The sequence below is a fragment of the Mustela putorius genome, unplaced genomic scaffold (genome assembly GCF_011764305.1).
Source record: "Mustela putorius furo isolate JIRA1106 unplaced genomic scaffold, ASM1176430v1.1 tig00000228_pilon_pilon_pilon, whole genome shotgun sequence".
Taxonomy (NCBI): domain Eukaryota; kingdom Metazoa; phylum Chordata; class Mammalia; order Carnivora; family Mustelidae; genus Mustela; species Mustela putorius.
The window spans coordinates 33,126,218-33,268,273 of NW_025421322.1; the positions used below are offsets into that span (position 1 = coordinate 33,126,218).

At 52.8% G+C, this 142,056-nt stretch overlaps 1 protein-coding gene across 4 annotated transcripts; it reads right to left on the minus strand.

Annotated features, from left to right (window-relative positions):
- Positions 1-21,296: 21,296 nt before the first annotated feature.
- ST3GAL1 (ST3 beta-galactoside alpha-2,3-sialyltransferase 1) lies at positions 21,297-110,618 on the minus strand. 4 transcript variants are annotated; one of them, XM_045078152.1, is made up of 10 exons: positions 110,272-110,618; positions 92,180-92,333; positions 59,457-59,511; positions 39,201-39,443; positions 38,533-39,114; positions 30,719-30,915; positions 29,629-29,808; positions 28,368-28,413; positions 26,829-26,948; positions 21,297-25,627 (listed from the first exon to the last, which is right to left on the minus strand). In XM_045078152.1, exons 5-10 carry the CDS (start codon positions 38,842-38,844, stop codon positions 25,454-25,456), a joined length of 1,029 nt encoding a protein of 342 aa, XP_044934087.1. In that variant the 5' UTR covers positions 38,845-39,114; positions 39,201-39,443; positions 59,457-59,511; positions 92,180-92,333; positions 110,272-110,618; the 3' UTR covers positions 21,297-25,453. The 4 variants fall into 4 exon arrangements, with proteins under 4 accessions (XP_044934087.1, XP_044934086.1, XP_044934089.1 ...); XM_045078151.1 differs by having other exon boundaries at positions 38,533-39,443; XM_045078154.1 differs by lacking the exon at positions 110,272-110,618 and adding an exon at positions 109,607-110,253 and having other exon boundaries at positions 38,533-39,443.
- Between the last annotated feature and the right edge of the window lie 31,438 nt (positions 110,619-142,056).

Genomic DNA, 142,056 nt, shown 5'->3' on the forward strand with positions numbered 1-142,056 from the left:
GCTGGACATTGGGACAATAATTCCCATGACCCGCTGAGTTCAGGGCCTTGTTCATTCAGGGAGCTTCAGAACCCACCAAGCCTGTTTGTGCTTTTAAGTGTCCTCTCTGCCAAGAATGCTAGTCCCAGCCTTCTGGTTTGCTGTGTTAATGTCCACTCAACTTTAAATACTCAGTTTAAGCTCTACCTCTTCCAGGAAGACCTCCCTGATCTCATACTCGGGCAGGATTCGGTATCCTTCTAATGTGCCCTCTTCAGCCACCTCTCCTCCCCACCCTGAGAACTTTTGCAATCTTGATATTTATCACATTTATTGTCCTTGGCTTCTGTCCCAGCATTCTGAGCACAGTGCTGGGCAGAAAAATAGGTTTTAAATACATTTAATGGATGGGCGGGTAAATGGTAGGCTGGCTGGGGGAAGGAAGGATGGCGGCAGGTGCGCTCATCCCCCTGGGGCACTTGCTCATCCCCCTGGGGCACTTGCTCATCCCCCTGGGGCACTTACCACCCTCGGCAGTTCACACTCCGTCTCATTACTGTAAACTAGAAGCCTAACCGTGTCACGTGAGCTAGATCTTTCTTCTCTCCATGGTCCTCCCACTCAATAAAGTCCAAGCCCTTCGCCGTGACATGCATGCACTCTGTGATCTAGTGTCTTCTTTCTCTCTAGGCTCAAGTCTCAGAGCCATTTCAGCCTCTGATTCAACACGGTCTACAGGCTTGAAACTAGAATTACAGCAAACCCCTTGATGTGGCCTTTTCTCGGCTTTCTGTGTTTGCTTATCTTGCTCCCTCCGCGTGGGATTTATCTCTCCGTGAGATCTTCTTCTCCTCCCTTGGCCCTCCCTTCCCTGTATAATGGTGCATCTTTCCATCTCCAGCTCTTTAGTTTGGTTTTGTGTTTACTTATAGGTCCCCGGCCCCAGCCTGTGGGTTCCTGGAGAAAATTGTCCTAAATCTTAGAGCAGAGCAAGATGCTATGCCCAACACAGAGTAGGTACTAGGTACTCAACAATGCCCCTTAAAGATGTCCATATCCTAATCCCCCTAGCCTCTGACCGTCTGACTTCTCCTGGCAAAAAGAGACTTCCCAGATGCAATTAAGTTGAGGGTTTTAAGATAAAGAGATTTCCTGGGAGATCTGGGCTGGACCTAGGCAATCAATCACATGGGTCCTTAACTGCTGGAAGAGGGAGGCACCCCAGCCAGGCCTGTGAGGATGGGACCAGGGCTTAGAGGGCTGAGGCTGTGGGCTCTGAAGATGGAGGAAGGGCCAGAAGGAACCCAGCCCTGCCTTTAGCTCATCGAGCCCCATTTAGGACTTTGTATCCCAGGGACTATAAGATCCTAAGTTTTTGTTTTTTTTAAAGATTGTATTTATTTATTGGAAAGAGAGAGAGAGAGAGAGAGAAAGCACAGAGAAAGAATGAAAGGGAGAAGCAGACTCCCTGACGCGGGGCTCGGTCCCAGGACCCTGAGATCATGACCTGAGCTGAAGACAGACGCCCAACTGACTGAGCCACCCAGCCCCTAGGAGATCCTAACTTTGAAGGCACTAACTTGTCTGTCGTTTGTCACAGCCGCGATAGGACTCTGGTGTAGGAGTAGCAGCTAACACTTCTGGGTCCCTTTCCCCGTCTGCCTCCGCTGTGCTCAGCCCGCCACGGCTGCTGTCTCATGGAGGGCCTGAGGGCTGCGAGAAGTGACTGTCACGCGGGCAAGTGGCAGGCGGGGACTGCAGCCCAGGCAGTCCGGCTCCAGTGCCTGGTGTGTAGCTGCTCCCCTGGGAGAACACGGTGCAAGGGACCTTTGTCACTGTGCTCCAGAGCTGCCCTGGCTGACTGGTTCAGTGTTCTCAGGGAGAATCTAAAATGGTTCAGGTTCCTTCCTAACACAGACCCTAGAGGCATGAACTTCTCCTCGCCTCTACCACTTCGTATCTTCTTCCGACAGAGGAAGCCGGCAGCCCGGAGCTGTGGCCGCCTGTCCCTGCTGGGAGCCAAGTGAGCCTGGAGACAGGTCACAGAGCCCATCAGACTGCACCCTCACCCCTGCGTTGGGCCCCCCTGCCCCCCAGGCCTGGCCTCCCACCGAGGAGCGGAGGCGTTAGGGTGCCAAGTTGGCCCTGGGCACTGGCCAGGTGGGCTGTGTGGCTTTTCCCAGAAATTTTCACACTGTGCCAATCTTCTCCGGGAATCCGGGCTGCCCACTGTGCCAGACAACGTGGTAATTCTGCTGCTCTGATCAGCCTCTGTGAGAGCCGGCAGCCCCTGGGGCCTCGGAGTAGGAGGGGGCTGCCGGGAAGCACCTGCCCATACCTGCCCCAGAGCCAGTGATGGAGACCTGCATCCGCAGCGCGCGGGAGCATGGTGGACCGGGAGGAAGGGTGACGGGCTCACGGACACAAGGACAATGGGGTCTCCCCGCTCCAGCAATCAAAGAAACACACATCGGTTACCCACTGGATTCGCTAAGTTCAAAATGCTAGGACTCACAGCTGTTGAACGTCCTGGAACACATTTTCTAGAGATCAAGTTAGTATTGATTTATTCTATATTATTTTTAAAATGTATTTATTATGTAACACTCACATATTATTTTGAAAGCTTCTTACTCTCTGACCCACTAATTCCACCTCCAGGGAATCATAATAAAAAGGGAAGCAAAACCAAAATAGGCATCTGGATAATGATTTATGTAGAAGAATCATCACCACAGTGTGATTTATAAGAATAAAAAAAGGGGGGCGCCTGGGTGGTTCAGTGGGTTAAAGTCTCTGCCTTTGGCTCAGGTCATGATCCCAGGGTCCTGGAATCGAGTCCTGAATCAGGCTCTCTGCTCGGCAGGAAACTTGCTTCCTCCTCTCTCTCTTCCTGCCTCTCTGCCTGCTTGTGATCTTTGTCTGTCAAATAAATAAAATCTTAAAAAAAAAAAAAAGAATAAAAAAAGGAACAAAAGAAATGTCAAAAATTAAGGGCTCAGTTACATAAATCCGGGTAATCTCAGTATGCTCTAGTGCAGATTTTTATAGGACTTTATTATTTTTTACTTTATTATTTATTCCTTTTTTTTTTTTTTTAAAGAGAAAGATTCCTCACGTGTGGGACAGGCAAAAGAAGGAGAGAGAGAGAGAATCTCAACCAGTGTCCACCCCCTAGCTGGGATCCCGACCTGAGATCTTGACCCTGAGATCATGACCTGAGCCAAAATCAATATTTAATTTTTTTTTTTTTAAGTAGACACCATGCCCAGTGGGGAGCCTAACACAGAGCTTGAACTCACGACCCTGAGATTAAGACCTGAGCTGAGAACAAAAGTTGGATGCTTGACTGACTAAGCCACCCAGGTGCCCCAAAGTTTATGCTACTTATAACCAGAGTAAACAGGTATTATTAACTTAACCCGTGTTAGAGATGCACAGTCTCATTCGTTGACAACATCTACCAAATGCATCCAGTGTGATGAACACTGATCAGGTCAGGAGCCAGTCAGAGGCGAAACCCTAGTATGAACCCCTTCCAGAAGCTCTTGGGTTTTTGGAGGAGGCAGCAGCTACAGTGGACCTGGTGACCTGGAACCTTTAATGAATGTTTTTTGTGATAAAAAGGAACAGGTCTGGGGGCACCTGGGTGGCTCATTGGTTTAAGCCTCTGCCTTCAGCTCAGGTCATGATCTCAGGGTCCTGGGATCGAGCCCCACATTGGGCTCTCTGCTCAGCGGGGAGCCTGCTTCCCCCTCTCTCTCTGCCTGCCTCTCTGCCTACTTGTGATCTCTCTCTGTCTATCAAATAAAAAAATAAATAAAAATCTTTAAAAAAAAATAAAAAAAAGGAACAGGTCTGTCCATGAGCTCTGCCAACAGCAGCCCATTAAGCGACTAGCCCTGGGGTGGGCCAGCTGACCTCCCCTTGGAATGCACCTCAGACATGGCTTCCCAGGAAGGAATCCAGGCCCCTAGGGTGGGCCTTTATATTTTTGGAAACAAAACCCATCAACAACAGGCAAAAGCATTTTCTGCCTCTGCTCTTCAGGGGACCTGGTCCTGACTTTTAGAAACCTGGCTCTGATCTCATAAGTCTCCATCACGGACGCCTCCCTCGCCTACCTGGGCAGCCCTAGGCATCCCACCACCAGGCCCTCCTCCTGTTCCCTGCTCCTTCAGTGTGATGGCTTTCTTTTCCTGGAAGGCCCAGCCCTACCCGTGGAAGGCTCAGCCCTGCCCGTGGAAGGCTGAGAGCCGGCCGTAGGATCTGGAGACCCGAGTCTGAATCCAGCCTCGCTGCCTGCAAGCTCTACGGTCTTTGAGCAAATTACTCACCCCTTTAAAGCTCAGTTTCCTTGTCTGAAAAATGGGTATAATCCATGCTTCTTTCAAGGAAAGGAATTTGTGAGTGGCTCACTAATTTGAGTATTTCCCGATTTTTACTATGTGCGGCCAGCAAGACACAGAAGAGGCTGTGCCCATAAATGACACTTGGTAAAAGAAAAAAAAAAAAAAAAAAAAGCTCTAATCCATGTCCCTTGCCAGTTTCCGTGGTGTGAATATTCCACCGTCATCGATTTCAGGCTATGAACAGTTGAGCGGGTTGGCAAGACTCCTGCATATTTAACCAGTGGCTTTCAGGATCTTATGAGCTTTTCTTGTGGCCACAGAAAGAGCCTCTGGCCAGAACACACAGTTTAGACCCCTGTGTGCTGCTAGAAGACAGGTTTGAGGCAGGGGGAGGTCCTCCCGACCCTACCATCTCTCTTACTTTTCCCCCCAATGCTCCCCATCTCACCTATGTTCAGCCTCCCCTGAGCACACTGCCCCCTCCAAGCGGCTCCCAGCACACCTCAAGCCACTGAGCAAGCCCCTATACACCAATCTTATTTTTTTTAAAGATTTATTTGTTTATTTTAGAGAAAGAGTATAAGCGGGAGGGCCAGAGGGAGAGAAAATCTGAAGCAGACTCCGTGCTGAGTGTGGAGCTGAGGCCGAGCTCGATCCCAGGACCCTGAGATCATCACCTGGGCTGAAGTCAGATGCTGCATGGACTGAGCCTTCCAGGGTCCCCGACATCGGTATTTTCTTACTACCCAGTGTGTAGTCTGCTGGACGACACCGACCTGTGGGCAGCTCCCTACCTTACAGGGTATCCCCCATTGTTGGGGAGCACTGAGCACAGGGGGTGAGGCCGTGGAGCTGGACAGCAGAGCCGGGAGCCAACCTGTCCTGAACACTTCCTCTGTGCCGGCCACATGGACACAGATTTCTAGAAAAATCATCTCCTGGCTTGGGGAGGCATGGCTAATTATTATTCTCATATAATATAATATTATCACACAATAATAATTATTCTCACTTTAGACACAAGGAAACTGATGCTCTGGGACCCGAGACACTTGTTTGAGGACACACAGATGCTTGGTGCACCTGTCACCACCGAGGTAACATTCCCTGGGCCACATCTACCTTGAATGGACCGCTCTTCCCACCTGCACACCTCTCTTAGAGGCTCCGGGCCTTTGGGAAACCTGAGGGCACACTCACGCCACTTTTGTTGTCCTGAGACTAAGGGGAAGGGACCCTCCAGTTTACTGGGTACTTCCTAGGCACCCCGAGTTCTCGCCACTGCTCTCTTTCCATTGTATCACATACCCCTTGCTCATCACAGTCCCTAGAGTTGATGGGTAAGAAGCATTTGTTGAAAGGACAAAGGCACGTCCCTTGCAGATACAGACCGGGAGGCTCTGAGAGGCGGGGTGACCCACAGTGGGTAAGGAGCGCTGTGCTCTGATCCCGAGGCCAGCAGGCTCAGGGCTCAGGCCTGTCTCCACAGGGGGCTGCCTGTTCTCAACAATGTCCGATTCGCCCCCAGCCCGAAGTCGCTGGGGAGACCGGGGCCAGTCGGCTGTGTTTGGAAAAAGCAGGCGTGGAAGCCTCAGGACCATGGTTACTCATTACCTTTTATTAAGTGCTGATATCGCAAATCCTCATAGATAGACCAAGGGGTGCTAAGTCACCAAAAGTCCAGGCCAGACAAACAAAAACCTTACTGATTAACCAGCCCAGCTTTCCAGGCCTACCAGCTGCTCAGTCGCCCCGGGAGAGGCCAAAACTGCCACCTCGGCCAAGGGGGCCAAGGCTCAAAAGGGGGGCTTGTTTTTAGGCCCAGCTGTCAGGAATCATGAAAACCAGCAATGTCACGGGCCCCTTGACTTCAGTGCCAACTCCTGGAGCCTCTAAATGTCCCCACTGAGGGTGTTTTCCAGGGAAGGCTTGGAGTCCTGCTTCTTCTGACCCCAGGAGACTCTCCCTGTGGGGAAACCGGCTTTCCTCCCTGAGCGGGTGGGGGCTTGGCTGTCTCCCTTCCCACTGGACCTGGGGTCTCAGCCACCAGGTCCACCCCAGCATTCAAGCTGGATGGAGTCAGGGACACCGGCCAACGACCTCTTGGGTGCCCATCATGAGCCCACAAGTCTCGGCTTCAAAGTTTTCGTGCATCCTGTGTGTGGAGAAAAGGAAAAAGGGGAGGAAACTGATTATCGGGAGAAGGGAACAACCACTGAGCAGTGCTGGGAACTTCAGGGTCCCCACGGCTCTGTCTTAGCTAACGCGTGCGCCCATGTCCTGCGGCTGCTGTAACAAAGCGCCACACTTAGGAGCTTCACACAACGTGAATTTGTTGCTGGGGAGTCAGGAGATTGAAATGGGTTTTCTGGGCTAAAATCAGGACGTCAGCAGGACACCCTTCCTTCTGGGGGGCGGCAGGGGAGAACGCATTCGGCTGCTGTCTCCAGCTTCCAAAGGATGTCTGCTACTGCTGAGCTCAGGGTGACCTCACTGTGGGGTCACCTCTGTGTCTGGGACTCGCACTTGCCTATGTCTCTCCTATATGTGCCCTTGTGACTCTACTGGGCCCATCTGGGTCAGGTGGGGTGATCTTCCCATCTCAAGATCCTGAGCTTTATCATTTCTGCAAAAGCCCCTTTCCACGAACAGTAACAAGGTCCCAGTTTCTGGGGGTTAAGACACGGATATCTCTGGGGAAGAGTCTGTTTTTCCACTGAGCCTGGTGAGTTTGGACGCTCTTTGACATGTTCCCTGACAGACACTATGCCCTACGGTCACCAAGCTTCCTTCCCCCTGACGCACAGGTACCGGCATTCTGAGCTTCTTCTTCCATAGGGCCATTCGTGAGGGTGACTGAGATGCACCTGCCAGTCTTCTGGGGTGGGGGGAGGGCTTCCTCACCCTTGGGTGCTAACTGAGCTTGGGCTTCTACTGTCCACCATGACTCCTTCTCAGCCTCAGGTTTGGAACTAGACTTGGCTAGACCAGGGTCACAAGGGACCTTGGAAAAATCTACTGCTGCCTTTGACCGGTTTCCCCTTGCACAAAGGGTCAACGCCATCTCCTCCCCAAAGCGATCCTGAGGATGGGCTGAAACGGTAAACTATAACTCAGATAACTCAGATACCCACAGAGCCCTTTGGAACGAAGATAAGATTCCCGGAGAAAGCAGCCCAGAGTCTTGGCACTTCCCGGCTTATACCCACCAGGGGCTTCGGCAGCACTTCCGGCAGAGCTCAGCCGCCCTCCCGATGCCCGCAGACATGGCGCTGTCCGGCCCCGGGCACCTCACAACCCTCACCCCAGCTTGTCCACACTGGCTGCTCCAGTTCCTTGAACACACCAGCCAGGGCCGCCTTCTGGGATCTGTGCTTGCTTGCTTTCCTTCCTGTGCAGAGCACGTGTCACCTGCGGTGTGGACCCAGCGGTGTGGACCCAGCAGTGTGGACCCACCCGTGTCGACCTTCTTGCCCTTTAGATCTTAGCTCTGGTCCCATCACTTCAGACAAGCCTGGCTTGCCCAGACAGTGTGATCGGCTTCCCACATATTCCCTGTCACCGTCACCACACCTCGCTTCGTTCCTTTGTCCCCTTTGTCACGTTCCTCCTCCTCCTGGACACCCAACTGACCACGACTGCCCACTTCCCAGCCCTGGGGTGTGGCCATGTGACTGTGCCCTCGATAATGGCGCAGGCAGGGGTGATGTGCTCTGTTTGCAGGGCCGGCTGAGAAGAAGCTCCCTCTGTGTTCCCCCGTCCCTCTCTGTAAGGCCGGTAGATCCTAGCCCATGGGGAGGCCCATCGCGTGACTGTAAGCCTGGGCCCGCAGATCTGGGAAGAGCTCAGAAATTACCCACGCTGGATTTCTCTGGAAGTAAGAAATGCGTTCCTACTGTGTGAGGTGCTGGGATTGTGGAGTTGTCTACCAAGGCTGACGTGTTTGTATTTATGGGTTTACTGTCCATCTCGCTAAAAGGCCCGCTCCGTGAGGCAGAGCCTGGGCCTGTCTGGGTCCCCCTTGACACCTCAGCTCCTGGCACCATCTCTGGCACAAGGTGGTGCACGACCGAAGCCTGCTGAGCAAAGGAATAGATGAGTGAATAAATAAAATTGGCCTGAGTCCCCTTTCTACACTCTAGAGAAATCCAAAGCTAACCTCAAGTTTTTGCAAATCCCCAGGCCCCTGGGATCCAGGGCTCAGAATTGTGGCATTTTGCCGCCTTCTCTGCCGGGTTCCTTATGTCTAGGCATCTCCATTCCGTCTTACTCAACATTAGGACAGGTCACACGGGGAAGCCCATCCCCTTCTGTGAGCCCGTGTGACACACGCACACGCGGCCCGAGGCCTTCACTGAGGTCTGCGGAACGCAGAGGTCGGCATTCACCCCACAGCCAGGCGCCCCGCTCCCAGAGGGAGTCAACATCCAGTTTCAGTTTCTACCCTCCCGCCACCCCCATCTCCATCCAGACATTTCCACAGCCATTTCAGCCTCCTGTCCCCACTGTCTGTGATTTCCTGGTTTCTGTTTCCTCTTCCTCTTCTCTCTGCCTGCCGCACGCTGTCCTTTAACCGCAGTTGCGACAATATCTCCCATTGTGCACACTCTTCTACTCTGTGACCTTGTCACCCTCCCGTCCAGAGGAGCATGGGGTCTCTGCTCCCTGACTCCAGGCAGGCCCGTGACTGCATCCCCCAGGGAGAGCCAGGAAGGAGTAGTAGTCTTTTCTGAGCCAGGAGCATCAAAGGCAAGATGGCTTCTCCCTCTCCTGCAGGGACCCTTGGCTCGTGGGCGACAAGTCCGGCTCTCTCGAGGCCAGCATCCTGAGAAGAAGCCAAGACCACCTAACGAAGCCTGCCGGAGGCTCTGGTCTCAGCCCCAGCTGAAGCCACCAAGCTGGCTTGTGCAGATGCCTTTTGATGTTTCCAGCTCCCCGATGGTGTGACATTCCACTGAGACTTCCCAGCGGAGGCCCAGGCATCGTGGATCCTGCCCAAGCCACCCTAGCTGGGCTCCGTCCCAATTCCCGACTCACAGAATTACGGAGCATAATAAAATTGGGGGTTTCAACCACCAGGTTTGGGGTGTTTTGCCATCCAGTAATGTAGAAACTGGAATGGCTCTTTCCTGCTCACAGGCAAAAAAAAAAAAAGTTTCCCCTGATTTTCTTAAGTCTGGCAAGTTAGTCATTTCTTTTGTTGCTTGTCTCTGGCCTCAGAGTCTCAGATTCCACCCCAAGTGGCTTGTTAAGGTATTTTTCTAAACAAAACTTCTCTCTGAGAGGTGTTCTGATGCCAGCAATTAAGATAGCAAAGCGTTTTATCTCTGCCAAGCGTCTGAGTGCTTGGCGCATACATTTGCTCAATTAATGTTAGTTTGAAATTCGGTATTCTTTATTGAATTCCCGGGGAGCTGGAAGGTGAAGAAAAGGCTGGGGTAAGGGAGTAACTTTTGGATTCCAGATATAGGCGTTTGGCTCGTGCATTTGGCCCTGGCATTGTAGGACGCAGGATCTCACAACAAAAGAGCCCTTATCAGAAAGTTTAAGCAAGACAATTAATACAGAGAAACAGGCACAATGCTGTCTGAAGAGTTGAGAAGACTTCCAAGGAGGGCTGCCAGATAAAAGACAAGAAGTCTAGTTAAATTTGCATTTCAGATAAATAATGATTTTTTTTCTTGTAAGAATGTCCCCTGCATATTTGGGAACACTGATTCTTAAGGATACGTCGTTTATCTGAAATGAACGTTGAACTGGACATCCTGCGTCTTTATTGACTAATCCTGGAGCTCTTGGATGCATCTTGGAGCTTAGCAACAAGGAAAGCATCTCCTCCTGCGGTTGGGGCAAGGGAGGAGGGGCTGACACCTGGATCCAGGAGCTGAGGCTACCCCCTGGAGCTGGCATCCTGTCAGGGACCTCCAGGCTAGGGCTGAGACCAGGATATGAGAAGCTGCCTGGAGCAGAGGGAGAAACGCCCTAGCTCCTTCCTTGCTCCTGCTCTCTTTCCCCTGCCAGGACCTCCCATGGCCAAACCCATCCAGAAACACTGGCCAGGGAGCCTGGGAAATGTAGTTTGCAAGGGTCAGCCATCGGGGACAGGGTAGACAAAGTGTTTGCGCTACACGTTTCGTCATACATATAAAAAATATAGCAGACTTTTTCAACCATTTCTTGAGCCCTCACAATGTTTGTGGCACCATATTGAGCAATTCGAAGGCATTTTGTCATTCGATCCTTAACCAGACTACAAGGAAGGCGCGATTCTTTCCTACATTTTATCAATGAGGATGTGGATCCTCAGAGAGATGAAGAAATGCGCCCACATGTTGCCCAGGAAGTATGTGTCAGGCTGTCGTCTTTCCTACAGCAGCAGGAGGGGCTTCAGCCCTCCAGGCTGGTAGGGAGAAGGGCAGAAGTGAGAGAACGAACGAGGCGGGGTGGGAGGCCAACATCCATTCACCCAGCCTGCTGGGTCTGGGAGGGCCGCCATCTTGATCCGTGTCCACATGCTTCTGCTAATGCCCGAAATGCCTTCTCATTCTCGCTCTTCCCAAAGGCATCCGATCTGTTTGCTCTTTCCGTCCGACACCCAAAACATACATGTTGGCAGCCACACGGGGGAGAAAACAGCAGAATATAATCATTAAACACCTGAGCCCTGTAAGGTGGCGCGTTCAAATCCTGGCTCTGGCATTGACTAGCTCTGTAACTTTGGGCAAGTTCTTGAAGCTCTCTCTGCCTGTTAGTCTTCATTTACGCAAGGGGGCTGATGGCAACCACGGAGATGATGATCTCCCTGACGGCGATGGGGAGGTCTACGGGACCGTCACGCAGACTGCTCATTGCTCTAGACTGCTTCTGCGTGTACTGGGCCAGCAGGAACCCTGCCTGTGGATGTGAATGTCGAGGGAATTCATCCATGGGGAGCACTGGTACAAAGCCTGGCCTGTAGTCGGTACCCTGTTATTCTATACATTCCAGAATCAGCTAAGCATGGGACAGTGTGCAAAGTTAACAGTCTCTGCATACTGAACAATAGGGAGATGAGGGGGACAGGCAAGCACATTATTTGAGGAGGAGTCGGTCTTGTAGAGAACACAGCAAGGGCATCAAAGAGTCAGGACAAGGGCATGGGGAAGAGCAGATCCACACTTGGAGGCCATGGTGAGATGTTGGGGACAGAGGGGCGTGTGGCAGAGGGAAAGAAGGGAGAAGGGGTAATTTGAGACAAAAAAGGCTGGAGAGGTTGGCCAGAGGCCAATACCATGGGTCTCACTAGCAACTCTGCTGTCGTGGTTGGCACGGAAGATTTTAAAGTCGGGGGCTGGTTGTACAGAGCTGATGTGTGGGCCTCTCACAGGGGCCGGGGAGCGCGGGAGGGAGCTGGCTGGAGAGAATCGCCCTCCACCAGGAGAAGCCAGTCTTAGCCCAGCGACACCAACCTCACCCCTCTCCCACCACCACCGCCACCCACCCACCCGTCACTTCCGTGGGCCCAGGCTGGCACGCCAGGTAACGAGCGCTGCCCGAGCACCCCCACAATGGTGACCCTTGCACTGGGTCAGTCTTGTATTTGGGCAGAGACTTGTGCAAGGGCTATAAGCAGCAGATATGACTGTGGGCATAGATGTGGAAGGGGAAAAGCAGATCGGGCACGGCGCTCGTGATTTCTGGGCATGCCTGAACCCTAGCCCAGAGTGCCCACTGTTCCAGGCTGACGCCGTGGGAGGCCCTGGTCCAAAGCTCTGCTGACCTGAGTGACCTTGGGAGGGTCTGTCTCCTCCATTCGACCCAAGACCACATGCTCCAAGCCCCACAGAGGAGCTGAACAAGAAAGTCATGGGGCATCAGATCACCTAGATTTCTTATTTTATAGATGAATAAATGGGGGCCAGTGAAGGGACAGGGCATTCCTCGCGCCGGGGGGGGGGGGGTATGACAGGGAGGGCTCTCCGGTCTCCCGACCTAGGGCCCTGCCCCTGCCTTCACACTCTGCAACGTCACTTCCCTTCACCCTGCTGCTCAACCATCCAGTATTTTTTTTTTCCTCCACTCAGCTCGCATGATAGAGCACCTGCTCGCTGCCAGGTACCAGGCTGGACACGGAGAACACAAGAACTCACCAGTGTCTGATTAAGAGCTCCCCGTGGAACGAGGTAGACAGGAAGGCAGAGGAATAATGCTAATAGAATAGTCATGCCAGCTCCTGGGGGCTCTGGAAGCCTAATGAGCCACCGGAGGGGGATGGCAGGTGGGGAGGGGTGATCCGTCCTCCAGCCAAGGTTGAGAGGGCAGCAGATGGCTCTCCAGTGGTCCAGAGGGCTGCTCCGTCCCAGTCTAGCCAGCGAGCCTAATAGCAAGCGAGAAGGCAAGCCATGTGTGGCCCAAGCTGGAGGTTGGAGGTAGGGGCAGGAGCTGGGACTCGGTTTTCCAGGGAGCCGGGTTTAGGGAAGAGCGTGACCAGAGGCATCACCTGCCCAGCCCTGCTTCTTCTGACACTCCCGCTCAGCCGGGCCTCCGCGCAGCGGACCAGGACACGGCCACCGCCTTGTAGCACCGAGCCGGGGAGGTCATGCACGCATTTGCCATCTTTAATAAGAAAGTTCAGCTGGTAAAGGGAAGCCACGTTTATGTAACAGGAAGCCTGATTTCCAGGATGTGCAATGCAATCACAGCCCTATTTCTGGAACAATTCTACGGGTTCCAATTTCCTTAGAGAACTCCAGCAAAAACCCGCAGGCCAGCAGACAACGGAAGGGTTCAGCTTTTCTCATTTGTTGCTCTTGGTCCTTTTATCCCAAAGGCCAGACTGTGGGGAACGTGTAACCCACACCCCTGAGTTCGGGGCTTCCAGAGGAATCCCCATCCGTCAGACACGGGGCTGGACAACTGCCCCGAGACCTGTCCCAAAGGGTGCTCATGCCTTTCTGACCTGTGGCCATGACCCCAAGAGTATACAGACACTGGCCCCTAGATTTTTGCTGAAGCAGGACAATCTGCTCTTTCCCCTGATGCTAACACCCTAGAGACTGAGCAAGTCATCTAGTCACCCTGAGCCCTAGTTTCCACATCCATAAAAAGGGATTATTATTAATACACATTTTGCCATTTCCTAGAGCTCCTCTGATCAGATGAGAAGATACAGAGGAAAAAATTATGTCTTAGTATTTTAATTTTTTTAGCTTTTAAAACATTTAAGTGAAATCCATGTAACAAATAATCAACATTTTAAGAGGTATTACCCATGCAGCCACCACTTCTATATGGTTCCAGAACCTTTGCATCAGCCCAGAATCTAACCCTGGGCCCATGAAGCTGTTACTCCCATGGCCCACCCGTGGGCCTCACAGAGCCCGCCAGCCCTGGCCACCGCTGCTCGGCTTTCTGTCTCTGTGGATTCACAAATTCTGGCTATTTCACATAAGTAGAATCCTATAGCATGGGGCCTTTTGTGACTGGCTGTGTTCACTTCAGATGATGTTTAACTATGGGGTGTATCCATATCAGAACGTTTATCAGTGCGTCATTCCTTCTGACGGCTGAAGAATATTGTGTTGTATGGACGTACCGTAGTCTATCCACTCTGCTGTTGAGAGACACTTGGGCGGCTTGGGCCTTTTGGCCCTTGTGATTAGTGCTTCTGGGAACACTCATGTCCACGGGTCTGAATATGCTTTCAGTTATTTGGGGGTACATACCTATGAGAAGGATTCCTGGGCCCTACGGTAATTTTGTGGAACTTTCTGAGAAACCACGAAGCTTTACTACACGGCAGTTCTGCTTCCAACTGTCGGGGACAAGCGTTCTGTTTCCTCCACATCTTTGCCCACGTTTGCCGTTTTCTGTCTTTTTGATTACAGCGGTCCGAGTGGGCGTCCAGCCAAATCTCCTCAAAATCGTCACTGAAGATGCTGAGCGTCTTTTCCTGAGCACGATGTCCGTTCATATAACTTCTCTGGGTAAATAATCTGTTCAAATCCTTTGACCGTTTTTAAATGGATGATCGGGTTGTTTGCCTTTTAGTTGTTGAGTGGTAGGAGTTCTTTATATATTCTGGAAATTATCAGGTAGATGATTCGGAAATAATTTCTTCCATTAGGACTAGTTAGAAATAATTTAGAAGAAACATTTTATGTACTTAGAGCTTTAACCTTGTCTCATCTGTCTCCTTTCCTTCCTTTTCCCTCCTTGTGTTTCTCCTCCTCCTCTTCCTCCTCCTCCTTCTTCTTCTTCTCTCTCTCTCTCTCTCTCTCCCCCTTCCCCCACCTCTCTCCACAGAGAAAGAGAAATGACTTTACACTCCAGTAAGAGATTCCAGTCATAACCTTCAGAACTTTTCAACTCCTTTGGGATGCCTGGAGGGTTCACAGAGGAGCATCCCAAACTGTTCTTCGGTAGAACGATGGAGCTGGTCATCCTTGGAGCGATCCTTGCCTCCCACTCACTCGGAGGACCCCGTGCCTGGGAGTGCAGAAAAGCCCTAGACGGGGTCTTGGCCAGGAGCGGGCCCCGGCCGTGGAAAGCCGGGCCTTACTGTCACAGACCCTTTCCATTCAAACCAGGTGGTTCCTCACACATGCATCGTGGGACTGCTGGGTGGTCCCAGTCACAGGGGGTTCACTGCAACTGGGGAGATACTGGTGGGACTGTGCACGGAGCTGTGGAGCACAGAGGGGCATTGTTAAGCTGGGCTCCGCAGTCCCAAGTCCCTCCCCATCTGTCTCTGTCTCAGCCAGATTTGTCACTAGTCAGCTCGACTTGGATTACCTGTTCCTGGCTCAGAGCTGCTCAAGGACAGCGAGGACGTGAAGCCCCTTACAAAATGTGCATTTTGTGTGAATGTACGCTGGACCACCACACCCCGTATTGTTTGGGTGAGATGGCACTTTAGATTTCCCTGCTCACCCCGGTCTACACCCTCCAGTGCTCTACATTTTCCTGAGGGGAAAGCCCAATGCCACCCAGATTCCCCAAAGAATGGGATCCTGCTGCCCTGCCTCAGTGTCACAACACCTTCCGCTTTGTGATTGTGCCACGCCCGCCTCACCTCAGGGCCTTTGCACCTGCTTGTCCCTCTGTCTGGCACACCCCTCCCACCCCTTCCTTGCTTGAGTCACGATCTTTACCCCTCCATCTCAGCCGAGTGGCCTCTTCCTCCAGGACGTCTCTCTTGATCTCCCTAGACAAGCTCAGCCCCAGGATGCTACAGAACTCTGAGCCTCTGTAGCCACGTGTCACACTGTTTTCCAATGGCTGGTTTGACCATGTCCACTAGAAAAACAAGACGGTTACATCAGGGAAGTAAAGGAATGTCCTCCTTTGTCTGTCACGGTGCTTTATACTCCACAAACATGGATGGATGAATCACTATGGTCCCTGCTCCCAGGCTTGCTGGAACATCTGTGCCCCCAGGCAGGGGCCAGACTGAGGTATGATGCTAAAGGGGCCAGCTGGCAGGAGCCGAATCTGGCCCTCTTCTCATCTGACCGCCCTGGAGCCCTCCTGCCTGTACTCTGCGCTCACGCCCGTGTGCCCTGGCCTGCTTAGTCTGTCACACGGGGCCAGGGTCAGGATCCCCTGGACACTGTCTGCCCCTCCTCTGGCCAGGCCAGGCCCCGAAGGAAGCATGCAGCCCATCTCCCCTGCCTGCTCTGTTGTGTATATTAAATGTGTGCTAATCTCAATGGCCGGCCAGCCTTCGATCCTGGCTTTCCAGGTCACGTCGCGTGTGAGCTCCAGAAAGAGGGAATTCAAGTCACGCCTCTGTCCAAGGAACTATCCATCTCTGAGCCTCATGCAGAGGGTACTACTATCTTTTTCACGTGGCTGTGGGGAGACTTCGAGGAGAAAATGCCTGATAAATGCCGGGCAAACAGAGAGGACTCAGAAAACAGTAGCGGGGCCCTGTTTGCCTTCTAGGCACGCTTTCGCTCATATACACACATGCCCATTTTACAGATTAAGAAACGAAGGTTCCCAGAAATCAGGTTTTCACCCAGCTCACAAAGCTAACGAGTCACGGAGAAGGGCCGCCGCGGGAAGCCAGGAAAATTCCAAGATCTGGAGGTCTGTCTGGCGCGCCAGGCCAGCAATGTCCTGTGCAGTGACCGCGCAGAACCCTTCCAGCCACTCCACGCTGGCTTGGGGGTTTTGACCTTTTCCAGCTGCGCCAAGGCTCTTCCTCCTGACCCACTTCTCTTGGCCAAGCACAGAGATATTCTTTTCCTTATCTGGAGGGCGGTGGAATTGATACTGAATGCCATTTTTTTTTTTTTTTGAAGTTCTGACCTTATACAGGGGCGTGTGTGTTTTCTCCTGCAGTTTTCATCTGCTTTCCCCGGCCTGAGCAAACCCTGCAGAGAGCGAGCTCTGGTGGCAGGTGGGTCCGTTGCGCCCTCTAGTGGCCACCACTGCTAGGCGGCTGGTCTGTGCTCTTAGTGGAGGTCAGAATAGGAACCTTTTGGGGGGCTTGGGCTTTCCCAGGGCAGGACCTGCTCTACCACCTGGAAGCAGCCTGCGGGGGGCTCATCTCCAAATTGCTTCAGTCTGGAGCAAAGCTGGCAGTGTCCTGGCCCCAGACTTTTGTGGGACTCCGCCAGGACTCAGGAACTCAGTACCTTTCTTTTAAGTCCTGGGCACACCCCTTCCTTGTGGGGACGTTACTCCACCTCCTAGAGGTTCAGGCTCCTCATTACATTCTCCTCCAGTGGGGGAGTGTCTTGGCAGGATTGTTGAATAATTAAATGAGATTAAGGTAGCCAAACCCCTTGGCCCATGTGGACCCTGGTGCAGAAGGAACCCAAGGTCATTATTGCCAATCTCCCATTCTTCTTCCTGGTGTTGCTGCTGTCTGGCTACCTGCCTGAAGCCCCTTGTCTTGCCCCACCTCAGCCCCCAGGGGCCCTTGCTGAGTATTTATCAAATGAAATGTATGTAAACATCAAGTGTATTCGTTTTCCCCAGTATCCCATGGGGCAGGCAGATCAGGAATCATTCCCATTTTGCAGAGAAGCCCCATGCCTGGATCTAGGTCGGCCTCTAAAGGCATGTGAGGGCCCATGATCCAACCAAGCCCTCCTCATGGGAGGCCTCCCGGGGGAAGAAAGCTTCCAGCAATTTACAGACCTACACTAACCGGAGCTCCCTGTTTTGAATAAAGGCTCTGGAAAGCCAGTCCAGAGGCTATAGAACATGGAAGGGGAGGCGTTCTCAGAAGTCACGAGCCACCACGGGAAGGTGAAGCTGGACGTCTGGGGCTCCGCAAACCCTCAGGCACTCAGCTTTCTGGTTTATACAATCTGTAAACTTCTGGAAGGCTGAGAAAAGAGGTTCTCAGTTGGTAGCACTCCCAGCCCCTGGCTTCAGTCTTCTGTGCTCCAGGAAGTGTACCAGGCACACGCAGGGAGCTCCCTGGCCGTGCCAAGGGCAGGCTTGCTGCCCGGACCTTGGAGGTCTGCCTGGGGGTCCGGAGCCATCCGAGCCTCTGCCATCCGAGCCTCTGGCCGCTTCTCTCTGGCTCCCAGAGCAGCAGCTGGGGTGAGGACCACATCCCGAGGGGCCCACACTCCTGCTTCTGGACTTCAGCCCCCGCCCTTTCTCCCCAAACCTTTCTCTTGCCGCACCTGCCATCTGCTTATACCACGTCCCTTTGCGCCCTGGCATCTGCCATCTTGGTGCCTACTTTCCCTCATTCCTGGTGGACTTTTCAAATTTGTCAAGTGTGGTTCTATCCAATTTTGTTGGTATCCCAGTGACTTCCCTGTCCCTGTGGAGCTCATGTATAGAACCTGCCCTTCAGGGCCGTGGACGTCTACTCTCCGCTCACTTCCTTCCTCCACCTTCTGGCTCGCCGTCACCTGGAGCTCTTCCATCCTGAAGGCCACTCAGACACCTCGTGCCTCATTCCTCCCTGAAGTCATCTTGGCCCTAGCCTTGGGGGGGGGGGGCCACAGCCCCATGGACCTGTGGCTTCTTCACTCACTCCTTCAAGCCTCCTTGTCCTGTTCCTCCTCCTGAGACTGTCCCCATTCACCTCCTGCAGTTTCTCATCCAGACCCACAGCCTCCTTGGTCTATAACCTGGCAAGGTCCAAGTCTCTGTGTCTAAGTGGTGGGGGTCCTCGGGCCACAGTCCTGCCTTCTTGCCATGAGCTCTGAGCTAACAGAGAGACTGATTTGGGAGCCTGTTGCTACTTGCACTTTGGGTCCGGCTGAACTGGAGGAAGAGGCTGAGAATTGCAGCAAAATATCCCGTTGGCTCTTGCTTATCTCATCCAGCTGAACTGACTTTTCTCTCCCTGGCTGTGACCTCCTCCCTGCTGGTGGCAGGCCAGCCTGGAGTGAGCGCCGTGGAGACCCAGAGGTGGGAGACGTTGGGGAACACTGCACTTCCCAGAACCGATATGGCGGTGGCTTCCTGAGCTCCTGGTGGTTGTGTTCACCTGGTACTGGAGGCGGCGGTTTCTGTTGTGTCTTCTTAGGACAGCACTAATCTCATCCAGGGTCCTACCTTCACGACCTGCTCTAAACCTGATCACCTCCCAAAGACTCCCCTCCAAGTAGCATTAACATATGAATTTGGGCTAGGGCTCCAACAAAGGAATCTAGGGGACACAATTCGGTCTGTAGCAGCGGGTTGGAGTTGAGTACAGCCAGTCTCTGGATCCTTCCATGGCTCGCAGAATGTCAGGTGTGGCCCGCATTTCTGAGAAGCAGGTTACCTGGTATTCACCCCTCCTGGGAGGACCCAGTGTTTCCGCTGGAGACGGCCAGGAGGGCCTCTATTGTTCTGCGGGACTCCAGGGCGTGGCCGGGTCCAGCGTGGGCTTCAGAGGGAACAGAGCGACAGGGGCACACGAATACATCAGTATCGTCCTACAGATGGATATTGTGAAGTAGTGGTTTCAGAACCGGAGCCCCTCATGTTTTAAATCCTCATGTTTTAAAACAAGAGGCAATTAGAACACTTCTTCCCGGAAACTTCTTTTGGATTCCATGAGCTCTTTGCTGAACAGTCAGGTGTGTGTTTGAAGCAGCCTGAGGGGGGCGCCTGGGAGGACCTTCCTAGGGTTCCCACAACCAGATCCTGGAGGACCTGCGTTTGTGGGATGCATGGGGAGGAGGGGGGTGTGGGGGGCCGGGGTGGGGGCGGGGAACGCTGGCTCTTGGCAGGTGCCAGAGGGTCCTAAAGAAATATCTTTAGGTCCTCAGGTCTCTCTGTGGAGGGCCCTGGCTAGTTCTTTTTCCTTCCCAGGCTCCTTCCTGCGTGGGGCAGGGTCGTCGGGGGCCCACCCGGCTGAGCCTTCCCAATGGGGTCTGCTTGCATGCGTCGCCACCTGGTGGCCGCTTCCCCATCTTGGGGCCGTAATGAGAGCTCCCCCCGGAGGGAATTTGGGGGAAGCTGGGTCTCTATTGGAGGGGGATGGCGGGAGAGGAGTGTGCTAACACTGTCTGAGAGCAGGTGCCGAGAGCGGGAGGATAATGAAGTGATGACGTCGAAGAGGAAAGGGAAAGCTAAGAGTTGAAGAAACCACTTGGGAAGCAATCAGAAGTAACACCAAAGCCCCCAGCAAAGGGAGTAGGCGCCAGGGAAGAGGTGCCAGAAAGGGAGGGGGCGAACGAAATCAGCCTGGGTGCCCCAGCGGGCCTCACGGTTTGCTATCATCTCCTTCTTCATGCCTGAATTTGGTTTAATAACAGCTAACATCCACTGGGGGCTTCTTGGTCACCCGAGTCTTCTTAGCCTGCGGTGTGTGTTAACACACTCCACCTTCAAGCATGTTTCTAAGGGGCGTACCCCAGGCCCCTGACTGTCCAAAAGGAGCTCAGGCACAGAGAGGTTAAGGAACTTCCTTAAACTCACAGAGCTAATAAGAAGGAACACAGGCGGCGTGACTCCAGGGCGCCTATGTTCCTCTCTGCCCCCCTCCGCTCTGAGGGCTGCCCTCACAGGGTCACCACAGACCAGCTGCCCAGATGAGCCTGGGAGATGTCCTCTTGGGAGGCAGCAGAGGGACAGGGAGCCCCGGATCTGCCGAGGGGAGGCTTGCTTTGAGCCCCACCTCTGCCCTCAGCTGGCTTTAATTCTCCACTCCTTTGCACACCTGGAAACCCAGGTGGCCCTCCTAGGGCTGCTTTGAGAATTCAGGATCGTTGTCTAGGGAGGCATCGTGCAAAGTGCGACCGGCCACACAGATTGGGGGGTGGTACTATATCCACCAAATGCACATTGCAGAACCCCAGTCCTGGATTTCTGGATCTTCTCACAAGAGATCTGTGCCCACTTTGGATCAAACTTGGATTCATCCACGGATGTACCCATTTATTGGAGGAAAAGCTGAACCCTAACTCAGCCCACATGGGGCCCTGGACAAGGCTATTTCACTCAGCAAAAGCTTGGAGCAGCTGGCGCACATCTCCTGGGGCGGGTCTCCTGAGTTGCCTTTTTTTTTTTTTTTTAAAGATTTTACTTACTTATTTGAGATCCAGTAAGTATGAACTTGGGGGGAGGCAGGGAGGCAGACGGAGAGGGAGAAGGCTTCCTGCTGAGCAGGGAGCCCGATGCGAGACTCCATCCCAGGAAGCCAGAACCGTGGCCTGAGCCCAAAGCAGACAATTCCCCACCGACCGAGCCCCCAGGCTCCCTGAGCTTCTTTTCTTCTTGATCTCACACCCCCTCTGACGGCCGGTACCATCGTGTCCCGTTTGGCAGAGGGGGCAGCCGAGATCCAGAGAGGTTTGGGGACCCATCGGAGTCACACAGCCGCAAGGGGCGCTGCGGTATCTGAGAGGCTCATGCTCTGAACCTCTGGGCCTGTGGTCGGGGCAGACACTAACCGAGGCGGCCCCCTAGCAGGTGAGCCATTGGGGGCCTTTTTTTAGGACTGAGAGTAAGCCCACTGGAAGCTGTGAGGGGAAGGAGGAAGGCGCGACCCTCGCAGAAAGACGACGACCACCCCCGAACGATAAAATAGCTTTGTTTTAATTCACTCTGATTTGAATCATTGGAAATATTCCACAATAAATAAAACAGAGCAGAGGCTGGGGCAGGCCGACTCTTGCTACCTTCCTTCAAAATGCACCCCGGTCGGCGTTCGGCTACCACACGGACACGGGAACGAGGCAAGAGGGAAAAGAAAGTAAATTTCTTAAAAACACCAACAAGGAACCAAACATGATTGCAAAGAACAGAAAGTGCTCAAGAAACTTTGGCTTTGAGGTGAATCTGGTGAGGGCCAGGCGCCGGTGGGCAGCCGTGTCTGTCCCCCAGGGCGGCCCCTCCTGATACGAACCCAGGGGGAAGCTGGTGTCTGGCTCAGGGCTGCCCACAGGAGGGCACAGAGGGCAGTCCTGCCCTTTGAGAGAAGGGAGCAGCGGGGTCAAGTTCAACACCAGGGCCGGTGAAAGCGGACTCTCTCTTGAAACCCGTCAGCCCAGACCACAGGAGAGGATGACCAGCTGGTGGCCCATGGGCACGTTTGCTTCCAACCAGAGGTCCATGATGGACATGACAATGACCTTGAGCTCTGCAGAGGGGCAAGGGCAGCGGCTCGTCCCCGATGGCCCGCGGCCAGCCATCTTTGGCTTGTGCTTCCCTGGAGAAAGTGGACGGACGGTGAGTTCTTTTCTGTTTTCCATTTTTGTGTTCAGGCTGCCTCGAAGAGAATTGTTAGACGCAAACATCACGGTTCTAATATTCCCTGTGATTCCACTGCACCCCGGAGCCAGAGGCCCTGTCCTTCTGGTAAGTTCTAACTTGCAAGGATCGTTCTCCCCACCTTCTTGTCTGGCTTCTCCATTTTCAGTCCTATTTTCTTCAACCTGGCTTCTCCCACTAAGCGCATGCCCGGAAAAGCATCGCTTTAAGAACTTTGTCTGCCCTATGGCTCTGGAAGGCAGACGCTACAAACCAAACCCTCCCTGCTCTCTGCCCTGGCAGGTAGATGGGGGGGGGGGGGAGTGATGGCATGGGGGATGGGGATGGGAGTGGGGATGTGGACCCAGGTGCTGATTTTGCAAAGGTGACTGCAGCTCAAGAAAAATCAGTCTCCTGGCCCCACAGGGTTGGGGAGGGTGCTGTGATCTCTCCTTCTTCTTGGCTCCAGTCTTTCTGGCTTCAGGCTCACACTGACCACAGGTAGGGACACCTCTGCTCTCTGCCTCTGGCCCAGGACTGGTCTCCAGGGAGCTCTGGACCTGAGGAGCAGATGGAGAGCCTTGGGCCCGGAGCCCAGCACTGCAGTGGGCCCTTGAGAGCCTTCCCTGGGGACTTCCCACCAAGTGCTCCGTGGGAAATACTCTGGCTGGATTCTCAGACGCCCGGGGAGGACAGCAGTGGTCTTAAGCCCACCCACGCCTTCAGTCCCAGCCATGATGATGGGCGCTCTTCGGTGAAGACCCTGCCCCCTGGCTAAGCCAAGGAACACAAAGAGGTGTGTGCTGGGGCGGGGGTGGGGTGGAGAGCAAGCCTGTCTCCCCCACGGGAGGGATGGCGGGAGGGGCAGACCCCGGAGCTGGCCAGGGCCACCACCACCAGCAGCCTCAGGAGGAGCCCAGCGGTGAGAGGCTGAGCTACCAGAAACCTCCACCAGGTCACCGTTCTCAGAGATGCTGGGCGGAACCCAGCAGGGAAAGGCCACCCTGGGATGCCTCAAACAGAGAGCAACGACATTGTATTTCTGCTCCAAGTGTTTGACTTGTGCTTTCCGTCCCAACCGGTTCACTTTTGCAAGTCACATTCCTTCTCTGGGCCTTGCTTTTCTCCTCTGTGAAATGGGAAGCCGGGAAGGCCTCTCAACAGCTTGAAGGGCCCAGCGGGAGGGAGGGAGAGACGGCCAGGATCAGGCAGCTGAGCCGGACCCCTCCTCGCTCTGGGGACCCGTTCTGACTCCGCCAAGCCCAGAGACAGATGGCACGTTCTGAACGTGTCGTCTCTGAGTGGACTCAGCTCCCGGGACTCGGGGAGGGGCTCAGGAGTCCTTTCTGCTCCCTGTCTTAGGGGACACTTTTCTCAAGGGATGAATCAGCCAACCAGCAGACACCTGCTTTAGTCTTTGGGGACTTATGATCAGAACGATGACCTCATCATGACGTAGGAGCCTTGATCGGTCAGGAGAGTCTTACATTTTGGAGGATTTTCAAGCTGGAACGGGTTTTTGTTTGTCGGCTCGCTGTTACTTTGCTTTTTGTAAACAACTGCCTGGATTCTGCATCTTTGAGAATCTAGTGAAAACTACAGAGCCTCTCCCCAGGAAAATGCTCCTACGCACAGGCTTGGGGGAAACACATAAATGGGGCATGCTATTTCTGGGGGCACCTGTGAACTGCCTGACACCCTCTGTGGCCCCTGAGTTCCCCAGATGCCTCCCTCCCTGTTTACAGAAGGACAGACGGCAGCCAGGAGAACAGAGCTTGCCAGAGGACAGCAAGGAGCTCAGGAGACAGGCCCCGTGGCTCCAGAGACCGGCCCGCTTCCCTCTCCCCGGGGACACTGTCACGCGTCCTCAAAGTCACAGTGGCCTAGTAGGAAAAGCTCTCGACAAGAAAAGTGCTTTCTCTGATTCAACATCAGTAGCGGGAGCCGACCGACCATCACCGTCCTCCAGCAGGTGCGACCCCACTCCCCACCTGGCCCTAAGGGAATCCCACTGCATTTTGGAGACTCTTCGCCTGAGACTGAACCCAGTCCGCAAGGACAGGGAAAGAAGGCGGAGCTGAAGGGAAGGAGGTGCAGAGCCTCCATGAACCTAACAACCCGGAACCCCGGGATCTGCCCAGGGGCAAACCCCCAAGCCCTAGATGCCTCCCACCCCAAAGCTGAGGATTCCCATGAGAATAGATTTAAGCTCCCTGTGCCCCGGCTGCCAGCTGAAGCAAGAGCAAGCTTAATTAAAACATCAGGACCAGCCACAGAGCCCCAAAGTGCACACAATCTCAGCTGAATTAAAAAAAATAAAAGAATCAATAAATAATCAGGTAGGCTGATGAGGACGAACCAGAGCAGCGCGGGGGTGAGAGGGTGAGGTATGTCTTCTCCCACTCTGAGGGTCACGTTCCCAGGATGGCCCTGCCTCCCCCAGGACACTGTGCAGGTGGCCAGGAGGGACTTGGCCCAGAGCGTGGGCTCCAGGGGAAAGTGCTGGCTGATGGAGGTTCTGGGCGTGGAAGGTCATGGGCACCGAATCCAACCATCGGTGAATGTAAGAATGACCTCCTGCGGAGGATGTCTCTCTGGACAGTGTCGAGTGTCATCCTAACTTTGTTCCAGATCCGGCACCACCCCAGGAAACTAGAAAAGATATCCCCGGCTCTGGAGCAGGGGGTTATGAGACCAGGGGTCCCCCAGTTCCCGAGTCAAGGCTTTTGCCTCATTTCAGCCAATGCGCACATTTCTCCCCCAAACACAAAGGCACATGGAAGTAGTCAGATCTGCTGTCAGCCATGATGATCGCAACCAAGATCGATCACTCCAGGAGATGTCAGCTTGGGAAGAAGTCCTCTGCGGAGTCTGCAGCACTTGGCCATGAAGACCTTCGGGCTGGGGAGCCCCTCCCGGCCACCAGAAACGAGCTCGGGGAAGACAGCACAGGTGGGGTGGTCGTGCCAAGTGAGGGAGGGGGCAGGCAGCGTGCAAAGAAAGGCGCCGTCTCGCCCCCAGGGTCCATGTGGTCCGATGGGGCTCTGTCCCGAGGTCCTCCTCACTCGGGAAGATCCCAGAGAGAATCAGAATCTGGGACTCAGCCCCGGACCCTGGGCAGAGGAAAGTCTCTGGGAAACTCTCTCCCTGGGAAACTGTCCTTCACTTGGGAGCTTGGAGTCTTTGGTGTCTGCCCCCACCTCCACCAGAAAACAAAATGACTTGAGCATTTAGAGACTGGACCTCCCCCGCGTCTCCCCACCTTCTGCCGGCTCCAGGACAGCCCTGGGGTGGGGTCTCCCCATCGAGGACCAGTCCTGAGACTCGCTCTGCAGATGCTGCCAAATGCTGGGTGCGAGAGGCCATGAGGGGCCCCGGAACACACCTCCGAGAATGGCCCTCAAAGCCCCCTGGGCAGAACGGTTCCAGCGCGAGGCTGGGGCTGGCCACGGAGAGGCGGGTTCCGGGGCTTCTCGGCAGCATCATCTCCCCTTAAATATCCGGATTTTATTGATGGACGCCAAGGTGGCCGTCACGTTGGACTCGAAGTCTCCATCGTGCACCCCGGTCTTGCGAAAAGCCCCCGCCGAAGGGTTGTTCTCCCAGTAGTGATGCCAGTTCCCCTTACTGTCCGCCCCGAAGCCGTACAAGTCCACCTGCGGGGGCAAAGCATGGGTCAGAACCAGACAGCAGTGAGACAGGTGGCACCTCTAAGAAGGGGTGCCCGTGGGTAACCCCCAAATCTGCAAACACAGCATCCGGAGAGTCACATAAACCCCTCTACTAGTACACCCTTCCAGTTCCTTCCTGGACCTGCAGGGGCTTTCTGAAGTAACAGCAAGTTCTGGGAAAGTCTAGTGTGATGCCAGAAGGCACGACGGGAGGCCCTGAGGGAGCTGGGGCTGGGGGACCGCCACCCCAGGGCTCCAGGAGGTGGGGGCAGGGGGAGGAGAGCGGGAAGGGGGGCGGAAGGGGGGGGTGGTGAGAGCAAGGCTCCCAGCTCTGTCCTACTCGCTGGTAGAGCCTGAAACTGCCAAACCCCTGCTCGGAGCCTCACTTCCCTCATCTGGAAAATGGGGCCGAGAGGACCGACCCCATGGAGGCAGGTGGTAGGTGCGGGTCGTCTTCTTCCCTGAGGCTAATTTCCTCGTGGTCCAGGGGCCCTCCCTGGCCAGTGGGCGGGGGTGGGGGCTTTCCAGGATGTGACAAGCATGTACTGAGCACTTCCTCCGTGCCCAGCACTGCGCAAAGTACATCAGAGCTCAGGCAGACCTTCATCGGGGCCACCTGGGGGACGCAGGAGTCCGGGGTCAGACCTCAGAGCTCTGACTGACCTTGAGCACCAGGGAGGGGAGGGGGGGGCGAACCTCCGGGCTCCCGCCCACACAGGAAGGCGGAGGCCCAGGACTCCAGGCATCTGTGAGAGCTGGTGCCACTTGAACTGGGTCTCGGGAGATGAGAGGAAGATGTGCAGGAAGGAATATTCGAGGGCCCTCCAGGGTAGGATCTGCCCCGTGATTCATGATTCTGCCCCCATGTCTGAGATTCCACCCACTGGTTCTGCCTCTGCCTCGGGAGCCCGCGTGGAGGGACCCGGGACCCTCGCTCCCGAGAACGTATCCAGCGAACACTGCTACCCCGTGCAGCCCACTCTGAGAGCAGCACTGGAGAGTCACGGCAGCATCCAGCGTGGCGATCGGCATCGGAGCTTCTGGAACAAGAGCTGTGTCAGGGCCCCAGCAGGGGGATGGAGGTCAGCCCGATGGCAGAGGCTCTCACGGACGCTCTAGGAAACGTGGCTGGAGAAGCCCTCATGGGTGGCTGGGCGGGCACGGGGCCGGGGCCGGGGGGGCGTACCTCATCGCAGATGTGCAGCGAGAAGATGACGGAGAGGATGCCCGTGGACGGGTACCGCCCGTGGCCCTGCAGCCAGCTGTCGAAGACGTACTTGATGAAGGCCGGGTGGTAGATCAGGATCTGCGGGAGGACACAGCCCTTCGTGAGCTGCTGCGAAGGACCCCTGCGCGCCTGCGAGTGTCCCCCCCACCCCGCAATGTTGTGGCCTTGGGGGACGGAGCCGTGCCCAGGATGAACGCCCCCGAACTCTGGGCCTGACACGTAGTGGGAAGGACAGGCAGTAACCTCATCACGGGGCCCGGGAGGCTCAACCACAACTGTGAGACGGAGAGAAATGAAGCAGCGAGACAGTACAGCCCCCCAAGAGAGAAGCCTCGCTGAGGAGGAGACATCCGGGTAACATTCCAGTCAGGCCATGAAGGTTCCAGGGAACAGCATGAGGTAGGGACAGAGATAGCCCTGTCACCCAGCAGGAAACACAGGCACGGGGACACCCGTTCTGCCAGCGGTGGGACTGAACGGTCTCCACGCCGTAACAGGGCCCCATGTGTGAGGAAACTGAACTCAGAGAGGCTAGCGAGGTGCCCGGAGCGACACAGTCAGGCTGGCTGAGCCAGGAGGGGTCTGGTATCAGACCAGACCTTAACACCACGCTCCCCACCCCCAGCGCTGCCAGGAGGTCAGGGAAGGAGACCTCAGGCAGTAGATGGTGCGCATGTGTGTCCACGAAGCCCAGTGCCAGACCCTAGGAAGAGACCGGAGCGGAGGACCGTGAGGGCTCTGCCGAACTGTTCCTCTCAGCCTGGCCTTCAGCCACGGGCATCTGGGAGGCTCTCCCCTCTTCCCACTCGGCCCTCCAGGGATTCCCACGTGGCCCCTCCCCAGGGCCGTGCGCCGGGCATGAAGGGCAGGGGCTGGAGGCGCGGGGAGTGCTCCAACTCCAGACACACCGCGAAAGAGCTGTGTGTTCCCGAGCAAGTCACTTGGCCTCTCTGACCCTGATCTCACCAGGTGAAAAGCACACAGGGTATGCCAAGAACAGTGTGGTAGACACTTCACACTTCTTTCCTCCTTCTGCCTTTTGCCCAGGTCCTGGCCAGCCCCATCCTAGGGGTGCCACTGGGGAAGATGGAGTTGGGGGCCGAGAGGTGAGGTCTGGCCTTGAGAAGCGCACACCGTATGTACAGCACCGGTGTGTACTGTAAGGCCACGGGCACCCGCATCGCTGGAAGGCTGGAAGAAGCCCGCGTGGCTGGGCCACCCCCTCCCTGCAGAGTTTCTGACACAGCAGGTCTGGGCTGGGCCCGAGGGTCTGAGGCTAGGGCTGTATCCTAGCAAGGCTGCTGGGCCGGGGTCCCCCATGGAGAACTGTCCCAGGATCTGTCTGTGGAGCAGGGAAGCTGCCTAGGGGCTCCGGCATCCACCAGCCCATGGGCCCCGGGGGCTCTTGGCAGCCAGGTGCCGGCGGAAGGGAGATGGGGCTCTCCGCCGTGGAACTGAGCCTCAGCTCAGAGGACAAGGGCCTGAACCTTGACTTACCTTATTCTTTTTCACTTTGATCTTTGCGGGGACAGGAACGTAGGTGCTGCAGGTGGAGAAAGAGGGGGTGGTCAGTGTGGCTAGGGGCCCAGGCTGGCCGCATGCCCCTGGGGGGATGGATCCTGGACAGGGCATAGGGACGCCACCTCCTCCTGTAGCAGTAGCCCATCGTGGACACCAGAGGGCGCTCTTGGCTAACTCGAGAAAATTTTCAAACTGCTGCTTCCCCCTCCACACCCCCCAAGAAATTGAGGACTGGGGGACTTGCTCCTAGCAAGCCTGAAGAAGCACAGCTCAGGGCTGCAGCGCTGAATGATGAGCCCTACAAAGACCCCCTTTCCATCTGCGAGGTTACATGTGCCCCAAGACGAAGGTGCAAATGCCCAGCCCCCTGGCCTTAAGTCCTATCTATGGGGGCAATTCCTGCTCCTGATCCTGGGGTGGGAGGGGTGAGCAGCCGAGCGCAGGCGTGGCCCCCTCACCCCTGCCCAAGCCCACTTCCCTCACTGCCTTCCGGAGAGGGCGGCCCCCAGCTTCCCGCACCCCAGTCCGTCAGGCTTGCTGGCCTCAGACTGGGAGGCGTCTGGCCATTTGGACGGCAAAGCCCCTTCTTTCCAGGAAGAGTAGGGAACTAGGAATATGGCCCAGATGCCAGCCTGGCTCCCAGGTAGGGCTGCGTGCTGGGGCAGGCCTCTGGGTCCCCCTGGGGGAAGGGAGGCGAAGGAATGAGCAGTGTGGGAACTCGAGTAGACAGCCAGAGCCCAGGGTGCAGGGCACTGCCTGGGACAAAAAAGCCACTCGGATATGAGCCCCAGGACGGGCTGGCATGCTGCCTCCCAGCCTGCCTCCACCGCCACCCATGACTACTTTGATAGCTTCAAAAGCAGGGGCGCTGTCCCCCTCAGGGTGCAAGGCAGAGGCAGGAAGGGGCAGAACAGGACTCTCATGTGTGGGGAGTTCTTTCCAAGTTCTTCCCAGGGGGGCCCCTCCTCCCCAGGAGTTTCCAGGAAGCCTTGGAGGCCTGTCCCGGAGTCGTGACCAGGGGGATCGTGGGTACCCATGGGTGTTTGGAGCTCAGAGAGAGAGAAGGGACCAGGAGCTGCTGCAGGCTGGGTGCATTCCAGAAGCAAGTCTGGTGATGGGGGTGGGGGGTGTTCTGGTGTAGGAACAGCATGGTGGGGGAAACTGAGGGTCCATGGGGGTGTAGACAACGGCTTCCACGCCCCCCCCTCCCCTCCCCCTTGGGAGCCTTGGGACTCACTGAGAGATGGTGCCCGTGGTGGTGGCACTGACCACCCACTCCAGGTCGGTGGTCTTGAAGGGGACCAGGACCATGCTGACATTCTCCGCCAGCTCCCTGAAGCTCTCGGGGTATACCAGATGGTGAGTGGTCTTGCTCCCAACGTCCATCTCAAAGCCCACCGTGGGGGCCTTGTTCATCCTGGGGGAGAAGGGACAGAGGGACACGCATCGCATCGCACGGGCGCTGCTTCGGGGGCCCAGCTCCCTCAGCTGTGAAACAGAGATGATTAAGAGGCAGCTGGAAAGCTTTTGCTATCTCTGTCTCTTCCAGGATCTCCAGCGAGCCCGATCATTGCCACTGTCGCAGACCTACCGTGCACAAGGCACCCTTCCGACCCAGGAAGGCGCCGTGTTGCACCTTAATGACAACCACGCCCGGGAGGTATCCTGTGCTCCTATTCCATGATGGAAGAAACCGGAATGCCAAGAATTTGTCCCAGGACACAGAACTAGCAGGTGGCAGCCTTGATCGCGGGTCTGTCTGACCCGGAACCCAAGGGTGCACGCCAGGCTCACCGAGGCTCCGAGAAGCCAGGCTCATGCTCTGAGCACATAAATGCGGAGAGCCCAGGAACAGGGGATGATTCTAGAAGGTGGCTTGGGAATGGCAGCCCCACTGCCGAGTGAACAGTGGGGTGGAGATTACAAGAAACCCAGGATACACATCTTCCTGGAGGATCTATTTTATTTGGAGATAAGGAAACGTATTTGTTAAAAGTGTATAGTTTTATTATGGCTTAGATTCCAAAATGGGGCTGAATTTTAGAGATTAAACCAGTCTTCATAGAAATCTTGCCCTCTCTCCAGGCCCCTATGAGCCAACCTCCTGGCCTGCTGGCTTCCTCCCTTGTAGGATTTCCCAGCTGGGTCCAGAGAGGCATGGTCGGTCCGCCTCCTTCCTACGATGCACTACCGGGGAAACTGAGGACTATGGGAGGCAGTGGGGGTGCTGGGTCCATGGGGAAGTCTGGGCATGCTAGCACGGGAGTCCTGACCTCCTGGTCCTGAGCCGAGGTGTCTCTAGTGGCTCCGAGGGTCCAGGCACTCACCTGAGCACGAAGTCGTGGCTGTCGATCTGAGGCCCATACCACGATTCCTTCAGGTTGCCGGAGTTACCCACCACAGCACAGCGCCGGCAGCCCACAGACCTCTTCTCCAGCAGGGGGTCTACGTTCCCGGGCACCACCTGGAACAGCTCCCTGATGGTATCGTTCAAGTTATTGGGCTGCTTCTCCCGCTGGAGCTTCTGCGGGCCGAGAACAGAGGAGAAAGGTCAGCCCGTCTGTGCTGCTTCTGACTGGGGCCACTCAGCCGCCCCCATGCTGGGCCCCAAGCCCCCCACTTGCGCTCAATGGACCCTTCCTTGGTACCTTCCTTTCTCCTGGGCACCTGGAGACCCACCAGAAGCCCAGGAGCCGCTCAAGGGAACGGGAAAGAGATCACTCCCTCGTTCTGCAAATGCTTTCTGAGCACCAGCTACGTGCCTGTGACTCCACTGGCCACTTAGTCAATGACACTGGGTGAGAGGAGAAGGGTCAGGTGACCCTCCAAGGCCACCTCCCTGGCCTTGGCTCCCTTCATTCTCCTGCCCACCGCCGGGGGACCACTGGGCTCCAGCAAGACCAAAAAACCAGCCCTTTGCTGGATGCATCAAGGCTTTCGACGTCTGTCTAGCACATTGTTGGCATCTTCTGAGACCGAGCTCCGCGTTTCCTGACTTCCTCACTCATGGTAAAACCTGGAGACCTTTCCTGATTAAGCAGTGTCTTCTCTGACCCTGTGACCAACCTCGGGCACACCGCATCCCATCTGAACAGCAGACGAGGAGGACACCGTGGGGCCCAGACTGGGTGAATCATGTGTCCCACATCCAAAGCAGGATTTGAACCCAGGCTTTCAGAAACCCACTTAAAAGTCCCTCCCACAATACTGCTCCTGTCTCAGACCATTGGAACCTTGACCTTCAGAAAGTTCAGTCCCTGGAGCTGCAGGGGCTGGGGCGGGGGTGTGTTGGGCAGGAGAGGGGCTGTGGGGTGAGTCCCACCAGCCTCTCCCAGCCCCAGCCCCAGCCCCAGGGTAGTGGATGGGAGAGAAAAGAGGTTACAACTCGCTGTGGCCATTGTCCAGGGGATTCGTGGCGGGGCCCATGGGGGGATACAGGCATGCAGCCCCTGCCCTGAGATGGAAGGAATCAGATCTCCAAAGGAGGGGCACACCAGGGGTGTGGTTCCTGTAGTGAAAACCTTCAGCATCTCCTCAGACAAGCCGCGGGAGAGCTGCAGGCAACAGGGTCTGGACCACTCGCCACACCCCCAGGAAGGTACAGTAAATGAGAGAAAGTGAAACAAGTGTTGGAGAGGATGTGGAGAAAGGGGCACACTCGGGCATTGCTGGTAGGCATGGAAAATGGTGTGGCCACGTGGAGAACCCACATAGAACACCATGGAAGCCACAGTTTCCGCTCCCAAGTCTACACCCGAAAGGACTGGAAGCAGGGTCCCGCGCAGAGCCCCGCACACCCACGTTCACGGCGGCGTTATTCACCAGAGCCAAAAGCTGGAAAGCGACCCACGTGTCCACTGGCAGGGGACCGGATGAAATAGGTGTGGCACGTCGCGCAGTCATGAACAAGAAGGGAATTCAACTCATGAGCTGACTCAGTGGGAGTCTGTGCTTCTCGCTCTGTCTCTGCCCCTCCCTCTGCTTGTGACTCCTCTTTCTCACAAATACATAAAATCTCAAAAAAGAAAAAAAATAATAAAGGAACCGCTGGGACTTGGAAACACGCTTACTGACCTACGCCAGACACAGGAGGACAAATACGGTAGGATTCCACTGTATGAGGTCCCCTAGGGGAGCCAAATGCATAGTATGGAAGGTGGAAAGGCAGTTAGCTTGGGGAGGGGGGTTGCGTTGAACAGGGGCGGGGTTTGCAGGCACAACAGAAGAAACGCTGGCTCTGGGAGTCGGGGTTGGTTGTGTAACAGTGGAAACATCCTCAATGCCACTGAGCTGTACACGTACAAATGGTCACAACGGTCAACATTATGTTATGTACATTTCAACACAATAAAACAGAACAATCCCCAGATTAAACACCTGCTTGCGGTAAGATCTCCTGGGGCAGCTCCAAGCTCCCGGATGGGCAGCCACCCAGGATCTTGCTAATTCAAATGGCCTGACTCAGTGGGACTGGGCTGAACCCAGGATCCCACACTTCCAACAGGCTCCCGGGTGGTGCTGCCGGTGCAGGTGGAGGACCCCGTCCACACTGTCCTGGAGGCACGTCCCCGTGGTCTGAAGTGTTGAGGCCCTGGGAGATGGGACTTAGGGAGCACAGCACGGCGGTGTCTTAACACGGCTACGGCTGTCTTACTCATTTTTAATGGCTCACTTCAAGAAAAAAAAAAAAAAAAGTTCATTTTAAAAAGAAATCTCCCATCCCTACCGCAAGTGGAAAGCAAGGATTACTTGGCAGAAGTTAAAAAAAGTAATCACACCAAACAATGTTATCTGATTCCCGCTCAGACTGTCACTGGCCCGGGCCCGCTGCCCACGCTTCGCTGGAAGGAAGGCGGCACGGGACTGGACAAGTGCGTCCCCAAGCACGGGGGCGGATTAAAGTCCTTGCAACTGCACAGCAGGAGACCACTGCAGACTCCGTGGACTCCCTTCCTCGTGCTGGGATGTGAGGGTCTTGAATGCCCGGCCCCGCCATCACCTGGAATCTCGAGGCCGGCTACATCCCGTCGGCGACCTCGAATCTGCTGTAGTGCTTTGCCGTCAGGAGCGGAGACGGAGGCCCAGAGGGGAGAAGGGTGAGGCCATCGGGCACGTGCACCCACACGTCCGCAGCGGAACCAGCCAGAGCTTGGGTGGGAAACTTCTGCAGGAGAATCCTAACTTGTGCACCTGCCCGCGAGGTCAGATGGGGCAGGGCCCTCAGTGCTCATCTGTGTCCCTGTGCCCGTTTCCCTTGGGAAGGGATACTCCAATTTCCCTCTCGTCAGGGACAGCAAAGGGTCCACTAGGCTGCTAACTCGCCCGCAGGAGGGAATACTGAGAAGTTCAAAGACAACCTCTCTGTCTCACTCACTCCTCTGCAGGAACTTCCAAGTATCCTTCTTGGTCAGCGCCCCGCAGGAGCCTGCCTGCTGGGGTCAGGGCTCCTGGAGGCCGCCCTGTGACTTCAGGCAGGGCTGGGAAGCAGACGCTGGAGTCAGGGCTGCAGCTGCATGGGGCGACTGCATCGAGGGACGGGGTAGGGCGGGGGACATGATCTCCATGGCAGGGTCCACTTCAGCGGGCAGGGGCCAGGGAGGCACACGTCCTGGCACACTTGCACTCGGGCCACAGAAGGACTATAGGGGAGCCTCGAGGCATGATGTCTGGCCTTCTGCACCTCCTGTCCCAACCCCCCAACCGAGTGTGTTGGAAGGACGTATGCTGCCCCCACCCCTGTCCTGCCTTTCTGCTCCGCCAGTGAACCTTGCTCCTCCTTCCCAGTCCAGCTCGCCTTGCGGCACCTGTGAGGCTTCCCACAGTCCCCCAAAATACTGGTCTCTGCCTTACGCATGTGCTCGGCACGCAGGACCCTCGCCACAGGCATCGTGTAATGTCCGGCTGCTGTGGGCTTGTCTGTCCGGCCCTGGGCGTCTGAGCAGCAAGCACAGACGGACAGACAGACACCCACTCAGGGTGCTGAGCTCCGCCGGGGTTGACACCCACCAGACCCAACACAGCAGAGCACCCCCCCCCATGCTCTAGATGCCATGTGCATGCAGTGGGCAAGTTACAGCAGGCTCGTGTGCCCGCCTGTGAGCCCTCGTCATAGGTGGAAGCCTGTGTTCTGTGGTTCTTCTTCTTCCTCTTCTTCTTCTTTTTCTTATTTTTTTTTAAGATTTTGTGTTTTTATTCAAGAGGGAGGGAGAGTGAGAGAGAAAGAGAGCGCAAAGAGGAAGGGAGAAGCAGACCCTGGCTGAGCAGGGAGCCTGACGTGGGGCTCGAACCCAGGACCCTGGGATCATGACCTGAGTAGAAGCCACCCAGGAGCCCCCCGTGGTCCTTCCATACCAGGCCCCACTCAAAGAACGTCACAGGCATTTCCTCATTCACTCCCCAGAACTGTCTTATGAGCAAGGTGGTATGACGTACCCATTTTACAGCTGAGCAAACTGAGGGTCAGCGAGGTGGAGTGGATGGCCCAGAGGCCCCAAGATAGCCTGAATCCCCCGGCCTGACTCCAGAGCTTGTCTCTGCACTGGAACGTGATCCGACTGTGCCCCTCACCAGTGAGGCAAGCCTGACCAGTGGAAAACGAGGTGAGGGGTCCTCACAGGGTGTGGTGAAGCTGGGGGGTGGGAGGGCGGTGCCTGGAAGCGAGGCCTGGGCCCCGAACAGAGCGGCACCCGGCGTCAGGCGGGGGGTATTACTGTCTTGTGCACTGAGCACCGTGCTTGGGGCAGGAAGACGTGGGCGGGGCAGAAGGCAGGGGCAGACGGAGCGGGTGGGTCCAACAGTGTGTGGAAATGTGGCTGCGGCAGAGGGGACCCTTGTCCTCGTGACTGGGACACAGGCGGGAGGAGAGGGTCATGGGCAGGTTGGGGCCAGCCCAGGGGTGGCCCCGTGTGATTACTCCTGTCCTCCCGCTCCCGCTGGAGCTTACACCTGCCCTGTCTCCTTTGCCTACCGGGACTGTGATGCCCATTGATGGCAAACTTGAAGCTCAGAGGCAGGGTGGGAGCTCGAGACCCCGCAGTTCTGGCCGCAGACTCCTCCTGGCTCAGCGGGCTGGCTGGTCTCCCTGACACTGCAGCCACCTGTTTCCCACAGAAAGCACCCCTCCTTCACTGGGCTAGGGCTCCCTCGCACAGTCTAAGTAGGAGAGCACGACTCTGGTCATCTGCTCTACCCCAGGGCTCCCAGGGGCCTAGCGCAGAGTGAGCCTAGGGAGAGTGTGAGCTTGCCTCCTGGGCCCCATGGCACCAGCCACCTGCCGCTGGCTCTCTGCCAGCTGAGTGCCCTACAGCGGGGCTCCCGGTGGGCTCCCGCCAGGCTCCGAATGTGTGAAAGGCAGGGGCTCTATGGTTGGGGTCCTGGGTCTGGATCTGTCCACAAGATTGTCCCGGTTCCCTGGGGTGGGGGTGGGGGGTGGCTGCAGGCAGAGCTGTGATGCATCTTGGAATTCCCAGGGTGGTTTTGATTTCAAATATTCTGTGTCTCCACCTGGAGAACAGGAGATCTTGTCCGATGTGGTATCCTGATTCTCCACTCAGGACGTTTGGTCTCTGTGTCATCTAGGCACCCAGAAGCTTTAAAGCCCTACTCCTTTCTATCAATTTCTGTTCCCAAGGGATCTCTATCCCCACCACACACCCCTTCCAAGCGGCCACCGGCGCTGAGCTCCAGGAGAGAGGGGCTACCGAGGAGGGCTGGGGTTGGGACGTGGGAGACAAGTTGATAAAATACCAACAGTCACTTGGAAAAATGTTCAGCCTTGATAAGCGCTGGGGCAGGGGGAAGCAAATTCATTATCACTTGCCCATTCCGCCAGCAAGAATAAATACAAGTGTTACAAACTAATGTTCATGACGCAGCTGTTAGAGCCTGCATCTGAGGACTCAGATGAAGAGGTTCCTCGAGAGCCCTCTTGATGAGACCAAGAAAGTCGGGAGCAAAAGCCAGGAACGGTGAGGGCACATCCCACTTCCTAAGTCTAGAAGGCACAGAGCAGTTTCTGCAAAGATACACAGATTATAGCAGGAAATTGATTTTTTTTAATATATATACTTTTTTATCCATCACAGCCTAAGTCAGCCTGAGAGCGTTAGAAGTGGCTCTCCCCGAGGAACTTTGGGAGGGGAGTAGATGAAGTCGTCCTGGCTACCCACTCTAGAAGTTTCTCACCAGTACGTCCAGGTACGGAAGGCTGGATGGCACGTGCTGTTTGGAGCAAGTCACCTTTCTTTTCTGGGTTTTCACTTTCCTTCCCCACCCACGGAGGTTATGGGGGCAATTCTGCAGCCCCTTGTCTCCTGCCAGGGTCAGCGGGCAATATCTGGAGACATTCTGGGGCTCACAGCAGGGGGGTGGGTGACGCCAGCATCTCGTCGGTAGAAACTGAGGATGCTGCTAGACATCTCATGATGGGCGGGGCAGCCCCAGGAACAGAGATGTAGCCACCCCAGAGTCACCAGTGCGAGGTGGAAATCCCGCCCAAATCTTCGTCAAGCCTGGTCCGCTGCCTCCCAGAGCAGACACTGGAATCTTCGAGGGAGTGAAGACCCTGCCTATTCTCTCTCCCACCTCCCCAGGACCCACCCCAGGACCTGCACACCGAGGGGCTCAACACAGTTCAGCGAACCAAGACTGAGCCTGCGCATTCCGACTCCCATCTTCTGAGTCACTGCAGACTCTTCCATCTGCTCAAAGAGACGGGAAGCTCCCCAGAGTGCGAGAATTGCTTAGAGTTGCTGACTGGGAAAGCCAGCCTCCTGCAGGAAGCCCCCCCTGATTTTCTCAGCCTACACACAATTCTAACTTCTTAACACAACCTTGTTCACATTGCCAGGCTGATGCACAGCTGGTCCCTCGGCCTAGAGAGCCCTTCCTGTGCTCCCCACTGGGACAACCTCTCTGAGTCCTTTAGGAGGAGCTCCACCACTGTCCCTTCTGGGAAGCTTTCTCTGAGAGCTCCCACTCCAGCCCTAAGGTAGGGTTTGGAGCCCCTGCTCTGCGCCTCTGGATCCCCTCTCCCCTTCCGAAGCAACACCTATGACCCCAGCCTGTGGCTGGCTGTCTCCTCCTCTCTAGCCGCCCTGGCGACCCAAGAAAGGGAAGACTATTTTTTCAATTTCATTATATTGACACTTGGCATATAGTAAGTGCCCAATAAATCCGCAAGGAGTTAATTCTTTCTCACCCCCTTCACTCTATTTTGGAGTTCAACCCCCTAAATAATCTTTCAAACCCCTCAATCGGATCCTGGGACTCCCCTCAGATTCACAGCAGCTTCCTGTTGCACAAAATACAAACCAGAAACCCTACTGTGGGGGTTGCCCACTGCCGGGGCCCTGCTCCTCCAATAGAACCCCGCGGAGGCCTCCCTAGGGCTCCTATGCTGGCTGCTGCCATGACCCGGAGCACATTCTCTGGATCCTTCTATGCCCAGTGCCTTCTACCTCCAGGGTCTTAGCTCAAGTCCTGCTTCCTCAGAGCCCTTCCCCGATGACCCCATTTACAGAGGCCCGGGGCCCCCAGGCTCTATCACAAACCTCATGTGACCTCCATCAGGGCATTTCCAGCTGAGTCAGTCTTCGAGGTTTTTCATCTATCTCCCTCAGCCAGGAAACAGTTCCCTGAGAATGAGGACCTGGTCTCTTTTCTGCATCTCGGAATCTGTAGTGCAGGGAACCAGTGGTCTCCACAAAGGTATGTCCAAGCCCCAACTCCCCGTGAACGGGACCTGGTGGGAACGGGTCTTTACCGCGTGAAGTTAAAACATCATGAGATGGATCATCCCGGATTTAGGGGGCCCTGAATGGAGGAACAGGTGGTCCTGCCGACATAGGTGGAGAGAGACCCAGAGGAGGGGTCAGGTGGAGAGGGAGGCAGAGCCTGGCGTGGTCTGTCTGTTGTTTTAAGTCACCCAGTTGGTGGCCGGCCATCTGCTCCAGCAGACACGGGGAACGCATAGGGACGCTCGGCTCTGATTTACACAGAGTGGGTCTTCCATGAACAGCTGTCGCACGAACAAACGATGCCTCCATCCCGACCCCTGCCAGGCACCCTGCCCTCACCCCCCGTGCAGCCCACAGCCGTGCCCCACTGGGCCCCCAGACGCACCCCCCAGCCCGGCTCTCACCAGCCACCAGCTGTAGGTGTCCTCCTCCAGGAGCGCGTTTTGCGCGGTCAGCAGCGGCTGCATGGACCGGTTGAACCTCTCGTCGAACCAGGCCGACACCCTCTCCTGACCCACGCAGTGGACGCAGGAGCAAGGCCTGTGCGTGTACTTCATGAACTTCTTGAAGTTCTCCGAGAGCTCTGCGACCATCTGCTTGGGAAACCAGGTGGCGGTCACCATGGTGTGGGAGTAGTTCAGGAAGAAGGAGGTGAGGAAGATGAGGAGGACGAGGAAGGTGAGCACTTTGAGCGTCCTCTTTCTCAGGGTCACCATTTCTGCTGTCCGGACTGGCGCCTCCCGGGGCTGGCGGGGCTGGAGGAAATCACGCTTGGTCGAGGGGGAATTCGGAAGAAAGTCCCAGAGATGGAGGCCCGCTCACAAGGCGAGACAGGGATTCCCAGGGGGGCCTCCAGGCCTGCGAGGGCTAACTTCACTCCTGCCCGGCGATGGCCACCCCAGGATGTGGGACATCACCCCGTGACAGTCAGAGGCTAAGTGGACCCCTCTGGGGGGTTGCGGCTTCTTGCATATAATTTGTCCTTTCTGGAAAAAAAGTAGGCGGCTTTGTCAGCAGTCCTGAAACAGCCGACAATATCTCTTAAAGCTTTAATCCAACTTAGTAAAATTACCTCCTTTCACATCCACAGGGTTGAGGGGTAATTCGTCTTGGAGACAGTGCAAGGACTCTTTGGGGTGAAGACCTCGGAGGAAGGGTCACGGTGCGGGACAGATGGATGCTGTCTTTGCCACTGTGTTCCAGAAAGGGTGATGGGTGATGATGCTTAATCAGAACCGGGTCTTTCCCCTGCTGTGACCAGAGATGTGGCCATGCAGCAGCACGCCCGAGGGAGGCACTGAGGCTTGTCCGTCATCTGCACAGAAAAGGAGGAAGAAAACAGAATGAAATTCTATTACCTTGGTATATTGCCTTTCTGTCTCCCCACCTCCTCCAGGATGAACTCCGTGATCTCCTCTGGAGTCAAGCCAACGGGGCAGGTGGCTCTGGACCATTTCTTCACCCTCTTGAGCCTTGGTCTGTGCATGTGTGTGATGGGATGTTAACACCCATTCTTCAAGGTTTGCTAAGGGACACAGGGGCCACCCCACCATCTTTCCCGCAACCAGAACCAGGTCCATTTAAAGCAGTCCATCAAAATCCGTGCAACGGGTCAGTGATGCACGCCCAGTGGAATGGACACAGCGGCTGCTGAGTACCCGCCAAGGATGTGCTAGTCCCTCCTTCACTCTCCTTCAGATTCTGAATTTCAGTGGGAATTGTAGGCTTCTGCCCCCTTGGCATTCAAGCTTTGCCTATTAGCCTCAGCCCTACAGAGTGGTCTTTAGCCGGCTCAGGTTCAAGTTGCAAAGGTCGTCAGTCAGCCCGGCCCTCAGCCTCCTCTTCTGTAAAATGGGAAAACAACACCTCCACTTACCAGGGGTTACAAAGATAAAGTAAAATGCTACGGGTGAGCTGCTGGCATGTACTGGGCAATTGCTAAGCTGCTTCTTTTTCAATGCACACATGAGTGAGGGTTCTTGGATGATTCACTCAAAGCCAGACACGATGGGCCACGCATGTGTCTCCTTCTTTCAGCAGTCCTCAAAGTACACTGCCAGCCAGAGAGGGGGTCCCTGTTTTGTCCTCAGAATAAACTGAGATTCAGCGAGATTAAATGACTTGCCCAAGGTCCCGGGGAAAGGAGGAAGCAGCATCTGAATCCAGCTCCACAGGCCTCTGATTCCATGTGCATGGAGGGGCGGGGCACCAGGAATGGGGCGAGGGGGGTGGATCGTCTGCTCTGGAAGCAACATCCTCTCTCTCTACTGGTCTTTAGTTGGAAAACATAAAGGGGGAGTCCACTTCCACCAAAGAGAGCAAACAGGGACTCCTCAGATGTCCCTACACAAGACCCCAGAATGCATTGCCCTTGTGCTGGTCACATCTCTTCACTTGAGCGTGATGACTTTGGTCTTTGCTTGGAATGTGTCCCCTCTCCCCCAACTCAGTCTCTGTCTGGCCCGTTCATCCCCACCCTCGATGTATAAATGTCAACGAGCAGGATGCCTTTTTTTTTTTCCAAGAAAGCGACATTTGAAGGGTTATTGATTACCTTTTGGTAGAAAAGAGGGGGGTGCTCAAAAATCCGGTTAAATCCAAAAGGCCTTCCTGGAAACATCCAAGGCTTACATGCGCTAGAACTCCCTCAACTCTTCAGCTCGGTTGGCAAGGCCATTTCGACTCTCCTACTTCTCCATTCCTCAGTGTTCAAGATGACCTGACTCATATTTATAACCCAGGGGTGCCCAGAGTCATCCCTTCCAGCTACCCCTGCTCCTCTAGCAGGAAGCAGCTCCATCACTAGAGTGAGATTGACCTGGTTATCTTCCAGGCTGGCCGCTGACTGAATGTGTCTGGCAGAAGATTCCCAGCCCTCTGGGTCCTGGGATGGGCACGTGTCCTAAGTCAACTGATCACACTAAACTTCCTGACTTGTAGGGAGGGAAGAAACTTTATTTTGCTCTGGCTGTTTGATTTTTGCATATAAAAGTCAGGATCATGCTGCCCATTTTCTATTTTTATTATTATTATTATTTTTACTGTGTAATTTGTTTTTATTTAAATTCAATTAGCCAACATATAATATGTACTGGCCATTTTAATAGTTCATGTGGAAGAGGGCCAAGATAAGTGGTGCTCACTCCCTGATCTAGCCATACCTGCAGCCCACCCCACATCTCAACAGTTTAATGACATGAGATAATAAATCCCCTTTATTGCGTAAAGCAGACTACTTATATAAAACTTGAAGCAATATGACTGACCCACAGGTCGCAGCTGCTCCTGCCCAGGCTGACCCCACAGTGCGGAAAGTTCAACTCACCCAGCCTGCTCTTTCTCATTCCTCAGGGATCAGCTGGTGCTGACTCCCGGAGAAAGGCCTGCTCTCTCCTGGCAGGAGAAGGGTCCTCTCCTGGCCTCCACAGTGTGGTGGCTCCATCCCACCAGTACTGTTCACTTATCTGCCTCCTCCCTGGGCTGGGAGACCCGTGAGGATAGGAGCTCACTCTCATTCATTGCTGGGGCCCTGTCACCTGGTATCCAGAGGGCATGAAGGAATCCAGAACCGAATGAAGGGAAAGGCAAGGGCCAACGATTCAGAGCAGAGATGTAAGCCTGCCCTCTCTGAACCATTTCTTCAATTGAGAAATGAGGAAATACCAATTCTGTCCACTTTTCTGGGCTTTCAACCAGGTAAACTCTGTCCAGTCATCTGATTCACTCACTACCTATTTTCTAGGGGCCTGTGATGGGTCAGCCTCTGGGACAGGTGGTTGGGACACATCATGGCCATTTTAATAGTTCATGTGGAAGAGGTGACTGCTGAACAGGGCCAAGATAAGTGGTGCTGACTCCCTGATCTAGCCATACCTGCAGCCCACCTCACATCTCAACAGTTTAATGACATGAGATAATAAATCCCCTTTATTGTCGTAGAATCATGGAAGATTCTACGTTGGGAGAAGATGCCTAGGAGTAGGCATCTTCAGAAGGATGCCTTTGGGAGAAACGAGGGCGGTACCCTTGGATCAATGGGAAGAAGAAAAATAGGTGTGTGGGGGGTGGGGCAGAGAACATGGGGCTGTGGAAGTCATTACGCAAGACCAAGTTTGCTCTGTGTGACCCAGGGACCCGAGGAAGGGTCTGAGCAGAAGAGCAACACAGTCTTCCTGCATGTGTCTCAGTAACGAGCATGGCCCCAGACGCTTTCGATGACTCTGAATCCTGAAGCCAAAGGCAGAGACGAGGTCACTCAAATAAATGACTGTTCTTGAACCACACGGACCAAATACAATTCTGAATGAGGGGTTCCTGATAATGTCCTGGCTCCTCGAGGGAGGTATTCATGGTCTGAGCTGGTGCTGGGGTGGGGTGAGAGTAGAGACAGAGGACAAGCCTGGGCTGCAGAGGCCAGGAAACCGCGACACCCCACTCCTGTCCACTCAGCACATGCTGGGGGCCGCATCTCCGAGACCAGAGCATGCCCTCGGATCCCACTGGCCGTCAGAGGCTTCTGAGCTGGAATCCATTAGTGTTTTCCAAAGCCTTGAAATAAGCTGCAGTGGAAAAGCAACAACACCCTTCCACCCTCTTTTCCGGCCCCAGGGGAGAAACGAGGAATTCACGACTTCCCTGCGCTCCAGTAACTGAGGCAGCCTGTAGCACCAGAGGCAACACCAGCCCTGGTTCCCTGAAACGGAACTGAGTCCAGGATGCCCAGTGCACGGGGAGGGAGGACAGACACGCCCCCGCAAAACAAAACTGGGGAAGGACACGGCTCCCTGTCCCGCCAGCAGAGTGGCTGAAGTCTCGCAGCCACATCCTGGAGGACAAGCATATCCTGTTTGTCCTGCTCTGTGGATTGGGGCTTTTTACAGACAGATTTGAGGCAACCCTACCTGTGTCGTGCACATCTACCGGCAGCATTTTCCCAATATGCCCACTTGGCGTCTCCACGTGGTATCTGGTAATTCTCGCAGTATTTCTGAGGTTTTCATTACTGTATTTGTGAAGATGATCTGTGACTGGTGATGATGACAGGCTTTAAGCTCAGGGGATGGTAAACACTTTTCAGCAATAAAGTATTTTCAAAGTAAGGTACCCATCTTTGATTTTTAAAGATATAATGCTATTGCACATTTAATAGATTCCTACCATATAAACACAACTTCTGTAGGCACTGGGAAACCAGAAAATTCTTCTTACTCACTTCGTTACAATATCCACTTTATTGCAGTGGTCTGGAACTGAACCCAGCATTATCTCCAAGGTCCACCTGTCCTGGAGTGGGCACCGAGAATGCATCTGTGACCATCTACGGGGGTCGCCGGAACAATGTTAAATACACATCAGCACCCTTTCAAGAGTCCAGAAAGTCAAGGTTTCTCTAAAGAAGGTCCCTAACAAAGATAAGCCTACCTGGTCACAAGGAGATGCTGGCAATGGCCAGCCACTGACAGATGAACTGTTTCAAATGCTTGGGGAATGAGGTGAATGAACAGTATGGGTTTCTGAATGTTCACACCTGCTGAGGTGCACAATTCTCCCCAGGCTGGGATGCCCTCCTAGCTCTCTGCAGAGTCTCCTGCAGGAGGGCTGCTAGTAACATCAGCACATCCAATAAGGAGGGGCCTCAACTGTCCTCCACGTGATCTTCACATCAACTGGGCAAAATGGATAATCATGTTTACTTCCCTGACATTGGAAATGGAAGCACAGAGAAGGCAAGTGACTTGTCTCAGGTCACACAGTGAGACGGTGGCGGAGCCAGCACTTTGACCCAGCCTTCTACCTCTTCCCGGATCTTTCTGTGTAGCCACAGCCAACCCTGTAATTCATTAATACCTGGTCTCATCTTCATTGTCTCCCTGTCATTCCTTTGGGCAATCTTTCCAGTTTCTTGAGATGGACCCTACCTGTTCACATCCTCTTCTGTTGTTTGAATTAGGGTGTTGTTAATTTTGGTTACTGTATTGCTCACTTCTAGAATTTCCATCTGAGCAAAATTTTTATAAGCTCTGTTCTTTTCAGGTAAAATTCCCCACCTTGTCCCTCTTCCTGCAATTATGCACTCCAGTTATTTCAAAGACTCTGTCTGCACCTTGTGACGTCTGGGGAACATGTAGGTCTATTTCTGTTGTCTGCTTTCTCTCTTTACCTCCCTTTGGTCATTTGGTTCTGTCCCGTGGCATGACTGGCAATGGTGCATACTGTGTGCCAAAAGTCCAGAGATTCCCGAGCAGGCTGTCCTTATTCAGAGAGGAAGGTGCTTTCTCCTGGTCAGCAGGTGGAGCAGGGACATGGGACTTTGTTCCAGGTGGTGAGCAGGTGCCTTGGGGCCATGTTTCAGTTTTCACAGCGACTGGTTATTTCCGGTTTACCCCCACTTGTTTCTGGTTTACCCCCACTTACAGACTACGGCCCTTCTCAAAGGCTCTCTGGGATGTCTACCAAGGCCTGTCTTCCCTGCATGCTCTCACCTCTGTCTCCCCTGCCCCGCGAGGTTATCCAAAGCCGGGTCTAGCCTTTTAGTCGCTCAGCTGCTATTTGCAGCTTGGTCTCTCAGGCTCTGGTCCCAGGCAGCTGAACTACTGACAGATGCTTGGAAGGAAGAAAGGATGCAGAGTATTTCTTCTTTTCTCTGTCATTCCCTTTGCTCCAGGTTCTTGGTCGCTTAAGTTTAGGCTGACCCGGCGGTCCTGAGTTCTATTTTTAATTGAATTTAATTTGTTTTACTCCCAGTTTGTGAGATGGCCCAACACGGAGCTGCTGCTGCTGCTTTCCACTTGCTTCTGGAGCCTTTTCTGAGCCGGCACAGCCCTCCCGCAGGAAGGGAGCTGGAGTACCAGGCTCCCTCCCCCCACCCATCTCCTTCCTCTCTGGGATCTTCGCCTCTCACCGCCTGGCTGCTGTAGCTGTCCTCTTCATGAGCTGGGTTTCTAGCTCATTCCACTTTTTTGGTTCTTGGAGGGAGGAATGGTCTATAGGCCTCTGCCACCGCTGGACATGGAGGCAACAGGGTCTTTCCAGTGCCCGGCCTGGAGTCCTGGGTGTGGTGGGAGCTCAGAAAATCTGGAGAAGAGGGCAGGCCCAGAGAAGCCCCACAGGTGCCAAACAAATGGCCTCATAGCGGCCGAGCGAGCAGATGGAGGGAAAGAGGGTGGCAAATCCACAGGCAGAGGGTGGCAGCTGCAGCCTCGCTCCTCTGCCACGACCTCCCCGCCCCCGCCCCGGCTCCATCTGCTTTCACGCGGCGTCCACACACACCAGCTTCAGGACACACAGCGAGGATGACTTCCCAGCTCAACGCTGCTCATCGTGTGCTCAGGATCCGACATCCAGGAGTCTTCCGGTTCTTGAAAACAGGGTCCCCTCTGTCCTGGCTTTGGGTGCCCTGACTGCTGCACATGGTGGCCCAGGGTGGCATGGGATAAGAACTGACTGGAAGGGCCTTAAGCCTTCTGTCAAAGAAGAGCCATTCTTTCCTGCACAGCTACCCAGCCCCGACCTCTTCTCTGGACATGTGGCATCTGCCTAGTCCAGTTGCGTAAGGCACCTGCTATCGGGTCATGGTCAACAGCTGACGGAAGAGAAAATGGCACAGACAGACCAGGGTTTAAATCCTGATTCCGTCCATTCCCAGCTGTGGGCTCGTGGGAAAGGCACTCCGTCGCTCCGATATCAGTTTCTGAATTCAAGAAGTGGGATGAAAAGCGCCCACCCCTGAGGGTCCCGGTAGATTGAAAGGATTTGCACAGAAGCGACCAGCCAGTCTTCGGCACAGGGTTGGTTATAAATGTCAATTCTCAACCCTCCCCCAGGCCCAAGCCCTCATTTGGGGCTCAGAGTGCCTACTGTGTCTGCATGGGGGGCACTGGGACGTCCCGTTTCTTGCAGCTTACAAGGGCCCTTAGGTTGGATACAGTCTGGGGGTGTGAGGACTCTTCCCTCCCTCCTCTGGGTCCTCTCTCCTACTGCAGGGCCTGAAAGTCTGCAAACCACATTTCCCAGCTTCCCCTGCCTGTAGGGCTCTGGATACTGCTGTGATTTGGCCAGTAATCGCTGGGCAGGCAAAAGACAGTGTGGAGATTCCTCAAGAAATTAAAAATAGAGCTTCCCTATGACCCTGCCATTGCACTCCTGGGTATTTACCCCAAAGATACAGATGTCGTGAAAAGAAGGGCCATCTGTACCCCAATGTTTATAGCAGCAATGGCCACAGTCACCAAACTGTGGAAAGAACCAAGATGCCCGTCAACGGACGCATGGATAAGGAAGATGTGGTCCATATACACTATGCAGTATGATGCCTCCATCAGAAAGGATGAATACCCAACTTCTGTAGCAACATGGACAGGACTGGAAGAGATTATGCTGAGTGAAATAAGTCAAGCAGAGAGAGTGAATTATCATATGATTTCACTTATTTGCGGAGCATAACAAATATCATGGAGGACAAGGGGAGATGGAGAGGAGAAGGGAGTTGAGGGAAACTGGAAGGGGAGGTGAACCATGAGAGACTATGGACTCTGAAAAACAATCTGAGGGGTTGGAAGGGGCGGGGGGTGGGAGGTTGGGGAACCAGGTGGTGGGTATTGGAGAGGGCACGGATTGCATGGAGCACTGGGTGTGGTGAAAAAGCAATGAATACTGTTATGCCGAAAATAAATAAAAAATAAAGTATAAAAAAAAAAAAAAAGGGAGGCAGGGCCGTCCTCCCTCCCACAGCGGTGGAGGCTGCTTCGTGGTCTGAGCCCTGGACCCAGAAGCACCTGCCTCCCTCACCCCCGGGCTGGCTTCCTGTAGTTTCCTGGCCTCTGGACCTCGGCCTGGAGCCATGGGACAAGAACTCCGCTCTTGTTACCTTTCCAATAAATTTGCAAGCACCGGATCCCCGGAATCTAATCCTTTTGCTATAAGTTTCTGTTTCTGTTTCTTCATCCATAGCCTGGGGATAAATATGATACCTACTTCCCGGGGTTGGATCGAGAAAAACATGAGTCAAGGTAGGTCAGTGGCACAGAGAGGTGCATGGCACTCCCTGAGTGCTCCCTGAATTTTGTGTGTTATTAGCGCCGTGGGTTCAGTGTCCTGCACGGAGCACCAACACGCCCACCCCTATGCTTCTGTCCCATTTTTGCTAACAGATGTGGAAGCCGAGCTCAGAGAGGGGAAGTGACTCCTCCGATGACCCAGAGATAAGGCGCCAGAGTTGAGAGGGGAACCAGGCCCCAGAGTCCAAGTGCATGCCTGTTCTCAGAGATGGAACCTCTCTGGTCACACAGCTGCCCCTAGCCCGGCAGTTTCTACACTTCCCCAGGAAGGAGCTCGGAAGGTGCCTCCAACTAAGCTGAAACGGAGCAAGAACCAGCAGAGGCCGAGGTGACGAGGTCGGAGAGCTGGTCCAGCTGCTTCTGCCAGGGGTGAGGCCCTGTAGGAAATTCCAAAGTCCCTGAGCCCCTGGCAGTGTGACCCCAGGGACGAAACCTGGGCCGCCTAAGCTTCGAGTCCCTCATCTATAAATGGGGGGTAAACACCGGCCCTTGCCTCTGAAGGGGCCATAGGGCAAGAGGTGATCTTTTAACAGCAAGGAGGGGTTCTCTCTGGTGGACCCTATTCTAAGCAGGACAGTGGATCAGAGCCCGGAGCCCACAACAATCATGATGCTGGAACCGGGAATCACCTCCATCGTTTGGAGGCGGGAACAGAGGTCCCAGTGGTCAAGTTCCCTGCCCAAAACCCTCCACTGGTAAGTGATGAAGAGGGGTGGCAGGTGAGGTCGAGCCCAGTGGGGGGTGTCCAGGGGTCTGCCATGCCCTGAGCCTGGCATCTGAACCTCAAGCGAGGTGAGGGGCCCCACAGGGCCGTCCCAATGGGGTGAGCATGAGCCCTCCCTGCTTGTCTGGTTCTCTCCCAGTGCGCTCACTCCAGCTCAGCTCCACCCGCTCCAAGTTAGCCCCAAAGCTGGCAGCCGGATGCCCACAGCCCGGCCCAGACCTGGACACCCTCAATGTCTTACTCTTCCCCTGGGCCAGGAAGGAACAGCCACGCTGCAACCGGACCCTGTAGCTGGCACAAAACATCACCTGAGAGGAGCCTGGTCACACTGAGGGGATGCCTGAGAGGGGCCCCGGACATGCAGAGGTGAATAGGAATGACAGGCTCCCCGACACTGTAGAGTGGGGAGTGGCTGCTTCTCTCCTTCCAGAGTAAAAACCAGGTCTCTAATTAACGCAGCCAGCAGCTGTGCTGACCCTAAGGCCTCTCTCCTCCCTGTGCCTCCCAGGGCATGGACAGCCTCCTCCCTGGGGCAGCAACCCTCTGGTCCTACAGGGACACAGCACCACCTCAGGACGTTAGGCCAGTCCACATCTCTGGGCCTCAGTTCGTCCTCCGTACAATGGGACAGCGAGGCCAGCCCCTGCTTACCCCAGACTCTATTCAGAGAAAAAAACGAATGCATACAATGTGGTTAGCGCTGATGGTCAGTTTCCAAACGGACTATAACAGGCAGCCCCCACATTATAAAAGCGTTATCTAGCATATGGAATATATAACATGTTTCGGGATCAATGCGAAGGGTTTATGGATCTAGGAAAGTGTCTAGAGTGATCCTGACCTTCAGTCAAAGATAGCTGACATCAACACGGATGCTGGGGGAATTTCACCTTGCCCTGGTGTCACCGTACATTTGAGGAACTAAAATGCAGGTGTGTCCACTGGGGGGGGGAGAGGGTGGGGTGCAGCAGGAAGGCGCAGCCTGTGCAAAGCGAAGCGCTCACCACACACGGTTACCGCGCCCCAGACAGACACGTCACTCTGATCCGTGTCCTGCCACTCCCCCCGCAGATCCTCTCTCTCCCCGTGGTTCTCTCACCCAACCATTGCAGGGCACAGCCAGGCAGCAGCCACTCTGTCCAGTGCTGGGCCCTCCTGAAACCTAACCTTACAGAGTGGGGCCGAGGCTGAGGTTATTAAGGAATCACGCGAAGACTTGAGAAAGGCTGTGATGGATCAGTTCTATGCGTCGACTCAGCAAGGCCATGGTGCCCTGTTGTTTGGTCCAACACTAGTTTAGGTGTGTCTGTGAAGGCATTTAATAGATCTGGTGGCCACTTATAATCAGCTGACTTTAAGTGAAAGAGATGATCTGCCAAAATGTGAGTGGGCCCCATCTAATCAGTTGACGGCGTAAGGGCAAAAACCAAGGCTTCCCGGAGAAAGAATTTTCTCTCAAAACTGTAACAGAGAGGGGTGCCTGGGTGGCTCAGTGGGTTAAGCCGCTGCCTTTGGCTCAGGTCATGATCTCAGGGTCCTGGGATCGAGTCCCGCATCGGGCTCTCTGCTCAGTGGGGAGCCTGCTTCCTCCTCTCTCTCTCTCTGCCTGCCTCTCTGCCTGCTTGTGATTTCTCTCTGTCAAATAAATAAATAAAATCTTTAAAAAAAAAAAAACTGTAACAGAGAAATCAAATCCTGCCTGAGTCTACAGCCTGCTGTCCTGCCCTATGGATTTTGAAGTTGCCCGTTCCACAAAACATAAGCCAGTTCCTGAAACGTGTATACCTGTACTCTATGGGAACTTTTCCCCTAGAGAATCCTGACTGGTACAACCATCTTCAGCATTACAGAGAAGTGGGCATCAAGTGCAGCTAGCAGGTATCCCTAGGAAGTGGTAATGGCCTGAGGCCTGCATGGCAGACGGGTAACTAGGCAGAGAAGACAAGAGCCTCTGGGCTGGGGAAGCTTCAGGGGCAAGAGGTCTGCAGGAAACAGCAGGTGAGTCTGAAGGAACTGGAAGAGAGACCAAGCCAAGCAGAACGCCCGAGAGAGCGATGCAAGATGGAGCCGGCAGGCGAGCTGGGGCCACATCCTGGGAGCCTCAGGCAGCCCCAGCGGGGTTTGACACAGTGATGTTTCCAGATTAGGCTCAGGGAGGTCGAGGCTTGCCCAAGCCACACTGGTAGGACGCAAAGTCAGGCCTGAGGAGATGGCACCTCCCCGCGCCATCCCTGCTTCCCTGCCTGTCGGGGCTGCTGGGTGGGTGCACCCAAGTCTTCCGGGGGGCTAGGCGGGGAGCTGGGCATCTGGTATTCCCTCCGCCTGTCCCACCTTGCTCCGTGCCCAGGGGCTGGCCTTGGGGCCTGCACAGGCTCCCACTCTGCCAGGCTTCCTGTGGGTCTGGCCTGTGGGAACGCAGGTGGGAGGCTGGAGAGAAAGGGGGCAGACGCTGGGGGCTCTGGCCGCTCCCCGCCTCCACTGGCTCTGTCTCGGGGTCTCAGCAACATCTCTGATCTCATCCTCTTGCCTCCTTAGCCCTCGAGCTCAAAACATTCCACAGTCTCCATCCCTAGGGATGGTCCGGTCCCTGTGGCTTCTCTGCCCAACTACATCCCTTTCACAAGCTGCCACCAGCGCCCACCCCCCCCCCCAAACACCATGTGCGTCCTGCTGGGCAGCACCGGTGGCCCCAGGGTCCTGCCCCACACCTCGAGGAACGGCCCTGGGGCGGCCTCAGAGGATTCTGGCGAAGAGTTGGTTTGGGCCAGCTGGACGCCCAGAGCCCTGGCTCCTCTCCCGCCTTGGGTAGCTGATCATTCTGGAAACTTCCCAGCCCCGCTGCCCAGGAACTCACCCATCAGGAGGTCTCCCACTGAAATGGCCCGTGCCAGCCCCAGAGCCAGAGGCTCCTCCTGGGCTCCCTTCAGGCTCCAGGCTCCCCACATTCCAGCTCCCACTAGGGGGCGCTCTATGGGCCGGGCCCCAGGCCCCCTGGTGAAAACCGGAGCCACCTCCCGAGGCCCCGCCCCCCACAGGAAGCAGCAGCTGGTGTGGGCAAGCCACAGGGCCAGGCCCCTACAGCCCACGGCTGCCCCCAGTGCTGGCTGCCGCCTGACCCCCAGCCACCGTGCAGCCCCTCCCTGTCACTGACTCACCCGCCTCTGCCATTCGCCGGCCCTCTGACTCCTGCTCGGCTTCAGTATGGAGCTGTCAGAGAGAATCCTCATGGTTCTGTCGGCGGACAAAAGCCCACAGAACATCTCTAACACTGGCGGGGTCTCCTCCTTATCTCGATAATGGCTTGGCAGCCTCAACTGCCTCCCCATCTTCCCCACACGCAGTCTGCCCATCTGGCAGTTCAGTATCTGGCACCTTTTTGTGCTGGGTTCCTGGAAGGGGCCCAGAGGATCTTTGGGACAGGTACCCGTCCCTCTGCTGTGCAGTGGGGAGGTCTTTGGGCTCTGAGACGACACAACTTCTTAGGCACTAGCCAGGGCGTGAGAGAGGCGGTCGCAGGTCTTATGGGGAAGGTGGTACCGATCAGTCCCATTTTATAGATGGGAAAGCTGAGGCTCACGGTCTCAGGATACTTTCTCAGGGTCACAGGGCTAGGAAGGGCTGGGCTGATTCCCGAGTCTGCTCTTCAGTGCTGCTCTGGCTGGCCCCTCATCTAGGCATCTCTTACCTGGCCCTTACCTCTCACCTGTGGGGACACCTGTACTGCCCTGCACACCCCAGTGATGTGTCTCTCCTCGCCTCGAAGGAAGCCAGACTGGGCCAGCTCCAGGATCCAGCACATGACAGTTCACACACGGACCTGCCTTCTCCCAAGTCACATGCACCTCCAAGGCGTGAACACTGGCTAAGAGCCCCAGCAACTTAGAAGGAAGATGGAAGGCTCCGTGGAGGAGGTGTTTGTGGAGACTAAGTGGGGTGGAGAGGGTAGAGTAGAGCAGAGAGCTCCGTAAAATGCAGGGTCGTGGTGGCTGATGAGGACGCCTGGCACAGCTAGGGAAATCAGGGTGCCCTGAGTGGGGGGGGGCCAGCTCTCGGAGTCTTTAGGAACATGGGCTTTGGGCTAAAGGCACTGGGGAGCCACTGCTAATGGTCTGTGAGCGGCACATAGTAGTGTTGCAACCAGCATCAAGAAGCCAGACTGGGGTGCACATGCGGCCCCTGAAGCCTGAGACCAGCCCTGTCTCCATCCTCGTGCCTTGGGAAGCCCATCTCCATCGGGATCAGTTTCCCCACTCCTTCCTGTGCTGACTTGACCATCTGTCTGCCCAGGTCCCCCCCACCCAGGCGGCGCTGACAGCTGGAGAGAGCCCCTTTCTTGGGCTCGACAGTCCTCCTCTCCTTACCCGGGTACTTCGTGCTCGCTGGAAGGGAAAACAGAGATTCCCCGCAGCACAAAGAGTGAGCGAGGTTCAGAGCGGGCGCTTTGGGGAAGCACGTCTGAGAAACGTGATTAAGCAGGATTAGGGTCATATGAGAAGCAGTGGATATATTTTCATATTTTGAGCCGCACAAAAGGAATTTAAATCTGCAAATCTTCTTATGTGTGTAGATTGAGCTGTGCTAAATTCAGAGTCGGAAGACATCCACACAATATGCGAGGCAGGTAATGTGGTCAGGGGTCAGGACCGCATCTGCACAGACTGACCCCACCTCTGCCCGCAGAAAAAAGGGGGGTTCCCCTGATTTGGGTGGTGCTGAAGTCATGGCAAAGGAAAGACTATTTTGCCTGCTGAGGGACCCCACGAAGACTTCCTTGTCTTTGTGTGTCCTGGGCCAATGCAGGGAGCACACGGGCTCCCTGTGTGGGAGGGACACTGAGATAAGCCACTGCTCCCTCTAGATAGACAGCACGCGCTGGGATGAGGAACCAGATCCCGAGAAAGGGCATCCCACATGCTTCCTTCTGCTCCTTTCTTTGGACTTCTGGGGTCCTGCCCCTTCACACCTTCTCCTTCCCTGCCTTAGTGAGTGACCAACAGCATCTTTCACCAGGAAGATACTGGCGGGTGGTCAGGGTGTGAGTGTCTGTCTGTCTGTCTGTCTGTGTCTGTGTCTGTGTGTGTGTGTGTGTGCACCAGAGCTACATATCAAACATTGCTATGTTCTGCCAAGAAAAGGAATAATCAAAAACCTAGAACAGGGGCGCTGGGTGGCTCAGTGGGTTAGGCCTCTGCCTTTGGCTCAGGTCATGATCTCAGGGTCCTGGGATCGAGCCCCGCATCAGGCTGTCTGCTCAGCAGGAAGCCTGCTTCCCCCTCTCTCTTTGCCTGCCTCTCTGTCTACTTGTGATCTTTCTCTATGTCAAATAAATAAAATCTTTAAAAAAAAAAAAAAAGAAAGAAAAGAAAACAAAAACCTAGAACAGTGACCATCGGGCTGAGCTTGCTTCCTCTTCACTGCGTGTTGGTTTGTTAGAATTTCAACTGCACTTCTTTAAGACTTCAGCAAAGTTGCTCTGATCTCAGGGTGAGCTACTTCCAGAGGAAGCTACATCAGGATGTGTCAGGGTATCGCCACGAACATCTGTTTCCATGAGCACTCGGGGGCCCCGGGGCTGGTGGCCACGTTACTGGGGATGTGGCGATAAGGACACGTAGAGTGGCAGCTGTGACATAGTGGACATTTGAACTTTAAATACCAAGAATTGGGAGGACTCACAGAGAGTTTGCTCTGGGTGAGGCTTCTCTTTGCTGCCCTGAATCGCTCTCCGGAAACTGTGGGACACTTGCTCCTGCCTTGGCCAGGCCATTTCCTGTTGGCAGTGCTGTTAAACCACTCAGCGGTCTTGGGAGAAGGGCCCATGTTCCTGCCTTGGTGAGCCTTTCCCCTGCCAGGGGCACTAACCTTCAGGGGCACCTCACTTGCCTGTCAACGCTAGTCCTGTGGCCTGCTAGCTACGTGCCCCAGCATCGAGGGACCCAAGCCAGCAGCTTTTGCTTGGAGGGACTGACTCCATAGACCCCCGGCTCACAGAACGGTACACCTCAACTAAATCTGGACTTCATCCTGCCTGGAACAACAGTGTAATCGATCATTGGTTTGGAGCATGTTATCTCTTTAATGGCTTATTAAGAGACATTATCCTATAGACTGCTGCCTTGTGAAATATTACTATTATAAATTATCATTCCTGCAGTGAACCTGTGTTCAATTATTGCCAAAGACCAGCTCAGTCTCTCAGCATAATTTGCCTCAAGTAAAATATTCTGGCTAATGCAGATAATAAGCACACTGTCTTCAGACTCAACTTGTATTTACGAGGTTCACAGCTCTGCCTGGATGCAAATTTTCTCCGTGTGACAGGTAGACATAGAGAGATGAGGGCCTCCCGATAAGCCATGACCTGGGGCCGGCCCCCAAAACCTTCACTCCTTCCTGTTTCCAGAGCTCTGAATTTGCGAGTGTTGGCTGAGTTGTCATCTTCCCCCAGATTTAGAAGGGGTAACTCAGAGCCCTAGCTCCGGGCATGAGATCTCCGCCACAACCTGCTCTTCACAACAGCCCTTGCCTGCATCCCAGAGCCTCGGCACCTGCCAGGATCCGTGACACACCAACAGGCTAGCTTCTCAGTCAGCAAGAGGGGAGCAGGATGAACTCAGTCAGGACCGTAGCTTTCCAGCCCCTCCATGGTCCTCTCCAAGCATGCCTCCCACTACCAAAAGTCTCCAGCGGTTCCCTTCATGCCGGAAATGAAATCCAAGGCTCTACCCAGCCCTGCAAGATCCTTCTAGACCTGGTCCTTGGCTACTTTGACTCCACTCTCCACGCCTTTTCTTTGGTCATGCTACTTACCAGCCACGTGCCCTCCACAAGACGACAAGCACAGGACCTGTGGGCAGGCTGGAGACTAGCCATCACTTAGGATGCTGGGTCCCAAGTCAACTCCTCGGAGAGACTATCTCTGCACTGTCTGCACCCTGAATCATGATGTTTGTCACACTCTGCATTTCACCCAGCTGTTTTCCAACACGATATACTTAGGAACAGCTGAGAAGATTCTCCATACAACTAGGTTCCTTGAACACAGACTCTGTTCCCCACCGTGTTCCTGGAATAGCGATCTTATATAATCTTGAATAATCATCTGAAAGGTAGGTACTATCCCATTTCACAGGTAACAAAACTGAGGCTAAAAGACATTGAGCAATTGCAAATTTACCTCATCTCACGATTAGTAGGTGACAGACCTAGGCTTCAAATCCTGGCATTTTCAATACCACCCTATTGTCAAGAGCGCTACTCTACGTGTCTCTGGCACTCCCAGGTGTCTTACTGGGCAGGCTAAGCATGCAAGGCCCCACCAGTCCTTTATCTGGATCATTCTTCATCATTGTGCCTGCAGCAAATGACTGTGAAACACGAGGTAATGTCTTTCTGGGACCAAAAGATGGCTCACTTATTGTCTGCTACAAAACGCTGTATTTTATCATCAGGATAATGCCCTTGCTGATGGAGCGATTTTTCTGGCCCACAGGTCCCCCAGCAGGTGAACTGTGTGTCTCAAGTGCCACCTGCCCAGGAACGCTTCCCTGGATTCCTCCCCTTCCTCCCCCACCTAATCCTTGTGAGATGAGAATGTACTGGAAGGAAGGAAGCAAAAGAGAATTTGATGTGATTGAAGAAAGCCAAGCCAATGCATTTGGGGCAGACACTACAGAAGACAGATTAACACAGAGAGAAGAACGTTTCTGAATGTTTATGTTTTTGTGACCTTGATAATCAGCTCACACATGAACTCTCTGGAGTTTGACCAAACCAGGAAGGTGGACAGGCAGAGCCTGACTTGCCACTGAGAGCATAGGCTGTGTCTCATTTAGTTCAAGTTCCCTGGTACTGTACCCACATGGGGGCCTGCTTAATGGGTAGATGGACAGAGGGATGCACCAATGATGCTGACTCACGATGGGCTTGCTGGTCGACCCCCACGCTGCCTGCCCCTCGGGGAGATTGCAGGAAGGCCTGGGCTGTCTTATGTATGGGAGCTTTTTGGAGCATTCCTTCTGGGAAACTTTCAAGGGGTTCACAGGCCAGTAACCAGGCAGAACAGCTTTCTGATTATCCTTTTTCCAGCTGAATGAGATTCAGTTAATGGAACACTTAATAAGTCCTTCTGGGCCCCAAGCAAAGAGAGACATTCCTCTGCTCCTGGAAATGAATTTCTGGTGCCACAGCCACAGAGCCCAGATCAGGGAGAGGTGACGGCTGCTTGAATTTCTTAACTGAATGCCTGAGGCAGGACCTCCAAGGTCATGCCCCTGGCATTGGGCATCCCGCTGCTGAGAGCCCCAGGCCTACATTATCAAAGGGGAGCTGCTGGAAGGCTCTATCTCAACGTCTGGCTGCCGCCTACCTCAGAGGCAAAGGCTTGCGGTGTTTCAGGATCACATAGGAACATAGGGAGGACCACGTCTCTCTGCTTCCTTTTTCAGGTGGGGAAACTAAGGCTCAGGGAGGGGACGTGACTTGCCCAAAACTGTGTATGAGTTCTGTGTTGGCTCTAAGACTAGAACCAGGAGTCCCTAACTCTCCAAATATGTTCCTTCCAGCACACCTGCTCCATGAGCTGTTCCAGCAGGTGCCAGACAGGGGTCAGTATCCTCACAGATCGCAGCAGAAGTAACCCCTAGGCAGGATGAGTCGGCCCGAGATCACAGCCCACTAATGGCCCTGGCGGGACACCCGTGTGCCTTCCTTGGCCCTTGCCCTAGCCCCACCCCGACCCCAGGCTCTGCCTGATGGGACTTCCCTCTCCTGAGATCAGATTGGGGTCTGTGGTACAGCCCCAGCACAATTTCTTGCTCTATGTCTGTTGTTTTGAAATCCAGGCTCCTGTCCGGCTTAGAAAAACAAGCCTGAAGTAGTGGAACAGAGTCTGGCTCAAACATGTGGTTTGAGAAAAAATACAAAGCAAGGAACAATTGGAGGTATGGAACTATTTCAAATGTCACCCAAGAGTGGACAGTGCAATGATTAAGGAACAAGACAAGTAGTTTCCTATTAGATACACACCTTCCTTCTGCCCCGTTCAGTTCTGTTCGATTTTTCTCACTACACAGCAACCACCCGCCTCACCCCTGCAGACACGTGGAAGGAGGCAGATGGAGAAGATAATCGAGGCTTTGTTGGTCCCAGGGCCTTTGCACATGCTGTTCTCTCCTGCATAGAATGTTCTTACCCTAGAATCCACGCCGTTTGCTCCCTGGCTATATTTATGGTTCTGCCCAAAAACGCTCCTTGGAGGGACCTTCCCTGATCACCCTAAAATAGCATACCTGTTACTGTCCCCAGGTTCGACTACACTTCCCATCACAGACTTAATCACAAGATGGTACTTCATTGTATACAGAATTCCTTCTTTCTGGCTTTGTCTCCCTGCACCAGGAGGGCAGAAATGTCACCTATGACCCTGCCTGCTGCGTCTCCCATGCAGGGGACAACAGTGGGCTCCTACAATATGTGCGAGCCAGCGGTAGGGTGAAAGTGCTCAGAGCTCAGAAAGCAGAGATTCCTGTGGGTTTGTGCATAGGGAGAGGTGGAAGGAGGTGGTCCTTGATCATTGTGGGGTCTCGGGGTCCTCATACGGGAAATGGGATGGCGACGCTGAGAACCTCAAGGCAGCCCCGCCCACGGATGGCCCAGGGCAGCGTGCAGCTCGGGGCAGGGGCCCTCTCAACACTGACCCTTGTCTTGGGGGCCTCTTTGTCTCCAACTGGGCAGATCAGCCACCCTTAAGAAGGGAAGGCTGAGCTCGGCCTACAGGCTTCCGTTGGCTTTTGAAAAAAACAACAAAACCAAAAATACCATAAAACCACACTGTGCCTCTGTGCATCTGTCGAGAGCTACGGCATGCAGGCATGCGTCCTGCCCCGGGGAGTTGGTCCTCTGTGGCCGAGGCAGGATGTGGGGCATACGGCGTGGGACGGGGACACCAGGCTCTGCTCGGTGGGGCACACGGGCCTGGTTCCCAGACAGTCTGGAGCCTTGCAGTGACTTCCAGAGAAGGGGGGAATGTCATCCATGGGGATGGAGGGGCTCAGTGTCCCACAGGTGTGTGTGTGTGGCTCCGGGTCTGTCCCGACCAGGGTACCCACGGAGGATGGGGGTGTTTTATCAAATACCACCCCCTTCTCAGTTCCCTGTCCTGATGGCTTTTCTTTGTCAACTCAGGAACAGGAGCATCTGTGTGAGTATCATCAAAACCTCACTGCCGCTCTGGCTGGGAAACCACAGCCAAGCATCCCCACTGTACAGAAGGACAAACTGAGGCCCAGCAATGGGAACACACTTAGCAAAAAAAAAAAAAAAAAAAAAAAAAAAAAAAAAGATTAGAGAAATAAAAATATGCATGCATGCAATAAAATAAAATAATAATACAAAATAAAATAGAAAATATTTTTTTTTCTTTTTTAAATTCACACAGTGTCACGTGGTAGAGCCATGCCTAGAACCAGCTCTCCAGACTTCAGGACGAGGACATTTTTTTAGCTAGTGGATTTCAAATTTTCTTGAAACTCGAGTCTTCCCCAAGCAGAAACTTGCTACTTCAACCGCTTTTCCCGGCAAGGTGGTGGGGGAGATCCCCGAGGCCGGGCCTTTGGGTCTCACCACCCCGGAAGCTAGTTTGCAAAGCCAAGTCACTCCCACTCCGCCCCCCGCCCCGAAGTGCTCTCTGAGAGCTCCAGAGGCCTAATCAGGCAGTTAATCTGCGGTCACGTTACTAAATGGGGCTTGTTCGTTCTCAAAGCGTTTTCACAAACAGGTTCTAGGAAAACTTGTGAAAACAACCGAGTGGGTTTCAAGGTTGAGGAAGTGGGGATTGGCACTCTCAGGACGGGAGGGAGGGGGCAGGAGAAGCAGGGGGACCAGGAGAAAACGGGGCCGGTCCGAGCCATGAGCCACAGTGAGGTTGCAGAAGAGGCTGCGGGGGTGGGTTAGCCCCCGGCAGGCCACCAAGGGCATGTGTGGAGGAGGGCGCTGGGGGCCCGGGCTGGCGTCAGGCCCACGTTGGACTCCACCTCCGCCACCTTCCCTCCCCTCTTCCCACTGAGAAGTCAAGCGTCCTACTTTCTGAATCACAAAGACACGTCCACTGTCAAAATAATCTGTCCGTATGGTCTGCCTGTACGACAGGAGACAGGCTTTATAATCAGGCACAGAATGCATTTCTCGTGCCGTACGTGTTGGCGACCTGTTGATGTGTTTGAATGTGGCAAAAAGGGAAGGCACTTGGTTAAGCAGAACTTTCTGAAGATGAGAGGAATGTCCCATCCCCTGAACACTGCCCCACCGCCTGGGGTTAGAAAGGACCGCCTTCGAAAAATCCTGGATGTCTGGAGAGCCTACTGGGTCCTGGATACCGCAGGAGGCATAGCGAGAGATACAAAACCCAGGTCACAGGTCTCCCCCACTTGTCTGGTGGGGGGACAACCATTTCAACACAGTTCAAGGCAGAGAGAGCAGGCAGTTAAGAGCACAGATTCTGAAGTCAAGTCACAGAGAGCAGGGTTTGAATCCCAGCTTTGCCACTTACCAGCTGTGCCACCTCGGGGGAATTCCTTAACCTCTCTGAGACCCCGTTTCTTTATCTGAAAAATAGGAAAAAAAGAATACTCAGACTTATGACAGCGGGAAGGCATGAAGATCTCCCTAGAGAGCGCCAGCCATGTACACATGAAGTACTCTTATGAGGGCAGAGCCCTGTCTGACCCTGCTGAGGGGAGAGAACAATAGTCACCTTCAGAGTGCTGGGTCAGAGTCAGAGGAGCGAGTGGCAAGGCTCTGTGCTCCAAACCCTGAAGTGAAAGCCTCGGACCTCCTGATCTCTGAGACCACTTCCTGCCCGAGACCCATACCGGGGCTGGGGGTGCGCTCTTTCCGGGATCCCTCATGCGCCTGGCAGGATTAGCCACTCTACCCCCACAGCCTTTCATGGCAGCCCAAGGCAGTTCCAGCCTCCTGTCAGACCGGGGAGGAAACTGAGGCTCACGCAGAGTGTCCTGGTTGGGCCTCAGGAGCAGCGAGCAGCAGAGCGCCGGGGCTGGAAGCCGCTCTGCCCCAACGGCAGAGGACAGAGGACTTTTCAGGTGCACTTGCAACAGGGCTGGTGGTGAGTCCCATATCACACAGAGGTGGGGCAAGAGTCTGATTCTAGAACATTCTAACTGGCAGGAATCAGACAGCTGGGCATTTTGGGAAGGGAGAGTTTACGTGAATCTGAGAATTAGGGAAGTGTTGTTATTGCTTTACCTTTTTTTCCCCTAGGTGCTGGGGGGGGCGCTTTCTAAACAGTAATAAGGATGGATGAAAATGCCCCCCGTCCGCCCGTGGCATGAATAACAACCCCCAGCTTGTAGAGCTTCAGTCGCTTGCTGTCTTGGCTCTTATCACCTGTGAGGCATGCAAAATGCTTTCCCCCTGGGAGTGGGGATGCAGAGAAGTTTCTGTAGCATTCCAATTTTAGCATGTGTGCTGCCAAGGCAGAAAGAAAAGAAATTTCTGAATAGTCAAGACCACCTGGGCTTCTTTCCCTCCCTCTCACCTGAGTGTACCTGCGCCCGAGGACCCGAGCTTGCTGACCTCTGCACGTCAATAATGGATGACCCAGAGGCCCATGGGTGCTAATATTACATAGAGGCCACCCCAGCCAGCAGGAGGGACACAGTGCTCAGGACGGTATGGCCTGCCTCCGAATCTCCATGGGAACAACATAAAAGGAGAAATTTTTGAGAAGTATAAAGTAGTTTAATTAATTAAAGTAATAACTTCCAGAATAAGCAGCATGGGTTGCAGGCACCCTCTCTCCCACTGCCTGCATGGGAGCATGAAGGGCGACATAGTCCTGTGTTACTAACATGGGCTGAGCCTCAAGGCCATCGCAGCCATGGCTGGGAAACCACCAGCATGTCACTCCTGGCTGTGCATCTTCTGTGTGCCTCAGTCTCGTCATCTGTAAGGTGGGGAGGATGATAATGCCTAGTTCCCAGGTTGCTGAGGCAATTAAAGTCAACATATGTGAAGTGTTTAAGGAATGCCTGGCAGATAGTAAGCGCTCTCTAAGGGCTAAGCAACTATCGTCACCATCACTACCACCACCACCATCTCCATCATCATCTTCATCTTCATCACCATCACCATCATCATCATTTCCATCATCATCATCATCATCACTGTCTTCATCATCATCATCATCATCCTCACCAACACCATCATCCTCACTGTCTCTATCAACATCATCACCGTATTGTCACCATAAGCACCATACCACCATCACTATCATCATATCATCACCACCATCATCATCACCACCACCATCAGCATCATTGTCGTCATCATCTCCATCACCATCATCATCACCATCATCTCCATCACCATCATCATCCTCATCATCCTCACCATCAACACCATCATCACTGCCATCACCGTCATTACCATCACCATCATCCTCACCATCTCAACCAACATTATCATATCCATACCATACCATACCATATCATCACCATCATCACCAAACACCATCACTATCATCATATCACCAACATCATCATATCGTCACCATCATCACCATCACCATCGTCATCATCTACTCCAGCCCAGATATGACACATCTTATGGAAAGTATCATTTTGGTCCCATTGCCCAGATGAGGAACTTGAGCCTGTGAGAGCCCAAATGCACTGAATTATTCATCGTGCCAATAATTAACTAGCAGTGAGCTGGGAGGAGGCCCAGAATGTGTATATGGTGCCACCACTCTGGACACTGTTGACCTGAGATGAACCACATCAGGCGGTGACTACGAAAGGCAGGCTGTCCCTATGTCCCCAATCTTTTTCTCCTTAGCTGGTGGATCCCTTTGCTAAACAAACACCCTCAGGCACATCCCTTCCTAAGCAAGGCCAGATGTGATTGAGAAAAAGAAACAAACATGGAGTTTGGAGGGTCACCACCGAATCCCACCACTGGCTCTGAGCCTGATTGTTCTGAGTGGCCATTTGAGCTGAACACCCAGACTCATGAGCAAGACCCAGAACCTTTCCCAGACACAAGGCAGTAGGAGTGAGTTCTCCTGATACCCACCCACACCCAGCCGTGTCAGGTGGGGTCATCACGGTGCTTTACTGGTGGAGACAGTACATGTGGGAGGGGGTTTGGAGAATCACTTCCACTTCGGACTTCCATATAGCATCTTTGTAAAAAGATCTCTTGGAGTCGATTTTGGTTCTCAATATTGCCCAATTACCTTGGCATCAGCATGTAAGGCCCTGAGCAAGTGAAATCTGCTGAGATTTTGCTGGCACAATTTTTGGCCTTTTTCTTTTCTTCCTTCCTTCCTTCCTTCCTTCCTTCCTTCCTTCCTTCCTTTCTTTCTTTCTTTCTTCTTTTTTTAATTTCAGTGTAGTTACCACCCAGTGTTTTATCAGTTTCAGGTGTACAATGTTGTGATTCAACAATTCTCTACATTACTCTGTACAGCGTTATTTACAATAGCCAAATTATGGGAGCAGCCCAAGGGTCCCTCAATAGAAGATTGGAGAAAGATGCGGTGCATACACACTAGGGAATACTCTTCAGCCATACAGTGAATGAAATCTTGCCATTGCAAAATACTTGTCCTGAACTGATGGACCCTGGTGATGTGACTAAAGTCACAGCAGGTTAGCAATGTCCAGGGCTCCCCAAACCCAGTTGGCCCCCCTTAACCGCCCCCCACTTTGCTTTGGGATTCCAAAAACATACTTTCTGAGCACCTGGTCTGCACCAAGGGGTAGGTGCCAAAGACTTAGAGATAAATGTTTTGAGGAATCACCACTCTAGGGAAATACTCAAGTCTAATGTGGGACAAGCTACAACCAAGTACTAAGAGCAGCCTAGCTGCTGTTCAGCATGTCCTTGTGAAGCCCTATTCCCCAACATCACTGCGTTTGGAGACAGGGCCCATGGGGAGGTAACTGAGGTTATATGAAGTCATAAGGGGGGGCGGGTCCTAAGCCCACAGACTGGCAGCCTTGTAAGAAAGAGAAGAGATACAGAAGAGCACTCAGAGCGCACCCATGCAAGAAAGGCCAGCGAGGACACAGTGGGAAGGTAGCGGTCCGCAAGCCAGGACGAGAAGTCTCAGGAGACACCAACTTGGAGCACCTTGACCTTGGACTTCTGCCTTCCAGGACTGGGAGTAAATAAGCTTCTGTTTTTTAAGTCACCCAGCTGTAGAACTTTGGGATGGAAGCCCCAGAAGACTGATGCAGTGCTGTAATTACCATCCTCATTTTACAGATGAAGAGACTGAGCCACCAGGAGGAGACGTACCTTCCTGAAGGCCAAGCAGTTCCTAAGTGGTAGACCCAGGGGGTCAGACCCATGCATCTGGCTGCAGAACCCAACACTTGATGGCTGACTGCATTATGCAACTATGTAGTTTCTCCCTCCCTGACCCCTCCCTTTCACTGTGAGAGAGCTATCCCTCCCTGCTCCATTGATGTTGGCTTTGGCCCTCCTGTCTCTTGCTTTGCCCAGCAGGATGTGAACAGGTACAATGTGTACCATCTCTAAGCAGAAGATTTAAATTTGATTATGTGGGTTTTTTTTAATGGGGATTTTTCAGCTCTGGAGTAAGTGTGTGATGTCCTAGATAATGATTCCCTTAGCCTGGGCCTTAGAGATGACTCAAGGCATATCATTGGCCTGCACTCGGCCCACGGTTTACTGCACTTGGCCCACAGTTTACTTGTCATACAAAAAAGAATTACACATTTGTGGTAAGTCACCAAGATTTGGGGATTGTTTGTTATGCAGCAGAGTGGACACAAGTAGGGCTCATTTTGTAATGATCCTATCTCCAAACAACCAACCAACCAGCCCACATTCTGTCTATAAGAATGGAGTAGGTGCTCAGGAGATCTGACTTCCAGAACCGGCTCTGTCCTTCACCAGCTCCCCATGGCTTTCATTTCTCTGGGCCTCGGTTTCTTCATCTGTGAAAATAGGAATCATAACAGCACTGCATTCTGGGTTCTCGCAAGGATTCCACGAGAGGTGATAGGAAGTTCTCAGCATGGTGCCTAACATAGTAAAGGCCTACTATGCCCATGGTTGCCACCTAGGATGATGATGCGATGTGTTGAAGCTGTAAGAGTTCAAATCAAGTGCTCCTTTTTCAGCCCATCTTATAGCTAGTGCTCCCTCAGCCAGTCAGTGTGGAGGTCCACATTTTACAGGAGGAGGCCCAGAGGCTGGTCCTGCTCGGGGAGGCAGCAGGAAGTAGGATGAGCGAGGAGGCGGGAGGCACTTGATTCTTGTGAAGGGGAAGATGGGCTTCCGTAGGCCCAGAGCTGTGGAAGCACAGTCTACAAAGAAGGGTGGGAAGAAGGTACCTTGAGGGGCTGGTTCCCCTTCTCCCATTCCTGTCCCACTCCACAGATGAGAAACTGAGGCCTGGAAAGGGGAGTGTCTTCCCCAAGGTCACACAGCTGGTTATCATCAGAACTTGGACTAGAACCTTGATCTCCCAAGACCAACTCAGGCAACATTCCACTGCCTCTTGCTCACTGATGATGAAATGAGACTCATTCTTCAGGCTACCTAGGAAGGCAAAGGTCAAGTTTCTCTATCTTTGTGGGTAGATTTACCAAAACTCCACAATTCAACAAGCTTTCCTTTGAGTCACTTCAAAACACCCCCTTCTCTTTCTGGGAAACTCAGTCCTAGTCACACCCCCTGGCTCCTGGAGTGGGCAGTGGGGTAATGTGCTGTGTGAATACAGTTCAGGGCACAAAGTCAGGGTTAGTGGTTGCAAGATTTGGGGGTTCCCTGTTTATTGGTCCACTTTTGCCCAAACCTTCCAACAGGCACTGTGTGAGGAAATTCAGCACGAAGGTAAGGCTCTGCCTTCCAGAGCTGCCAGTCGGGAAAATGAGTCTGGAGGCTCTATTTTAGAGAAGAAACAAACCGTGCCGAACAGGGAGGGCTTCAGGGAGGAGGCGACCCTGCGCCGGCTCTAGAAATACGGGAAGAAGCTGATAAGGCAGAAAAGAAGAAGAATTTCAGAGTCTTGGAGGGTGAAGTTGTGAAAAGGATCCAAGAGGACAAAGGTCTCAAGTTTTTGTTTTCATTTTTATTTTGCAGGGTATGGGGCAGAACTGACACTGAGTGACAGGTAGAACAGTTCACAATTTCAACTTTCAGAAAGCGTAACTGAAGGAAGCTTCGGTTTATTCATCTGAAAAACGGGGGAAAACTGAGGCCAACTCCAAGATGACCACTCTCCCAGCTAGCAAGTAGAGTAGCACCTGAAGACTTCCTCAGTCCTGCAGGGCCGCTGGCCACATGTGACAACTTTTGATTAAAATTAAATACAATGTAAACATAGCTCCTCAGTTGTATCAACCAAATTTCTAGCACTTAAAGGCTTTAGGTGGTTGGTGGCTACGGGTTTGGACAGTACAGATATGGACCATTCCCCTCACTGGGGAGGTTCTCTTGGCAAGACCTGATCTAGGAGATATGAGCACAGGGTGTGGGTTCCATCCTTCCTCCTAACACGTACTGGCTCTGAGAATGTGAGCAAGTTACTTCCTCTTCAAGTTCCTCTTCCTCATCTCTAAGAACAGGAAAACGGCTGACCTTGTAGGTTCTTATGAGGATTCCACAATAACCCATACAAAGTATATCTAGTCTGGCCCTGGGGGAAGGGCTCCCCAAACAAAAGCTAACATTTTTAGGCCCCGAGCAAATGCTAATTCCCCCCTTCACACCGCAGGGAGGGTGGCAGGCATCATCAGGGATGCTCCGGAACAGGAAGGGAGCAAAACACAGAGGGGCACAGTAGGAAGCCGGGCCTAGAGGTTCGGCCTTACCCCAAAGGCAAGTGGGAGCCTTCGAAGACCATAGGCAGAGGGATGCCTCGTCTCCCGCTACCCAAGCTCACAGAGACAGCGTGGGGAGAAGGAAGATCACAGGCTTTGGGACAGAAGACATGGGTGAGATTCTCCCCCTGCCGCCTACGAGTCGTGAGGCCCTGGGCAAGGCGTTGGGCCTCGAGAGCCAGAGCTGACACCTTGCAGACGCCGGCATCATGAGACCCACCTCACAGGGTTATTGAGAGGGTTAAGTGAGGTAACACGTGCAAAGCTCCCAGAACAGTTCCTGGCACACGGTAGGGAAGCTAAGGGAAGCAGCTCCATTCCTTTTTCTCCTCTCCGGAAAGGAAGGCTGGCCCAGAGGACGAGCAGGAAACCTGAGTGGCTCGGAGGGGCAGGCATTGGTAATCAAGAAGTGCTGGGCTTTCCTTAGGTAGCAGATTACTCCCAGTGACCTACGGACCTTCACCTAGAGAGGCAGGTTTCAGGTTTTCATTTTCTTAGCTGGGGTCAGGCTACTTGGAAGGCTCTGGGTCCCTGTAGAACAGAGATGCTGTGGGCACCCAGCCTGGATGGCCGTTCCCCCTTAGCTGCTGTGGCTTTTGGCTCCAGAGGACTGCCCTGGCTAGACAGGAGCCATCTTGCAGGGAAGGAGCCCACAGCCTGGCCCCCAGCCCCCCCGGAATGACTGAGGTGCCTGGGATTACATGATGCTGGCATCCTTTGCCTCCCTGTGAAGCCAGCCTTGTCACGGGCACGCTTTGTGCTCCAGGTACCCATGAAGTCAGCTGAGGGCTGACTATAGCTGGAGGCACATCTCTGCTTAGCTTCTCTCCTCCCCCTGCCCACCCTGTCTCCCTCACTCCCGCCCCATTCTTCTGGAGCGCCTCCTTAGTAATCCACACACACCAAATGCCTGCCTCAGGCTCTGTTAGCCAGGAACAGAGATCCCTGCGTGGGGCTGGTCTGCGCAGGGACTGCCAGTTAGAGAAGTCCTCAGGAATGCTCTCAAGTGCAGAGAACTCTTCAAGAGCAAGGCATGTCTTCAGCAACCCCCTGGCCCAAACCCTTGGCTCCACATGAGTGAGCGGCCAGGGACCACCAGTCATTTAACAAGGACTCCTTGGGGCCCAGATCGTGCTAGGCCCTGTTTAGATCCTGGTGATACAATGGTGAACACTCACTAACAGGCCAAGGTCCCCTCCTCTTGAAGCTCATGCATCAAATCAAACAGCAGAGCACGGCGAACACTTCTGCAGAGAAAAAAGTGGGCAGGGAGACTGCGGGACGATAGCCCTGTTTGGAGGCGACCCTGGCGTGACCTCTCAGCCAAGCCACCAAATGAGTCACCCATACAAAGGCAGGGGTGAGGGAAGCAGAGTTCAGCCCAAGGGGAGAGGCAGAGCGAGATCAAAGGGCAGAGAAAAGTGGGTCGTCAAATGGGCCGAGGTGACTCTTCTGGATTCCCTTTCCCAGTCACTTCCCCCGGGGTTGGCTCCATCCTTCGGAAGCCAGGCGACACACCTGTTCCCACCCGAGCTCCCAGGTCAAGACCACATCTCACATCGGGTTTTCAATACCAATACCAGAGATCAAGCTTCGCGAATGAACCGAAGAGTGGCCTTTTGAGCACCAGCTCCATGTTCCAAACTGCTGGCTTCTCTGTGCTTCCCCGGGAAGGCGCCCATCAGACACGAGGCCGATAAATATTTCATCGTCCTTCATTTCATCCCACATCAAATGAGACCCAGCTGCAAGAGGGGTTGGGCAGATGGGCGGGAGGTCGTCAGAGAGGAGCTGAGGCAGAGGGTGGGCTTTTGGGGGGGCCAAGGCTCTCAGGAGGCAGCTCGCTGGACCTCTTGCCACGTGCTCACCAGGCAACCTGAAACCAGTGCCGAGAGTGTCAGGAGCCTCAGTCTCCTCCTCTGGAAAATGGGTGCGCCCGCGGCCATGAGAGAGGGAGTGAAGGCAGCTCTGGGACTTGGCACACAGGGCACAGGTGTCTGGTCTCAGCACCACTGACAGCGTCGCCTGCCTGGGCCCGGGGTATGGGGATGGAGGGTCCTCCTCCTCCCGGGGTGGCCACTGTGGCTGGGAGCAGCTTGGGGACACAGGGTGAAATCCCTTATGACGGAACACGGGGAATGTAGAAGGACTGTGAGGAGGCCAGCCTTTGGCTCTTTCTCCCTAAGTCCTTACGCTGCGCTATTCTTCCATAATAACCAGTGACCTTTTCAAACAGGATTTTAAGTGATCGACAGAGGGGCTTGTGGCCAGAGCGGATAGAGGGCAAGGAAGGAAAACCTTGTCATTCTCCCTCCTTCGGTCTCCAGTACGATTATCCCATGCCCGAATTAAATCCTTGTGATATACTTGCCCATTCTGGTAGTAAATACTCATCTTGGGGGTTTTAAAAGATCAGCAGACACAGTCTGGAAATTTTCATCGAGCCAAAGCCTGCTAAGGACAGAGAAGCAAGGTTATCTGGGGGTATGCGGAGGTGGATGCACAGGGTATCGGAAATCCTAGGGGAGGTGGCAAAGATGAATATGATGGAAACGTCCCAGCACATCTGATAATACAGAAGGGTGACTGTCTTTAGTGAACAGCTACTATGTGCCCAGTAGGTCGCATCCAACAGCTGCTATTCACTAACCAGGCACACGTGCACTGTTAAAAAAACCCTGATGTGGACTAAGCCATCTCATCCCGCAAACAACCCCGCATTAGGGGCCTAGTGGCACCCCACACCTAGGCAAGCGCAGAGAAGGGAAGTCCCGGTCCAAGGTCACACAGCCAGAAGGTAGCAGAGTCAGTGCCTGAATCCAGATTGTCAGGTTCTGGGGCTGAGGCTGGGAGTGACACACTCCGTCCGTTCATCTCCCTTCCCTTGGTCTCCAGACCTTGAGCATTCCACGGGACCACATGAACTCTTAGGGAGCACCCACTGAGGTTCAGGAAGGGGAAGGGTCTGTCTGTGTGTCCTTGGAGACTCAGCCCAAGTCTCGCATCTGCAGGGGACCTTGAGGCTAAGCAAGCCGAGGGGGTGGGAGGGAAGCAGACGGGAAGGAGGACCGGGCGCGCAGACCCAGAGAAGGAAAGCCATCTCCCCGCTTGCCCTTCGCAGCACCAGGTGGGGTTTATGAGTTTTTAATTAAAATTTTTGACAGACAAGCTGCATCCTACACGCCGCACTGGGTATGAGAACACCTACGAGAAGGGATCGGAAGAGGCCCGAGGGGTCAGTCAGTCTCCTCTGGCTTGGTACAAAATTCACATGCGACTCTTTAACATTGAGCTGACAGCTCGGTCCATGCAAGGGTCCAGAGCTGAGGGGGGGGGGGAGGGCGCAAAGAGGGGGGCAAAGGTGGTTCCATGGAAGTTGGGGGTCCTGGTTTAGGGTCCCATGGGGGCTGCCCGGGACTAGCTGGTTGACTGCACAGGTCTTTCAAGTGTTTCCTGAGAACACAGCTTTCAAGGTCAGCAGTGAGAACACAGGTCAGAGAGGAGGGCACGGTGCAGCGGACACCCCCTCTGGAATGCCACCCTCTATTCTAGGCCACCACGTTAGGCGTCCCGATGCCTCTGGCCTTGACCCCGTCCTGTGCCTCTCCCTGCAGCAGCGCCCTCTCTCACTTCTCCTGCAGGGGACTTGGGACCTACCAAGGTGCAGGGCGGCGGCGGCGGCACGTCCAGGATGCCCCGTCTAGAACCAACTGGCAGAATTAATCACTCGTGGGGGCATTTTGCTCACGCTACTTTTGAGTACTTTTTTCTTATTCTAGCTTCCCCCCCCCTTTCCCACTTAATCTTGGAGTGGGAAAGTCCTCTTTTGAGCATAAAATTCTGTATTTACATAAAGGAAAAGACAGAACACATTAGAAACGCAAACTTTCCTAAAGCAGGAGCTGGGAAACTCGAGTCCGGCCCCCGATTTTTGTAAATAAAGTTTTACTGGAACAGAGTCGTGCACACTTATTTCCATACTGCCTGCAGTGGCTTTTGGGCTACGATGACAGGCAAGTAGCTGCGACACAAAGGCTGTGGCTCTCAGAGCCTTAAGTATCCACGACCAACCCTCAAGGAAACAGGTGTCTGACGCCAGCTGGATGGGATCAAATATCCTGAGCGACAGTGAAAAATCAAGGTGAACTAAGAAGCAGATTTGCAGCATGCCAGGCACCTAGTAGCCACAATATATAAAGAGCACTTATAAAATAAGGACACACACACACTTAATTTCTAAAAATGGTTAACAACAAAAAAGGCAAATCAACTGAGAAGAAATGCAAGTCACCAACTAGCTATAAAGAGTGGCTCCAGGTCACTGATAATCGAAGTGATATACAGGACAAAGAGATGTCATTTCTTCCCTATTGGAATCTCAAGGGTTGAAGAAGGAACCACAGGACTGACCGACCCATAGTTCGTCCTTCTGCCTCTCTCCCACCAGATGTAGCATGTTCCCAGGCCAAGGGGAATGGGTGTGCTTTGCTGTGGTTTCGGGGTCACCAGGAAGCTCAGAGTACCCCAGAGCCACATACCCTGGCTGTCTATCGTGTCATCAGCATGGCGTACAGAGCAGACCCCATGCCTTTCAGGGTAATCTGCTCCCTCACCCTACTGTCATCTCCATTTTCTGGAATTCTCTGTTCTCCTGCCCAGCAGGCCTTGGTAGAAATATATGCCTCTGAGCGGTGAGTTCTTCCTCCACCCTCTTGGGGAACAAAACCTTCCCACAAGACACCACCAGCCAGCTGGCCCACACTCCAGAGACCGCACCCTGCTTTGCCTCCCTGGGCCACCTCTTTCTGCTTTGCCTCCCACATTCTCTCTTGTTCTCTCTGTTCTCATCCTACTAACGCCACATCTGGTCTTGAATTCTCCAAGCTCGTTCCTGCCTCAGGGCCTTTGCACCTGCTGAATGCCGACCCCTCCCCATCATTCCTGCTTTAGTTCAAGAGGAGTTTAAGGCCAAAAGTAATTCCCATTTCTCTAACATTTTCTTTGGCAATCTGGATCCATCTGCCGGAATACACCCTCACAATAAATAGCTCTGTGAAGGCTAGCAGCACAATTACTAAAATGGCCAGCCAGTGTCATGGCTAGGACATCATGAACCGGAACAGCTCAGACTCTCGTAATTTCAAGCCCAGGTTCATTTTCCTAGGCCACAAGGTTGACCACAAGGGAGAATAAACATCCCCCACTCGGTCTGAGATGTCACAAGCAGTCTCTTTTAAGAACGCTGGTTCAAGGGTAAGGACACGTCCTTCAATCAGACTCCAGGCACTCAGTGGGCGGGACCCTCTGGCAAGAGGCCAAAGGTGTTCTCTGCACCATCGGGCTGAGATTTATTAGGTCAGCGAGCTTACAGACTGCCCACAAGCTGCCCTCCTGGCAGCAGGGGGCCTTGCCATTACTGGCCACGGGTGGGTCAGCCACTTCCTGTGGACTGGCTGCCACTCAGAATGTACCCTGTGCCAAGCACCCAGCCAGGCTTTTGCTGAAACCATTCCAGGGTCACTTCTGGCAGCACAGTAGCTGGGCAATCCCATGCAGGAGGGCTCAGAAACCCCATCTGTCATTACAAAGATGTGTGACTTAGAGAAAGGCCCTAACCCTCTCTGGGCTTTAGTCCCTACTTTGGAGAAAGGCAGTACCAAGAAGCCCCTCAGGGTGGTGGACAACATGCCATACCAAGCCACAAAGAACTTCGGATCACCAGTCCCTGGGGGACCCTTGACAAGTTCCTGAATTCTTAGCCTTGGTTTCCCGATCTAAGCTGGTGTGAAATCAGAGGGGGTTGAAACTGCTGCCTCATGGGCCTGTTTTGTCTGTGCCAAAACTCTGAATTAGATAACACTTTTAAAATCAGAAAACCTTCACATGAAAATCTGAACCTCTGGCTTCCTTTGCTGGAGGAACAGATGATCCAGGAACCCGGGGCTCACATTCCCCCGGGGCTAGGCAATAGCCACATCCTTTGGTCAGGACCTGGCCAGTCTGCCGGTCTGCTGCAGACCCCACTATTCCCTAGTGTTGACCCTGGCCTCTTTATCACACCTGCACTCCCCGCAAGGCCCCTGTAGATCCAGGAAATGGTGACCCCTGGACTGGATATTCTAAGGGCCCCCTCTGCTCTGGCTTTCCATGACTTTCCTGATATTCACACGCCGTTAGAGGCCGCCCTGCCATCCCCTGGGGTAGGGAGTGGAGAGCTGCCTCTCCTGGCTCTGTGAAGGGAGAGGCCCTGCCTTTGCCAGGGTTCCGATCCGGTCAGCGGAAAGATGATAGCTCCTGGGGGGTACTGAGCAGCCACCAGGCCACACTGAGCTTGCACCGCCCTCCGTAATGACCTGCAGTGTGTAATCTAGCCCCATGGAGAAACCTAAGGAAGGAGGGCTTTTTCCCCAGGCAATTTCCTGATCGTACAATTTCAGGGTTGGAAGGGACTTTAAAATGGCATCTAGACCAACCCATCATTACTGTCTTGCTGTTGGCCCAGCACTGCTGGGAACTGAAAATACAAGACGTGGCAAAAGCAGCCCCACCCGGGCGTCCTCCCAGGCTGCGGAGGCCAGGAGAGGAAGCAGGTAATGACAACGCAGGATCGCAAGGGCTCCGGGACCCCACAGCTACTGGCACTCAGCCGTAAGAGGGGCTGAGTAAACAGCGTGTAAATAATCTTCCCTAATTCTCCGGACAACTCTCCCAGGAGGTGCTGTTTCTCATACCGTTTGCAAGGGAGGACTCTAAGGCTCAGAGAGGTTAAGGCCCTTGGAGGAAGTTGCACAGCCCGTAGGATGCTGGGGCAGACTTTGATCCTGGAGAGGCCTGGGACCAGAGCCTGCTGAAGGGGCAAATGCCTACCTTTCTCTTGAGGGATAAGCAGAAGAGAGAGCGAGCCTGGGGTTGGGGAGGGCAGGACAGGCACAGAAGTCTGGGGCCTCCTTAGCAATCCAAGAAATGCACATGCAAACAGGAGGAGGCATCCCTTGACCCCGATAAGCCTGGCACAAATTCGCAGGCACCATGATGCCAAGTGTCCGGTGTACGTGTAGTCTCAGAACCTCACGCTGTGCTAAGGCCAAGTAGACTTGTCAGCCCTACGAGGAACCACCGGAAGTACTGGGGCAAGAGACATATAGGCAGGCTCCATGCCCCACCAACACTACTCCAAGGCGAACACCAGAGCCATCCAAAGTTATCAAGGAAAGTACGGAGCGCCTTCCAGAATGTTCTTACATGTGCGAGAGGAAGAAAAATCCCGGCTCGTATTACGTTTTTTTAAAACACGAGGGCGCTGTTTCTGTTACAATGTCAAGGCGCAAGGAGTCAGGGAACGGGCTGATCAGCAGGACGCCCGGGAGGTCCGGGATTACAGAGCAGCACAGGTGAAGAACTCGGGAAAGGAAGCAGGCCAGAGTCGCTACTGCCAGCGATCCTGCTTTGGGACCTGCGAGAAGCTCTTTCTATTTGCCCCCACTCAGCATTCATTCATCCAGCGTGTCTGCCTTGAACACCTGCCGCGCCCCTGTAACCCGCCGGGCCGGAGGCCGAGGCAGGGAGCCACGCGGAGGAAGCCGCTGCGGTCCGAGGTGCTCCAGGGCATCGGCAAAGCACGAACCGCGTTCTCGGTGAGAGGTGCAGAGGCCCGTGATGAAGAGTGGAGAGGAGGGCCCTGAAGGAGCCGGCAGCAGAGGTGTGCATGCCATGCCCGGCATATCCGACGGGGAGCCCCTAGGGCAAGCCAGTGCCAGGATCACAGAACCTTCCATGTCCTGACGCTTCTGCGTTCCAACGGCTGCCAGTTGTCGCAGCTTCAGGAGGACCTTAACCTAGACTACCATGACGCGCCTAGACGCCCAGTGCGGCTTCGAGAAAAGAGGTTGAGCCTGGCCCACCTGGAACCTTCCCTGGGAGCTCTTGGATTCTGCCCGTTTCAGGGGCAACAAGAGACCCCCCCCCCCCCCCACCACCACCCCGCAAAGGAGGCCGGCTGTGCGGGGCTACAGCCTTCTAGAACGAAAGGACATTCCTGTGGGGCATCGAAGGCCTCAAACAGTAACTTTGCTTCCACTCTGCAATCCCCCTCCAGGAGTCCCTACTCCAGGAAATGGCTTGCCGCACGGTTTTGTGCCCGAAGAGGTTTATCACCGTGTTATTTTGAATAGCAAGATGCAAGAGAGCTGCAGCGTGCCCCACCTTAAGGAGGGTATTAAGAACAGCGAGGTGTGTTCAAGCAGCCATTCTATGACGAAGAAGTCTCCATCGTTAGTAAAGCCCTTGAAGAATTTAAGATAACACGGGGAAACATCTGCTGTACTGTTAAATTGGAAAAAAACAAACCAAAGAAACAATACCAGAATCAAAACTACAGTCTTAACAATACAGGAATCAAAAATGCAGAGAAAGGAAATACTCTAAAATGCTAAAATCAGTACTTTCCGGGACGATTTTTGGTTTTTTTGTTTTGTTTTGTTTTGTTTTGTTAGTTTTTTTTGCTCTGTTTTGTTTCCTCCGGGTCATTATACTTTTTCTCTGTTTTCAGGATTTTCTTCAGAGGTCATGGTCACTTTCGTGGTAGTCAAATAAGACAATTAAAAACAAAACAAACCCTAAACCAGTAATGGCACCTTTAAAATTTTCTCTTGCGGCCCAGTGCTGGGCTGGCTGGGTTGGCGTCTCCCCAGAACCTTGACCTAGTGATCTCTCCGGGGCTGTATGTAACGAGAGAGTCTCCCAGGATTGGGGATTTTCACTTCCAGAGGCTTAGGCCTCTGGAAAGGAGGAAAATAGGGAGCAATAAAGAAGACCAACAGGGACTGCAGGTAAGGATTGTGTGAGCGTGCAGACCCAGCAAAATATGTAAATTGGAAAAAAAAAATACAAATGGCTCCCAGGAATGACGGCTTGGAAAGACTGTCCTGGACCCCCATGCTCCCGAAGGCCTCACCAGGCCCACACTCCTCTCCTGGAAAGCCTGTGGATGGTGGCAATGTCACTCAGGAACATAGACAGGTCCTTCCTGGACTCAGAAAGCTGTGGCCCAGGCTCACTGTGGCTCTATCTCCTCCTACCCCTCCCGGTGGGAAGGTAACACAATGTCTTGTATCATATACATCAGGGCTGAAGGTCCGGCTCAGAGAGGTCATCCACTTGCCCGAGGCCACACAGCTGGTCAGGGACATAGCAGGGAGTGGGACTCAGGCCTCCAGATCTGCAGCGCTCTACCCCAGAGCACAGCTGGCCCAGGAGCCATGTGCTGGCATCCAAAAGTCTGGGTTCCAATCCACGTCAGAGAGTCACTCGGCCGCTGCGGGTCTCGACGGTCAGCCGGAGGAGATCAGGTTTCATCTGTGAACTGGAGGGTCCCCCCCCAGCGTCCCTGCCCCATCCAGCACAGACAAGGTGCCAGGCAAACGGGCGGTAGAGCAAAGAGACCAGCACGGACTCCCAGGAGGAGAGCTGGCTCTGCTTAGACATTCGGCAGAATGTTTCCACACCGCTTTCTGGCCCAAGAGAGCCAGTTTCTGGCCAACTGTGCTCAATGTCTGTCGAATTCCAAACAGATGGGTCTGCGCCCTGCCCCCCCACTCTTCCTCCACAGCCTCCTGCCCACCCCCCTCCCCTTGCTTCAGGGGCCTCCTGCCTCTGACAGGGCCAGAGGGAGGAGCTGAGGGCTTGCTGGTTCTTCCTAACACCACAGAGGCAGAGACTGGGCGTCTAGACCCACACTAGCCAGAGGAGGGACAGACCCCATCCCCTGGGGACACCTCTGTCCCAGCACACGTCAGTCACAACCACCGGAGTCTGATTCTGGCTCTGTCAAATCTTGGCTGGGACCACTGGGCAAAGGTCTTCCCCTCTCTGTGTCCCTTGTAAAGCAGGCATAGCCAGGCTGAACCAAAGCCACATTTTAATGGACCCGAGGGTTCACGCAAAGACTTAAAAAAGCCACATTTTAATGGACCCGAGGGTTCATGCAAAGACTTAAAAAAGCCACATTTTAATGGACCTAAGGGTTCATGCAAAGACTTAAAAGAGGCACGCCACGGGGGGCAGAGATGGGCTCTGCTGTCGCCTCTCCTGCTCTGTGTCATATGCACAGTCCAGTCCCCTGGGATCCCCAGGATCTCCCTAAGGCGGGCAGCATGGTAGGCACTTTACCCATGGACTGTGGATCGCTCCCAAAATACTGATCTTTAACGAGGGCCAAAGAAGTCGTAATCATCCCAGTTTTTCAGATGAGACTTGGAAACACAAAGAAGTGAAGAACTCATCCAAGGTCACCTGGCCTGGACGAGGCCCAGCCAGGACTCAGGAGGCTCCCCCCAGGAGAGAGCCCTTAACCACCAGGCAGCGCGCCTGCCTCCAGCAGACAGCACCATTCCGCAGGCGAACAGATTTTGTAGCTTCTCCCAAAGGCAGCGCTGAGTGGGAAGGCCGGTCTGGAATCTGGGGAGCCTGCAGCCAGATGAGCTCCAGAGCGGAGGACCCCCTCCTGGCTTCACACGTGCCAACTTGCCCCAGTCCCGGAGAGATGCCGGAAACCCTCTCCCCCTGCGGTTCCCTCTCCCGTCATCCACTTCGCAGCCAGCACCCAGGAGATGTGCCCCTGTACATTGTTCTAGATCAGGAGGAAGACAGCCTCGAGGAAGAACTTTAAGGTCCCCCACATCCAGAGCCAGCCAATTTGTGTGGAGTTCTCACTAAAAGGGTCTGTCTTATCATAGTGTTTGCTTCAAGCAGTGAATGTCTTCCTTTTTACCCAGCCATTTGTTTCCAGAGAAAAAGGCTTCCATGGAGGGGCCAGGAGCCTCGCTACTGTTGGGCTCCTGAGATAGATTACATGTCGGAGAGAAATGAGAGAAGACTGGGACTTTCGGGCAATTGTAAAACCCTGCCAATTAGAGGGCTCAACCAAAAAAAAAAAAAAAATGGAGCTGCCAGGCTTCCGGGGTGGAGGGAGCTCAACGTGTTTTCCTAGACTTGCAACACCACCCAGCACGAGGTTGGAGGGGGAGCTCCCAAGGAGTCCGTGCGTGAAGTTCTGCAGCCGAGGGCAGTGGACGGGAGGTGCTGTGGTTCCCGGGAGCACTACAGGTGGGAAGGAGTTAGGACGTGGGGACAAGGGACCACATCTCCTGAGAACCCAGGGCGTGGGGATGGCGGGACACTCAGGTACATGGCTGGACTGAATTCTCAGGACCCTTCAAGCAAGCTGGAGCTGGAAGTCCCAGGAGCCAGAAGAGAAAACAGAGGGTCAGAGAGGCAAGCAGACCTGCCCAAGCCCACCTGAGTACTGATTCTTGAACTCAGATCTGGCTAATCCCAGCACACCCATCCATGACCGCTAAGGCTCATGTTTGCTCAGTCACCCCCAGGAGAAGGGGCTGCTTTCTAACAAAGGAGGAGGTGAGGTGTTGTTTTACTCCAGGTGGAGAAAGGGAGTTTGCCTCTATTTATTTATAGGTCAAAAGTCCAAGAAGGGGTTTGAGGGTGTGGATAAAGCACTGGATTGGGAACTGAATCACCCAGGTTTAAATCTTGCCTCTACAATGAGGGGTGTGTGGGGGGGTGCTCAGCCATTTAAGTGTCTGCCTTCCGCTGAGGTCACACTCTCAGGGTCCTGGTATCGAGTCCCAGGTTGGGCTCCCTGCTCAGCGGAGGGTCTGCTTCTCTTTCTTCCCCTGCTCATGCTCTCTCTCCCTCTCCAATAAATAGATAAAACCTTAAAAAATAAAAAAATCTTGCCTCTCCTATGAATGCTGTGTGATCTTGGGGAGATGACTTCAGTTCTCTGTGCAATGGTATCCTCAGCTGGGAAGAGGGGGCTGGGGTGGTAGCTTGTTTGATCCATGTGCTTCCCTCCAGCTCTGGATCAGACTGCCACATGTCAGCTCAGCATGGGGGTTAGGAGCAAAGCCTCCAGCGCAGGATTGCTAGGTTCGAGTCTCAATGCGGTCCTGCATTCCATGAACTCAGGCATGTCTGTTTTCTGTGACTCATGCTGCCCTGCATAAAATGAGGATAATGATACCAGGGCATAGGCTCCTATGACAATTAAGTGCAAATAATGTGTGTGTAGCACGTTGGGGGGTGCTCTGCCTCAGTGGATATCAAGACTCAAGCCATAGCCATGCAGAGGGCAGGACAACCTCACTGCGAGAAGGAAACAGCTTTCCTGCTTGGGGCAGGGGTAGTCTCGCTCCTCAGTGCCTTCTTTCTGGAGGACTAACGGCAGCCAGGAAGCTCCACATGCCCCAACCTCCACCCCAGCTCACACACACGTCCATCCCGGTGGGCCCTGGTCATGATTGGGTGCTTAGAAATCTGTGGGGTTGCCCACTGGCTTCCAGAAGGGAGGCATTCGCAGGATGTCAGCGTCTAGAGGGCTGTGCCGAATCCTCCCATAGGACCCTAGAGGGGACGGTGCCCACCCCCACCCTGAGCTCATTAAACTCATTCCAGAAAGGTCCATCTGGAGGAGGGGATGGTGTCTATTATCCCCGGGGTGGAAGAGGGTGGTGCTCAGCTTAGATGCTTAGAGGGAAGGCACGGGTCTAGTCCAGAAGACCAGGCTCAGCAGCTGTGGAAAGGTCATCCCTGCGCTCACCGACCCATCCCCTGGCTCACTGTGCTGGGCTCCAGGCTAGTCACGAGGGCGCAGAGCTGAATGTAGCACAACGGGACCCCCCAAGAGCCGCTGTCCTGCGAGGGGCCGTGGGAATCAGTAGACAGTGCGTACATGTGCTAACCCAGCTCTTTCCCTCTACAGCCTAGGAGGAGTCGAGACCAAGGGTCAGTAAACAACAGCCCACGGGTCAAAGCTGGCCTGCCTCTAGTTTTTGTAAACGAAGTTCTGCAGGAACACACCTGCGCCCGTCACTGAAGCACAGCCCGTGGCTGTTTTCGCTCCACGATGGCAGAGACCAACAGTCAAACCGAGACCCACAAAACTGATCATATTTACGATCTGGCCCTTTAGAGATCAAGTGGGCTGCCCCTGCAAGCCCGGGGCCACCTGGATCCCTCTGGCACACTCAGTGGTGGTGAGATGAGAATGTCCCACGGGGATAGGGACAAGGGCAGAGGCCAGCATGAAAGCAGATGGGGCACGGGGGACAGTTGCCCAGGGTGGTGGCCCTCCTGCTGAGGTGATAAGGGCTTGGCAGAACTCCCTGCTTGGTGAAGAAATAGGAGTGGGTGTTCTCGGCGGACGGACGGCACGTGTGACGACACACGAAGAGTGAAACACTGAGCTGGTCGTATGTGCAGTGCAGGTGGAGGGGGGCACACGGGGGACACCAAGGCTTCTGGGGCAAATCCGTAGCCATCGGTCCCAATCCGGATGGAACAGAGCAGCCAGTGAAGGACTTCCTAGTTCTCTAGCCTGGTACAGGTGACACTCCTGGAGTTCAGGTCATCTTTTCAGAGGTTCTCCCAGTCCTTGAGCCATAGAATTTAGCATCTAGCAGGGGAATCTGACAGGCAAACACCAGGTCGGATGAGCTGAGTGCCCGGGAAGGGCACAGACAGGACGGGAGCGGGGTTCTGTGGAAGGAGGAGATCGGTCCCTCTGGGAAAAGGCTGAAAAGGGTCCCAGGGGAAAGCCAGCATTTTTGGAGAGCCCTAGGAGCTCAGATGTTGGGAACGGGTGCTCCTGAACAAAGAGAAGAGGTCACAAAACTCAGGACCGGTGGACGGTCCCACTTGGCAGGTAGAAAAGTGAGAGACCCAGCTACAGGGAGAAAGGTGGGCAGGCAGGTAACCTTGAAGTTGGAGGCCTACGCAGGATGACACGGGCTCCCAGAGGAGGGATAAGGCCAGTGAGGGGTGCAGGCGTGGTTTCCCAGAGGAGGGAACGTTGTCACTGGAAGGGCTTAGGGAATTAGCCGTAGGATGTCACTACTGTCCATTGAGAGGCACAATGTCACACTTGGGAAATGTCTGTTACCTCAAGGCCAAGGAGGCTACCACGACAGGCCTTCCCCTTGCTCCCTGACCATCTGCTGGCCCCTCACTTCCTCTGTAGGGGTCCCCCTCTGTCTGCTGCTCAGATGCCCCAGGCATGCTCCTGCCCACTTAGGGTGTGGTGACAGCTGTCCCCCAGGTAACACAAGGACAAGGCTGTCACCTCCTCCAAGTCTCCTGAGGGCAGCCAGCCCCAGCCACCCTCCACTGGCCGCTCTAACTCTCACCACTTCTCACCCTCCTATGAATGCCGGACTCCATTTGCTAACTTCGGAGTTAACCAGAAGCCCCCCCCCCCCCCCAACCCGGAGGTATAATTCACGAGGGATGGCTTGTGAGTTACCGAGGCATTGCCAGCTCTCTGAAGTCCACTGGTGAAAAGAGGCATTCATTCAATACTTGTCAATTGATTTAAGGAATCAGCCGGAGTGGGGAGCCACAGTCCCCACCGGAGCAGCAGGAAGGGGAGCCTGCATTTCAGCGAGACATCTCCCAGATTCCTTCACGCGGGTCCCATGCTAGTGACCGAATCGAAGCCAACCTTTTGTCTTTTTATTTTTTGAACTTCTGTGTCTTTTCAAAGGCTAAGAGGATGCATGTGCCTTTGTAGTGTTCATACCACCGGCTTCCAGACAGAAGTATTTCAGGACAAGGCTCCCAGCCTGAGCGTCATCCCTGACAGACACAGTGCAGCCCGTCCCATGCAGCCAGGGTTTCAGGAAATCCCTGAGCCCAGGCGCTGTGGGCTCCTTCTTTGATATCGGCCCTGCCTAAGGGGCCAGATGTTCTCGCTCTGGTGGCTAAATGAAGACGGTTACGTCACCAGCAAACATAGGAAGGAAAAATGAGGAGCGTAGTCCAAACTCGTCACCCAGCCCTTGATCTGGTTTCCAGGGAAGTGAGGGCGGGGGGGCAGTGTCCTCTCATATGTGTCCCGGGCTTAAGGTCCTGCTCCATGAGGCACTCCCTGCACACAACCCTAGCTGTGTCCAAAGGTTCCCCCACCCGGCAGGAGGACAGATATGCCGGCTTAAGTCATGGCGGTATTGAAAATTCAATTTCGTAGAAATGATGTATAGTGGGTGACTTCTGTGGCAGTAACTTTAAAAAATATTTTATTGGCATTAGAATATGCATAGTATATGTGATAGGAAGTATATATACACACAAATATATGCACATTCACATAGGGTATGTGCATATATGCGCACAAAGAGCACACATCAGCATATGTGCGCACAGACAGTACAAATAGCATTTAATACATGCCTGGCACTGTTCTGAGCGTTGCGCATATCCACTCATTTAATGCCCATAGGAATCTTATGTAGTGGGTTCTATTATCCCATTCCATAGAGGATGGAAATGAGGCAGAGAAAAGTCAAGTCTCTAGTCCAAGGCCACTCAGCTGGTGGCAGGTGGACCTGGGATGTGAGCGTACTTCTCCCTTAGGCAGCCTGTTAGAAAAGCCATCTTCTCAAACACTGCACCTACACTCCTGAAATTGTGTTCCCGGGACCCCCGAGGGTCACTGAGGTCCTTCCAGGGAGTTCATGATGCAAACCAGTTTCATACTACTCCTAAGACATCATTTCCTTTTCCCTGTCTTACGAAGGCACGGGCGAGTGTCCCAGAGGCAAGGGACGAGGGATGTCAGCACCGATCAAAGGCAGAAGCAGACGGGAGACCCTGCCTGTTTTCATTTAAGCCAGACACCAGACAGATCTGTAAAACCAACACGAGTCTTCTCTCTCATGTTCTATTCTGGCACGTAGTCGGCCCTTGTCATCCGTATGTGACCAGGTGATTCACCTATTATTGTTATTTTTCAAAGAAGGCACATATCTGAAAAGCACTTCTCAGGGTTCATGACTAACATGACACATGTTACCAGAGAGAAGCCATGTACAGGAAAGATGTTTGGGGCCATGGGTAATGTTTAAGACGGCAAAGGAGTGAGGAACACAAGCAGCTTGAGAACCACAGCAAGCCACCAGGCAACGCGGCTCCACAGCCCAACTGCAGGGTCCTGGGGAGGGTCTGGCAGTTTGGTCAGGACTCCTTCTGCATGGTACAGGAGGTAGAGCACTCAAGGCCCCGACCTGCAAAATGCTCAAAGATTCCCCAGGCACCATGCCAGCCAATATGCCTCTCCCCACTGTGTGTGTGTGTGTGTGCATGTGTGTGTGTGTTCACTGATGTTCACGTGTGTGCGTTCACCGGTGCTCACGTGTGTGGTCACCAGTGCTTACGTTGTGGGGAGCTGGGAAGCACAGCTTTGGAAGGCCATCTTCTCTTCCTCATATCCATCCGTTCAAACCACCGAGGAACTAATTAAGAGCCGGGTAGGACCTGGTGCCGCTGCTGTCAATTAATCTGCCGCTCCCGACCATTTTTATTGTGGAGGGATAACTTCCAAGCCACAGCTCTCTGGCTTCCCCCTGGATGCCGGAATGCTGGGGACACCTAAAGTTCCATAGGATGTGGGCATCCTATGCCCCTCAGGGTCCCAGGGCGCTCTGAGTTCCAAGGAAGCCCATGGGATGTGCAAACCCTGGAGTTCTGCAAAATTCCTGCAGCCTATAGGATCCAGGAACCAGAGCAAAGGATTTGCAGATATTGCCAACACCCAGAATGTCAGCATCCCGGTTCGTGCTGCAGGAATATAGTCTTCCCCGTGAATTACCAATATCCCAGTTTTACAGATGAGCATGAACTGGGTGTGAACTGGGACTCCAGCTCCAGTCCCACCCGCACACAGCTGAGAGCACCTGCTTCCCCTGTCATGCCGCTCACTGCTCCCTAGAAGGGGAGGGCTGAGGACCAGCTCCCTCTCCTAACAGAGGCACGTGTCTCTGTCCCAACTTCCTGTCCCATCTGCCGCTCCCGCTCCCAGGCCTGGACTCAGGGCCCCGCTGACAGCAGACCAACTGCCTTGCTAAGGTTAGACCCCGCCTGCTGCTGCCTCCACGTCCTGGCCCCGTCTTCCCCTGAGTCCCAGCAGGGATGGCCTTCCAGTCTGCCTTCCTGCCTTTGTCCCACAACAAAGTCACAGGCAGCCAAAACATTTTCAGGGTAGTTCAAATGAAGGAAAATCCTAAAGCATAAAGATGTTCAACAGAGCGCTGTTTATAACGATAATGATACCTATATCATGTGCCTGTATAACAGAGAAATACGTAGTAACGGAAATGGCTAAGTCACTCGGTACCACCACCTGACGGAACAGCACACCGCCGTGACGCGCCAGTCCTTCACATAGCCTCCAGAAGCGCTCCCTGAGAGAGTCCCCAGTCAGGTACTGGGGACGCAAATGGGGAATGACCCGGCCCAACCCTCATGGGGATTTCGGTTAACTGTCCCTCTGCCTGTCTCTGAAGTAACGAGAGCCAATTCCATTCTATTCAACCGACAGAAGACAGAAGCCAATCCCTGGCTCCTGCCCCCAAAGCCTTCCCTCCCTTCTTGTTTTCCGCTAGCCAATCCCCCAACACAGGGGGCATTTTTAGCACCTGGTGGAGGCCATTGAGCAACACAGCGACATGGCCCTGGGACATTGTGGCCCTGGGACATTGTCAACCGGCTGGCTTTGATTCCCGGTCACACCTTTCTTCCTTCTCCCCATTATCCAGATCAGAGGGGTGGCTTGCTCTCTCAGCAGGTGCACTTGCTTTACTTAACCTGAGGCAGGCACATGGTCAACAGCTCTTTAAGGAGCCTCCGGGCTGAGCAGTGAGCAGCAAGGGGACAGTAGGTAGTCCCAAAGTGAAAGGACCACGAGCCCCCAGAAATGGGATTTCCCCCCCCCCCCATTTCCAGTTCTTCAGAAGCTGGAGGCAGAAGTCACAAGAGGTGTGGAAGGCTGGCTGATGCTCCGGGGAACTGAAGATGAGAGAAATAGTCCCCAAGGGGGCCCAAGCCTGCACCTAGCCCCGCAGAGCCATCAGCTGGCTGGACAACATGGGTATCAGCCCAGCGGCTGGGGCTGGTCCTGTGTGGCCGCGACAGGCGGTCAGCTGTGCCTGCCTTCATGCATCCGTGTCCTTGCAGATGCAGAGTGGGACCCGGCACAGGCGGATTTTCAGTAAGTCCCCGTGAAGAGTGAGCCCCACTCTTGCTCCCCAAGGAGCTGCCAGTCGAACAAGGAAAACACACACAGGCCCCGCCTGACGGGTCAAGTGTGGTCAAGCCACACACAGGGGTGCTCTGGAGGATCCAGCGGGGAAGCCGGGGAAGGGGGCGCGTCGGGGGAAGGGACTCCCAGAAAAGGTGACACTTGAGTTTTGAAGAGGGATTATTTCAACAGGAAGGTACGAAGAGGAGGGTGTCCGGGTGGAGGGACGAGCTCGTTCCGAGTCCTGGAGACGTGAAACGTACTCCATTTAGAATGAATGGCTATTCCTGATAAACACAGGACGATCGAGATCTACACAGGCGTATCTAGAACCCCCGCAGAAGCCACATCCGTACGGACGACCTGTAGCTCCGGTGCCTGACGATTAGTTTTTTCAACTGTGATATAACGAAGTCCCTGACATCAAACTTCTGATTGCCAAAATATTCACTTTGAAGATATCTCTCTCTCTCTCTCTCTGGCTAGACGGGTGATGGGCATTCAGGAGGGCCTGCTGCGGTGAGCATCGGACATAGTAGGGAATGGTTGAGCCCCTGAATTCTACTCCAGAAACCAATATTGCCCTGTATGGCAACTAAGTAAAATTTACATTATAAATAAATAAATAAATAAATACATAAATAACAAAGACATCTGTCTCCAAGACAAGCATCACCAGCGACACTAGGTAAACAGCATGCCCCCCCCCCCACAGAAGTCCCCTTTTAGAAAGCCGGGGGGTGGGGGGATAACTCGAAGTGACCCCACTCTTCCCTTCCCAAGGCCTCATTCTTGCTTTTACGTTTTCAGTTCACCAATAAAGAGGAAGCCTGCCAAAGCCCGGCACCCCACCCCTCAACCCCAGGAAAGGCGGGACCCCAGTATCCTCACTGGCTCAGATCTGGGTCCCGAGGGCTCAGCATAAGAAGCCAGGAAGGGGGGTGTTCCTAGGGTGTGTCCCTGGAAGTCGTCCCAGGGCGAAGCCCGACCCAGAACAGTATTTGCAACTCAGCGCTGGAGGTCCGGACTGCTCTGTGTCCACAGGGTCCTAAGCACCCTCACGTAAAGCAGCACATCTGACCCGCATGACTTCCGGATGAGGATGTCACTACTGCTGTCTTTGGTGCATTTTGCCCACGAGAAAACACGGATCAAGGCAGGCCCAGCACCTTGCCCGACATGGTACATACAGTGGGCCACAGAAGTGTGATCTGAACTCAGGCCTTCTGCTTACACTCTTCATCCTGCTCTTAAAACTCCTCCGTGGCTCGCAGGAGAGTGGTGTTAAGGCCAGGATCCTGGGTGGGCCTTGTCCTGTCCTGCTGTGGCGTTTGGACTCTGTCCCAGGGCCAGGAGAGGCATGGACACTGAAGACAGGAACGACATGACTGGACGCCCTTCGGGAACAAAGTTTATTGGCCAATGTCCAAACGCTTCTCATCCAGACATGACTGGAATAAAAATTAGTCATTTGAGGCCGACTCAGTCTGTGGGCTTGGCTTCCCAAGCACAAAGGAAACTTCCATGCTTCTGGTGGTCTGGTGCCCACCCTCCCTGCCTCTTGGGGCACGAGTGTCACCAAGGCCTCTGGGCCCGGCCACCGTGGTTATTCCGAACGTGCGTCCTCCTGTGGAGGAAAGATCTCCGCCTCAGCCGGACACCTGTCCCAAGCCGGCAGGGAGGCCAGTGTGGCTTGGCTAGGAATAACAACGCGGTGACGTGTCACACTGACTACCGGCCAGGCACCGGGCCTGGCTTTGTGCGCCGCATCTCACCCTGACAGGCCCTCACGGGAGACAGTCTCCCTTATGGCTGGGAATCTGGGAGGCAGAGCTAGAGAGACACAGACGGAGGAACCCCCAGACCCACCTCAGGCAAGACCTATTATGATGAACCCTCAGAGCCTGTAGATCCCGGAGGGTCCCCCACCCCTGCTGGGTGGGACTGGCCCCATCTTCCCAGGGGAACGAGGCTCAGCAGGTTAGGGACTGCGCCGATGCTTGCTGCTTCCCCGCTTCCAGCCGGGTTGTCAGCCAGGGCTGGACCTTTGAGTCCCTTAGGGAGGGCATGCACCACTGCCCACTGCCCCGGTCTCAGGTGGGTGCCGGACCTTTCTGGAAGATGCTAATCTCCTGCAACCACGGTGAAGAGCATGTGATTTGACGTCCAGATCATCTGTGAGTTCCCCACTCTGTTCTACAGATGAGGCAACAGGTACAGGGAGCCTGGGGCTCCGAGGGCACTGGGACCAGTGAGGGACAGAGAAAGGCTGCTGCTGGAAGACATGGCTCTGCAGCCGGGTGAGAGAAGGTGCGAGCAAAGGGAGCAGGCAGAAACCTGCGCTGTCACCAGGTCTCCATTCCTCACCGCTGGCTCTCCTGTGCCGGCTCTCGGACACCGCTTGCAAATGATGTGTGGACAGATGAGCCTGGGGGACTGTCTGGGACTGGCGAGGTGGGGGGGCCTCAAACACTGTGACCACGCAGTTGCCATCTCCTCTGGTTTCTTTGTGTCCACCTCCACCTGCTAGTGAGCCCAGGTAAAGCTCGTACAGAGCAGTCCTGGGTTGTCCCGTGCTGGCGATGTCCTTTGGCCCTTCTGACCTTGGCCACTCGGGCTGTCTCCGACTCACTGCTCTAAAAGAATCAGGCAGCAAGGATCACGGACAGGCAGTATGGCCAGGGGCCTGGGTGCCAGAGGCAGACCACATGCCTGGAGATCCCGGCTCCTCTGCTTACTGATGGCTGAGCAATCTGTGGCTGAGTTACTTAACCTCTCTGTGCCTCCACCGGCGACAAAACACGGAGCATGACAGCAGCCGACTCCCAGGGTGGCTGGGCTGGAGGGGAGGGGGGACGGGCTAAATGTGTTGATGCTTGGGGCTCTAAGAAGAGCACGTGGCCCACAGGCAGACCTTTGTAATTGTTGGCGAATGCTCTGCCAGCACCTGCACTCCCGAAGTTTGTGTGATTGCTCAGAACACACTCCCGGGAGTGGGATCACAAGGTAGAACTCTTGTGGAATGGCCAGGAAAGTGCCTTTCAAAGTCCCAGCAGCACTAAGAAGAGCAAAAGTCTTTAGGTCTCATCGGTTAGTCCAAGAACAAGGGCTCATAGAGCTCGGAGGAACCGGAGGGCAAGTCCACCCTCCTAGAGCCCCAGGATCCCCGCTGCCAGCCTTCCCGCCAAGTCTCCATCCTCAGCCTCCTGCTGTAATGAAGCCCTGGTGCCCAGTCACCCCTGCGGCCCTAGGGTCCCCAGGAGAGAAGGCATTCTTCCCGACCCCGCAGGAAGCCTGGCCCAGCCCAGGGAGGCTTAAGTTCCAGCCCTGGGCTGCAAGCCACTTTCCTAGGGCTGGTCTGGTCTGGTCTTGTCTTTCCTTTTCCTTTTTCCTTTCTTTTCTTTTCTTTTCCTTTTCTTCCTTCCTTCCTTTCTTTCTTTCTGACTTTATTTATTTGACAGAGAGAGAGCACAAGAAAGGGGAGCAGCAGGCAGAGGGAGAGGGAGAAGCAGGCTCTCCGCTGAGCAGGGAGCCCGATGTGGGGCTTGATCCCAGGACCCCAGGAACATGACCTGAGCCAACGGCAGATCCTCAAGCAACTGAGCCACCCAGGTGCCCCTAGGGCTCATCTTTCATTTTAAATCCATAACTCGTATCATTATTTCTTAAAGAGAATGCCCAAACTGCATTAGCTATAGGCCTTCCTGTAGTTCAGAGGCGCATCTGTGCCTAGCACCGATCTGTTTATTTGTCTGTTTCTCCCACTGAATTACCACCGTCTTGAGGACAGAGCTCTTGTCTCACTCGGTTTTATCCCGTCCTCGGCACGGTGCCAGGGACCCAGGAGTGTCTGCTGCCTGAGCGAACGAATGAATGCTTGAGTGGATGAGAAGGCAGGCAGGAACCCCACGGCCCCAACCGAGACCTCTCTGTGAATTCCACTTGCTCCCATGGATTCCCTCCTTCAAATCACCCGGTGCAGGCTCGCCCTTCTGCACCTGCCAGCCATGCAGCTCCTCGAAGCTGGCTCCCCGGTCTCTCTCCCAGGGCCCCTGTGCCCACAACTGTTGCTCTTTCTTTAAGGTTATCAGCAACAGAAATCCCACCCTGCGGCCCATTTCCATATCTGTGACCTAAGACCGCCTCTTATCCACTGAGTGCCTTGGCCTCCAGTTCGCCTCTGGGCCAGCTGATAACATTTACATTTTTTGGAGGAAATGCTTGAGTTCTGAGGGAGAGAGAGCCCATGTGTGTGACTCCTCAGGCCTGAAAAGATGCACAGGAGCAGACAGGCTTCGCTTTCCAGGGTGAAGCCCCTCGGGGAGGGTAATGAGTCCCCCGTGCGTGATCTGATCAGCAGCCCGGGCTCTCTGTCTTTGCTGCTGTGCTCTCTCCTCTGGGCAGTGTGACGGGATTCCACCCAGGGCTCCTCCGAGTGCCCCTCCAGGACCAGCACGCCACACAGGCTCTCCGTCCCACCCCGCCCCACCCTACTGATGTTTATTTACGTCCTGGCTTCCTGTCCATCTCTTCCCCTTGCCCTTCTCAAGCTTCCCGCTAACGCGTGAGCTCCCTGGGGCTCTGTCTGCCCAGGACAGTGCCTGGCACACAGAAAGAGCTCAGAAACAGCTACTGATGCAGGATCAGAAGTAGCATTTATCAAGTTCACCTCCTACAAGTGCTCTGCTGGGAGCCGGGACACAAATGTGTTTCCAGTTAAAGCCTCCGGGCTGTAGCAGCTCAGCCTGGAATGCCCCACAGCAAGAGAGGAAATGCCCTCTCCCCAGAGAGGCCCACTTCTGCTTTTATGCCCGCAACCTGAACCTGATCGAGGGCTTGAAAGCACGGGACCGCAGCCGCCCACCCCTGCCAGGAAAAGGCTCGAGCACACACAGCCCCATGCAGATGCCCGAGAGGCAGCCGGTAAACACCTGCCGGGAGTGACGGACGTGGGCCTCACCAACGCGCCATCTCCTTCCTGCCGCTAGGAGCCTCAGCCGTCTCGGGTCTGTGGGACAAACGCTCCCCGTCACCCTTGGCTTGGGTTTTTCTCTGGGGCACTGGCCTCCCCACAGGCCATCGGCTCTGACGCCAACAGGCCAACGGGCACTCAGGGTACGTTTGCCTCACTGGCTCGTTGTACAACGTTGCAGAAGTTAATTATCTTTTTGGAGTCTTGTTTCCTCATTGGTACTTGGGCTGCTTGAGGAGCAGTAGCAGCAAGGGAAGGGTATGGAATAGGGTCTGACCCGTGGTTTAATAAATGTGGTGCTCGGTGGTATTGGCCATGAGACTGGGCCAACATCATTGAGACAGACGTGGATTTCAAGAATGTTGCGGCTAGCTTCGCCAGTGTGAGCTCACCGTGGTTTTAATATGCATGTGTGCTGCTTTAGAAACGATCTAGACGACGGGCCTCTATAGGCATATTCACACATATATATGATGGGTACACACGTATATGCTGATACATATACACAGGTCTATAAATACAGATATGTGTATACGCATAATATATATGCACACACGGAAGCATGCACACACACCCACACTCCCTATTTCCCAGCTCTGTCTGCTCAGAGGGCCCAGGGGGAGGCTATCTCAGCAGCCACGGACATATCCATGACCAGATGGTATTTCTAGACACCATTCTCCACTGAAAGGAGCCAGGCCCCTTGACCATTGGCTGATGCCATCATTAACCAAGGAATAAGGCCAACACTACAGTAATGGGACAGACCAGCCCCGGCCCTCCACTTATGAGGCATGGAGGACACCCCCTGAATTCTGTGGGATGCCGGGCAAAAGCAGGAATGTAAATGGAATCACGAGGGAGCATCAGGCAAGCACCAACCAAGGGACACTCTGAAAAATGACTGGCTTAACATGTCAAAAACATGAACGTCACGAAATACAAGAGTGAAGAAGTTTTCCAAAAAGGCCGTGTGCCCAGTAGGTTTTCTTTTGCTGGATAGGACCTCACTTGGGGGCCTCTGGTGAAATCAGAAGAAGTTCCGAGGCTCAGATAACAGCCGCGGACCCGTGCTAAGTTTCTGACTTGGTTGTATCACAGTTTTAAGAATCTTTGGGTTTCAGAAAAAATAGAGAGAGGACAGGATAGAACAAATATAGTAAAATGTTAGGACTTAAGGAATCCAAGTGAGGGGTATCCAGGAATTTTTTGGTTCTTCTTGCAACTTATCTGTAAATCTGTAATTATATCAAACTTGAGCAATTGGAAAAAATGTAATTGAAAAACATGCTCTGGGTTCATGTGCTGAGAAAAAGTGACTATAGTGCTTAGCACAATAATCTGAAGCTAGTATAATAACAATTATTATTACCAGAATGGTGTATGTGGCACACAATGAGCTTGAAATGGATGGACGATATCATCGCTGTTAACATCATCGTCACCACCACCTCTGTTGTCCCTGGTGTGCTCGATACTATGTAGCAAAAACAAGTATCTTTTCTAATTGTTACTTCTAATTACTTCATATCTGCTTAAACTCCACTGTTTGAAAGTCTGCTGTGGAAACACCTGTTTCAAGTGACTCCAACACTCATAGGCAATGGTGAAAACTTAAAACCCAACCAAGAGGAGAGAGGCAGGGCCCATTTCCAATCCAGAGGTACAGATACACATCAGTTCAATTCTTTTCCATCATCTGAAACTCTGCTTCGTTCTTGCTAGTTCTGGGGGAACCCGAGGCCAAAAAAAGCCCAGATCCTAAAGACACAACGTGGGGCCTTTGCCTATAGTCCTCCTGGCCACCTAGAGTTTCTTTTCTGACCTGTCCATAAGCACCGTGCAGCTCAGTGACTGGCCCTCTTCTTCAGCACTGCACATTCCCTTATTCAGCAAGTAAAATCTTCGATTATGCTTCCAGTCCTGACCCACCCAAGATGGTGGGACTATTGCCAAGTCCAAGCTTCTCCCCATGGGTCTGCTGTATAGAACTGGCTGTACTCAGCCTGATTCTGAGGTGGGATAAGTTCCCAATCGTCATGATTCTGTTTAACACATTCTTTGAGAGTAAATCCATGGTGTCTCCCTGTCATCTTTTGTCTCTAGCATTCCTCCTTCTTCCAAGACTCACAGGCCCTGTATCTTTAGCTCACTTTCTTCCTCTCACTGTTTCTTATCTCTCTTGCTCCATCTTCAGCCGATGGGGAACACTATGGCCATTGCTTCATTCCCTTTACAGGAGACCCAATACTGTGTCTGATCTTCCTGTGACCATGGGAAGGCTCATATTTGTATCAAGGTACCTGCATATGTAAAATTGATAAATCTCAAGGTCCAAGTGGCTTAGTTTTTACACAGACTCACATACAGTGGCCATAAGTTGGCTGGCCAAAGAAATTCTAGAAGTAATTCCATTTTTATGGATAGGTAAGTAGATAAATAAATAGATGTACTCACCAATAATCCTATAGAACAGTCATACATACACATAGATGGACCAACCCTCCTTTTTCTACAATGGCCGCAATTATATCCAAGCTGAGTCAGACACTCAGAGCAAAGAGAGACACCCCAGGATGACCATAGTTTTCCCAAGACAGCTTTCCAAAGCTGATGGAAACATTCTCAATGTACACTGTTCAAAAGGGAGCCACCAGTCACATACGGTTATTGAGCACTTGAAATACGGTGAGTGTGACTGAGGGCTGCATTTCTCCTTGTGACTAATTTCAATGCATTAAAATTTAAATAGCCACACATAGAGTGGCCTCATGTGGACAGCTTAGCTCTAGATCAGGAGCAGGCACACTCTTCCCATGAAGGACCAGACCGTGAGTATTTTCGGCTTTCAGGGCACACAGCCCTCTGTCACCACTGCCGTTGTGATGTGACACATATCTGAAGAGAGGAGTGTGGCTGGGTACCAATAAAACTTTATTTATAAAAAAAATGACTGGGCCACTTTTGTCCTATGGGTCAGAGTTGTTTACTGACAGTCACTACAGTACGGTGTCATTTCAGACTTCTCTGGGATGGCAGGCACTGGTCACAAGAGGCTGTTTCTAATCCAGGTTTTACTTACTTGTTTAATGAGAACACAGAAGGCCTTCCTCTTAAGAAAATGAGGCTGTTTGATATGCTAATGACCCTGCATTTTTCCTGAGTAGAAAGTGTCCCCTCTTAATGGCATATCCCTGGGAAAGAAGGCCAAATTACAAAGATACCAAGATACGAGGGAACACCTCTCCCCGCCTACTCAAAGTTAATCTATGGAAGAAACCAGAAAAGACAACACATCTCACTCATGCTGGAGGGAGAGGGTGGTCCTTTACCTCAGGAGGCTGAGGGACTGTCCATCTCTGGCACTCAGAGGAAACCGTCCTGGTCACAAAGCTCAAAGTGTTTGCTCACCACAGCTCCTGGCGATGATTATGACTTCTATTGGCATTTCCGGGTCAGAAAAGTTGATCCTGAAAGTGGTCCCAGCTGGAAGGGAAGAGGAGAAAAGTTCAAGTCAGTTTTGACATTTAGTTCATCCACTGCCTTTTGATGATTTTATTTACTTATTTGAGAGAGAAAGAGAGAACGAGAAGGGGAGGGTCAGAGGGAGAAGCAGGCTCCCTGCTGAGCAGAGAGCCCAATGCGGGACTCGATCCCAGGACTCCAGGATCATGACCTGCGTCGAAGGCACCCAGGCGCCCCATCCACTGCATTTTGAAGATGACGAAAGACAATTCGAAGGCATTCGCCCATCACTCCACTCACTCACCCAGTGATTTACACGTCAAGGTTTTTTTTTTTTTTTTTTTTTTCAATAAACACCTATCCTGTTCCATGCATGCAGCCAAGTACCAGAGACAGAAAGATGAGGAGACCATAGTTCAGACCCTCAAGAAGCTCAGCCTCGTGGAGAAAACAGACAGACAAACGAATAACTCAGGGCAATGTGACACGAGGATGGGAGTGATATTTGGGAGAGCTAAAGGAGGAATGACCAAGCCAGTAGGAGAAGAGCACGTGGGTTTTTAGTTGTTCTTCGCTCAAGGGAAATGCTGTGTGGCAAAAAGAAAAGGTTTGGAGAAAGTGTCTCTGAGGGGCGTCCGGGTGGCTCAGTCGGTTAAGCATCTGCCTTTGGCTCAGGTCATGATTCCGGGGTCCTGAGATCGAGTCCCGCATCATGGCCCCTGCCCCATGGGAAGCCTGCTTCTCCCTCTGCCTCTGCCTCCCCCTCTCTCTCTCTGTATCTCACGAATAAATAAATAAAATATTTTTTTAAAAAAAGAAAATGGAACTAGTGAACATGTGAGATCAGGGCTAGGAAGCACAACCAGGCCGAGGCCGGGTGGGAGAAGGCTCTGGAAGGCCCCACCTGAAGCGTGAAAACAGAGACCCCCGGTTCAGCTCTTAACTACGTCCCACACACTGAGGGATATCCTGACGCACGTTTCCTCACGAAATCCCTGAGGTGGTCTCAATGACTAGTCCCGCTTTATGGAGGAACCACCCGGGGCCTGGACGCGTTCTGTCCAGCTCCGCAGTCCTCATCTTAGCCCCTGGGGCAGGTGCAGGCAGTAACGGCCCCCACCGGCTTGGGCCACCTCAGCAACATGGCTTTGCTCTGCCTCCCCACAGGGATTGAGGTCCACTTCTCCACCCTCTGAATCTGAACTTGGCCACATAACCTGCTTTGGCCAGTGGGTCAATAACAAAAGACACAAATAAAAGCTTCGACAATGCTTAGGCACAGAATATCCTCCTTTCTCGAGCCTGGAATCTTCTGCAGCCGCATCACCGCAGCTAAGCTGGTCCCCAGGAGGCACGGGCCACACCCCTGAGCCCCAGCCATGCTTCCCAGACACAAGAAGTGTCCGATCAACCCAGAGAATCAGGAGAAATAATGAACGCTTGTTATTGAAGGCACTAAGGCCCGGAGCTACCTGTTATGCAGTGAAAGCTCACTGATATCACCGCCAAGGAATCCTTACATGGCCAACAATGGTGATAAAACACAATAAACTTGCAACCTAGAAAGATCTGCCAGGAGCTGATGATAGCCCTGAGATGTGGAGAGCCAGGACCGAGGCAGGGTGGCTGTGGATGGCGGAGAGATGGAAGATTCAAGAGCTATTTTATTGTATTTAAATATTTTACTTATTTATTTGAGAGAGAGAGACAGAGAGAGCAGAAGCAGGGGGAGCAGCAGGCAGAGGGAGAAGCAGGCTCCCCACTGAGCAGGGAGCCTGGTGCTGGACTCGATACCCAGGACCCTGGATCATGACCTGAGCTGACGGCAGACGCTTCACTGACTGAGCCACCCAGGCGTCCCTCAAGAGCTATTTTAGATATAAAATCCACAGGATTTAGTTACAGACTGACCCAAGATTTGTCTAAGGTGCCTGTTGTCGACAATAAATAGATTCTATTTGGAGCTCGCCGGCAAGTGGGGTGCAGGATGTTTCCACAGGAGACACACAACGTGACCTGAGCTGGAGAAGTCAGGGCTCAGTGTCACGGCAAAGGCAAGCTCCCGAATGAAACTTTCTTTTCAGTCCCTGACATCTGAAAGAAGAATTAAGGTGGAGTGCTCACTGCCCCAGCCTCGGACCTGCCGTCACCTCCTCTGAGGCCAGCGTCTGCTCGGAGCAGCCCGCGGAGGGACCCTTGTAAGCTGTAACCCAGACCTTCCTCCCTCCCCTCCCCAGCTCACACTGTCCCCTTTCCCTGTGCACTGCCTCCTCACGCATTAGATTTCACTAGTGATGGCCCTTCCCAGGGACATCGTCATGGACTGCCCAGATGAGGCCAGGCAGCGTCACTACCCAGGATTCCTTGCACTCCCAGAGAGCAGGTGTCACCGGCCTGATAGCCACCTGGGAGCACAAGGGTACCTGTCCCACACCGCATGCTGCCACCACACTGCCTGCCGCGCACCGCCGGCCACGCGGGAGAAAGTCAGTTTCTAGCTCCTGAATGAGAGAATGAACAAAACAATCCGTTCACCTATCACTCGTCCCAGATGTTTCCTTCCACCTGCTCCGTTCCACACGCCAAGCCGAGTTACCACCTTCCCTTCAGCTGCCCAAGGCTTCCTATGTGTCTCTCCGTTCCTTTGCGCTGGGATTCCCAGCCCCGACTGGCACACTGGCAACTAGGGGACTTCCACGAGCTAGAACCGTTCCCCAGGTGTCACCCACCCTCCAGGCCCTGGTGCCCTGGCTCCTGACACAAAGCTGGGGTGCTAAATACACAGAAAACATACTTATCTCATATTCCGTATCTGCTTAACGATCTACCAAGACCCTCCTTGGCTTTTATGTTTCTTTTTTCTTTTTCTTAAGATTTTATTTATTTATTTGCGAGAGAGAGAGAGAGAGAGAGAGAGAGACAGCACAAGCAGGAAGAAGAGGGAGAAGCAGACTACCTTTTGAGCAGGGAGCCTGATCCCCAGGACCCTGAGACCATGACCTGAGCCAAAGGCCAAAGCTTAACTGACTGAGCCACTCAGATGCCCCTGCCTTTTGCTTTTTAACCTGCACCCTGAAAATTTCTTCTGGAATGTGACACCGCGGCTCTCTTCCCACGCTCTGCTATCCTGCCCTGTCTCCCTGGATCCCACCTGCTTCCCCCCCCTCCCCCTGCCCCTGGGCATTGACCCCTTCCTTTCTATCCGGAGGACTGGCAGCCACCAGGTACTGGTCCAAGCCCCCAGCAGCCAACTGCTGGGCTAAACCAGGAGACTAAGCCGCAGGAAACACGTCCACCAGCTCTACCTACCGCACAGGAGGTGAGGGCCCATAAGCCACTCCTTCGCCCCTAACAGAACGTCACCATCGGCAGCCCCTGCACCATCATGCATGAGAACGTGATAAATCTCCTGAGAGAGGCTGTTCTCCGATTTTGGTTCTTTGGGGAGCAGAGCAGAGGACCGGACCCGAAATTCCTCACCACTTCTACATTGCTTAAGAAATCCCGGCCTTTCCCTCTGCTTGAGAAGCGATCATCTGGAGAATTGTGAACGCAGGGCCCCGCTGAATAATAGTGCTGCCCCTTCAATACAAGGACGTCTCCTCTCAGAGGCCTGTGGCCACGTATTATCTTGAAACAGGGTGCCCCGCGGCTGCTGTGTCGACCAGGAGACACTGTGTAAGCCAGGATGTGTGACGGCAAACAGTCTTCCTCGGAGTCTGAGTTGGCTCCTTGTTAACACAGGCACCGTTCCGGCTTCAACTATTTTGCAAGGTGTACCGAACAAAAGTGGACAAAACCAACATGGGATCACTTAAAAACAAAAAAAGCAAAGTAAAACTAGTAGTAGAAATTGGGGCAGATACCACTTTAAAGGGCTGGCTGGCACTTTCCCAAACTAAGCCCTTTGTCCTCAAAATCTCTGCTCTTCTTCACAGTGATGTGACGCCAGCTGTCATGTGTATCATTTTGCGGATGAGCAAGTGGAGACTGGAGGAGGGTAAGCAACTTGCTCAAGGTCACGGTCAAGATCGGAGCCTTGGATGATAAACCAATTCCTCCCAGGACGAGCGCAGTGTACTTCACATGGGCGCTCACTGAGCACCTCTGCGGTGCCCTGCCCTGGTGGGACAACAGCACACTCTCAGGGGTCAGCTGGTGAGGAGCCCACCGTGTGGGGAGGGGTGCGGGCACACGAGCCAGCAGCTGCACCACCCTGCGCAGGGGTCAGGGCGGAGACGGTCAGCACACAGGTGGGTGGTTTCTTAATCTGAATTCCTGTCCAGAACACAGTGATCTCGGAGAATGAGCTCAGCACAGAGACTGTCTGGCAGATCTGTCTGCGGAGGGGACAGGTGGCCCAGATGTAGGCAGGTGCAGGGGCCAATCAGAACCCGGTGGTGAGATGACCCAGAAACACCTGGAGTAGGAGCTGGCATGCCTGGAGCAGGGCTGCTGGCCAGGCTCGGTGAGGGGCGCAGGGCGAGGGAGCCACGGTGCTGGGGCTGACGGAGGGTGCAGGGCCTGAGCGGCCCCTTCTTGATGGGGCTGCATCTCCCCTCCTGGCCCCGACAGCTGATGGGAAACACGCCAGATGGGGCAGGGAACACAGCTGCTTGCTGGTGGGAACAGTCCTCCGACGCGGACCCGCCCCCACCGGGAGGGCTTCAACTGGGAGCAGCCCTCGGAGTGAGGGGGTTTCTGAACGCGGAGGGCAGGTGCTTCTCTGGGAGAGGTTATCACTACCAAGGGCGAATGGATGAGCGCACAAGGACGCCAGCCCGGAGCTAAGCATCTCGTGCACCTGACTTCACGCAGCCTTTGCAGCAGTCCTCTGGTGGGGGCAGATCCCCATTTCACAGATGTGCAAACTGCGGCTCTGCAAGAGTCGGGTATTCTGCCCAAGGCCACGGGGCAGGAAAGCTGCCAAGGAGCTGTTCAAAGTCAGGGCCACCTCCTACAAGTCCATAGCCGTTTTCCTCCTTCTCCAGCCTGACAGGACCCTAGAAGGTCTTCAGTCCGTGTTCCCTCGCGCACACACCCCCCCACAGATCCACGAGTGGGGGGCGGCGCAGTTTACTAGTTTGTATCTGTGCTCTGAGTTCCCAGCTCTTTCCAAGCAGCTTCAGTTTGGGGTTCCCAGCACCGAGCATGGTCAGCTCTCAGAGCCCAGAGAGACAAAGACATGGGTGCTGCTCACATGGGGGACACCCCGACATGGCTGGTGATCTCCCCCACATGTCCCAGTTGCGGGGCTCCGGACACTCCCTCCTGGCCGCTGCCAGCCTCCATCCGCTGGGGTTCCTCCCACGTGGGTCTGGCTGAATCCCTCCTACGGGGAGACCTGCGCCGCCCCTCATTACTGAAACAATGCAGGCCGTGCAGGGCTCCCAAACCGCAGCCTTGGCCATTTCCTCTCTTGACACCCCCTTCCTCTGAGCACATGACAGGGAGGGGCCCGGTTCCATCTCAGGGTTCCTCCAGAGAGGGCACTGGGCCTCTCTACCCTGACCGCCACTGTCACCAGGTCTTTCAGCAGGAACCTGTCTGTTCTCTGGGGCTCCCCCTCATCCTCTCCTGTTTTATTTCTCTCAACTCCCAACCAGAATACTGGATGGTTTTACCCCAGAGCACAAGTGGGGAGACTGAGGCTCTGACATGGAAGTCACCTGCCCCAGTCCCACAGCTGCCCCAGAGCCCATGTTCTGCGGGCCCTGCCCTCCTCCTCTGCCCGCAGGCCTTCCCCGCTGGGGAAACGGAACGTGCCTTCAGAGCAGGGAGACGCAGGTCTCTGGGCTGCCTCCGCCTCCTCTGGGCCCCACGGGTTCCTCGGTGCTGCCCAGAACCACACACAGAGCTGGGAGGAACGGGGAACCGCGACGCGCGGGTTTGTTTGCCAGGCAAGCACAGGCCTAATTCCGGAGGCCTGACTACGGACTTTCGAACAAGATTCTGTGGATGAGAGGGAGGAGGGAAGCTTGTGCTGAACAAGGGAAACCTCGAGCCAGAGGACAGGGCTGGCCTCACACAAAATCTGTCCATGCCGAATGTGACCTGGGACACCACCCTGAACCGTCCTATTTATAGTCCTTTGAAATATGGCTTGGGAAGGGGGGACTTTGTTCTTCTGGCTTCTTATCTGATTCTCAAGAACAAAGGGGAGGGAGGTGTAGGAGGGAGGCTCTGACCAGCTGTTGGTGTGGGCAGTGGGAGCAGACACACTGGACCCAGGAAACTTCTGGCCCATGTGCCCATGGGGAGACAGTCGTGGTGGAGTGAGAGGGGTCGTCCCAGCCCCCGACTCGACCCAACCTGGGGGACCTTAGGTCAAACGGCCAATGCCAATGAACTTCGGTTTTCCCAACTGTCAAAACACCAATAAGAGGAATGACCACAGAGCCCTGTTGAGGTTAAAGGAGTCCAAAACGTCCAGTACATGGTATTTCCTGGGCAGAAACTCAGGAAGGAGAAAAGGGCAGACAGCAGCCAGAATTCACAAAACCCGGCACGGGCTTGCTCGGAGGGAGGTCTGCAGGACCCTGTGGACACCGGCGGTCTGGGACGTGGGGGTGTAAGAGCCCACCAGCAGCCCGGTACAGGGGGTCTGTGGGAGACCCAGCTGCTGGGGTCCCTGGCTGCCGGCCTGGGGAGGGAGCGGGCGTCTCGCTCTCTAGGACATCCTGAGCTTCCCAAGCAGAGAGGAAACCCAGCGGGGAGGCAGGGCTTGGCAGCTTGAAACTGCAGGCTGGCTTCCAGCCCTGGCTCTGCCTATTAACAGGCTGAGGAACCGCACAGGTCCGGCCTCTCTTCTGTCTGAGCCGTCTGCTCAGCTATGAAACAGGGGGCAGGGAATACCCACAATGCCTTGTCCTAGGTGTGCTCACCTGACCCTAGGGTCCAATGGGCACATCACAGCCCAGCCCACGCTTTCAGCCTTAAATTCAGATATCCCCGAAAGTTGCACCCTACCACCTTCTCCGGGAAGCCCTCCATGGTTGGAAGCTCTGTGTAAGGAAGAGCTGCCTCATCCACAGAGGTGTCCAGAGGACAAAGGGTCACTGTGCGGGGCACAGATCTAGTGATCAAGTGGACAGAAAAACCACCACATAGGAGAGTGCAAGTGAGGAGCCAATTCGTGGGAGATCAAGCAAGAGGCCTCTAAACGTGCATGATGTTGCAGATGATGGGAGCACGCACTTAGAAAGCCCTTAGGGTGGACACCCTGCAGGGCACAGAGAGGTAAAGCAGCTCCCTCAAGGTCACACAGCTAAGGAGGGGCAGAGCCAGTGTTTTTTATTGGGCAAATCAATGAGTGAGTCAGAGAATGAATAATTGAAATCTTGGACTAGGGGAAGGTTGAAACAAGGGCACCGCTAAGCCTCTTTGCAAATGCTGGGATTCTACGATTCTTTCTTGTTTCGTGCTCTGCAAATACGCCACCTCTGTCACTTGGTTATCATTCAGTCTACTCACACACCCCTTCCCTCCACCCACTCCTGTAAAGGTCACAGCTTTTGACACCACGGCCCCCCACTCAGAGAATAAGAGAAACTTCCTTTACTTCATCCCCGGGGCAGGTCCGCAAGGAAGCAGACATACTCATACCCAAAACTGTTGTTTGGTTTGGGAGAGACATCGGCTTAATTTTTCTAATCCTAGAGTTCCCAGATCGGTTTTCTTCAGTTTGTTCCCCGCCACAGGTAGAGAAGGAAAACTAACAGCAGACCTTCTGTTGGCACGAATTCTTCAAACAACTCCGAGAGGCTTGTTTTTCATTTGAAATTTCTCTTAGGCGGTGGTGCATGATCTCACGGGCTTCTCAAGTCCTCTTTTGATTTAATTTCCTTTTTCACCAAAAGACTGAGGTTTGAAATTTCAGATTTTTGCTTTAGGAACGACCAGGAATACTGCCCTACACCCCCCCCCCCCCCCCCCCCCCGCCCCAACAAGGACATTCTTGTTTGTGGTAGCGCCTGTGTTTCCCAAGCAACCGTCTTTCTTCATCACACTCTCCACCAGGTGGTAGGAAACAAACGGAGGGTTTCGGAGGGAGGGGAGGGGGTGATGGGTGAGCTTGGAGGTGGGTATTAGGGAGGGCACGTATTGCATGGAGCACTGGGTGTGGTGCATAAACAATGAATCTTGGAACACTAAAAAACTGAAATTAAAAAAAAAAAACACAAAAACCAAAAAACAGTGTTTTCAAGGAGGAACAACAAGCAGACCTTTCTCTCCATTGTGACGATGTTATTAAAAGGGAATTTTTCAATGTTGCCAGAGCAACTTTTACTCATCACTTTACTCGGAGCAGGCGCTGGAGGTGGGTGGGTTTACACGTCTGGTGACGAACAGACTGAGCCTTCCTGCTCACAGCCCTGTCTGTGCTCTGCGACTGGCTCCCAGCCCTTTCTCAATCCCCAGGCACCCTGGGGCTCTCTGAATTCCATGTATGACAACAACGCAGAGGGTGAGGGTTTCCAACCAGCAACACGGGGACTCCGCGCAGATTTAAACTCCCGTCAGACAGCCACGGGTTAGCTAAAGAAACCCATCCAACCAGCACAAGTGGGGAATATGGGAAGAGGCTTGGAGCCCCACCCGTGGACTGGGACGGATACCCGGTGTGATGTGTTCTCCATCCGCACCCCTTAGGGAAGCTGCCTCACCCTTCCCAGTCTCCCTGATGTAGAGATATGCGATGATCCCAGGAATTACACGGGTGGAGATCTGGCCGTTAGGAATTTGGGCTCTGCCAACTTTCTAGCTATGTGACTTGGGGCAAGTGGCTTCGCTTCTCTGAGCCTCAGTTTCCGCATCTGTAAAATGGGATTAGGGACAAAGTATGAGCAGCAATTTTATAGGGCTGTTATGGAGACTAGGAAAGTCCTATTAGAGGAAAGGTCAAGTCTGCTGATGGAAAGCACGCCTCCTGGCCCAGCCCCATGTGGAGATGCTGAGAGTAGACCCCAGCCACAGGTAACCCAAGATAGCCATCACTCTAGCCTCTACAGTTCAACTCTTGGGGTTTTCTAGGAAATCCACCAATGGAAAGGATATTCTTTGAACTCCGTGTCAAGGACAGAATGCACACAACCTCCCAGCTCCCTGCCAGTTCACCAGTTCACCTGCAAAAGACTTAGAAGCAAGACTCCTGGTTCCCAGGATCTGCCAGTTGTGTCTCTCCCTTTCTCTTTTAAATTCTGTTTCTGCCTTTATTCCTTGCGTTTGACTTCTCGCGCTTGCTGACTTCCTCACCTTAACAAGATTATTTACATACAAAATAACTACAGGGTTGGGAAATCAACTAACCGAATGTCCATGTCCGAGTTATTTGTTGACAGCTTCTTTCGGGGGCTTCTGGGGTGATCTGCCTCCCTGGGCCCACACCCCTTCACCAGCAGAACCTTCCCTGGGCCCCTCCCCGCCAGGCCTCCCCTGGGGATGGAGCGATCTGACTTCCTAATGCCAAAGCTGGTTCTCAGCCAAGTCGGCTTCTGGTTCCGGTTCATGCGGACCTACTCGAGGGGAACGGTAAACTGTAGGGACAGTTCAAGGTGAGAAGGTGGGGGCTGGGAGGGGGGAGCTGAAGAAGACGAATTGGAAGCATGGGCTTTTGCCCTCTCACTCAACAGAGACGTAATTTTGGGCACTCAGAAGGAAAATCTGCATGCGGGGACCCTGTGATCTTGGGCTCGTCACTTCCACTGCAACATGGGGAAGACCCTCATCCTAGCCCAGCACTTAGACGAGCTGGAGTCCAAGCAGATCAGGGTTGCAGATGCCGGTGGCTGTGAACGCCAACTCAGGGGTTTCCGTTCTCAGACCATGGGAGGCTCTCTGAGGACGTGACACTCAAGAAAGGCAAGGGGGGGGGACACAGCCCTTCGTCACCAGGCTAAGCCACTCGTGGGCTTTATTTTGGGCTCCAGTCGAGCCTTCCAAGGAAAGAGGTTTTCTTTTCTTCTTTCCTTTTCTTTCCTTTCCGCTGAGCCTTTTATCTCTGAAAAGGTAAATGCCCAATTAGATGGATTTTCATCTGTCATGTGGAGTTGTTTTAGGCTCTTTGAGCATGAAACAATATTTTGGAGTCATTCCACCCTCTCATTTAGAGAGGAAGCTGGGTTTGCTCTCACTGTGGTTCTTCTCTCTCTCTCTCTCTTTTTTTTTTTTTTTTTGGTTGAGTTTTTCTCAAGAGCCCTCTGCTAAGTAAATATTCATGAAGGGAATTTTTAGCCACTCTAGTTTGTTAGTTCAATGTGGACTCAAATGGATTTTTTTTAAATGTAGCATAATCTATCACAATGATATCTATTTGAGTTTTGAAGCTTTTGAAGGTAGCTGGTGAAATTCAAAGAAAGAATTTTCTTTGCAGACCCACATGGGGACCTACCCAAAGTCATCTGAAACCCCTTTTTAAATTCCGCCAATAATTTGGAATGTATGTTCTTTCCTTCTCGACTTCTCTGGATTACTGAGATTTTTAACTTATATTTCATATTCTTTTAAGGGTTTCTGGTTAGATAACTTTTACATATTTTAGAGGAGGAAGAAAAAGTACACACATACACACATGTACACAGACACACACACAAAGAGAGTCAGAAGAAATGGTCCAAACATCCCCAGGTATCTTTGGAAGGAAAAGCTTTTAAGATCAAAATATTCAAACAGTACTATCTGATTACGGAATAGGCCAGAAGGACAAGAGGGGGTACAGCCAGCCCCCACACCCAAGTTGGAACCTTGGTCCTCTCGGGAAAAAAAGCTAATGTCTATTGAGTGACTCGTTCATTTTCCACATCAACTGTACAGAGTATCATCCCCATGACAAAAGAGGAAACTGAGAGCCAGGGAAGGTAGGTGATATGATCACTGAGCAGTAAGTGATAAGCCTCAGACTGCAAAACCTTAATACTGAAGTTTTCTGCTTCTCAAAGATGCTTCCTAAAATGTAAAGGTCTTTTTTTTTTAATTTTTAAAAGTTTTTTTTATTTATTTGGGGTGGAGGAAGCACTCACGGGGGAGGGGCAGAGGCAGAGGGAGAAACAGACTCCCCGCTGAGCAGGGAGCCTGGTGATCCAGGACCCAGGAGCAGGACCTGAGCCAAAGGCAGAAGCTGACCCGACTGGGCCACCCCCGTGCCCTGAAAACATAAAGGTCTTAGTAATAGCATCTTCCTCTTGATTCTTGCATCTTACTAGGGGAACAGAACACAAGGGTTCAAACTTGGGCTCTGACCAGTGGTGTGGCCCTGAGCAAGGGAGCTCCTTCCCACCTCCAGCTCTGTTCTTCCAGGATCCTGGGGCCAGCCAGGCCCCTGGCTGCTGAAGGATCAAACAAGATGACAGGTGAGTGCAAGGTGAGTGCAGACCTGTCCAGCTGCTGAGAGACTCCAACAAAGGAACTCCCTGGCTTCTGGCAGCTGGGTGAGTGACTGCAGCTCTTGGTGGCACAAGATAGTGAAAAGCAGGCAGGACACAGCAAGGGGGCAGCCTATTCTTAGGGCTGTTACCTGCCAGGCTGAGGACAGAGGCTTTCCTCAGAGGCTTTGATGAGCTCTGATTGCCACCCTCCTGGTTCCCCCCACCCATCCCTCCATCTGCCTCATGGGGGCTTTGGTGGTTGAGGGTGGGAACCTGCTCAGGTCCTGCTACATTCCTGGCTGCTCTGGAGACATTCCCTTTTTTAAAGTCTCTGCTCCGTTTGTTTCCTCCCAGAACCCGGAATGAGTCAATTTTTTAAAATACTTGCCCCTGTTCTGGGCATACCCTAAATACTTAATAAAAATTAGAAGCTCCTGAGTTTATTACCAATGAGGCAGGTTCATGGCCTCATCCTATGGGCCCCTCCCAAGCCCCCCTGGGCAGGGTGGGAATTGTACGGTGCCATCTACCAACTGAGGAAACGGGAGATTCTGAAGAAGTTCAGGACTTGAGGGACACAGCCAAGGTCTTTGGCCAGGAGCAGGCGGAGTGGGACAGGACCAGGAGCAAGGAGTTCTGAGTCCGAGGCCAGTGGTGGCCCTGCCTGGATCCACTGGACTCAGAAGGAAGTATCCTGACCCCAGCGACTTATCTGACAGTCTTTCCAGTGTAAACCATGATAGATGGTTCCTGACTATAGATATAGATATAGATATAGATATAGATTGAAGTTCATGTAGATAGCAGTATTCCGACGCCAATGTCTTATCTAACGCTTGTCCCAGTGTAAACCATGATAGATAGTTCCCTCCTAGTGCCTCCAACTTGGTCACAGATCACACCTGTTACTCAGTCAAGAACACCATGCAGGGGGCGCCTGGGTGGCTCAGTGGGTTAAAGCCTCTGCCTTCAGCTCCGGTCATGATCCCAGGGTCCTGGGATCGAGCCCCACATCAGGCTTTCTGCGTAGCAGGGAGCCTGCTTCCTCCTCTCTCTCTCTCTGCCTGCCTCTCTGCCTACTTGTGATCTCTCTCTGCCAAATAAATAAATAAAATCTTTATTTAAAAAAAAAAAAAAAAAAGAACACCATGCAGGAGGGGCCCGGGGCATGCCGCACCCTCACCTGTGTACTCCCCTCGGAACCCAGACATCTCTGTTCCTAGTAATTCCCTGTGTTGTGCCCTAGAGATAACCTTTGAGTTTCTTTATCAATCCTCAGCAATGAGAAAAGCAAGCTGTACTCTAATCCCGTCATTAGGCTCTTTCCAGTGGGGGTTATTGACAACCATTTAACATTAACACCAGCCTTGTATGTCAAATGGAAGCATTCTAGAACATTCCACCTTCTGTCAACTTCTCTATTTCGCACATGCTCTGTTTGGATACCGTGCCTCGAGCATTGAGCACTTTCCATGCCAACTCTCGTGCACAGGCTCTTAGCTGGGCTATGAGGAGGCCCCTCCAGGGGCAGGCTCCTGAGCAGGATCTTTGATTCCTCACTGAGCATCCAGAGAAAATGACCCACCGGCACTTCAGCCCCAGCCCCAGAGGTGCAAGGCTTGCTGAGCTCACACAGTTAGATGTGGTCCTGTGCCTGAAAACTTGGGCACTGTCCCCGCACAAGCTGCCCACCATCCTTTAACCCCATCTCCCGAGACGGCCATTTAAATCTGAGATCAAGCATAAGGACAAGGATTAGAGATAAAGCACCGCATTTTATTTTTCTTAAAGTATAGCAAAGCAGGTAGTCTCTATCGTACACGCTATCACTGTGATGCCCATGACCCTGGGAAGATCCCAATTCAAGGTCCTGTACTCTGGCTGAGAACCATGAAGAACAGACAGACCTATGTCTGGTCTGTTATTTTATTTTACTTTATTTTTCTGGGGCACGTGGGGCACGCACCACTTTAATTAGATACCGGTTCAGTGCATGGAAGAAAATACCTTTGCTTTTGAAAGTCTGGTTCTCCTAGGTATTCAGACTCTACCTTCTCAGTGAATCCTCCCATGGGTCTCATGAGGCAGAGAAATCCATTCCCTTCTCTGCCCCAGCCTCTCACTGCACGCACATGTGTTCCCCTTGTACAAACCACTGCAACGTACTCTTCACGCCCCTGGGTGCCTCTGCAGCACACGGTGACGTCTGGGGGAAGGCAGGGGTCAGGGGTTGGGGGGGAAGGATGGATCACATGTTCTTTCAACCCTGTATTTTCAGCATCTTGTATGATGACCAGAACATAATTAATACCTAATAAATATTGGTTCAACTGAAATCAAAACAAAGAAACCAATAACAAGACCCAAGAAACCATAAAACCCCAGGACTCCCAAGGAATGCTGGTTTCCAATGAGGAAACTGAGATGTAAACCTGCAGAAAAGAATATGGGTGTGGGGAGGGGAAACAGAGAGGGCTCACCTAGTTGGGAGCTTAGGAGACTGGGGAGCGTTCCAGGTCAGCTCTGTCACCCAGTGAGGCCCTCTGGGCCTCAGTATTGTTTTCACTAATATGAAAGATTGAATAAAATGATTTCTATGAAAATTTTCAGCTCCTGGAGTGGGAGTAAAATTGGTCCTAGTGAGGGCATCAAAGCTCCTCTTGGCCACATGCATCACTGGGAGTCTCCACAAACGTCACCTCAGCTCTGCCCAAGTTCAGAACCCAGACTCTGAAACTTCTGGGCCAACTCAATGTCCAGTGCTGAGAATTGCCGGTGAATGACTTCACTGATTGGGCGTGGGCTCTGGAGTCTGGAGCACTCTCTGCAAGGGAAGAGAGGAGGCCCTGCATGGATGGCTCTGTTTCTGTGACACCAGGAATATCTGGACGGTTCTGAGGATGGAGCTGGAGCAAAAGCAAGCAGGGTGCAGGCTGTCTTCATGAAGAAAGGCTTTAACGGCCCCAAGGCCATGTCAGCAGAACTGCAAACCTCTCATTTTGCAGAGAATGAAACTGAGACCAGAGCCTGGAACAGTGTGGGTGCCAAGTTACAGAGCAATTGAGTGCTGGCCCTAGGGGACTAGAGCAGGCTTCCTCTGGGGCCCAAGGCTGGTCTTGTGTGCCCAAATTAGAGGAGAGAGCTTTCAGATCCTTGGGTCTGCAAGGGGGGTATGAAGTTTCCACACATGCTCCACAACTGAACAAAGTGCTTGTGAAACTTATTCCAGAATTTTCTGTGACTGGGCCAAGCAACAACTCCAGTTGCCAATGACGTCCGTCCTTGGTGCATATAGGATTTACTGTGAAGCAGGATAAGGAGATGACTGGTAGATTCTTTTCTTTTCTTTTCTTCTCTTCTCTTCTCTTCTCTTCTCTTCTCTTCTCTTCTCTTCTCTTCTCTTCTCTTCTCTTTCTTCTTCTTCTTCTTCTTCTTCTTCTTCTTCTTCTTCTTCTTCTTCTTCCTTTTTTTTTTTTTTTAACTTTGGTTGCTTTACATGGTGTGGGAGGGAGCCTGGAGAGGGTTAGGGTTTAGCTCCCATAAGACAAAAAGCCCTGTCCAAATATAACGCCTCTGAGTCAGCAACCACAAAGTAAGGGACTCAAGCAAGGTGAACTGACCGGGTGATTCAAAGAAGCCCTTTCCTGGGGGTTGGGGAGGGAGGGCTGCTGAGAGTTTGCTTCCAGAAGCTATCCTAGCCTGGGGGGCTGCTTGGTGCAGAGGGCCACGGAGACCCACCTGGCACAAAGCCATACAGACCCCTGAAGCTCCAGGACCCAAAAGGATCCCTCAAGGCCAGAACCACAGATGGATCCAGCCCTCATACCTTGGGGACCAAAGGCTCCAGATAGCCAATTCTGTGGAGGTCCCCAACTTCAGCAGGGTGCTGGTAAACCCAGCTGGGGGAATGGCCAGTCTGTGCCTCCAAGAGGGAACCCAGCCCTGAGGTCAGCGAGAAGGCTGGTCAGAAGTCAGCCTCCTCGGCTGCTGAGGCAGAGCCTGGAGCAACAGAATCCACGCCCCCAGAGAGCCCTTGGCCCTCACTGCTGGCAACACTTCCTGTTTCCATTCTCAGGGCAGCATTCAAGAGGCACCCTGTGGCCTGCCAACCCAGTAAGGTGGGAGCAAGAGCCTGCTTCTGTCCAGGGGTAAAGCCTGGATAGTAAATGCGGGACTAGGAGAAGGCAGACGCGGCACATTTCCAGGCTCGTGGGGTCGTCCAAAGACAGTAGCGGCCGCCCTACTCATTCTGTTATTTCTTTATTTATTCAGCAAAAACAAATTCTTTGTAAGATGAGATTCCCTTTCCCTGATTTGAAGTCAAAGGTCACGCGGACATGCACGTGGAGGGTGAGTGTGTAAACGTGCATATCCCTACATGCACACACATTCACACAATTACATGTAACACTCTGTGCCACACATCTGGAAGGTAACAATAAGGACCCGGTTTTACAGACACCGAAACTGAGATTCAGAGAGTTCGAGTCCGCTGCGGGAACATCAGAGAGGGAGACGATGGGGGACCCGGATCTGGGCAAGGGCGGCGGAGGCTGGAATGGTGAACTCTGGTGGGTATTTTTAGTCCACCACGGGATTTCAGAACACGTCCGGGCCGCGGTGTCTGGGGCAGGCGGGGAAGGTGCAGGATCTTGAGGGAGACCAGACACCCTGCCTCTGGGGCCCCCTCCCCACCTCCGAGCCAAGCGGCAGTTTCCAAAACAGCCGGCAGGGGGCAGTGCTCCTTGCCTTTTGCGAAAGTCCCGGCACCCCAACGCAGCTCCCGGGGGCAAGACCACCCGGCGACTCCGCCCTCAGCTTCTAAGAAGGCGCAGCTTTGAACCCCGCACGTAGTAGGTGCGCAAGGCGCGTCTAGAAACCTGAAGGGCTGGATTAGGTGGATGAACATGGATTCCGTAGAGGCAGTAGGGAAGACACGGAGAGAAGGGACCGTCCGGCCCCTGCCTGCGCGTTTCATCCACAGGCCTTTGCCAACAGCCTTTCCCTACTGTGTGTCAGGCGCGGCGGCGACGACTCCTGGACAGCCTAATTCCCTGCTAATCTCGCTCTCCCCGCGCTCCCCCCTCCCCGCCCCAACACACACACTCGGCCTCAGAGCAGGGGTGGGCGCTCGCTGTCTCCCTGGGGGACCGTCTCAGCCCAAATCTGCGGGGCCTGCGAGGAGGGTGAGTCAGAAGAGGCGAGGAGTCCCCAGAGGTGGGCACGTGAAAGCCAGGGGGATGCCTGAGGCGGCCCCGGGGCAAGGGGGTCACTGCCCTCAGAGACGGGGCTGTCTCCGGCTGCGGGTCACGCAGAACCCGCGAGACGCAGTGACCCGCCCAGCCCCCACCACCCGCTCACTTCTGGGCGCGCACGTGTCCACCCGCCGAGCGCCCCCAGCAAGCCCCGCGAGCGGCCGGCGCTGGCCAGGACCTTCGGGCGGCAGGCTGGAGGGACTCCCGGCCCCGCCGCCGCGCAGAACCCAGACTCTGCAGACGCCGTTCCCCAGACACCGGGCCTGGGGCAAGGAGAAGGCAGACCGGGCGCAGTCTCAACCCCCATCTCAAGTTCAGCCGCACTTCCTCCCGCAAGGTCACGCTCAAACACACTCACGCTGGGCAAAAGGAGGAGCTCAAAGTTGCGCCACGGTCCCGATTCCGAATCTAGCGGTGGTCCCATCCGGGGGCTCTGCCCCAGAGCAGCGGCCGCCCGCCCCCGCGCTCTGGCAAAGAGCGGCCCCTGCCCCACGCGGGTCACACACCCGAGAGACGCAGACAAGTTGCTAACTTTTGTCAGATTATTCGCTGCAGCTGCGGCGCCTAACGGGGTTGGGGCGGACTCAAGAGTTTCCAGTTGCCACCAGCACCACCCCCGCCCCGCTGCCCTGCGCCCACCCAACCCCTCCCTGCCCAGCGCGCCACGTCCAGCTACCGCGCCAACTTCTCCACCGTCTCCGGAGCAACGTGGGCCGGCGGCGTCCCCGGGGGCGATGGCCACCTCCCGGATGTGCTCCTGCTCGCAGCGGATTTGGAGGCTCGATCGCAACACCGTCCCGCTGCCGCTGGACCCGATCACCCGCAGCCTCCTCGCGCCCCCGCGCCCCTCGCTCCCACTCGGAGGCGCCGGAGCGGGCCGCCCAGAAGAGACTCATCCCAGCCGCGGCCCCGCTGGCCGCTTCGCCCTCTGGCGGCCCCGACCCGGGAGATTCCAGCCTGGCGCCGGTGCAGTGCCACCCCGGGGACCGCTGCCCCGGACCGGCGCAGGCTCCCCGCTGAGGTCCCAGCAGCTCTTCTAATAACGGCTGAAGATCCCGGAGCCCCAGTCTCCTCTGGGGCCTCCTCCCTCTCCCAAAGACCCCAGTGACGCCGTGGCTGGGGAAGGGGTCTCCCTACGTCTGTCTTCCTCCAGGCGCCGGGGGTCTTCAGTCCCACTTCCACTGTCACAGCCTCCTAGACCCCTCCCGACCACTTCAGTTCCCGGCTCCGGGCAATCACCCCTCCACTCGGAGAACACACTCGAAACTGCCCGAGCCCCAACTCCGGCGGACGCAGCCGCCCGCGCACCCCGGCAGCGCTGGGCTCGGCGCGCTCACTCACCGCAGCTGAAGACACGCGGGAGTTTCCGCGGCTTTGGGGATGAGGGGCTCCGAGGAGAATAAGAGGGGGGTGTCCCGAACACTCGACCCCCTTCCAGCTCACAGCGCTCCGTCCTCCTCTCCCTCCTCGTCCTCCTCTTCCTCCTCCCTCTGGTCTTTGTCTTTGCAAAGTGTCGAAACTGTCTGGCATAGTGGAGCTCCGCCGGCAGAGGCTGGAGCCGGGGAAGCGGGGAAGCGGGTGAGGATGGGAGCGGTCTCGGGAACACCTTCCCCCGGGTGTAACGGGAGGGGCGGGCGGGCGGCCGGGGAGGGGCCGCTTCCCTGGCCGGCCGGGGCCGGGAGCGGGGCGCGCCGGAGGGGGGCGGGCGCCTCGGCGGCGCGCGGCCCTCCCCTTCCTCCGCCCAGCGCCCGCCCCCCGGGCCCGCGCTCCCCCCGCGCCCCCTCCGCCCGCTCTCGGCTCGGCTTTCCGCTCGCTCTGGGCTTCCAGCGAGCTCCGGAGCCACGTGGACCGCAGCCGGCTAGCGGAGGCCAGGCTGGAGACGCCGGAGGCGGCGCGGGGACAGGATCGCCGCCCAGAGAGGGCTCTGCAGGGACAGCTCCGCCACTCTCCGCGGCGAGGCCGCCGCCCACAGGCTGGCGAGACAAGGGAAGAACCGCCGGGGGACCTGTGGGGTCAGCCCCGGGGAGGAGGCGACGGGCGCCCACCGAGAGGACGTGGCGGTGCCCCCGAAGAGCCCGAGATGGGCGCGCACCGTAGCAAGAAGAGGCCGATCCCCCGCTGGCGACCGGGCAAAGCCGCCGACTTCCTCTAAGGGCGCGGGACTCGAGGTGGGATTCGGGGAGGGGAGGACCGCGGCGGGGCTGGGGCCCGGGTCAGGGCCGAGCCCTGGCCCCGTTCCGAGCCGCAGAGCGGCCCCCGCCCCGGCTCGCCTGCCCGCCGCGGGTTTTTCCTCCTAGATGCGGAGGCTGCACCGCCGCGGTCCAGAGGAGGGCGAGCGCCAGGTAGCGGGACTCCAGGCAGGGGTCGGACCCGGGGAGGCCTGGTGCTGGGGTTCCTGAGACCGGACCCCTTTTCTGGCTCAGGTTTGGGGCTCGGGTTTGCCCTTTCTCCGTTAGAGGGAAGTGGGGGCATTGGAGACATCTTGCTCAATGGCAGAATGCCAGGCTTAGAGATTGAATGCTGGACACAAGGTTTAAGAGGCATTAAAAAAATGTGGCTGTACAGCTTTTATCCCCTCACAGGGATTGTACCTCTTTTACAAGTTTTTCTGAGCAGTGCTAAGAGGAAAAAGGCACAGTGTGGCCTCAGGGACATTGAATTCTTCCAGCTTCCATTGCTTACCTTGGAGAGTTGCCGTGGAAGGGGGATAGCTCCCTAGCCCATCGTTCTTCAGAGGGACGCTGTAGTGTGTGCTTCAGATTAGGGCCAGCTGGATGGGACTTTCTGCCTCTGATCCTGCCTTGCCTTCGTTGGATGTGTGATCTTAGACTAGATAAGGTAGCCCTCTGCCCCAGTTTCCTCTTCTGTGAAATCGGGCCTAATAATTGTCTAGCCCGGAAGGTGGTTGTAATAATCAACTGAATCTATACATGTTGAACCTTAAAACTATGCCAGTCATATAATAAGTACCGAGTGGAAGTTAGCTGTTTCGATGGTGGCCTCCTGCCTGCGCCTCCACCCCTGGGCAGGGAGGTGGCCTGCCCCAGGGAATGGGTAAAGGTTGGTCCAGGAGAGCTCTTGGCCTTGGAAGGAAACAGGAGCTCTTCAGAGCAGAGAGAAGTAGAAAGGAGCAGATTGAAAAAGAGGGGGAGGGGAGAGGGAGAAATTCACCGCTAGGAAATTAACTACTTAGTAGTTAGGACTGTACCATCATATCCTAGCAGTCTGGAGAAGAGACCAGATTGGGCAAGTAAGTGGCCCCGATCAACCAGCTGTTTTTTCCACTTGCAGCCAAGAACTAAAGTCAGCACTTAATTTCAGCCCCAGGTTCTTGGCAGTTCCCCTAGGTGACTCCACAGTGACATGGGAATTCCTAATTAAATGACTCTGTGGTGAAGCATGCATAAATCATCACCGTCTCTGTAAAGATGAGCATCCCAGGCTCCGATGGGGTAACCTGGCAAGGCTTTTTTTCTGGCCCACATCCTTTCTGTTGTAATATAGTTCTTGGGAAGTAGGAGAGAAGGCTCCCCCACCCTTCTGTTTACTCTAGGGTTGTGATAGGCCATGGGGACAGCGCCTCCAAGGCCCCTGGACCTTTCCGGGAGCCCACATCGAGGAAGGTGTGTCACAGCATTCCCCGTTGTCACGCTGAGTGTGTCTCCCGACATGCCCTGCCCAAGAACAGCGTCCTAGTCATTGCTGGGAGTGTCTGCACAGTGAGTGCCCCCAGGGATCCCCGACATCGATTTAATGCTCACACACACACCCTCCCCCACGTACTATGAGCAACTGCAAATCTGTCAGTAATAATGGCGAAGGAAATTGATCTCGTCCTCCCCCAACCCCCTTTCTTCACGCATCAGATGGAAGGATCCTAATGGGTCCTGATGCCATCTGGGTGATTAGGCAGAAAGGGGCCGCCTCGTTCAAAGTTCAGAGCTGCTGTGTACTTGGTGGCTTGTTTGGGGGCAGTGTTTTCCTTACCATGGTTTGGGAGGCCCCACTTTTCCTTAGATAAAAGGAGTAACAGAGGGATGTACTGAGGGAAGCTGGAAGGAGAAAGACAGCCAGTCTTTCTCACTCTAGCTCTGGCTCCGTAGCTCACCTTCTCTCCCTCATCTTTCTCCTCTTCCTCTCGCCCTCTCTCTGCTCTGTTCTCTCCCTGCCCACAGTCATTCTCTGTTAAGCCCTGGGGTCTGCCCTACTATTTTCCTGGTGGTTGCAGCCGCAGCCCTTCTAAGTCCTGATGACTGTCAGAACGCTCCTTCCAGTTTCACTTCCCACTGTTCATTTATTTCGGGTTTTAGTTTTTCCAGGAGAGGAGTCTGATTGGCAGGGCTCCCTGGATCATGGGTCATCAACAATCCCAACCATGAACAGGCTGCCCAGGCAGCATGTGCCCATCTCAAGAGTAAGCATGTGGAAGGAGAGCTGTACATTTTACATCACAGGGAATGCGGGACGCCGGACCCTTCCATCCCTGGGAATCTTGGGGGCATTTGAGCCAGCAGAACAGACACACAACCACACTCTACACTAATGTATATTATACCCCCCATCCATACTAAAGCAGCTGATTAATCTTGTCCAATCATGAATGCCCTCTCTTTTGCGCCAGAATTCAGCTCAGGAAAACGTAGATTTAATCTCTGTTTGGATCAACAAGATAAAGAGAGAAATATGCTGTGTCTTCTAGGAAAGGAGTCCTCTTGAATCCTGGGAATCTTCTCTTTACTTCCAACCGTACATGAACATGCAAGTATTTTTAACTCAGTAACTCAGTTCCTCTGGAAAACATCTTGTGCTGATGAGAGGAGCCAAATCAAAGCTTAGTAGATCCAGAGCCCTGATCACACCATACCTGAAGCATACTTCTAGGCTTTCTGTTGTATGAGTCAGTACAGTTCTTTTGTTTAAGCCACTTTGGGTCACAGTCCTGTTACTTGCTGCCAGATGCTTGAAAACTGATACGGAAGATCTGACTATAGCCAGATTCATTTTTCCTGAAGCCACAAGGCATTCCCAAGCTCAAAATCCTTAAAACTTCAATGGTTCCTAATGGCTGAGGATGAAAATCCAAACTTCTGAGCCTAGCAGTGAAGGTCCTCCTTGATGTGGTCCCAGTGTAGGTTTCTCATTTCGTTTCCTCCCAGTATTTTTCTTTTTGAGTCCTGTATAGCAGACATGATTCAGTCCAGGAGCTCTGGTTAAATGACATTTGTTATGTCCTTGAAATCAACATGGATCTCCATCTTGCTGGGTCCTGAAGATTTCACTAACAGCCATCATGGGGCTCCCCAGCCCCTGCAGTATATAAAGATCTAGGGGTCTCATGCAAGCCCTGTTGTCTCTGCTTCCTAGCCATCCTCACTATATCAGCTGAGCCTCTTTGTTCTGGACTATGGGACCCATAGAGGATCCTGACTCCTAAACATGTTTGTCCCTGGGTTCAGTCTTCTTGGATGTGATCATTTCCTAGCACTGTGATAACAAATTATTACAAACTGGGGGACCCAAACCAGCAGAAATGTGTTTGCTCACAGTTCAGGAGGCCAGATGTCTGAAATCAAGGTGCCTCCAGACTTGGCTCTTTCTGGGAGCTCAGATAGAGAGAAATCTCTGAGAGAGAATCCGAGCCTCTCTCCCAGTTTCTGGTGGCTCCCGGCAGTCCTTGGCTTTCTTTGGCTTGTAGATGATCTCTTTGATATCTGGCTCCCTCTTCACATGGTTGCATGTGTGTGTGTGTGTGTGTGTGTGTGTCTGTCTGTCTGTCTTTCCGTCTATCTGTCTTCTGTGGTGAGGACAGCAGTCATTGGATACTTTGGGCCCACCATAACCCACCAGACACTGTGCTAAGTGTTGGGGACACGGAGGTGGACACAACATAGTCCCCAGCCTCCAGGAGCCAACGATCTGTCAGGGGACCGGAGTTGCGGGGAATTCCAACACATTCGGGCTGCGCTGTGATAGGCTAACAGGTGGGCACTTACAGGGTGTTGGTTCACAAGATCGAGAGCATTTGGGGTGAAATCTGAAACTGGCCCCATGCACAGAAGCCAGGGACAGACGAAAGAAAGAGGCTGGTGAGTGTCGGGTTTAATAAGCAAGAGAATTTACTTGTAAATCTTATCTTGGGGGCCTTGAGATGAGTAGACCTCTGAATCTACCTTCTAGAATCTTAGAAGTCTATAAACTTCTTTAATGAGGGCTTTAATGAGGTTCAGTGATGGACACTGTCCAGGTGGTCTCAGCAACACCTCTGACGGCTGTGCCCCGGAAAAGAGCTCTCATTATGGGAACAGGGTGTGGTTGAGGCGCGGTGTACATTCCGAGGACAAGGGCGGGGATGAAGATCCTCCACCTGTCCTGGGCCAGCTGTCCTTTCAGCTGGCGGTCATGTCCCCTGGATGACCTCCTCCACCCGGGGGTAGCTCCTGGAGACAGGTGTTCTGAGATCTCCGGGTGAACTAGGGTGTATGCGGTGTGCGGAACGCATAAGCTCCTCCAGTCACCCACAGCCTTGCAAACCAGGCGGGGTCGTCTGGGCTTTATCCAGAGAGCCATTGGCATCTCGGAGACTTCACGTTTGGAAAGAGGCGCTGAGGACACAGTGATGTCAGCATGCCGGCCAGACCACTCGGGCAGCCTTGTTCAGACTGGAGGAAAAGTTCCAATAATCCAGGTGTCCGGCCTCTGACCTGAGAAGGTGCAAAAGCCTGGGCAGAGGCAGATACGTTTCAGAGGAGAGAAAACAAGCAGGACACTCCCACGACAGGTCAGGGGCCACGAGAAGAGAGGAACACTTTCATCTCTGCGTTGGCGACAAATCCGGCAGGGACAGTACGCTCTCCCAACGTCCATCCCCTACTTCTTTCTTGCAACAGAGTTACATAGTTAACACACACACACACACGGAGGGGCACAGGACATCTGAAGAGATGACAGCCATCTTTCATGGCAAGACCAGCATGCATGTGATAGGGCTAAAAGCTAGAAAAAAATCTCTGGTCCCTGAAGGCAATGCTGAGGAACGGATTCAGTGCTGGCAACATTTTCTTCCCTCGGATCCCTCGGTCTATGAAAGGAAAACACACAGCAATCCCGGCCCTATTTCTTGAAAGTACCATAGTGAGATTTGTGGATGGTGGATGGAAGCCATCTCCAAAACACTGCACTCAGGGAGGAGAAAGGAGTACTTTTCCCACCTGTCACATTTCCGTGTTTGTGGGACCTTCCTTTGTGGTTTGTTCTGCTCACCTATCCTGCAAAAATCGTCCCCCAAACCAGAGGCATGAAACGGTAGAAGCACTGCATTGGATCTTAGGGTTCGGGGGGGTCAGGAGTTTGGATGGAACCGCACAGGGTGGGCTAACCTCTGCCCCACGTGTCTGGGAAGCTGAGGTTAACTGGAATGGCTGAGGCTGTTAGATTCGCAGGCAACAGGTGGTGGTGGAAACCAGATATGAATGGGAGATCACCTGGGGACGTTGAGGAAAAGGAAAAGGGACAAGGTCAGAGGCCTGAGGACGGGGTGCTTGTCAGTAAATGGTTATGGAATCAGTAATTCATTCAAGAACATACCTTTATAGATAGCCCCCCAGGTCAGTGGCTCTTCCTTCTGACCCCAAGCAGGAGAAGGATCACAGCTAAGGGAGTCTCCAGTTACTTCCCGGAGCCAGAAAAGGAATCCTTCGAGTCTACTTTTCAAACTCCAGTGTGCACAAGGATGCCTCCAGCAGGCTTATTCTAAACAAAGAGTCCTGCGTCTCACTCACAGTGATTTGAAACTCACTAGACCTGCGGTGGGGTCCAGGACTCTGACTTTTTAAACAAATCCCTTTTGTAATAATGTCCACAGGGGCTGGGGGACAGCACTCAACCGGCGACATCCCAACAGAGCTGCGGACCAAGCATTTTTGATAAGACGTTCTGGTCCCAAGTGTCGGCTCTGCTACTTTGTAACCATCTGACTTTGGACACTTTCCTTTTTCTGATGACTTTCTTATCTGTACCATTAGGAGACTGAGTTGGAGCAATGTTTTCTTTCTTTCTTTTTTTTTTTTTCTTTTTAAGATTTTATTTATTTGACAGAGATCACAAGTAGGTATAGAGGCAGGTAGAGAGAGAGGAAGAGAAGCAGGCTCCCCGCTGAGCAGAGAGCCCAATGTGGGGCTCGATCCCAGGACCCTGAGATCATGACCTGAGCAGAAGGCAGAGGCACTGAGCCACCCAGGTGCCCGGAGCAATGTTTTCAATTCCTGCTCTGTCGGACCCAAGGGGATTGCATGCTGGGTATCCACCTCCATTAATCCATTTAGCAAATATTTATTGACTGGCTGGATCCTGGAAATATTATAGTACCCATGATTAATTATCATTATGGTAGTTATTTCCAAAGAGAAGCACAAGACGGGCTGAAAGAGGGAGCTGACAAAGATGACTTAAATTGTGCGTGCCCTTCCACTTGGGATGCCATTTGGGCGAACTGTTGTCAGGATGGAAACTACTAGCTTAGATAATCTTAAGTGTCCTCATAACCAGAAACCTTTTGTTCCATGATGTTTTTCAAAGAACTTATTTCTGAGTAAAGTTGAAACAAGCAGAATGCATTTACTGTATTTGTAATATGTCAAGGACCCCAAGGTTAACACTTTCATTCTTGAAAAGAAATTGTGGGCTCTTTAGGGATTGAAAATGGTCTATATCATGGTTTTCTGATATTTAAGAACCAGCTCCTTTACCTGGGAAATTGAAGGAAAGAAGTGACAGCGAAACTGAAAGGAAGCTCTGTGTGCTTGCTAGAGGAAACAGCAAAGCAGGGAGGGTAGGACAGGGGCTCCAGCCGGACAGATGATCTGCACTTTCTGAGCCTTCTAGTTTTTGTCTGCAGAATGGGCAAATGATACCTGCCTCCAGAGTCGTTTTAAGGAGAAAGATTATATATAAAAATTATTAGTTCGGTGTGAGATACTTAGTAAGTATTCAATAAATGATGGCCATTATTAATTTAAGTATCTTTCTTATGCATATTATACTTGTCAACATTCCTGCAAATGTTTTATAGATGCGAATGGAAAAGTACTCAGTGTGGGAGCTGCCAAATATCAGGGCTTTGCCAGGCCAATAGCATCTCTGGGGGAAGAAAGCCTTATAATTCCCTCTTTTCTAAATTACATGCCCCTGGAGCTGGCCTTACAATTTTGAATTTGCCTGCACATCCTCCCCTCCCCCCACCAAGGAGAGCAAGTTATTTTGCTCAGTAAAAACCAAGCCTGTATCCAAATTTGAGATAGTGGGGTTTCCATATTTAATAAGAATAACGATGACAGCCTTATAGACTGTTGAGAAATTGCAAAGAAGCCCTGAAATAATTTCTTTGTATTTTTCTGGAGACGAATAGGCTAACTTGCCTTAAGACTAAACCAGCAAGCATCTTTTTGTTCTCTTCTCTCTTGATCATTAAAGCCATAGGGAGACTGCACCCAGGTGGGGGGTCCCTCTAACACTTACCGGTTTGTGGAGAGCAGCTGCACATCTGAGCTTGGGTGAAACATGGGGCTGCAGCTTCCTTTTGTCTAAAATGAGAGTAATGACAGAAGTCCCCCCCCCAGGCTGTTAGAAAACTTAAATAAGGTGACTTTTAGACAGTCATGCACATATAATAAGTGCACAGTAAGCTAACATCACTATTTTCATGTGTATTGATGTACTAGATATTTTGGTGTTTGGTTGTATATGTCGAACTGCAAACTCATCAAATATAAATTAATGTTAGTTTCTTGCATTTAATGATCCGCATGTAATGATTCTGGAGGCAGCTGAATCGACCTTGATGTTGTGTTGGGACCTATGGCCTCAGGTTTTTTTTTTTTTTTTAAGATTTTATTTATTTATTTTGACACAGAGAGATCACAAGTAGGCAGAGAGGCAGGCAGAGAGAGAGGAAGGGAAGCAGGCTCCCTGCTGAGCAGAGAGACCGATGCGGGACTCGATCCCAGGACCCTGAGATCATGACCTGAGCCGAAGGCAGCGGCTTAACACACTGAGCCACCCAGGTGCCCCATGGCCTCAGTTTTAAAAGATGCGACATCTGCTATGGATTTGGGGTGTCAATTTGGTAAGATTTTATAAGGCATTGAGGCACCTTAGGACTGTAGTCTATAACCAGACGCGGGAGAAGGCAGAATTCCATCAGGTGGTAAAACAGCTGGCTGGCAAAGAATCCTGTTGTCTGGGGAAGGATTTGGAATTTCACCTATGCAAACCAGGCAGGAGTGTGTTTAGTGGTTAGGATTGGGTTCCATGGCAGAAAACACCACATCACAGTGACTTAATCAGGTAGAAGTTAATCTTTCCTTTTTCTAAGTCCTGGAACACAAGGTTTACCTGGCATTCTACAGTGACAGAGACCTAGGTTCCATCCATCTGGTTCCACAGTAGGGAACACCACCCAGCCCCAAAGGACTTCCTAGTCCAGGTTGGCTGCTCCAGCTCTGGACATCAAATCTGTATTCCAGTCATTCAGAAAGAGGTAAGAACAGGCCCTCACCTTTAAGTACATTTTCCTACAGATAGCCCACAGCACTTCCACTTAGGAGCTCATTCCCCAAGCCACTCCCAGCTGCCTACCTGCAAGGGACACTGGGAAATGTAGTCCTTATCCTGGGAATGCATGCTGTGGGAAATGGATGTTTGGGGACAATTAGCAGTCCCTGAAGCAAGGTTAGAAGGGGTTAGAGCACTCAATCCAGATGCAGGGGCAAGAGCGCAGAAGCGAATCCCAGGTGCTCAGTGTGGACTTGGAATAGCTTGTTGCTATAGTAACTAGAAAAAGCCTGAAGGTGCCAACTGTCATGACAAAAAAAAAATAAATAAATAATAATTGTCCTTGTCCCTCAGACCCTGTGTTCTGGCCAGAAATCTGATCGATAAGTTCGTAAGTTTAGATCGGTCCTCCTTGTGATGTTGAAACAACTTGTTTATTCTGCTAGTGCTGACCGTTCTCCACCCTGGCAAAGGTTTGGAACACATTATACAGAGTGAAGAGAAAGGAAATCCCAGAAGTAATGTCTGTGGGGAAAGGAGCATATGTTTGGTATTTGAAGTCTGTGGTATAATAAGAAGAAAAAGAAAGTGTTTTGATACATTGGAGTCCAATTAGCCTGATAATGCCATTTTAAAATGTAACTGAGCAGTGGTGTAATTTAGACTTGTAAATTTCCATTGAAAAGTTTTTTTAAAAATTAGAAAGTTTACCATGTTTGATTGTTTAGAAGAATTGGAGAGTCTTAACTTAGTTATAAGTTGAATGATAACTTCATTAGATGTTTTCAATCCTTAGGCAGGCTTTTGTCACATCAGTTTAAACAGTGGAGGGGATTTAATGAATGGAGCTCTTACCTGGGCCAGTCCTTTGAAGTTAGTTAGGGTTCTTCCAACACTGAACAAGACACTCCTTGAAAGTAGTTCTTAAAATATAGTCCATCTTGAAAGAGATTTGTAGGTTGAATTCAAAGAAAGACCTAAGGAAAAAAATTTTTATTAATTTTTAAAAGTTTTTTTGTTTAAGTAATTTCTACCCAATTTGGGCTGGAACTCATGATCTTAAGATCAAGAGCGGCAAACTCTTCTGACTGAGTCAGCTAGGCATGCCTAAAATGGATTTTTGAATGATTTTCTTAGGGGGGGGTGGGAGGTCGGGGTACCAGGTGCTGGGTATTATAGAGGGCACGGATTGCATGGAGCACTGGGTGTGGTGCAAAAATAATGAATACTGTTATGCTGAAAATAAAAAATAAATTAAAAAAAAATTCAACAAGATAATAAAAAAATAAAATAAAATAAAATATTCATCTCCAAAAAAAAAAAAAAAAAAAAGAAGATGTAGATGTGGTATATATACACAATGGAATACTATGCAGCCATCCAAAGGAATGAAATCTTGTCATTTGCGACGACATGGATTGAACTAGAGGGTATTATGCTTAGTGAAATAAGTCAATCAGAGCAAGACAACTATCATATGATCTCCCTGATATGAGGAAGTTGAGAGGCAACATGAGGGGTTGGGGGGGTAGGAAAAGAATAAATGAAACACAAATAAAATTTTAACAAATTAAAAAAAAACATTTTTCAATGTACAAAAGTCTCATAGCAATAATAATATAATAATAATAACACAATGCCAACTTGAACTTTTTCCTGTTTTTATTTATTCATATACAAAATAAGAAGGCTCTGGGGACAAGTTCCTTTTTTATTTTTTATTTTTTTGTAGTGGAACTCTTTTTTGTTTGCTTATTGCTTCACACTAAGTCTTCTGTGGAACCCCCTGTTGCCCTGTGTCCCGAGAAATGCCTCTCCCCCATTCCAAGTAGTTCTCAGAGACTTCCAGCCATGAGACCGTCCCTTTCCTCAGTTACAGGTGGCAGGCGTCACACACTAAGCTTGTCATGCATGCCACGTCCCTGAAGACACCACTGTTCCTTACTTTTTTCCACCCAGAGCACTAAACATCGCCTTCCTGCTTCTTGTTTTTCAGCATAGCGGTCAAAAGCATTGATTCGGAAACCAGATCTCGTGTGTGTTCACATCGTGGTTCAGGAGCTACCTAGCTGTGTGACATTGGGTTTATTACTTAACCTCTCTGAATCTCAGTTTTCTGATCTATAAAATCGGCATTAAAATAGTGTCCACTTTTGTATTTAGTATTATTCTAAAGCTTAAGTATGTTAACAAACGTAAAGCTCTTGAACAGACAGATGGTAGTTGCTCGATATAGGTTTATTATTATTGTTAGTTGTTGAGCCTTCCTCTAATTTATGTAGAGTGAACCCACATTTTTTTCATTGAATTCCTTTTGCCCTCCTTACTTTTTCACTGTGGACTGTTTCTGTTACTTGCAAGCAACATTTTCTGGTGGAGACAACCCTGGTAGAAAAAAAAGAGATATCCTCAGTGCAAGGGAAGGGGAGCTCTTGGACCTTCTTAACATCCTCCCCATAGATCATGGACACAACTTGAGACCCACCAGATCCAGTCACGTCAAGGGCTCCTCGGTCTAGGTGCTCTGATATTTTTTTCCTCCGGTTACACCTGCAGTCCTGGCCCTAAGAGTTATGTGTTAAGTCATGACCTCAAAGTCTGGACAAATATGCAAATGCATTTGTGATGTTCCCTAGAATCTCTTCTTGTTAAGACAATGGAATAAACTTATAATTTTATAATATATTCGGGAAGGGTCAATTGAAAAAGGAAGGAGAACGGAGGAGGAGATGGGGAGGAGGAGGAGGAGGAGGCGAACACCGTCAGCAGCAGCATCTCGGGACTCCTCGGGCATCCCCAACTCAGTGTGTTCTTCTGTGATCCCCCTCATGTGCAGGATATAAGTGACGCCACGTCAGCAGGGCACCGAGACCTCCCTGGACTGCCCTTGGCCGCCTCCCCATCCTAAATCCTGCTCCTTCTCTCCTCATTGTAGTCTATTTCCTAAGTACCAAACTCCCGTTGCATGCTGCGTGTTCTCTGCTTTCTCAGGCCGCCATAGTTTTGTGTATTGCCTTCTTGCCATCTTGCCCAGCCAGCACTGACTGCTGGGCTTCAAGCCTCAGATGGCGGGCCGTGGTCCCTGAAACAGCCCCTGGCTTTCCCAGGCATGTACTTTTTTGTTTGTTTGTTTGTTTGTTTAATTTTTTGTTGAAGATTTTATTTATTTATTTGAGAGAGAGGGAATGAGAGAGAGAGAGCATGAGAAGGGGGAGGGTCAGAGGGAGAAGCAGACTCCCTGCCAAGCAGGGAGTCCAATGCAGAACTCAATCCCCGGGACTCCAGGATCATGACCAGGGCCGAAGGCAGTCGCTTAACCAACTCAGCCACCCAGGCGCCCCAATGGAATGTTCTTGAATCCCTTTTCCTCGTGCCCCTTGCACCTTACACATAATCTCCCTTTTGCTCGGCAGGTGTGACTCTCTTGCAGGCAGGGTGCATGTTGCCTCCATCACTTTGTGCACACCCGGCCTTGTCCCTGACCCAGAGCTGGTGATTGGAACATTTACTCAGCACGGTCTCCCCTAGACCATGCTCTCCTCTGATGCGCCCTTTCCTGTGCATCCTGGGAGGACATGATCCCAGCTGGAATTTGGTTGGTGGGGGAGAGCACTAGTTCCATTTCTGCATTTCTCTTTAAACAATGCATAAGGAGGGCAGAGACTGTCTTCCTTTCCTCCTGCTAGGTCTCCAGTGCTTAACATGAGAGCTGAAGAAGATATATGTATTAAATAAAACAATAAACCCATCCACGTATCTACCTGCAGATCTCTCAGTCCAAGACTACCATGTCCTTAAATGAAGTGATCTCGCCCGAACCGACAGACTGTCACATCTGTTCTCCCCACCATGAGAGGCTGTCTGAGCCTCCCCCAGAAGCAGAAATGCGTTACTTGAAATCTGTAGATGTCAGGGTTTGATGTCAAAATGAGACAATTCTGATACCCATGAGCGTTGAATCTGGTCCTGGATACCAAGACAGAAAGAAAACATGTCAGTGCCGCTCTCTGGGGACAGTGTGACAACGTCAAAATAACCCCACAGCAAATGCTATTCGCTTGGACTGAAGGAAAATGTTTGGACTTCCACAGACACGAGACACCCCCACCAGGTAGGGAGAGGGTGCCCGGGTGCATCGCTCCCTCCCCCCTTCCCTGTCCCCCCGCTCCTGCACCCTGACAATGTCTCAGCCTGGCCTCCTTCAAACCTACAGAGGAAGTCAAAGGCTCTGGGTTTCTCCCACTGCCACTCTTCTGGGAAGGTAACAAAAGAAATCTTACCTTGTTTATTTTATGCAATAGTTTAAGACAGCTGGAAGTGTTTTATGGTAGATCATGTGACAGGTAACATCTCGGAAGAAGTTTTGAAAAGCCAAACCAAACCTTCACTTAGCCCCAGTTTCTGGGAAAGCCGCAGGAGCCACGTGCACAGCCATGCTGGGCACCCACTGCGTGCCAGATCCACGGTGATCCAGCAGACAGAGACACAGACACGGGAGCTCAAATCCAAATGTGCTCTGGTCCTTAGGAGAGCCCGGTTCGCAGCATGCATACCAGCCCACCCCTCCCGAGCCGCCTAGGCCACTGGGCAGCTGCCATCCTTTAAACCAGGAGCCATCGAGCACGTAGAAGGACACCCATTTGCTCATCTGTAAGTTGCCAGGAAAAGCCCCCACCCGTCAAGATGGGATGTGGTCACATATTGAGCCCCGAAGCTTAGGTCTCTGCGGTCATCCTTTGTCCCTGGAACAGGATCCGACAGCTCACTCTGCAACCATGTGCAAATTCCCCAACCTCTCTGAGCCTTCCCTTTCTCATCTGCAAAATACAGGGAATTCATCACCACCTCACAGACCTCTTGTAAGGATTATTTGTGGCATAATTTATACAAATCATAGGACCATTTATGTAAGATCTCAAGACCATCCCTGACCCACAATGGTGCTGGATTCACATTAGCCCCCAGGTTCTCTTTAGAAAACAGAGGCTCAGAACTAAATGAGCCCTTTATGAACTCAAACCTTTCGTTTTATTGTTAAACAAACTGTGGCCCAGAGAAACTCACTAACTTCTTTAGAGTCCTGCTTACAAGGTCACGAGATAGTCCTTAGTTGACTTGTATGTTTACTAAGCACATAAATACTACTGGCAATGCAAAGGACACATGCTAGGTATTCGACATTATCAGTACCCTTAATATTTGCAGAAACCCTATGACACAGGAATCATCGTCATCTGCACTTTCCAGATGAGGAACCAAAAAGTTCAGTGACTTGTCCAGTGACAGGCTTGTAACTAATGGAAGAGGGATGCTAAGCCTGGCAGTCGGTCATGGCCTGCCATCAAGGCTGTGCACTGAACCATTGTGGCACTGTTGCCAATTGCTGGAGTGCTCTTGATCTTCTTTAATACCCACCTCCAGCCAGTGGCACCTCCTCTCTCTCTCTGTCATGCTCTGCCTCCTTCTTCCTCCCTTCTTCCTGCCTTTTAGCTATCCTAATTAATAATAATGAGAAGGAAATTACTTTTTCTTAGAATCCACTGAGCAAAGGCTGAGGAAGCAAAAGCTTCCTTGTTATTACTTTACCAGAGAGAAGAATTTTAAAGAAGCTAGGAAAAAGGTGGGGAGGGAGGGAACACCCCGGAGGGTGTGATACCCAGGCACTCCACATGGTATTGTTCTACCTCAGGGACTGTCCCTAAGAGGCACAGCAACTTCTGCACCAAGGAGCAGACTGTTGCGGGGGAAGGGGAGGGAAGGAAGGGGAGGGAAGGAAGCAGGTTCACAGTTCCCAGTTCCAATCCATCTGAGGTCTGACTTTGTGGGTCTCCCGCCAAGAATGCAGGTCATGTCCAGGCTTCCAGGAATCACATTTCAGGAGCAACAGAGACCACCCCACCCCCCACCTTGGGGCGGGGGACACTTGTCATGGTGAGAGGGGCTGGAGCCCTGCAGTGTGGGGTGGGAAAATGGTCCAAGGTCAAGTTTGGGCCCCTTGGGGATGGAGGCTGTGAGGAGCTGGGGTGCGTGCTGGTGGGGGTGCTGACTGAGGCACTTGCCCAGCGCAGCTGTTGAATCCTCTCAACAAAGTCCAGATCTAGCCAGGGGCTCCCAGTCTTCCGTATTCCCTCGTTCCTATTTTATCCGTAGTCTAATTATCTCTGCAATTTGGGGCAGGTCTCTTCCTATCGCTTTTCCAATTATTAAATGGAATATTATGAAGATCAGATCAGCTGATGAACAGGAAAGGCACACATCCAAGATCACACCGCGGGTGGATGGCAGAGCCCAAAGAAATATCCAGTTTTGGCAATGACATTGGGGTACTTTTCAAGCAACACTCTAGAGGGAGAAACTCGTAACCATCTCCAAGCTCACCATGGAGAGAGAGAGAGCCTTAGGCATCCTTCTCCAGAGTCCACTGTGAATGGCTTCCCCGCCCCGCCCCCACATCAGGGCCACCCGATGGAAACTCACAGAGAGCCAAACTCGCAGAGAGTCAAGAAAGGGCGCTCTCCTGTTTCCCGACTTCTCAGTCATCAAAATGGGGCTTTATTCCCAAGTTGTAAACAATGCCGCTGCCTCACGATGGTATCAGTAGCTGACAGACCTTCCCATCTTTACCTGATAGTGACACACACAGATCAATGAAGCATAAACGGTGTCGGGTAATCTTGATAAAACACGAGATTAAAAATAATGATATTGCTTAAGCTTCTCTTAGGTACCAGAAACTGGGCTAGGTGCTTTCTATCCAGTGGAATGGTTAATACATATTATGTGCTTCTGCCTTTCTGGGCACTGCTCAGTGCAGGGAAATGTGTGCAATTCCTTCTGTCCCTGCAGCAGCCTTGGGAGATCGGGACTGGTGTGAATTATTTCTCCATCTGGAGAGTGTCCTGGGCCCCACTTGTCCCATGCCAGTCCCCCCTTCTCAGTGGGGGGAGCTTGGGCACGTCCCTCCTGGGTCTGGGAAATGTTCCATTGCTCAGAGAAGTTAAGTTACTCACCCCCTGTCACACAGCGGGTGACACGGGATTGAGATGACTGTTCGGGCCTCTGACTTTGCTAGAATTCATGCTGTACACATCTACTTGCTGTTAGTTAAGACTCAGTGAGTCAGCTTGGGCTCCCTCCCGCACCGGGTTGCCAAACTGCCATCTTGCCCGTATGACAGAGCGCAGACTCTCTATGAAATGTGTTACCCAGCTGAGCTCCCCAAACCCACCAACCCCTTCCCACCCTCTGCCCCTCTGCTGGTCCCAGGGAAATTGCCGGGCAAACGCTGATCAACGCTCCAGGTCTCTGACCTTGAACAAGTCCCCTTCCCCTTGGGACTTCTGTGTCCTTATCTGCAGACTGAGGGGAAGAAGCTCTTCCCTCATAGGGTCTCAGGAAGCACGCTCAGCACTGTGTGGAAAACACGCCTGTGCCAGGAACCGAGAGGAGTCTCGCTGATGCCCACGTGCGTCCCTTCCGCCCGCTGGGCTTCTGGGCTGGAGCTGAGATTAGTTTGCAGCAGGAACCAGGCGCCTCTCAGCGGACATGTCCCTCCCGCACTTCGCACAAGCCTGGGGAGTGAGCACACCGTGTTATATTTATCACGGTCAGTGTCCCTCCTCCTGCGGGGTCATGTGAAGGGGAAGCTTCTGGGTTCACCTCTTCATCGCTGCCCTGGCGCCGCTCACGGTCTCTGACAAGCATGGAAGCTTCGTGGATGACCGCCCTGCCGGATAAAAACGAGTAAACAATGCAATACTGTGTTTTGGGGGTACACAATACTCGTGCAATAATGATGTGCCGACCTGGGATTTGACTTGGTTAGACTTGTGTGCGCCTGGCTGGATCTCTGGGGGTGGGGGGGCGAGCTGTCAGGGATGATCTTGTAGCTTTCCCAGGCTCAGCTCTGTTCAGCCAGCGCGAACACCCACAATGAACCCTCAGTGGGGACAGGCGAAGGCCTGATGGTCATGAGGAGTGCCCTGCTCTGCCCTCATTTCTGGGCTTGTTGTGCCCGTTCTTCCAAAGCCATGCACAAATTAGCCACTCGAGGAGCATTTTTAATGAATACACCTTTGTCTGTGTCCTTTGCCCAGGCTCACAACACAGGAGGAAAAAGGAAGCAGAGAGGCTCCAAGAGAAAAGAAATTTGAGGTTTTTACCTTCTAGTCCCCCCCCACCACACACACACATGTGCACATGTGCTATATTCTCCAGGTTTAAGAGGAAGCCAACTCAAATAGCATGGAAAGAGCAGGCCTGTCCCTCCCTCCAGCAGGGCTTTAAAATAGTTTGATGACTACTTAGCCCCGGGTTTGCAATGGAACATTTCCCAGACCCAGGAGGGACGTGCCCAAGCTCCCCCCACTGAGAAGGGGACTGGCATGGGACAAGTGGGGCCAGGACACTCTCCAGATGGAGGCCCCACTGACGTCCTCACAGCGGGCCTGTTGTTCAATTCATCAGCGCACAAAGGCAGCCTCCCCAATTAGCGTGATGCTCAGGCTAAGCAGGGCCAGGGCCCAGGCAGGACGCGCTGTACCGCCTCTGTGGGGACCAACGGGTGACAGACGATCCCTCGTCATCTAACTTAGCATGAAGGAACCATGTTCCAGGGAAGAAGGGGCCCATCCAGGAGACAGCATGAGTTCCTGCTGGTGGGTGGTGGACTGGAGCTCCTGGCTCTGTGACCCCATTCATCAGCCTTCAAAGGAGTCGCGTGAGGCTGAAAACGGACAAGGCGTATGGACGGCATGTGGTGGAGAGACACGTGAAGGAACATGTGCCCTTTCCACAGGGTATGACTTCTGGATAGGGCACTGACCTTCAATGTCAAGCTCAATGGCCTTGGACATGCCAGGCACCTGTGTAGGGAAGTGCCAGCAAGCAGGAGCAGCCCAGTCTTGGCATTCTGGAAGTAAATATCTCTTCCCCCAACATACATTTACCCCTAGGTCCTAACTGACAGGAATGAGCAAAGGCCTTTGAAATGTAGCATGCTATTGTAGCATGCTAAAAATAGACATTAATGAGAAAGTCACCCCAATTTATTGCGGCTTCCACAACCATTATTTTTTTCCCACTAGGTATGTACTGAACATTGTCGTCAATAACATGATGACTATTTATAAAGAATTTGCCTTGCCAAGAAGTTATAAAGACATGCCCCATCCCGTAACCCCATTCGCAGCTCCCCTGGTCCTAACTGTGACATTTGGAGAGATGCACGTACAGACTGCCACTTGGAGTCAGTTCCACTCCAAACCACGCCCCGAGCAAGTCACTTCCACTGGGCAAGTCCGTTGGCCTCCTGAGGCCTGAGATTCCCCATCCAAAATCTCAGGGGTGGGTGACATTTGCTTTTTTTTTTTTTCTTTCTCCATACTTTGAAGGTAAAGACCCCTTTGTCCCCAAGACCACTCAGGCCTGGCTCCCTCCAAATCCTCAGACACAGCTGGGACGTGGCTGGCTTCCATGGAGTCTCTGTGCAGTTAGAGAGAGGTGCCATGCTTGCTGGAAGCAGCCCCACAGCTCAGGGAATGGGTGATCTCTTCATGAAAAGAAGACTCCCGCTTCCTTCGGACAGGTAAAATCTCGCACCAGGAAACACATTTAGCTGGAAGATGGTAGGCTGACTTTGAGCCTCTGCTCATCTTCTTTGTGCAGTGCACAACCTGCAGAACTGTAGGGTGGTGGCCGGATAATAAGTCTCTCTTATATTGACACAGCCCTTTGTCACTCCTGATTTAGCTGACTTCGGCTTCTTTGACGGGGTTTCCAGCATGGACCACCCCCTCCACCTGCCCCCACCACCACTCCAGGTCGTTGAGTGGATCCTTGGCATTTGAGGTTTTTCCTTTCCTGGTTTTGACTCTTTACCAAACCCATTCAGAGGTTCTCAGTAAAGTGATTCATTTAGAGCAGGGGCACTCCACCCAGGCTTCACCACTCGCTAGCTTGGTGACTCTAGTCCCATTCTTTATGCTTTCTAGGCCTCTGTTTGCTCATCTGTAAAATGGGACAATGATAGGTGTCCTACTGGGTGTATAGACTGGGCAGAGTAAGCAGGGTCGTGTGGGAACCAGACAGGGAGTCGACACTGGACAAGGGAGCTGTTCCCAGCATGGTTCTCTGATCCAGAGAAGCAAACCTTTCTCAGATTCATTTTAAAAGTATAAAATCTATTCTTGGAGAGTGGGCCACAAAACATCGACCATGGGTAGGTTTGGCCTGTGGGTCACTAAGTCTATTTTATGAAAGAGAGCACGGGATGAGAAGAGCTCTGGGTGTTACATGCATTGGATGAGTTATTGAGCTATACATCTGAAATTAATGGGCTGCTATATGTTGGCTAATTGAATTGAAATAAAAATTAAGTATTTCAAAGAATCATCCACCTTCTAACTTTTCAGTTATCCTTCATTGAATTTTATGCAGGAAAATATGATTGTGCGTGTATGTTGTTTGTGGGTTTTTTGTGCATGCGTGTGTTTTTGTTTGTTTGTGATTCGTGACATTTTTGGGGAGCTCGATCCCTCACTGACTTACTCTACAGTCAAAATACAAGCTCCCTTTTATTGAGTGTCTGTATGCGACAGGCCCGGCATCCAGTATTTTGCAAACATTTAATTTAACCTCCAGGGGTTAGGTCCACCCCCATTTCATCCATAAGGCCAGAGAAACTCGGAGTAAGTAAGTAATTGATCCAAAGTCACCCAGCAAATAAGAGGCAGAACCAGATCCTATTTCGGTTCTGTTTGTCCCTAGAGCCCTGGGTTATCAGCGTTGCTCTCTTCCAGCCTTTACCTTCCTTAGCTGACCCCTTGGGTCTAAATCTGAGTTCTGAACAACCAGCTTTCCCCAGTCCCAGCCCCTCATCATGGGGTGGGGGGGAGATTCTGCTTAGCACTACCTGAATATATTCTGAGCCTGGTGCCTTTTGTCTCCTAGCGGTCTCTGAGCCCAGCAATGTTGGGAAAGAAGGTCCGAAAAGGACCTCAGTCAAGTCCAGAATATCCTCAAAGAATAGAAGACAGTAAGGAAAAAGCCAGCACTGGATCTCCAAATCACCTAGAGAATCGGAGGTGGGACACAGCTGTCTTATCTCTGAGATGAGGGCACGAGCCAAGGCCACCATGAGGGGCCCTGGGGACTTCGAGGGAGAGCCATCAGGTTGTTGCCTAAGCTTCTAGGTGCTCTAGGATCAAGGCACATCAGAAATTCAAAGAAACCAAAGACAACAGAAACAAGAGGGGCGGATTCACATAACACACGTCAGCAATTGCAACGAGAGAAGTACATCACCAGAAATGTAATATTGATCTCATTGGAGGAGAAGAACATTTTGTCTTGCCAGAGGTTCTGAGGTCAGCTGTTGCCTGATAAGCAAAGCGGTTATAAGCTTTTCTGGTCAGATGATATTTTTGAGACGTTTGGAGGCTCTCTGTGGCTGGACCAGGAGGCTGAGCCTCATGAGGACGCCTCCAGCCATCCTTCTTGTGAGTGGTAAAAATTCCTCTTGAAAGGCCGAAGTGATAGCCCTAGACAGGTGTTTCCTGAACTCTTATGTACAGACAGATCACCTAGGGAGCTTGTTGACAATGCAGATTCTAATCTAGTGGGTCTGGGCTGAGACTCTGCATTTCTAACCAGCTCCCCGGGAGTGAGGATGCCGATGGGCGGTGGACCATGCTCCAGGTAGCCAGCCTTTCTGCACCACAGCCTGCACACAGCTGGCCCCACTTCAAGGGACCTCCAGGATTCATGTAGGGTCGCTTTGCCAATCTGTTTGCAGCTGAGACATAGGAGAAGGGTCTGCCACACTAGGCAGCAGGATACGGGAGTCCGAATTTGGTCAGTCCTTGCCTGCATGGGGTCTTTGGCAAATTGTTTTGGTTCTGAGGATCTCCGTTTCCTCGTGTCTCAAGTAGGGAAAATAAACATCCCACAGAGAGGCTGAAGGGGTCAATGAGGTAATGTGTGTAAAGAGATTCGGCACATGCGTACATATATCTGAATCTGAGATCATTCTCAAGACCAGCCCTCACTCCAAGACCCTCAGGGTATCTCTGGGGGGCTGCAGGCTGGAGCCCCAGAGTGCCCGTGGCGGGGTGTCAGCTCCGTGCTTGAGAGTTTGGAAAAGCAGTTTCTTTTCCAACATCTGTTCTCACCCTGTCCCCAGCCTGGATGTCCCTCTTTTCTCTTCTTCCTCTCTTGTCCCTCTCCTTTGTTGTCACCAACTCTCCCGTTGTTTTCACCCGCACCTTCTTTGCACTCTTTGAAGGTTTGAAATTCCCCTCACTTGTTAGGGTAGGGTCTTTCCAAGCCTTTCCTGCTGCCCAGTCCCTCAGGTCCCTAGTACTGAGCCCTACCGGCCAGTGAAGTCAGGTGGACAGGAAGGAAATGGCGATAGAGTCCCTACCTTGACCTCGAACTGTCCTTCACACAGCTTCACTCACTGGTGGGTTCCTACGGCCTCTCGGCCTTGTTCATATTATCTCAAGTACAAGCACTTCTCGCTGTCCCTCCAAAAGCTGCCCACATGTGGCGGGAGGGACCCTGAGTCCCTGCTTAGAGGACCAGGCTTTGCTATCAGCCCTGAAGACACCGCAAGCACCAGCCACCAAGAAAACATAGAAACTGGACTCCTTCTAAATGCAGAACTTCCATGCAGGAAGGAACATTATCAACAAAATGGAAAGACAGCCCACAGAATGGGGGAGATATTTGCAAACCGTGTAATCTGATAAGGGTCCAGTATCCAAAATATAAAAGGAATTTTTACAGCATAATACACACAAACAACTCAACTAGAAAATGAACAAAGGATATGAATAGATATTTCTTGAAAAAAGGTACACAAGTGGCAAAGGAGCGTATGAAAAGGGCTCAGTGTCAGCAGGTCTTTTGAAAATGCCAGTCGAAACCACAATAGAATAGCGCTTTACACCCGTCAGGATGATGATAAAAGCTTAGAAGGAAAGTCACAGGTGTTGGCAGAGCTGTGGAGAATGTGGACCCCTAGGCTGTTGCTGCTGGGAATGGAAGATGGTTTGGCCATTGTGGAAAAGAGTTTGGGAGAGCCTCACAAAGTTAGACACGGTATGACCCAGCAATTCTGCTCTTCCGTATGTGCTCAAAAGCGAGTATTGCTTTTGGACCCGTTCTTGTCAGTGAATATGTATAGTGGCCTTATTCACAAGCACCAAACATGGAAACAACTCGGATGTCTGTCGGTAGATGAATGGATCAAGAGATTGTGGCCAATGCGTACAACGGAGTCTCAGTCGGCCACGGGAAGGAGTGAGTTCTGGTACCTGCTACAACGTGGGTGCATCTTTTTTATTATTATTAACATATAATGTATTATTGCCCCAGGGGCAAATCATCAGGCTTACACATTTCATAGCACTCACCGTAGCACATGCCCTCCCCGGTGTCCATCACCAGCCACCCCATCCCTACCCCCCATCCCCCCAGCAACTCTCAGTTTGTTCCCTGAGATTAAGACTCTCTCATGGCGTGTCTCCTTCCTGACGCATCTTGTTTCATTTTCTCCTTCCCTACCCCACAACCCCCCTTGCCTCTCAGATTCCTCATATCAGAGAGATCATATGATAATTGTCTTTCTCTGATTGACTTATTTCACTCAGCATAATACCCTCTAGTTCCATACGTGGGTGAATCTTAAAGACAGTAAGCTAATTGGAATTCTGATTCCATTTGTGAGAAATTTCTAGAACAGGCAAATCCATCCTGACAGAACCCAGATCGGTGATTGCCAGGAACAGGGGGAGGAAGAAATAAGCAGTAAACTGCTCACTGGGTGAGAGATTTTAGTTTTGGTGATAAAGATGTTTTGGACCTGGACAGAGGTGGTGGTGACCTAACACACTGTGAATTTAGGAAATGTCACTGAATTGCACATTTTTTATTTACTTATTTGAAAAAGAGAGAGAAAGCGTGAGCAAGGGGGTGGGGGAGAGGGAGACGGAGAAGCAGACACCATGCTGGGCAGGGGCCCCGATGTGGGACTCAAGCTCAGGACTCTGGGGTCACGACCTCAGCCAAAGGCCGACTTTTAACCGGCTGAACCACCCAGGGGCCCTGAGCTGTAAATTTTAAATCAGCGGTTTACTTTTTCCATCATGTGATTTTCACCTCAACGGAAATAAAGTATCAGAGGAACTAAAAGATAACAATAAATGTTCCAGCTTCCCTAAAAACCCTCCGGAGAGCGTCTAACTGTGTGACTCTGGGTAAGTCCCGTGGGCCCCCTGAGCCCGCGTCTCTCTCTGTTCTGTAGAGTGGGGAGGATGGCGGCTCCCCCGTGAACTGCTGGGGCAGCTAGATGAGAATGCCTCTAATGTCCGCTTACGTGAAATTTTCAGGCTAAAATAATAATAATAAATAAAATCTGTGAAATAAGACACATACGCAAAATAAAGGTTTTTATTGCTCAAAAAAAAGGAAATTAAAAGATGCTCCTCACATTTCATTTCAGTCTGAAGTCAGTGTTTCTCCTCCTTTTTCTCTCTCATAAAATCTGTCCTGCTCTCCACCTCGCTCAAAGCCACTTAGTCACTCCCTCCCTGACATTTGGTCCTTAAGTTCTCCCCAGTTTGACGTCCTAGCTCTTGATCATAAAGGTCCATAATTCACCCCTCTCAGCTTCTCAGTGCCTGGCCCAGCATCAAACACACAGGAATCACCCCAGCCGCCCCTGGGCAGGGCTCCTAGGAAGCTGGCTTTGAGGTTAAGCGTCTTACCCACGTGGTGTGTCATTTAATTCTTACGGCCCTTCTATGACATAGGGAATGCCTCACCCGTTTTGCAGATGAGAAGGCAGGTGCGGGAGGAGGGGGGCATTTCCAAGGGCACGCAGCTGGTGGGAGACAGAGCTGGGATGTGTGGGAAGATCTCTTCCGACTAGACCAGAATGCTCCATCCCTAGACTACATCCCATTCCAAAGACGTGCTGGACTGAGTTTGACTTGCTTCACGACTGGGCGCCAGCTTTGAGAGAATGTGGGCAGAAAAGAAACATGACGGGCAGCCATGAAAAGGCGTTCTTCTGACAGTCAGGAGACTCGTACCTTTGTCCAGGCTTTGCTGTTTTTCTCCCAGGGCCTCTGTTTTCCCATCTGTTCAGTGGGAGGGTGAGATGGGTCCTTCGGCTAACCGCAATGCTGTGAGTTCCCGTGAGAGGCTCTTTACGGAAGAATGAGAACTTCAGAATTCCCTGGTTTCTCTTGGAGTCCCTCATATTTTCTTCCAAGGGGAAACTGTACAGAGTTATTTCACTCTTTGAGAAATGAGAAACCTTTCTCAGATTGACTTCTATGAGACAAGAACAGGACTGAGGGTGGTGGGGCTTCAGGGTGTGGCTGCCTCTGAGCTCCACACAGCACGCCTGCGAGCTGTGGACGGGACTCTGTCCTCAGCTCCCCAGGACCTCTGGGTGGGGAGACTCATTGCTTCATTCATAGCTGAATCCCTTCCTAGGATTTGCCCTCCCTTAAAGGGATCAGCCTCCTCCCGGGTCACATTCCCACCTCCAGGTCACCCGCGCCTCTCTAGTGGCCTATGTCGGGGGACAAAGCCAGACCCCCACACTCCGCAGTGCCACAGAGTTCCCAGAGGAGAGGGTTCAGCCAAGGCCTCTGCTGGGACCACACTACCATCCAGCTCCTCTGTCTGCCCCATCCTGCTTCCTTCCTGACCACGGAATGGAGGGGTCAGCATGCCTGATGGACCTCCTGTACCCTGCCTTTTCCTCAGGGCTTGCTTCCCAGGGACCCCGAGCTGGGATGATGATGACATTATGGTTGTTTGTTTTTAGGAGAGAAGCAGAGAGGCCAGGGAATGGCACGACTTTCCCCACGTCCCAACTTGTAAGTGCCCTACCCTAAGGGGGCCGGGCTGCTGGCTAGGTTAGGGGGGAAGGGGACAGGGGTCTGTCCGTGTGGCTGTCCCACCATAGACAGCCTGTTTCTCTCTCATGGTGCAGCAGCCCTGCCCTTCCTCGTGCTCACACCAAATATCCCTGGCTCTCTTCTTTCCTAATTTTTCCATCGGAAGCAACATCAGGTTCCCATGCACATGTGGTGATGTTAATCCGAGGGGCTGATCTGGTGCGGCCTCAACTTTCTCCAACACACTTCTACCTCCCTCGGTCTCCAGGAGGCTGATAGCGAGGGTTAGTGTTTGCTGCAGTTAGAACTGAGAGGGGGCAAGGGGAAGCCTGTGGCACTTCCTGAGCACCTGCCACGTGACACCAGGCATGACCTGTGAGCGCAGCCAACATCCAGGGTGGCAGGAAGTATATGCTCATGTGACAGCAGAGACAGCAGTGGCTCAGAGCTGTGAGGGGACTTTCCCAGCCTAACTTTTTTGTTTTTTTTTTTAAAGACCTTATTTATTTATTTATTTATTTATTTATTTATTTATTTGACAGACAGAGATCACAAGCAGGCAGAGAGGCAGGCAGAGAGAGAGAGAAGGAAGCAGGCTCCCTGCTGAGCAGAGAGCCTAATTCGAGGCTCGATCCCAAGGTCCTGGGATCATGACCTGAGCCGAAGGCAGATACTTTAATCCACTGAGCCACCCAGGTGCCCCTTCCAGCCTAACTTCTAAGAAGACCCAGATTTTCCTGCCTCCCAAGCCCTACTTTTTAATCTGGGGTAACTTACGGTCAGGCAGGGTCAGCGGCATGATTGTCCTGGGAATGGGATAGGGGCAAGATATGGGGGCATAACCATACAGTGGATTGTTGGGGACCCAGTGGGGACTTTTTGTCCCCTCCTTTTGTTGCCCCCACTGTGACGAGGCCCCACTTCCTCGTCTCCTCCCCTCCCCGGTGCCCTCTGCTCCGGCTAGGAAGAGGGACAAGGGGACACGACTAATCCCTGCTCTGGTCATTGATATTTTGGCAGACACACAACCCCTGCAGTTGGGAATACTGGGTGACAAGGTGATTTGAGCAGAGGGGGAAATGTGGCTGTGGATGATCTGAAGTTGAGAAGAGGAAGAAGCCTGGAAATCAGCAAGTGAGTGTCCAACCTTGTGCAGGGACACTAAGGTGTATTGGGACAGGAAGTCAGCATTGTGCCTTTCCAAACAAACTGGGTAAAAGTACATTGTTTTTTTTTTTTTTGTTTTTTTGTTTGTTTTTTAATAAAAACGTGATCAAAAACTGAAGAATTGAGTGCCCACTTGTGGAGACATGCACCACTCCCAGGGATAGTTGGCCCCCACTCTAGTCCAGTTACATCCTGACTCTGTCTACACTCGCTTGCCCCAGGACCTTGAAAACTCATGTTTGCATATTACTTGGTCAGTGGCTCTCAAACATCTCTGTCCATTAAAATCACTTGGTGGCTGATACCCAGGCCCCATCCTGGACCCATCCCTGATTCCAGCGCATGAATCTGAGCGCTGGTATTTTGTTTACTCTCCACACCTGGGTCTGCTGTGCAGCTGAACTTTGAGAATCCCTGGCTTCCTATGGGTTGACCTTCATAGACACTTTCCAAGGACGGGTTTTCTTCTCATTTTGAGAGGTCTGTCTGCCTCAAGTGCTGATGCTTTCATGGCCTGCCTTGCCTGTGGAGGTGGGTTTGGGGCATGCTGAGGACACTGGGAGACACGGTGGCTGAGTGGCTGGAGAAGCGGGGTTGCCATGGGGCATGCAGCAGGCTGGGTGCACTCACGGTGAACCCTGGGCAGTCCCGGAGCCTCTGCTTGGAGCCAGCAGGTGTCAGGCTGGCTGTGGGGGACATGCAGAGGGATGCAAGCTTGGCTTCTGCTCTGGGAGGTCGTGGTTCACTTGCTTCAAATCCGAGCTCCTGGATTGAACCTGGGAATTGGCTCGAAGTACACATTGTTGGGGCCCAAAACTTCTGAGTCAGAATTCTGGGTCCTGGGGTTCAGGAATCTGTGTTTGACAGCCCTTGTGGGGGAATTCCGAGGCCTACTCCAGTCTTAGAGCCACTAGGCAAGTGGGTCATGGGAGACAGGTCTCCAGAGCATCAATTTCTTATTCATAGGATGGGGTGGGGGGTAATCCAATTTCCCCAGGATAAGATCAGAGCCACACGTAGACTTTGCAAAATTACCTAGAAAGCAGTAACCACAACAATGACACATTTAGTATTTTTTTAAATTTTTTATTTTTTATAAACATATATTTTTATCCCCAGGGGTACAGGTCTGTGAATCTCCAGGATTACACACTTCACAGCACTCACCAAAGCACATACCCTCCCCAATGTCCATAACCCCACCCCCCTTCTCCCAAACACCCCTCCCCCCAGAAACCCTCAGTTTGTTTTGTGAGATTAAGAGTCACTTATGGTTTGTCTCCCTCCCGATCCCATCTTGTTTCATTGATCCTTCTCCTACCCACTTAACACCCCCCGCCCTGTTGCATCACCACTTCCTCATATCAGGGAGATCATATGATAGTTGTCTTTCTCCGCTTGACTTATTTCGCTAAGCATGATACGCTCTAGTTCCATCCATGTTGTCGCAAATGGCAAGATTTCATTTCTTTTGATGGCTGCATAGTATTCCATTGTGTATATATACCACATCTTCTTGATCCATTCATCTGTTGATGGACATCTAGGTTCTTTCCATAGTTTGGCTATTGTGGACATTGCAGCTATAAACATTCGGGTGCATGTGCCCCTTTGGATCACTACGTTTGTATCTTTAGGGTAAATACCCAGTAGTGCAATTGCTGGGTCATAGGGCAGTTCTATTTTCAACATTTTGAGGAACCTCCATGCTGTTTTCCAGAGTGGCTGCACCAGCTTGCATTCCCACCAACAGTGTAGGAGGGTTCCCCTTCCTCCGCATCCTCGCCAGCATCTGTCATTTCCTGACTTGTTGATTTTAGCCATTCTGACTGGTGTGAGGTGATATCTCATTGTGGTTTTGATTTGTGTTTCCCTGATGCCGAGTGATGTGGAGCACTTTTTCATGTGTGTGTTGGCACATTTAGTATTTTTTGCTGTTCCTCTTTCACTTGGTCTTGCTCCATGTTGCTGTTTCTTTGAAAGAAATGTCTGTCTGTCCCTCCTTCATTCCTCCCATTTTCCCTTTTCCCCCCTTTCCTCCTTTCCACCTTTCTTTCCCTCTTTTTTCCCTTCCCTCTTTCTTTAAACAAGAAAGCATCACAAACATACAGAAAAATGCACTCAGCACACATACACTTAGGTATCACTGAACGAACTCTCGCGAACTGCACGGACCTCCATGCACCCACAGAACCTGCCAGCAGGTAAAGAGGAAGAGCATAGGCAGCTCTCTCAGAACCTTCCTGTCATGTCACTTCCACTAGCCACTCTCCAGCAAGGGCTCTGCACCCACTTCTACTGCCACCACCATAGATTAGTTTTTTTGTTTTTGTTTTTTGTTTATTTTTCTGTTTCTGGACTTCATAGGATGGACTCAGGCATGCTCATGCACACTCTTGTCTCTGGCTTCCTTTTCAATGTGACATTGCTGAGACTCCGGATGCTATCATGTGTAGTCATAGAGGCTGTGTTCTCAGGGCTGTGTAATGTCACATGGAGGGAAGATACCACAATTAATTTACCTATTCATTTACCTATTTGCTTATTCATTAATTTACCTATTCATTCTACAATGCCTGGGATCTGGGTGAGTCCCAGGGATGAACAGTGTTTCTCTGGGTATTCTAGTACATGTCCAGTTACACAGATCCAGGTGTGGAATTGCTCGGGCAAAAATCAGCACATACTCAGTTTTTGTAGACGTTGCCGAATAGACCAGGAGGTTCAGTTACTCCCTACCTTCCGGACATGAAGTAACTTTGTCTTCTATGTCATAGCCATTTCGGAGGTGCCACCCCGTGTTTTGAGCCCAGCATAGACACCCTTATTGAATTGCTCAGAGGCCATTGCAGACAAAACCAGGGAGATGAGGATCTAAACAGAGGCAGGAAAGAGGCACCTAACAGTTACAGATACTAAGGTCAGATAGAGCATTATTATTTCTGCCTCACAGGTGAAAAAAGATGCCCAGAGCACTGAAGCGATTTGCCTAAGGACACACAGCTAACAGAAGATAGACATTGGATTTGGCTGAGATTTGTCTGACTCCTGGTCCCTCGCCATAGCAGGACGGATGCTTGGATGTTCCCTTCGACTTCTGGGGCACCTGAATTCCTCCTCCTGCCTTTACGGTCTTGGCTCTGGACCTCCCTTTTCTGCACAGCACTATCTGTGAAGGCGAGTAAGTGACCGGAATGTGGTTTCCTACTTCTTCTTCTTCTGATTTGAAGACCAGTAGACGGAGACTCAGAGAGATGAAGTGAGGTTCCTGGGTTCTGGAAGCTGACAGGTGGGTGAGCAGACTCCTGGCCTGATAAGGGGCTTGCCCCCCACCTCCACAGCCTCTGTGGTCTCCAGGACAGTGCTGAGAAGAGAAGACACATTTCCGTTTTATTTTCTTGGCATGAAATCACATTTGTTGTGCCGTAGGGTGAAAACCGTTTCCCAATGGTGCGTAAACGCGTGTGTGCACACATTTAGGCAGGCAGACCCTCACACAGGCCCACAGGAAGGGATTTAACAATGACCCTGTTTTGAGGGTGAGTAGTTTAAAGACTGAAATATGTAAGTTTTCATTGCTCAAGGTGTTGCCTGGGATTCCTGGAATATGAGGAAATGTGTTTACTATTTAGTCCTCATTACCGGATATGACCCAGAAATAAGGGCAAGCCGGGCAAGCAGGGTCACCTGGCTTGTGAGGGGTCACGTCTATCCATCGAACATTTACTGAGCCCAGTCTTCACCAGGCATTGAGCAGGGTGCTGGCATATGAAGGTGAGCAGGACATGGTCCTGGGCTTCACAGAGGTTTGGAGATACAGACATCAGTGCTCATATTGGGCACTCTGCATAAGGAGCCCTTTGCATATGCTCAGGGTGGAGACTCCATGAGGACAAGGTCTCGCCTTTCTCATCCCCACTGGGTCCCTCATCCCTGGTAGAGTTGCAGGCATGCAGTAGGCCCTTGTGGACATGCCATATATTGAGCGTGAGGGTGAGACTAACTTTACGCAAGGAATCACAGAGGCAGAAGTTATCTAATATTAGAAGCTGGGTACCTGTGCACTTACTCATTCATTCTTCATTCTTCATCCTCAGGTGTTAACCGAGCCATTTATTTGCTCCTGTGTTGGTCACAGGACGGGAGGAAAGGAGGATGACTAATAGCTACATTGCAGCATATTTTGAACCTGCTGCACCAAGGTCAGAGTGGTATGGGGTTCCAGAAGAGGAAGGGCCAGTTAGAGCAAGGGAGGGAACGTTGTTTCCCAGAAAAGGTAATACTTGAACTGGCCTTTAAGGGCAAGTGGAAGTTTCTGGAGGCTCAAAGGGGATGTGGTAAGAGAATGGCAGCATTGTGGGGCCATTGCAAGGGAACGTCCCAAATCCTGAAGTCCTCGATCTTAGCAGAACCGACAACACACTACAGTGCAACAGTGTTTATGAATGTGCTTTACAAACTGTGAAGCACCTGTGAATGACCCCGGCAAGGCTAAGCAGAGGAACACTAACTTGAATGTTGGTACATTTTGACGCTACAAGTCCGCAGATAGTGTTGGCTTTGGATGGACACGGTAACACTCTTGAACCCCAGTCATACCCAGAGCTTTGGTCAACCTAGTGGACTTGGGAGTGATGAGGCTATCAAGACTCCATAATAATTGGGTTTTGTACTCATTCTTCTACTGACTTACTCATTCATTCATATGTAGCAGTGGATCTCTTTCTTCATTGGAGCTTCATGGAGCCCCCATACCTAGACCAACCACAGTGGAATTACTTAGGTGGGAGGTAGAAGGGGGAACCTGGCCAGGACCCCATCCACTTCATCCACCTGCAGTCCCACTGCAGCCTCCAAGGTGCTTCAGGACTTCCAGGGAACACAGTTGGAAAATATCCCCTGGAACGTAGAAAGTAAGACCCAAAGAGAGCAGGTGACTTGTCTATTAGTTGGGCAAGTCTCTTTCCATGAAAGTGTTCAGGAAACCCAGGCTCACCACAGGCAAGGAGAGAAACCATAGCCCCAAGAGGCTAGCTGAGGCCTCTCCACCCCTCACTTAGGATGGCAGACCTGCCCTGGATGCTTGCTCCCTGACTACCACCCCTGCTCAGATACAATTGGCAGAAGGGGGACAGGAGCAGAGAGCAGGGCAATGAGCCCATAACCCCGCTCCTGTTCTGTAATAATCACACAGTCTTAGGAAGCATATTTTCCTCTCTCAGGCTCAGTTTTCTCATCTGTATAATGGAAGCATACTGAGAGGATTCAACAAAACAAAGTTTGTCAAGCATAGATCCCATGGCTGGCACAGAGACAGTCTCTGATAAAGTGGGTCTTTGATAAATGCTATTGCTTTCTCCTTCATTACACCCCAATTTTTGTTTTAGAGATATTTGCATTTGACCCTGCAGTTTTAGACTTGTCAGAAAATAATTAGTCATAGACCTCAGAGCAACATTCTTCTTTCTCAAACAGCCAACCTTTAAAAAGAGTCACC

Bases quoted from the DNA above. Each gene is read 5' to 3' on its own strand.
- ST3GAL1 (XM_045078152.1), bottom strand. From the start codon at position 38,844: ATGGTGACCCTGAGAAAGAGGACGCTCAAAGTGCTCACCTTCCTCGTC. The intron at 30,916-38,532 runs GTGAGAGCCGGG...CTCGGCCCGCAG, and splicing joins ACACCTACAGCTGGTGGCTG to AAGCTCCAGCGGGAGAAGCA. The intron at 25,628-26,828 runs GTACGCCCCCCC...TTGCCCCCGCAG, and splicing joins CGCTGCACATCTGCGATGAG to GTGGACTTGTACGGCTTCGG.